Source organism: Oenanthe melanoleuca, chromosome 4 (assembly GCF_029582105.1).
Source record: "Oenanthe melanoleuca isolate GR-GAL-2019-014 chromosome 4, OMel1.0, whole genome shotgun sequence".
Taxonomy (NCBI): Eukaryota; Metazoa; Chordata; class Aves; order Passeriformes; family Muscicapidae; genus Oenanthe; species Oenanthe melanoleuca.
This window is the reverse complement of record NC_079337.1, coordinates 14028896-14153611: the sequence shown is the minus strand read 5'-3', so window position 1 is coordinate 14153611 and position 124716 is coordinate 14028896. Positions and strand designations below refer to the sequence as shown.

The 124716-nt window shown below is 42.0% G+C and overlaps 1 protein-coding gene and 1 long non-coding RNA gene across 3 annotated transcripts; both read left to right on the top strand.

The window, feature by feature from the left end:
• Positions 1–4279: 4279 nt before the first annotated feature.
• On the top strand, positions 4280–71623 carry AFF1 (ALF transcription elongation factor 1). 2 transcript variants are annotated; one of them, XM_056489540.1, is made up of 21 exons: positions 4280–4459; positions 27056–27176; positions 27699–28697; positions 47123–47167; positions 48210–48296; positions 48900–48936; positions 49303–49354; positions 53435–53489; positions 53618–53655; positions 55059–55221; positions 56512–57390; positions 59030–59127; positions 60956–61193; positions 61992–62083; positions 62655–62718; positions 63528–63664; positions 63902–63973; positions 64594–64687; positions 64783–64826; positions 65584–65828; positions 68467–71623. In XM_056489540.1, the coding sequence occupies exons 1-21, from the start codon at positions 4443–4445 to the stop codon at positions 68586–68588; spliced, it is 3699 nt and encodes a 1232-aa protein (XP_056345515.1). In that variant the 5' UTR covers positions 4280–4442; the 3' UTR covers positions 68589–71623. The 2 variants fall into 2 exon arrangements, with proteins under 2 accessions (XP_056345515.1, XP_056345514.1); XM_056489539.1 differs by having other exon boundaries at positions 4314–4459; positions 53618–53661.
• Positions 71624–78512: 6889 nt separating this feature from the next.
• Positions 78513–79698, top strand: LOC130252198 (uncharacterized). Its single transcript, XR_008840316.1, has 2 exons — positions 78513–79166; positions 79440–79698. It is a non-coding gene; the product is annotated as an uncharacterized LOC130252198 (long non-coding RNA).
• The last annotated feature ends 45018 nt before the right edge of the window (positions 79699–124716 follow it).

Sequence of the window (124716 nt, the reverse complement as noted above, 5' to 3'; positions counted from 1 at the left end):
AATATCTGCTTTTTCTCTTCTAGAGAAGCTGACACAAATTGAGCCTTCATAATGGAATTTACAGACATGTAGAACAGCAGCAATAACTAGGAATTAATTTGTTGAAATCTTGGCTTCCCAGGTGCTATAACAAATGTTGAGGTGGTTTAAACATAAATAATCCCACCCCTCAATGCAAGAATCATAACCACTGAGTGGAAGGAGCTTTAAATTGAATGTGCTTTTACCAAACAAATGATGCCTTTTGTAACTTGAATCTGTTGAGAAATGATCAGTGCTGGACTCTGAGTCTCAGTGGGACCCTCACACAGACATAATGCTTAGGGTACAGTGCTTACGGGAATAATTCTTTGGAAGTTTGAACAATGAGGGTTTCAGACACATATAACTTGCAAAATTTATTATTCTGTCCCTGCCTAATCTCCCCAAGGATAATTTTTATGCAGTTTCCATTTGTTTCTCATTTAGATCTTTACAGCTGCCAGTGTGCTCTACCCTCATACCACCTGCTATCACTCTCCAAAGTACAACTAACTTCTTTTTTTTGGCAATACATCTGCAAGGAATGAACCTTAACTTGTGAAAGTTCATAGGCGTTATGGAACATTTTAAGGCATTCTGAGTGATAAGTGAGTAATGCCAAGTAAGATGATGGAAATGGCTCCTGTTAGCTGCCAAAAGCTAGAAGGGTGTAGCCTCTAGTACAGTCTGGTGCCTGTGAGGAGGTGGTTTCTTTTTAAAATCTGTTTTCTTCAATTTAGATATTGAAAGATAAAGGGTTGTTTTCCTCTCTTCTCAGAAAAGTTTGATTCCTAACATCTGTAGAGTAATTACTTGCATAACAGACCGTACCCTAGTTAGTTTTCTTTGTTAAAGTCAACATATCCTTTTGGTTTTATTCTTCCCTACCCCTTTTTTCAGTGTTGCACTCAGCTGTTTCTGTCCTTTGCATCTCCTTTAACCTCGCTGTAGCTACACTGTGTGGGTTAGACCCAGAAATCCAAGAGCTTTCCAGGATTTGCCCAGCGAGGATGAGCTCCTGGCAGTCATCTTTGGCTCTGGAAAGTGCTAAGGTTAAGGAGGTGTAATAAAACAAGTCTACAGGGACATGCTTTGCTGAATCAGGGTTAACAGAGAGTTTTGCTGCCTCAGCCTTCTTCAGGCTCGTCATTTCTCACAGCTTCGTTTACCTTGTTGAACTGGTTTTTGTGTGTGCTTGCCTGGATGGGTTTCTGAGTTTTGCTCACTTTCCAACTCAACTTTGGAGGCAGGAGTTTGAGGATGAAGTTAACAACTCCTCCGAGTATGTGGAGCTCCTGAAACCCTGTGCATTATGGTTGCAGCCCTTGCTTTACAGCATTTGTAGTGTGGCTGGCTCCTTGCCGGTGGGGAAAGACACCAGAGAACCAAGCCCTTGGCAGGTTTGTGTAGTTTGGCATTGCCAGAACACAAGCAGCTCTGCAGATGTGCAGCCTCTGGCTCTCTGTGGAGCAGCAGGGAGATGCAAGGCAGAAGGGCACTGACAGCCAGAGGGGCTCAGGGGTCAGGGATTGTTCTGCCGGTCTGGGGCAGCACAGCCTTTATGGAGCACGGTCCTTGCCTTCTGACCCGGTGCAGAAGTGCCCTTTGCAAATGAAAAGGCCACCCACGGCTCCCTCAGGCTGGGAAACACAATATCCATCGGACCCTTTTCACCTCCAAATGCGAAGGACTCATCAGCGGCAATAAATGGCAGCGGTAAGATGGATTTCTTGTCAACAGAGCTGGGAGAACGGGTAATTAAAGGCCAGCAGTGACTCTTGAGGAGTGAAGGTAGGGGGGTGTGTCTGTTTAAAAACCTGATGCAGTGCCCTGCAATGAGATGTTTTGAGCAGCGTGGTAAGGGCATGAATTTGACCTATTTCTGTGTATAAACAAATACATGTTTTACTTTACAGCAAATGTATTTCAGGAAAGCTTACCGACCACGTCTTTATTCCAATGATTTTACTATTGTTTGGTACGTCTTCTTTCTTCATTAATTGTTTCACAGTGCTACAAGCTTCTGGCATTTGTCCCACAAATTTATGGAATTATCATCCCTTTATTAGTGTAATGACATGTTCTATTTCTTTTCTGGAGTTAAGGGATGCTGCATTCCCCTTCCTGACCCAACACTGGGGTATGGCCAGCACAGCTAGTGGTGAGCAGAGAGACACCCATCTCCCTCCTACAGGTCCTGCTGTAGATGCTGTAGGTAATTTTTATGGCAATGTATCAGTATCTGCACCCTATCTGGAAATATTGTATTGTTGCTTCACACTTGAAACTTCTGGGTCCTTTTTTTTTTTTTTTTTTTGTCTGAAATATTCTGGTCAACATGTCCAGATACAGGTGGATCTATAGGCAGTGAGAGGGGACTTCGAAGAAACATAATGTACCCACAGCCTGTGCTCTACTGATGCTTGAGGCTGGTAGTCTGGCCTTTTCAGGAGTTCAGAATTAGGTAACAATGGCATCCAGGCTTCCTGCACACCTTTGTTTGGTTTTTGGGTGGATTTGCATTTCTGTCAAGCGTTTAAATCACAAGCTTCATCTCTGGAGAACTGCATTCTCATCCATGCACAGGTAGATATGAATGGATCTTCAAATCTTCTATACAGCTTAAATACTACTTGGAATGATGGTCACATGTAGGAAGCTTTTCCTGATAGGTTTTTAAGGCCGAGAGCTCAGTAGTGCACTTCTGAGCTTACCGTGAGCTGAAGAGTACAAAGAGCTTTTTTTAATTGATTTGTTTTGTTTGCATTTTACTTAGTGGAGATATTTTCCTTCATTTTTTTCATCTTACAAAAAAGGGGAAGAAGAGAAGGTTGTATCCCTGATGAGGGAATAGAAACAGGTGAGAAAAGCTGCAGTCTGATGATTTTGGAAACAAACATGAGGGAGGAGTCGGCAGGTGACAGGACATATTCCGACAGCTTTCTTCGGAGAAACACTAATTTGTCAGATGCACCTAATCAAGTGCTTTTGAAGGGGGGCAGGTGTAAAAGTGCTAGAAACTTTAGGTGAGAGCAAACAATTTTTTTTTTTTCCTGGAGAAAGCTCAGCTGTTGTGGAAAATCTACAGCATATATTTTTTTCCGTATTTTTTGTTCTGCCTGAAGGAGCCGATATGAATTTTATTTAATCTTTGTGGAGATAGCTCAGACTCAAGATTCCCATAAAGGTTATCTGGAGTAGGAAAACATTAAAAAAAAAAAAAAAAAAAAAAAAAAGTATAAACCCTTCTCCTCATATCTGCCACGTACTTCGACACAAGCTGTGCTTTAAAGCCGAAAAGTAGGAGGAACATAATGTTGTTGCAGTGTTGGTAGAAACCTAAGCCATACACTTTCGGAGAAAAGTTGAAGGGATATTGTATACATGTTTTTTGCCTACTGAAAGCTCGTTTAATTCCTAGTTGAAAGCAGTTGCAGTAGTTTATTTCTATAATTGTGCCCAGAAACACGCGGAGCAAAGGACAGGTATAGCTGCTTTCCGAGTGCGGCCAGGACCAGAGCCCAGCAGAAATTGCATCACCAGCTTCACCTGCACTCAACAACCCTTTTCCCAAAGGTTTCTCAGCCTGCAATTCCATCCCGGCTTCAGCAGCGCTCTCAGGACTCCCTCTGCCGCATCCGCACCTGGGGTGCGCGCCTGCAGCTGGGCTGCGCGCTCGCTTCCAAGGGTTTGGAACTTCCGAAATTTCGAAAAAACCTGTGCTGTTTTATTATGTTTTTCTAAAAGCAGAAACGTCCCGTACAAATAATAAAAAAAAAATAATAAAAAAAACTAAGAAGAAGAAAAGAAAAAAATCCCACAAAACCAAAAGGGCAAATACCCGAAGAGCCGCGGCAGGAGCGCCCTTGCGGCGGCGGCGGAGGGCAGGGCCGCCGGCGGAGCAGCCCCGGCTGGCGGAGCAGCCCCGGCCCGCTCGGGCCGGCCGCGGCCCTGGGCCCGGGGGCGCGGGCAGCGCCTCAGGAGCGGCGCGGGGCAGCACGGCCCTCCCGCACGGGCCGGGCCGTACCACGAGCGCTCGGCCGGGCAGGGGGAGGCGGCCGCGGGCCGGGCGCGGCGCCCGAGCTGCCGCCGGTCCCGCCGCCCCGGGCACTGCGGGGACACCGAGCGGAGCCGCAGCCCCGGCAGACAGCGGCACCCGGGCCTGCCGGCTGCGGGCCGGAGCGGGGCCGTCCCGCGGCGCAGGGCGGGCCCCCCTCCCTGGCGGCGGCCGGGGGAGGGCCGGGCGCCCGGATGTCGATCAAAATGAGCGAGCCCCGGCCCTGCGCCGGCCGCCCGGGCGGGGGGAGCCGCGGCGCGGCGGCGGCCGGCACATGGGGCGGCGCGCTGGGGCGGCGGGGTAGAGCCAGGACAGCTGCGGACGGAGCTCATGGATAGAGAACGCTTGGCAGGATAACCCCGCGATGGCTGCCCAGTCGAGGTACGGCACTGAATAACTTTGGTGGCGCCCGGTGCATCTCGCTGAGGGCTGGGTTTGTGATGCCCTGGCTCCTGCTCGGGCTCCGTTGGCTGTGGGGTTTTACCCCGAGCCCGTGGGTTTTGTCCGAATGTTTTATTCACCGGAGCGCCCGCTCCCTCTTCCCAGCGTAAACTTTCTTCCAGCAGGAAAAGCAAAGTCTTAATTGCTCCCCGGCAAATCTCTCCCAGTCCAACAAGTTAAAAGCTCCTTTAAACTGATTTCCCTCTCCCCCGTGGACTTGTGTGTTTAAAAGCTCTTTGAGATTGGTTCTGTTGTGCCGTGCAGACTTGTCTCTGTTTGTTGGTCTCTGTTCGCCTGCACGCAGGTTTCTGTCATTGCTCACGTCTGAAGGTGGGGAATGGTTTCTGCTCGGCCGGGCTGCAGAGCCGGCTGTGTCTGCTGGGGAGAAAATGGTTTCGGCAGAGGAGCTCGGAAATGAGCGAGGTGCTGCCGGGGAGCGAAATTCGAGCGACAACACCGGTCTTGGCTAGATACATTTTAGCTGTGGTTTTAAAGTAGCAGCATTTTGCCTGCTCTCGGGAGGAGTGGGGGAGTGTCCTGCCTAAAGTAAATTTCACACTCGGCGTGGGGGAGGCAGCTTTTCTTAAGCAGTAGTACTTGATGGAGCAGTGCTATTTAAGGTACCTGTTAAATGCCTTTTAGCGTTTACGATGCCTTAATGGGCATTTCAGAAATGCCAAAGAGAGAAATTCCTTTTTACTCTTTAGTCTCACACCAAACAGCCACCCTGCTCCCCTTTTCTGCAGGCAGGAAAAAAAATATTAAAATGATGGTATATCCAACACATAAGTTTGGCACTCACGGTGCATTTTCACAGTGGTGCTTTTCTGCAGTTTTGAAGCCAAGAGCTGGCTTCCAGTTACAAACTGGAGAAGGACAGAGCCCTGGGCTTTGGGGAAGATTGATTGCTTGGTTAACAGCTGAGCTCTTCTCCAGCTCCCAGCCTACCCTCCCAATGGTGGGAGTATTTTACATAGAGAGTACTTAACAAAAAGGTAAAGATTGAGTTCCTAGCATCTTTTTTCTTCCTTTGTATGATCCCTTTGCATGATTTACTGGCCTGCATTATCGGCGTTGCTGTAATAGGACCGCATGCTGGATGCAGCATAAATCCTAGGGATGCTGGCTGGCCCTGGAGCTTGGCTTGGCTCCAAGGCCAGGGACATGCCTGGTATCTCAGAGGTCGCCCAACCATTCTGCTGGGTGGCAGGAGGCCACGTGAGAGCCGAGTCCCAGCAGTAGCCCCCAGCTTCAGCCAGCTGGCCAAGAGAGGGCAGAGCTGGCACTGGGGCCAGTGAGGCACATCCCTGACCCATAAGGTGAACGGCGCAGAGAATCAAGTGTTACACACTGAGTGGCTCAGAGTGAAGGGAGGAAAATGGTCCACGGGCCGGGACCGTGGGGCTGGATTCTGCAGGGCATGGAAGGACTGTGCCCCACACCTGCCATTTGAGACAGACATGGGGACAGGACACACACCTGCCGTTCTGTACTCCTTCCTTCTCCATCCTGTGTGTTGGCTTTTGCTTTTGTCAGGATGCTGTGAGGTGCTCAAGCTGTAAAACTGCATGAGAGCATTTCAGCACAGCGAGTTCAGAGGCTACACTGTATGCCTGAAGATCTGTATTAAGATCTCTGATTATTGCTTAAGTCATTTAAAGAGAGCAGGAGTGCATATAAGCAGCACAAATAATTCTGTAGGAGAGAGGTTGCATTTGCCAGAGAGGCTGTGGTATTTCTGTTTCAATGGCATAGGTTTGCAGGGGTATCCATCCCATTAAAAAAAACAAAAAAAAAAAAACAAACAAACTGTGTTTTGTGGATGTGTAGAAGCTTTTATTCATCAGTAAAGGATGAATTAATATTCACAATAAATAATTAGAACTCCACTGCACGGGACTGAGAAGCCACATGTCTCCAGAATTCATTTTGCTAAAACGTATCAGAGGGTTTACTCTGCAAGGTAGCTGACAAAGGAAAGGGGTGAGCTTTCTGTGTTTATTTGTGCTTTGCAAAAAATACAGGCAATTTTTGCAAGCTCAGTAAGTTACTGATGAGGTGGTGTGATACCGAGCACAGTAGTGTTTTTTGTTTATCACTCTGTACAAGGCCTTCAGGCACTCCTCCATCTGCTCACGTTTTCTGTTTCTCACATGCTGCTTGCTTTAGCTAGTGAAAGTGATTGGCATAGGGGAGGATGCTTGTTTGGAAACAAGAAAATCCAGCATCCTTTCTTCAGCTTCAGTGCTGTGATCCTTAGCAGCTCACCTAGAGCATTTGGGCTTCACAGTTTTGAAGGGCGGAAGGACAAGGAAAACAAGGTGATGAAACCTGCCTGTTGCTACTCCTTAGCATTTTAAAAACTGTAGTAGTGATACTGCTGAGGAACTGATGTGCTAATGGATGCCACTGTGTTCTTTAAAATCGTGATCTTAAGAAATGGTTACAGGGCGAGTTGGGCATGGTTTGCTTTCAGCTGTTTTAGAATGATCAGCTTCTCCCATTAGCTGGTGAAAGTAGCTTACATCTGGAGCTATTAGGTAGAGAAACCATCCTCCAGTTAACGTTGTTTTGTGTAATAATGTAGGCTTGTGGGGGTTTTTGAAGTTGCTCGCTGAGCCGTAGGTTTGCAGCTGTAGCTTTCTATGCGCTTGCTTCTGGAGTGCACGGGTGATCTGATGCCTGTGGTGTCCCCAGGCAACAGGGCTTGTGTCAGGCTTTTATGGTATATTCAGGAACTTGTGAGCAGAAGCAGATCTGAATAAGGACAAATTTAGTTTCTTGTCAAGTGTGGTGTGATGTTCATCATGTGCCGTTCAGCTGCTCTGGGAATATGGCAGGACCCTTGGGAGGAGTGTGGGACAGGCTGACAGCCCATCTCATTTCTGCTTCTTTCTGTATTAAAGTATCTGCTCTACTGCAGCAAATTGCAAGCTGAGGCTCTTCAGATGAATATCTGCCTCTTCTTTTTAAGATGCAGGCTGCTTTTCTCAGGCTGCTTGTGGTCATTTAAAATTGTCTGTAGGTGCTGTCGATTACATTTATTTACAGCAGGAGGATAAACGAAATACATTGTTGTTTTGGATGCTAAGAATTATGGGTTTTCTTATCTGTAACTTTTCTTTCAGTGTGGTCATGGTTAGCATCATTTTTGATGTGCAGGATGAATGCAATTTTCTAATCTTTGTACATAGGTGGATACAGTACACAGTCAGAGCAACATGAAACCTGAGTGTTGTGCTGTCATCCCTGCTGGGCTCATCTTGCTCTTTCTCCTGAGTCAGCCCTGCAGGGAAGGGTAATGATGGGCAGCAGCCTGGGAAACCCTCTGTTTCCACCCCCTAAAGCCAGGTTGTACCAGCTAAACCCAGAAGAGTCTGGAGAGGAGGCTGTACTGCCCGTTGTAGTAGAGAAACGTGATGCTTTGCAGAAATAATTTGTGGCCTTATCTATACTTAAAACATAATAAATTCTGAAGCTGAAGCTTTTCCCTCAGGAGAGGTGACGTTGAATGATGCAGCTTTAGTTCATTCTGTGTCATTTCACACTTTTCAGGCCAGATGTAAAGACGCTTTTCATATGTTGTTTCATGGGTCCTGTTGATACAGGCAAATGCCGGTATTGGTGATGCTGGATTCCAGTCAGCTGATGGAGGTCAAGAAGGACTATCTTGTGGGAGTTTACTTGTCTACTGAAAGCTAAAATATCCCATGAAATGCTGTTGGTTTTGCTTGCTGCTAGCCCTGCCTTGAAGTAGAAATCTGTTTTCTCCAGAGCCACATGTCTGGATGATCTGTGGCATGTTTTGTGGGCTGCTGGGGATTTCCAGTTTGCAGTACCTAATTACCTGGACTTTCTGAGCATGAGGTTGCTCTAAGGCAGACCTGCAGCTGAAACGCTCACACAGAAGAGAGAGATGCTCACAGGGAAGTGGATTTTTCAAGTTGGTTTGGGTTTTCTTAGCACTGGGTATTCCAATTTGCAATAGGCCATTGAGAACTTTGAAGTACAATTGTCATGACATACTTGAGCTGGTGTACAAGGGAATGTTTCCTCAGGTCATGTAATTTTCCTGTGTCTGAATCTGTTATGAAGAGAGGCCTCACATCTTTTTATGAGAAAACCGTTTGCTAGTACAACTGCAAGATGCAGCACGAAGAGCAGGAAACCAGGTGAGGTGCATAAATTCTCCTCACCACTTTTCTTCTGAGAGGAGCCATAGTGGATGATGCATGAAGCTTTTACATGCCTTTAAAATACAATAGGAGAGGTATCTCCTTAAAGTTATGTGGGAATGCTGCAATGACATTGTTTTCCATGAGATGGAGGGCAGTGAAGTGAGGAGGAGTTCTCCAGAGAGTGCAGGGTATCATCCTAGGGCCTGGGTTTGGTGCTGGGTGGTTGGAGGTGCAGAGGCTGGTTTACTTACCTGGCATGACAAAAGAGTTACTGTAGAGATGCAGGAGCCTCTAAAAAGAGAGAAAGTACTTTTCCTGCTCAATCTTGAACACAGCCTAGAGATTTTCTTTTCCCTGTGGTATGTTATAGTGGAAGATGTACTGGCTGTTTTATGTTTTGCAATTTTGGCTGCTGTAGTTCATCTGTGTCCATGATAAAAAAAGAGTGTGAGGCTGGCTGGGGCAATTATCACTCCCAAACGAGGTGTTACAGTACATTAGATTAAGATAGAGCTGCCTTTCCAGCAGAATCCTTTTGTGGGGAACAGACAAGAGCTGCTGCCTGTGCTAGGAGAAGATTTTCCACAGTTGCCTATTCCTAGACAATTCAGGGAAGAGAAGTTAAATTCTAGTTCAGTACAGCTGATGGAAACTTCCAGCTGTGGAAAGCGGTGAGAGGTAGAATTCTTGCAGCCCATCTTCCCTGCCAGCTGTGGTGGCTGCTCTGTGCAGAGCCAGCCCCCAGATCTTTTACTGCTGACGTGCAGAAGTTGTTGATCACCTTGCATTTCTTTTCCTGCCTTATTCTTGTTTGGGAAGGGGGAGGTGGCAAACGGGGAGAAAGAGCAGGTGTGTGGGCACAAAACTACATTTGAGAAGTTGCTCTGCTCCTGTTAATGCTTCATAATTGTCAAGCTGAGATATCTAGGCACACTTGGCAGCCTGCATCACAAGTGCTTCTTGAAGATATTTGTCTTCTGGATTAGTTTAGGCTTAGGTATTGTTTGTAAAATTGTAATTTTCAGTTGTTCTGAGTGTTTATTGTATAGCAACCTAAAGTTTCCCTTTACTGTTGTTTTTGCACTTTTTTTTGCAAATCTGTCAGGTTAAGAGAAAATAATGTTCCTGCTGTAATCTCTTTAGAGAAAGTTCAGCAAGCAAATTGTTAATGTTTAACTTCAGAGACAACAGTAAAACTCATTTTCAGAACTGCAAGGACCATGGGTTTAATTTTTGTTCTTGTAAACAAAAAAAAAAAGAGCAACAAAATCCAACCATGAAAACTCGTCAAAGAACAACAAACAACAAAAACATCTCTATCACCAGTTCAACCAAAACATGAGTAAGAAGTAGCCCTTTTTAAAAATAGACAAAAGAGAAAACTCTCAAGCATATGGTAGCATTTTTATTCCATACATCTCTACTTCTCAGAATGCCATATAGTGTGTAAGTTGTAATCAGCAAGTGATGTATTCAGCAGTGTATGATCAGCTCCTTCATGGCACAGTGGTGTTTAGCAGGTGGTGTGTGCATGTGAGGTGTGTGTGAGAGCTCCAGTGCACGTGCCTCCTCCCTGAGCTGAGCTGCATTTTGAAATGCAGGTGTCTGCTGGCATCTGAAATGGAAAGGAATTATTAAAATGTGGAGCAGTAAAGGGGTATTTATATCTCTGGAGAACTGGAGATGTGATAAGAAATTGCTTTAGGGCTTTTTGTTCTTCTGCAGTTTGTAAGGTTTTGCTTAAAAAGATATTACTGGGATATTTCATCTTTTCAAGCACAGCTCAGAAACCCTCCCTTGTAACTGGTATGCAGCTATTTCTCAATAACCCTCTCCCCCCCTGAAGGCTATTTTGGAAAAATCATCCTAATCTGAAGGCAGGGAATATACTGGCAGTTTAGAAGTGCTTTGGTGACATGCTTCTCATTTCCCTGTCCCTACAGCCCTCAGCAGAACAAGCTGTTCTAGGAAAAGTTGTTTTCCTGATGTCAATAAGCCTGTGGCGTTGCTGAGAACAGGCTGTCAGTCTAGAGAGCTATTTCTTCATAGCTTAGTAAAGCAGCATGTGCTAACAGAAACAGAGCCTGGTCTGTCCCTCTGTGCTGCAAAGCAAGGAGCTTTTTTAGAAGACTCCCTTAGAATTGCTACTACCTGGAGCCTGCCATGTCTGTCTGTCTGTCACTGCAGGCCTGTTTTAATGTGAAAAGTGCTGGCATAGCTAAAAGGCAACAAATACACTGCAGAGGTGAGATAACTGTGCTGGCCCAAGTGTGAACTGTGTGATACTGGTGAAGAAGCTGCTTTTTCTGGCACATGGTTTCTGGGAGGGTGGCTGTGGGATGGTGGGTGTAAGCTGTGCTGGCCAAAGAGCTCTTTTGGACCACTGTGTCTCCCTTCTTTGCTGAGACCCTGAGCTCCCTTGTAGCAGAGTGCTCAGCTTTATCCAGCAGTTAACTTTTAATTGGTCATTGGTTTGATTTTGGGTTTCTGATTTAACGCATGATATTCTGAAACTTTCATTCTGGTAGCAAGATGAACAAGTGCCTTAATATTTAAAGGTAATGTGATCACTTTGCTGAGGTTTTGGAACACTGTGGGTGATCTTTATCTATTTACAAACCCCAGTCTATTTTACATGGACTGGCTTCAGCAAACTGATAATAGGGTCTCTCTGCTCAGCTGGGTTTATGGCCTTCCATAGAGGGAATGCCTGGTTCTGTGTAATGCACTACAGGGGTAAAAAAGCTGCTGGTCTAGAGTATAAGAAAATTCTCTGTAACCACTCATATTGGGGAGAGAGAAAAATAGGTAAAATAGTGTGCTGTTCTTTGAGAAGGTATAATCTTCTTTTAGAAGCACCATAATAATGAGACCTATTATTCAGAGATGTAGGGTGCTTTTGCCATGGCGTCCTGCAGGAAAAGTTGACTTGTACGATGAGGAATTGAGAACAATAGACCAAAATAACTTCCTAAATTGGCTGACTTGGAAAAATTCAGTAACTTAGTGTTTTACATATGAAAAAAGGATTGGTCATTTAGTGAATTAAGTGGCACAAAGGTTTCCCTTGCAGTTCTCTATTTGTTATAAAAATGAGTTTAGCCTAGGATGGGAGAAGAACATTAGCAGCTTCAGTCTGGAGTTTGCCTCTGAGGATGCCTTTAACTTTTTGCTATTGTTCCCTCCTCCTTCCAAACCGGTTCCAAACTCTTCGTGGGTAGATGGGATGAGTTTAGCCTTGGTTTTGGGTCCAAGTGAGCCAGCCCCAAAGTGGAGTTTCTGTATCTACCTGAGCATGTCACTGATGAGTAGTACTGTTGTTTGGTCCCATGGTGCACTGACAGTGCAGCTCTGCACAAGTAGGATTACAATGGAGTAAAACAGATGGGTGAAATCGTCAGTCTGCAGAAATTGATAACATTAAAACTTGGCTCCCAAGCTGGTTCTTCCATTACTTAAACATGTGAATCAGTCTGGTTCCTAATGATTTGGAAAGGGTGTTTTCTTTCCAAGTCAGTTAAGTAAACTGGATGAACTGCATTACAGTAAATAGGTTTCTCTCATTACACATCCCTGTTTACTGCATGTTTGGAAGGACAGACTGAATTTATGTGTAGGGAACCTATTACTGTTCCTCTTGCAGTATAGACACCTGATGTAGTGTAGCACTGTATTTCACAGCCAGAACCTCCTTTCTATAATCCTTGAATAAATGAAAGCAGTTTGTAATTATTGCATAATCTGGTGATTGCAACCAAAACCTTCTTGGGATCTGGTTTGGCAGCTGTATTGGTGTGTGTTGATGTTGTTTTGCTATTTGAACAACTTGGGAGAGAATTTACTGTGAAAACTGAGAAACCGAGTGTACTAAACCAACCCCATCAAAACGCCCCAAATCAAAGAAAAATAAAACCATACACACACACAGCACATACACACTACAGTCTTGTAGTGCTTGTAAAGCCAGATGCAGTCTGGATTAGTTTTTAAATCTAATGAACATTTAGTTGACATTCTGTCCTTTAGGCTAAACGTTGGCCTAATACAGTGGTTCCAGTTCTTACCTAGAACTGACTTTGGTATCCGTGCTGTACTTAGTTATGAAGAGACACGTATGGAGCTTATGGTGTCTCAGCCAAGGGTGCTGTGTTCAGTACTGTTTCCACTCGGCTCCCTTAACAGTGCTTATTCCTGTAACTTTCTGATTAGGCAGTCATTTGTGCTAGTTGAAACAGTAGAAAGTCGGAGAAAAGGTCTTATTTTCAGCTATAGTGGGAGAAAACATCGAAATGATGTTTCAAAATATTCCCCCACATCCCCTGGAAAAAGTCTGATAGAAATATAATATAAAAGAAGGTATTGTGAAGAAAAGTCTCTTCTTTCTGTATCCCAACCCCATCTTCTGGGTAATTTCTTCACTTCCCTGTTCCTTTGTGCATCGATTAAATATCAAGTTAATGGTTTCCTTTGTAAAAATTGCTTCCTTGAAAATGGGCCATCCTCTTCCCTCGCAGCCTAATGACAGAAAAGTACAGATGATATTGATATAAGCTGTGTTTACTTGAATGTAACAACTTGAAAGGCTGTTTGTGTACAGTAATCTGCCAAGTGAATAATGATTTGGTTTTACTTGTTCAATAGTTCTTTCTTTCCCCTAGAGAGGGGGAGGTCTGAACAACGAGTAGCAGTTTGCTGAGGTTAATAAGATGCATTTAAAAGGTCTTTAATTAAGCCATGCAGTTTTCTTAGAAGGCCCTTGAACTATTCTTTCACCCCTTCCTCTTCTGTTTTGCGTGGGTGAGTGCAAATAAGATGGGAGTGCAAGGGAGCTGCAGGCACTGACTAGATACAGATCTAGGATCCTGCTTACACCCAGAGAAGTCTCAATGGAAAGTAGGAAACCAGAGGAGGATTGAATGGTTTGTGTGAGTTCAGCTGGCCAAGGGTGTGCTGAAAGCTGAGGCAGTGGTGAGAACTGACATGCCAGGGCTCAGCAGGCTGAACACACAAGGTGTTGTTACAGCTGCTGCTCCAAATTTTATACCAATAAAATATAGAAGAAAAGAAATTCTCTGGGTTTTTCTACGCTGTCCTCATTAGGGGCCAAATCGTAGCCTTCAGCTTGCACACTGGGTTCCAGCTGGTCTACCCCTGCTGTAGATTTTGAGAGGCTTAAACTCTGTATTATAAAGCAATGTTGTACTTTAGTGAAAAGAGGAATTTATGACAGTATCTAATTTTCTAGTTTCCTTTGGCTTTTAAGTTTTCAAGTCCATTTCAAAAGAGTGTTTCTGGTAAAGAGCTTTGCTTCAGCTAGCGCTCAAAAAGATTTCTTGACCTGGAGCTTTTACGGAGAATGGGTTTTGCATGTGTATAAGTGAGTGCTCAAAATGGATTCCTGATTCACAGCTTGAAACTGAGGAATGACAGAAAAAGAGATGTAGAAAAGTGAGGGATATTAACCTTAAAATTTCCTGTGTTCTTTCTCTGTTGTATGCATTACTACAAGCACCACTTTTCTAAGCAGGGCTATTAAGTGAAAAAGTGGAGAGTTAAGGCACAATTTGCTATTTAGGAAGGATTCTAAGAGCTGTTCTGAGGATTGATAAAAGTTTCAAGAGAAATAGAAAAATGCATAAATAGTGAGCCTCTCTCCTTACTCCCTTTTTTCAAGGGGCTTCCAGAAATACTTATGGCAAGTTTTGCTTTGCAGAATTTTACTGTTTTGCAGCCCGTGTTTATCACAGCAGTAACCAAGCAATTGGGCAAGACAGAAAAGTTACCAAATGTGTTAAAAAGTGTGTGGAGAGTGTTATCCTGTGGTTCCAAATTACTGTGATCAACTTGCATTTTCTTGAAAATACCTAGCTTTCTACAAATGACTTGGCTGGATGTTACCTGGGTTATGAGAGGTGTTAGCTGCTGTTGGGGGTGTTACTCACTCTGTTTGTGGATGTTTCATTAATGAATTTCGGGGCCAGCGAGGGAGTACAGAGAGATGAAGCAATCCTGAGTCAGCGCATCCCTGTGATGAAGCAGGAAGCTCTCTGCTTGGGTCGAGATTGTTCAAGGGGCTTTTTGTGCTTGGCACTGGATGTATCTCTGGGCAGACTGTCAGGGGGTGAGGAAAAGTCCAGCAGCCTGCATGTAAATGTAAATGTAAAGCCATCTTCAGGAGCCCGGTGCAGTGGTTACTGTAGGACATTGCTCTGTCCCTCGGTGAGCAAAGCGCCTCCTGCCTCATCCTGAGGGCAGGGAGTGAGCATTGTTGGGAACGTGTGTGGGAGGGCAGGGGTGAGGAACCCCAGGGAGAGGCAGTGCTGATTCATTCTCTTCCAAGTCTATTGCCACCATGGTGTTGAGGACAGAAACTCATTGGATGTTGCCATGAAAATACTTGTAAGGGCAGAGGCTTGGAAGGGCGTTATCAGAGAAGGTGATTTATTCCCTGGAAGGTGCCCTGAGTCATCACTGCGTGGACAGAGTGCTGGATATGCCTGGTGAAACTCCTCCTGTGTATTTCTGTGGCACTTTGGTGTGATTTTCCAGCCTTGGTCACCAGCTTGGGGTGCAATCACCACAGTCATTGCCTGGGCAGATGTGACTTCCTTTGTCAGATCTTGCTCCTTGAAGAGGTGATCAATTTTTATGGAATTAGAACCTCCTTGACATTTTTTGCTCTACTCTTAGAGGTACAAGAAATAATGCTGTGTTCACAGAGGAATGCACCCACTCACTGGCCAGTGACTCTTCCCCAGTTTCACACAATCTCTTGGCAGCAGTTGCTCCCCCAGTTGCTTATGCCACACTGGCCCATCTGCAGTCGTCTGTCCTGTCCTGTCTCTGGTTTTGGGATCCTGCCTCAGAGGAGGGTCTCTGTGCACCCATGAGCACCTCCTGCCCATCCTGAGCTGCTTCACTGGGGCTCTGCCTGACAGGCATCAGCTCATGAGGCTCCTGCTGTTGAATTAAGTTGTTTGCTCAATTGTTTAACAAAGTGCTTTTAATGGAAACATAAAACCGGATAGAAATACAAAGCCTAATGGAATAATCTCTTAATTGCAGTGCTGTAAATGACTATTCAGCACATGATTACTGTACTTCCAGGGGGAACAGCAGGAGGAAAGAATATTGAATGAAAGACACTAAACACCTCAGCTGCTAAGAATGATGATTTATTGCCAATCTGAGCATCGGGCTAAGCAGGGCAAATAAACTGACAATAGTAAGTGCTTTTGGAGGTAGAAATTGCCTCATTCAGGGTATTCACTGTGTGCAACACGTAAATTCTACCAGGATAAAAGCACAAAGAGTGATTAATTAATAGTGGCGAGATACTCATGCATGCAGTGTCCTTAGGCAACCCAGAAAAAGTATTAATCAGCACATTGCCCAATTATTGGCAGATAACGCCTAGTATGTAGTAGTTTGCTATTTCAGCTGGAAAATGCATTGTCCCTCTGCCTCCCTGTAAAAATCATGGGGTTTGCTGTGTTATGTGCTTCACAAAAAATACCTCATGTTTTTAAGCAGTCGAGGAGATGTGCTAAGAGGCACATTGACACTGTCGTTTTTTGGTATTGCTGCAAGCCTTTCAAGATACATTAGTCCTTAGAGAAACTGTGTCCATCCTTCAGATATCTCACCTGGGCTAGGCAGCAGCAGGTGAAGGAGCTGTTAGCTGGGTATTGAGCTGGCTGTTGATTTGTTGTAGAGCTGTGTGCTCTCCAGAACAGGACATGGTTAGCAGGGAACATGTTCTCCAGGGGCACATGCTCAGGGAGGCAAGGTAAGTGCTTTGGATGATTCCCACCAGCACTCCCTTCCCAAGATTTAGTGCCTGGATTCCTGGTGCTGCCTGACTTCACCTGCGTGCAGAAGCCCCTGCACTGCTCAAGCCTTTCTTGGCACGTCTGGGACATGCTCCTGCCTGGTGCACACAGATGCAGACCCAGCAGCAGGCCAGCAGCAGGCAGCTCAGAGATTTCCAGTGTTTGCAGTGGCCTTGGCACTGCCAAAGCCGTGCTGCTGTCCCGTGGGAACGGGAGCTGCCTGTTGCTTTAGGTCCGAGCCAGAGGGTGATGTTCCCACTGCCTGCACGCAAGTGTGGCTAATGATGGTGGAGCTGGGCAGTTTCTCAGCCTGCTTCCAGTACCAAGGGAAAATAGGTGCTTTTTGAACAGAGGTGCAGATGATATGATGAAAATGTGGTGTTTGTTTTGTTTTTGTTTTTAATTGGAAAATCAGAAAGATGTTGAATAATTGTGTACGGAATTGCAAGGGTAAAGTATTTGTATCCATTTTGTTATTATTCTTTAAGGGGATAGCTTTTTGTAGTTGCTGAAAGTAACAGCTTGTGTAAATATTCTTAAAAAGCAGGAAAAAGGAAAGATAAGATACTTCAGAGTGTATTTTGGAGAGGTATATGCTTTGCAGTGTGCATTAGGCATGCATCAGTACCTGCCTAATGCACCCTGTCATGGATTATTGCTCTCGCTTAGATTGAACACTTGCCAAGTTCTTTTGGAATGACAATGAGATGCTTTGTTCAGGCTGACGATTCGATTGCAGTTTGAAACTCCAGCACAGAGAGGTAGTTGGCTACAGAGCATGTGCACCTCTTAATAAAATTGAAAAACAGATGAAAACCATAGGAAAGTTAGCAGGCTCTTCTGTGTATAGATTAAAAAAAATTTAGAAAATACTTCTTGAATAACTAGAGTCTGGCAGGGAATGCAGGAAAGGTTTTTAAATAGGCCTTTCAGCATATAAACAGATATTTTCAACAAACATTGCTAATCTTGTTATGCTTCTACGTAGTCCTTGCTATGCAGATAAGACTTGTCCAACCTGTTACTTGGTACATACTGTTATGTAAGGGAAAAACTCAAAAGGATAGCAAACTTTCTTTCATGCATGATGTATTTGCTGCTAATTCCTATGAAAGTATGAAAGAATTAGTCTCTGTCATATTTTTAATTTTTTCTTAATCTCAATTTAGTTACAGTACTATCCTCTTCTTAGCATATTGTATTTGATTTGCTCAGTTGTTTGGGAAGGATTTACAGTGAGAGTGTTTGACAAAAAATGTTATAAAGTTCCTCTTGTGTTTAATAGGTTGCAGGAAATTAAAGATTCAGGAGGCAGAGTTGCACATATCCATATTTCTGAGACAGTTTCAAATGCTCATCTTTGCAGGTCTTGCTTTTGATATGCCTCACAGCAAATTAAACCACTGATAGCATTTGATGTGGAGTTAATTCTTTGAACAGCTTCAGGTTTGCAGTCAGGAAAGGAGCAAATTCTCAGGCTGCTGTTGCATTTTACACGCTGGGCTTTGAGCTGCACTGAGCTGTCAGCTGCAGGAGCCTGTGCTGGCCCTCAGCTGGGATGGCCACAGAGGGAAGAAAGGAGGACCCTTCAGACTGTGCAGCAAATCTGAGGTGAAAGGCTCTTGGGCTCTGCAGAGTCTCACTGCCAGCCCTGCAAGCTGTCTGGCAGCATTTACAGCAAGCTGGATGAAGTCAGGGTCATTGAAAAATGGGAGCTTGGGGATGGCTGAAGGGAACCAAGCTAAGCTGAGATGTGTGTGAAGTGAGAATATAGCTTTATGTGTTTGTTGTGGTACCTGTGGACTGCATGGCAGAATAATTAATGGAACAGGAGCTGCTTGGCTGAGTATGGACACGGACAGAGGTTAGCAGGCTCCTGGGGAAAAACCAGTGACATGTTCACTTGGCCAGATGTGCAGGGATGGTTAGCTGTGTGAGAAGTGTTGTGTGAGAAGGGATTTAAATGCACCACCCCCATGAAGAAGCTGCTCACTAAACATTTTGGGTTTTCTTCTACTAGCTATGTATCTTCTTGAAATTATTTTTTTACTGTAGTGGAGAACAATAATGTTGGGGGGTTTAGTGGCATTTAGGACATTCTATAAAATCAATGAACAAAAGGCATATCCACTTCAGTAATTTTAATATAGTCCTAAAATAGAAAATTTACTGCATTTGACTTCCTGCACGTGCAGTAAGCATTTCAGTAGCCTCTCAAAGAACTAAGGTAGAAAAATAGATTGTAAGACTTGAATCTTTAACTTACAAAATTACTTCACGTGAAAAGTTAAACTTTGGTTTTCTGAAATTTAACAGCTGATATCACCTGGATTGTTATTTTTCTTTTTTCACATTGCTGTAACTTGCTTTTTATCTTAAGGCTTTTTAAGTGAGAGTTCTTTCAAAGGCTTATCATTTTTATGAGGTTGCTGGAGAAACTGTAACTGGGTTGAAGGAGATCATTGGGCTTTGCTTGACTGAGTACTTCTGTGCTACATCAGGAATGAAATGTTTGGATATTGGGTGGGAGGAAACAGTAGGTGTAAGCAAGCATGGTTTTAATTTCCTATAACCACTAAGGTCGAAATGTGTGTGAATCAAAATGTTGCAATTGTGTGAAAAAATAAATTAAAATAGGTCTAGGAAATTAATATTAAAGGTAAAGATGCTTTTTTTTGATCTCCTAATTATTTAGCTCCCTTTCAAATAGTACTAGTTTGCAACAGCCTTTTTACCTAATCTCTCATGATTTACCAGTGAAGACTTTGTTTTAGAGCATACTTTAAAGAAGTAGAAACCTGATTTCATTTTGACTTTCTCCTTTTTATGTATTACTACTGCAGACACACAGTTCTCTTGCTGCCTTTAAACCTATTGATTTTAGTGAACAATAAGAACAGCACGAAAGGTATTTCAAGGCAAAAGCAAATTAACGGGTAGGATAGGTTTTATGTAAGGTAGAGTGTAGGTTGTACACTATGCATTTTCCCAGGCAGGCCTACAACAGTTCATCCCAGGTGCTGGATTTCTGCCATTGAGATGAGGAATTCAGAGGCAGATGGGTACAGTGGGAGATTCCATGCACCACTTCAGTGAAGAAAGCCTTTAGACTGCTCGAGCAGTAACCACTGGTAACCACTTCTGACTATTCAGGTATGCCTTGTCAGTGTTAGAGACGGTGATACTTTGCTAGTGGTGGGTGAGTTAATAAAATATCACCGTCCTGCCTCTGTGTTTCCACTGGGGAACACCTTCTCCCTGTGCTGGGCGGTTGTGCACGCATGTATGTGCTCTGAAAGGGCTGCTGCTCCCCACGTGGTGGTTACCCTGCTCCTGTGCTAATGCAGCTAATTTAAACAGCCCTGCCAGAAAGATTTGGCTTAGAGATAACAGCTGAGGCCAGGCACTGAAGTGCAGAGTGCTGGAGGACCTGGCCAGGCTTAACAAAACTTGAGATTTGGCACTCTTCCACTGATTTTACTTCAGTCACATAACTTTCCTGAGCTGAGGTTTGTAAGACAATGAGTTAAATTTGTTTATGTCTCAGCTGACTTAAACAATCGCATGATGTTTCTTATTGTAAGTGACATGTAGATAATCAAGAGGAAGAAACACTGTGGGAGGGAATAATGCTGCAGGGCAGTCCATTCCCAAGCAATGAGAGGTTAATCCTGGTGGAGAGAAGAACATGTCAAGCTGAGTCTCTAATGGGTCTACTCACCTTAATTTTTCTTGCTGCCTGCCTACTACCTGAACACTGACTTAATCCAAATTGCCACTGTGCTGCTCTGACATGGCCACGTGTGAATTCAAGTCTGCATGCCCAGTTGATGGCAGTTGCCAAGAGCTTTACCTCTGTTTTCATAAAGGGAAAAATCCAGCTCGCAGCAAGCTCCAGGTGCTGCAGAGGCAGGGAAGGTGCTGCTGGAACAGCTGCTGCAACAGCGGCTGGGGCACAGGGCTGGTGACCCTGCTGTGCCAGCATCCCTGTGCTTGCCCTGTGGCAAGTCAGGAATAGTGCCAGGTTGCGTTTTGTGGATGAGAGACTTCATGACTGCAGCTGACTTTTAAATCCATAAAAATGGGAAAAGGTCACTTCTGAGACAATCGTGGGTGAGTCAAAGTCCCCTCTCTGTTGGAGCAGGATCTGCTCAGTAGGGAATGCAGCTTCTCCATAGAAGCGGATTCTCAGACAAAGCCAGGATGTAGCTCGCTGTCAGGGGCATCTGGGTGTACCAGCTGAGCCTGACCAGATTGGCCCTGGGTCTGAGAGCTCTCCCTGGGAGGAGGCACTTGGGCTGCTTGGAAATGTTTGCTCAGCTGTGCAACAGAGCAGTGTAGATGAGTTAGAGGCAAACTGAAGCCTCCCATTTTGATACAGAGAGTGAAGTTTAGAATAACTTATTTTTCACTGTCACTTCTGCAAAGTAAACCCATTTGGGCAACTCTCTTATCTGTATCCTGACAAAGCTAACTTTTTGATGCTTGCTGATGAAGTGAGAAGGGACATGGATGGGCTCCTCTTGCCTGCAAAAGCTGCTCACATGGAAGCTCAGTCTTGTCATGGTTGTGTCTCTGCAATCAAGGCTGCCTGGTGTTGCAGCTACGAGAGGGCTCTTAAAATATGGAGAACTCGTCCTGGACTCAGGTCCCATCAGGAAGGCTGCCCTTCTTGAGCCGCTCCATTAGCCAAGGCGCCAGCAGCTTTGATTGACTCTTTCTTTCATACCCAGTCACTGAAATAGCACTTGAGTTGCAGATCTTGACTCACCTACCCACAAAGACACGCATGCCTTCGGGGCTGAATGGCAGTCAGACCACTCACGTGGCTGGGGGAAATCCTGGGATGTGTGCCTGAGACTGCCATGTACAGAACGCCTTGCAGAGGCGAAGTGGTCAGGGTTTTTCATTGCACATACCCGGTGATTTAAATTTTTCACATTTCCTGCTTTGCCTGCCACATCCAGAACAAACAAAGCCTTAAATTCATCAGCTCCTTGTCTGCTTTCCTTGTAATTACACTTCACACAATCACACCTTCTTAAAAGCCCTCCTAGTATATTTGCATTTAGATGGAGAATGACAGCTTTCCGTGTTCCCCGTCTAACTTATAATTAACACCTTTTCTGTTCTATTAACGTCACCTCCATGGGGAGAGGCTGAAAGCCTGGGTTACTTCAGAGACTTCATTTCTGCAGCATCACAAGTGCAGATGCTGCCTCTTGGTTTGTTCAGGTCTTCGGCTGTGGCACCATAATTTCGTGCTTTGTAATTGTCACGTTTTTCCAGATTTCTTCTGTTGCTGTTGCATGTGGCAGTTTAAAACTAAAGAATAGTTAGATTTTAAACATTTCAGGGTGCGAGGGAATGTCCAAGTCATAAACGTTTCACTTGTTTGCCTTTCTTGAGTAGGCACAAAAGAGGTTGTAGTGTCATTTATTTGCATCTTTTGACAAATCTGCTTTTTCCTCTTTTGAGACTTCAGTTGGTTTGTGGACCACAGGCTGAAAAATCTTGGGAGTGTGTTTTTAAGTGCATAGCCATTTGCACTGAGGTTTAGGCTCAGTCTATGAAGGATCTGTCATGTTTGAAGAACATCTGAGAGTTCCCAGTTCCTGCTAAAGTCTCTGGGCGCTGCAGGGGCTCAGTTCTTTAGGAAAAGATCAGGCTTACTCCTGGGAACTGCTTGATGATCAAAGGCCTATTGATGCTGAAAGGAAGCAAAAGCCTTTTAATGGCTGAGTAATGAATATAATTTTAAACTTGGCAACAGTGGGAGGAAACAAATAAGTAAGAATTTGAACCCAAAGATTGCCATAAGAGACGCTGAGTGAGAAGATGATTAATGTTACAAAAGTAGAACTGCTTTTTTTTTTCTGGCAAAAGCCAACTTAGCTTATACTTAAGCAAAGTGGCAGTTCCCTTCTGCCACAACAGAAGGATGTTACAACATCCCAACCTTCTCTGCTTCATTTTTTTTTCTTTTTGTGTAACCTGGAGGGCTCTGTATTTAAAACATTAAAAGAGGTGTATTCAGGATCATTTTTCCATATGCTTTGAAGGAAGGTTGCAGCAGTGCTGCATTTTCTTGGAACAGTTTTTCTGTTCAGAAATATTTGAGATGAGGTTTTTTACAGTCATTGTAGATAAACAGGTGGGCTGTGAGGCTGTGATCTCTTGCTCAGTGGGTCTGATGCCCCTGTCATACAGTCAGTAAACGGGGCTAAATAGATGAGATGAGTTGAAGGAGCTAGAGGAAGCAAAATCTTGAAAAGCTAATTCCAATTCTAATTCCGATCACTTCAGTGTGAAGATATGTATTTTTGGGAAGCATGTACCAAAGCTGATTGATGATGATGCAGAAAATTATTGACTAACTGTACTATCTGTTGTACTTCTGCCCTATGTTTTTCTCTTATCACTTGTGTATGTTCAAACTGTGTATTTTCTGAGAAACAGTGTTTGATTTGAAACAGAACTTAAAAAATTCAGCAAGTCACAACTTGTCAATGTTTCCATAAAGGAAAGGAAGCAAAGGTTGGGATGAGGAGTTTTTGATGCTGTTTGGTATTAACTGTAGTGCTGTCCTTTCATCTGCTTGTGTTGCAGTCACTGTCAGGCTGTGTAGATGATACCAGTGTGAGAGCTGAGCTCAGCTGTGATGCTCAGGAACTTTCTGTGCCATGCCTTTATCCACGTTTCTTTTCAAGCTGATGGGCTGATGAATGAAACTGAATATTTAATCTTTGCAGATGTGATCTTATAAATTGATGGTAGTTCTTCTGTGCAGATTTTAATAGGAGCAGAGCCAGCGTGCTGCAGCAAGGCTGTTGTGATGCATCTTTGTGATCTCTGTTTAATTCTTTTGGGGGATGATGTGTCTTGCCTTGAGCAAAAATATGTCTCTCAGCCATCATCAGCAGTTTCTCACCTTAGAAAAAGACTCAATTTTAATGACAAAAGAGCTTCAATAAATTTGTACTTTCCTGCAGTTGTACTAAAATGAAATGTTGTGTCTCTGTTTCAGAGGAAGAGGCTCTGCTTGTTGAGAGGGAAGTGAATGTTTTCTTTATGTTTGCTTTTTAGACTTTCTCCACCTCTCTTCCTTGCTCCTGGATAATTCCATTTGGGAGCCATCACTAGATCTTATGACAATTAAAGCTGATTTTTATTTTCATTTTCATTTGGAGAACACATGGGACAGAAGAGACAGAATGTCTTCCTACACCAGTCTATTTTTTGAAAATGTTGTCATGGTCTGGATTGTCACATATCAGCATTTGAACCTATGTAGTAAGGGTTGGCATGTCACTGAGTGCAGCTTCAGAGCACGTTGGTATTTTATGGCTTCTGTTACAGACCCAAGTGTGGATGAAGTTGTGGGTCAGGGTGTGTGCTCTGCTGAACTTCCTGAACCAAATCCGTAGTGCAGTGCCTCACCTTGGGCTTCTTTGAGCCTACCAGAATTCTGCTGTTTCAGTCTGTATCAAGGCACAATTTGGGCTTTTTTGTGGGGGTGATTTGTGCATGTATTCCCCAACTCCCGGGCCCCTGTGTGCTTGGTGCCAAGCTCGAGGTCCAGTTTCACAAAGCATTTCCACAAACAAGTAAGGAAGAGCTTGGGGGTGGTTTTGAGGTTTGTCTTGAGTTCTCATTCTAGGAAAATCTCAAAGCTGCGAGTGTGCAGAGGTTGCTGAAGAGCAGGAGTTGGGGTTCTCCCCACAGCTGGGCAGCGGCAGGGCCAGGGCTGCAGGGGCAGGAGGGAGCCGTGCCGGAGCCCGGCAGACGGCGTCTCCGCACGGCTTTCCTTGCTGGCGCCTGGCAGGACGTGGAGACCTCCTCTCCTCTTGGCACGGGGCCACGCAGGGCCTGAGCTGGCCGTGCTTCTTAGAGCCTTTCTGCCTGCCTTCCTGACTCTTGACCTTAGGGAAGTGCCGTGTGAGTTACAGCATAGCCCAGGTTTTCAAAGGGTTTTTATGACACCTATAGATAAAATAGAATTGGAAGGGGTTTTAGCTCTTATCTTCAGGTAGTTTAAGGTCTTGTCTGCAGCTTAGAGAAGGAAGGCTGCTGCTTTCAATGGCATTATTAAATAAGTAGCTACTTAGTGTTTTTTCCCCTTTATCCTTCTGCTTTTGAAACGGTAGCTCTTTCTGTTCAATGAAGTTGGAGGAAAACTCGGAATGAAAATCTCATTGACCCAATACAGACAAGGGGGCAGAGGGTGGATGGCGATCCGGAGCAGCAAAGGGGAGGGGAATGACCCTTGGCCTGGAAGCAGGGCTGTGCATGGCCAGCACGTCCACTGCACCCTGGCAGGGTGTGAAGATTGGCCTCACTGAGCACTGCCCTGCATTCCGTATGTGTGTGAGCACCCGTGGGCGCTGGGGTGTTCCCGAGCAGCACCTTTGTCTCCTCTTAAACCTGCAGGAGCTGGCACTGTGGCAAATAGGAGGCGTCCCTGCCCTTCCCCTCTGCCCCCCCTCCACACTCTTTAGAAAGAATTTATTGCTGGGAAGAGAGCTTGGGGTCAAGGAAGGTTCAGGGAAAGAAAAGGCCTTTAGAGGTTCTACAGCTGCTGTCTTTGCAGCAAGCAGCACGTAAGTTCTTTTACATTCAGTGTCGGGGTGCCTATAGGAAACATAGCTACTTCTCAGCATAAATATTATTGGTGTGAGAGACTCAAGTGGTTTAGGGTTTTCCTTGTATTTGAACATGATCAGAACCTCTGAGCAAAACAACTTTATTACTCTGAGTTTGGGTGCTTGCCCAGCCTAGAAATAGAAGGACATCCGTAATCCACATGGATGTAAGCACAGTGTTTTAGTAAAAAGCAATTTTCAGGGTCATAATACGTGGCTTGCCTTTTTGTGAAACACATTCACTTAAAAAATAATTTACCAGCATACAATTTCAGATACTAGATATAGCCAAGATTGCTTCTAGTTTGCCTTATAATTTTTCCTAAGTTTTTGTGTTTTGCTGTTGGTGTTTCCCACACCTGACTGCACAAAGCTTTTCTGGCGCACGCAGTGCAACTGCCCAGCTAATTGCTTATAGATAGGAAATTGATGACATGCAAAATGACATCAGATGCACAGGGGAGATGGTTCTATCATACAGTTTATTACAGAAGGATTGTGTGTATTTACTGGAGCAGTGGTCTGTGATTGCTGCTTTCTTCTTTTTTCTTTTATGAGCATTTAAAATTGTTTGCAGGAGTAGGGTACATATATATTACTGGACACTTGTGTTTTGCTATATTTGGAAATGGTTCAGTACTGGCAAAGTTGGAAACTATGCTAAATGTGCACTGTCTAACCCCTGCATATATTTTTCTGCCTTAGTGGTACAAGTACATCCTTACTGCAGTTCCATATAAAGAAATTTGCCATGTGTCAACAACATTTTTCAGAGCTCCCATTGAGTCAGGAAGCCCTTTCTGCAGCAGTCAGACCTCTTGGTTAACTGCTACAGCAAAGGCAGTCCTCTGCCTCTCCTCTAGGCATGATTAAACTTTCAGTAGGTGACTATTGTTATAGTATTTGGGAAGATGTTACTGGTGGGGAGAACAAGGCTCTTCCCTTGCAAAGTGGACACCTGAGAATTTGTGAGTATGAAGAAGAATATAGGAATTGTACGTATACAGTAGACTGTGCAGTAGAGTAGCAATAGGACAGGAGAGAGATGCCTGCATGCTTTTCCTTCCCCAAGGTCTGTAAAGATTAGAGCAGGAGATTCCCTTGTTTTGCAGTAGAATTTCACAGGCAAGGTATAGTTTGAAGGATCTGGCTTTCCGTGAAGTCTTTCTGCTGTGCATGTGACACAGGTTTATTGGTGCTTTGGTGTGGGGCTCCTAGAGTTGAGTGCATGCAGATGTGGTTGAGGAGGAGCAGGGGAATTTGACCTGGTGTTTTTTGAGTTCCTGAGACCTTACTAAATATGTTTGTGTGATTGCTTTAAATGCTGCTACAGGGGTTTCCTGGTGAGCAGTTTTCAAGCCTGTTTATTGCCAAATAGCATTGCCTTGTTTTTTGCCGAGTAGTCAAAGTTCATTCTTTGAAAGTGGCAACACCTTCAAAATAATGGATTTTCTTTTACTCCTGGGTGAAGAGGTGGGGTGGAAGTCTGAAGAGCAAGAATGGTAGTTTTTCACACTTATTGTTGTAAATGGATTTGCCAGCTGGTGTGCTTGTCACCCCCACTGACTGCTCCTCAATTTGTTTCACAATGAAATGGATGGATAGCTTTTTCCTTCCCACTGTTCTTGAAGGATGGTATCAGGAGTAGAAATCACTGAGAAGTATGCATGTACCTTGTGTGCCACATTACTGTATTGTGCAGCAAATTCTTGGTGTAACCGATTTGTCAGCTGTAACCATCCCGTGGATTTCCAAATTACTTCCAATTGTTTTCATTCTGGATGTATGCCATTGTCTGAAGCCAGGCTTTCTATACAAAGTAGATACTTGGTGATAACACTGGTGTACAATGTTAATCTTTCTTCCTCTCTTTCCTTCCTGAAGCTTGTGCAATGAGGACAGAAACTTGCTGCGGATTCGAGAGAAAGAGAGACGGAGTCAGGAGGCTCTGGAAGACAAAAAACAATTCTCAGAGAAGACTCCCCTCTTTGCAGAACCGTACAAGGTAATGGTACGGGGTGTGGAGGGAGGGGGAGAGAGAAGGAAAGAGGGTTGGGATGGAAGAGGAGAGCTGTGGCTCTGCATAGGGTGTAGCAGACTTGAGCATGATAAATACAGACACAGCATCTTCCCATGTGCTTAATTTCAGTTTCTCAGAATATGTGTTTGAATCTCTGTTGGCTGTACAAGAGCAGTATGTGCTTTGGGCTGGCCTCCTGTAGTCTGAGGGGGAGTGCTCAGGAGCAGCTTGGCTGCCTGTCTGTCTGCAGCTGTGGGTGTAACAAATGAATCTGATGTTAGCACTCCTGGAGGCTGCAGGTGCACCAAGCTTGGCTTGGAATAGCTGATAGTGGCTCGAGCAGTCCCATCTGCTTTGGAGAGATTTGCAGGATCAACGTGAGCTTGCCTTAACTTCACTCATGGTGAGGTGTGGTGATTAAGTTAAGATTCTGAAGAATGTCTCTTCCTGAGCTGGATCTCTTGGGGGGGCTTTTGAAATGTTCACCTCTTTGTTCTTGTGTTGCAGACTAATAAAGAAGATGAGTTGTCAAGCCGAATTCAGAACATGCTGGGCAATTATGAGGAGGTCAAGGAGTTCATGAGCAACAAATCTTGTCAAAACCTCATAGGGATTCCAAAGAGTGTTGCCCCTGTGTTTCCCCCTGGACAGCCTGATCGCCCGTACTTCCCTGAGAAGGCCATCCGGACACTGCCACCTTCATTCCAGCACCTGCCCCGCCGCCCACCCGTGGGACCCATGCTTGTACCCCCTCGTGCTCCCAGCCACTCCAGCCAGCAGCCAAAGGCACAGCCCGGAGCAGAGCCAGCCTCAGGTTTGCAGAGCAGGAGCCGCAGCTTGCCCAGCGCTCGGGGCCCCGCTCAGGAGCACGGCCGGGCTGCCCGGGACGCTCAGGCAGGTTGTCCCCACGGCCACAATGACAAGCCTGCCAGCGGGGAAGGCCGTGCTCGTGGCCTGCAGGCCTCCCCTCTGGCGCTCTCCCCTTTCCTGCCGTGTTTGTTGTCTTCTCCTGTGGCACCCCTGTCACCTCTACATTCCAGCCAGAATATCAATTCCAGGTCACAGAACAGCAGCAAAAGTCATGGGTCAGCCTACAGTCAAACCAAATCATTGCAGGACTTAGTGACAGGATCACAGGAGAAGGAAAGTCGGGACAGCCCAGCCGTTACCTTGACCAGCACCACTCAGCCTTCCTCTCAGACTTTTCCCCCATCTTTGACATCAAAAGCCAGTGCAATGCAGCAGAAACCAACTGCCTATGTCAGACCCATGGATGGCCAAGATCAAGCACCGTTTGAATCCCTGGAGCTCAAACCTCTCCTGGAGGAATACCATGAAGGACCCAATGAAGATGTCTCAGATTTGAAGGCAAAAGTTAAAGCTGAACTATCCAAGTTGGAAACCCCTTCTGAGCCCAAGGAAGAGACTGATGAGGATCTCTCAGATTTGAAGGCAAAAGCCAAAGCAGAACTATCCAAATTTGAAACCCCTTCTGAGCCCATAGAGGTGAGTGCAATTTTTGGGGATGTCTGTTGGAGCAGGGTAAGTTTGGCTGTGGGAGAACAAGTCATCAAACAGCAGTGACTGCCAGAAGCAGTGATGACTCTGTGCGTTACCCTGTTTGGAAGGTGCATTTTGAGGTTGACCTGGTGTGAGATACTGTTTGAATGGTGAAAATGTGACATTTCCTGTGATTTTTCTGTTGTTTTTTCAGTGAGGCTCAGCAGGTTTTATGGTTCGAGCCTGCCTCTGGGCCCATAATTTTTGTTTTCCTCTAAGGCTTGTTGAAAAGAAGGAGGAAATATGATGAGAAGATCAAGTGTTGATGCAGAGTGTCAGGACTCTTGAGTGGTGGTGGGTGGAGGCCCCAGATCCTCACTGAATACTGGGACAGTAGCAATGCAGTGGATTCTGTGGTCACCTGGGCTTTGTGATAAGGGGCTGTGACACCACAGGATTCTCCTCTGTAAATTTGTAAAATCTCACTGTAGACCCACAAGAAAGTATGACTTGATACTGCAAATTTCCTTGTTGTACTCCACATGTTTTTGCTGACCCAAGGCCACCTCTCTGATTTGTTGAGTGGGATGGAGGCAGAAGTCCTGAATGGTAAAACAGTGGGAGAGGAGGAACAGTATTGTACGCGTGTTGTTGAGCAGCTCCTTTTTCTGTGCCCTTTGAAGCCCAGTTTCAGCTGTGCCAAGAGAACCAGAACACTGACTCTGCCTGCCTCATGACTTGGTCTACTGTGAACTCAAAGGCACTTGGCCCATTGGTACATTTGGGAGATTTACTGTGCTCATCCTTCAGCCCTGAGGTATTGCTATGCCCAATAGGATTTAAGATCCCACGGTCCTAAGGCAGCTGGGCAAGGACAGCTATGGAGATTGTAGTTCGCCACCTTTGTAATGAAAAAGAAGAGTGTGGGAGTCTATTTTTCATGGAAAAGGGTGTGGATCAGCTGCAAATGGCTGTAGGCAGTATCTTATGGGAAATGAGAGGAAGCTGTCAAGATGACATTGTTGAGAAGTTGTGAAAGTACTTTAGTGCTGAAAGACTTTATTTGCTACCAAGTAGGTTTGGCATTGCACATCATACCTCAAAACAGGAAGTTCACTGAGGTCCACATCACCTTATTTGCTTAACCAGATTTTACTCCTGGGAGAGAAATAAAGCAGTGTAGGGCATCACCTTCTGCACTATCTTATTGTCTCATCTGCATTATTGTCTTATCTCTTTTCCCATCCCCATACTTCTTCTGTCATCTCATGTAACTCTAGTTAAATATGAATCTTAATAGGGTAGCATTAGCTATGATGCTTTTTCTAACTTTCTGTTGAGCATGAGTCTGAGTACAAATGCCCATGAAATTCCTACAGTTGCCATTGCAGGAGTAGCATTGCTCATGCTCCTTCTGTTTCATCTGTGGCAAAGTAAGAAGACAAGAAAAAGGGAAATTAAGATAATAATAATAATAATAATAATAATAATAATAATAATAATAATAATAATAATAATAGTACTAAAGATTTTGCATAAACCAGGACCTTGGTTTTAATTATATGCTTAGTCCATTTTGAAGCTGATAGAGGAACCGTTTTTGTGAAGATGCTGAATAATCCGGCTTTGCAGTAGGGGTCTTTAGGCTGTGGCCCCTGATTGTTTTCTGTGCATAGCCAGTGAGGAATACAGGCATTTTGAATAATGGGTCTGTAAACTCTAATGAAAAATTACTTTGATTTCTGATTTTTCAGTCTTGTCATTGTCACATTTGCTTACTTCTGTTTGGTCTCCATGATGAACATCTATTTGATAACAGAGCCCTCCAGGGCTGAAGCCTGGAGGGAGGAGAGGAAGAAACAGCGAGGTGGCACCCCTGGATATATGGCCTGTGTGCTGGATGTGCTGTACAGGAGAGGCTGATTTGGGATCTGTTGGCTGAAAGGTCATCTCTTTCTTTAGTTCTTGGTGAAACAGGAACTGCAGGGGGGCTCCTGCCCTGCAATGACCCTGACAGTGAATAGGTCTAGACTAGCAGAAACTCTGCTGTTCTTCCCTCTTCTTCCCTGAGCTGTTTGGCCCCAATTTACTGAACAGCCACATGCCAAATACAGTTTTTCCTGTGATCTCCCTTGACATGACTTAGGAAAGCCATTTCCTCAACATGTGTTCTGGTTAATTGAATTTCTAAGGCGTGTTTCACCTGCAGCTGTGAATTCATTATTGACAGCTTCTGCTCGTGGGAGCACTGAAAAGTTCAGCCTTCCAGGCCGACTAGACACAGTTTCACTGCAGAGGGAATGAATCCACAGTGGATAACAGTGCAGTGACTCACTTTGCATTCACAGAGACACTGAGCAGCTCTTTCCCCTCTTCCCCAAATCAAAGCCTTCACTTTCAAATGTCATCACTGTCCCTTCAAGGCATCTTTCCAAATTTGTTGTGAGAAGGCTTAAAAATATAGCACACATGAAGAAGCTTGGATGTATCCCTTCTCTTCATGTGCCAGGCTTTACCTCTTCCCCAGCACCTAAACAAAGATGCTTTTAAAGCCATTCTCTCTCTCCATGTCTTTGGGAGAGCTGCAGCACCAACAAAGACCCTTGTATTGCCTCCATTGACACAGCCTGTGATGTGTGAAAGGGAATCAGCTTGACAGCAGGGGAAGAAGCAGTCAGGCTATTTTGAGGGAGTGTTTATCAATCCTCAAGCATTATTAAGGGCATAGTGTATGGAGGAATGTAGGGCTCTTGATGCTCATTGAAGATTTGGCTTTGTTTTCCCAAAAATTTTGGATGTGTTAGGGTATAGTTCCTTTGCTCCTTTTACCTCATGTAAAGACGGATTCTTCAGCCTGTGAACTGGGAAGCAAAGAGGAAAGCAACCAATTTAGAACTCCTGAACAGCAGCAAGCAACAATGAAGCACCCCAGATGTGTTAAGTCTTTTTGGTAACACTGTATTATCCTTGAAGCACAGGGTGCCAGCAAAGACCTCAGTGTTCAAAATTGCTGTTGTTGAGCTGTGTTTCTCAGTAAACATTTATCAATGTTCTCCAATTAAAACATGGTTGTTATATAGTAAATAGTAATTACTAAATACCTACACAGATGTTTGGATGGCAAATATAAAACGTCTGTTCTAGATAGATAATTTTTCAGTGGACTTCTCTTCATGGCATCTGAGTTTTTCTACTGGTAGGAATTGTCAGGTGAACTCTGTAAAGTAGAAATAAATACATTGTTTTAAACCTGCATCCTTTCAAAGTGAAAATTTTTAAAGATATGTAGCATTGTTGGCCTTGTGTAATGAACACACAGTAGTTAGAATTAAGCTATTGTCATCTTTATACCAATCTTTTATGTATTTCTCGTTTACTGAACAGGAAGGAGATTGTGTTTTGTTTGGGGCTTTCCCCCTTGCCTCTAGTATTCCTTGTTTTCTTTTTATTTCTTTTTTTTTTTTACTATTTTATTTTCTGTACCAAGGCAGGTAACAAGATGTTACTCCTGTGTGTCCTGTGCTGCCCTGTTTATAATCAGAAGTGCTTTAGGTGATTGGAGAAGGGTTTCCGTGCTTCCCCACAGGCATTGTTCAATTTGTCTTGTTGCTGGAGTGTGACTGCTAAAGAAGCAGATCAAACACTAGTGAGAATTGTTACTTTTTCTGACTGTTTTGGGTAAGAAAAGTTTTAAAGGCAAAAAAGCAATCCTCAACCTCACCATAAGAGCTGAAACTGAGCTATCTCATTTTTGGTAAGCATCCATGTGAGTATCCAAAGCTGTGCCGTCCAAGGCCTTTGTCACAACCCTTGGGCATTGTGGTGTGAGCTGAAATGAATTGCAGCCAGAGGAAGGTTTACTGAGGGATTCTCTGCTGCTCATTGTAATATGAAGTGCCCAAAGACAAATCCCTTCTCTTGGGTCTTCTCTATATTCCCTTTTGGCTCTCAGAAGTGAAAGGAGTTCTTTTCGTGCTCTTACATTATTTTAATTTCTGTTGCCCTCTTTTGCTGAGTTGCAGGTACATCCAAGGGCAATAACCTCGATCATTGCCCCATGGGATGGTTTCATGGACCACAGGAAATTTGGGGGTTAGACTAATGGTTATGAGGTTAGGATTGCACACATCTTTTGCATTTTTTAAATCCGTAAACACCTTTTGTCTTCTCTTGTTTTCTCTCACTTGGTGAGCGTGCTATATCTTAGGAGAAGTCACAGTCAATCCCAGTTGACAGGAAAGAATTGTATGTCAGTGCTGTGTTTTGTTTGGGTTTTCTCAGCTAAGCCAAGCCAGAGCATGTGGGTGTAGTTATGTAAACAGAAAAAGCTACTTGTATTTGATTTAGTAGGTGAGTCCCACCGGATGCAAAAGAGGATTTTCCCTTGTGTATATCTCCTTTGGAAGAAGCCACACTTTCTATCCAGGCTGGAAATAAACCAGTAATAAAATGCCAAAGCAGCTCTGATGGCTCACGCAAATCGTCCTCCACCAACCTCTCTGTAGATTTCTGAAACTCTCCGCACCGTTTCTTGCACGAGTGGAAAGTGCCAAAGGGACAGATGTTGCCAATTTGAACTGTACAGGGGGAAGGCAAATATTGCTAAGCAACCGAGTGCTTGAGAGAATTTTTCGGAGAGGAGCCAAGGGAGTTATGTCTGGGAGCGCCTGCAGCTTCTCATGGCTCGGTGTGAGGAAAGAGATTAAAAGTTCTTTCCTGTCAGGGCTGACGCCGCCAGCACAAAAGACACCATAACCTATTGACACTGATTAGGGCTGACAAGGCAATGTATGAAAACAGGAAATCTGCCCTGCCATGTGGGAAGGCAGTAAGACATGTTCAGAGAGGTAAGTGCAGTGCACGGCCGGTGCCAGGGTGGGGTCAGCAGTTGGCTTCAGCGGGACGAGGTGGAACCCAGTCAGGCACCCAGCCCTGTGAAGTCCAGTGGAGGCTGTGTCTGGCTCTGCCTGTCACATCTGACTGGGAGCAGGTCGCTGAAGGACGGGCTGGCAGGGAGAGGGGAGTGTTTTCAGTGAGTCTTGTAATAATTGCAGGCTGCCTCGTGTAAATGGAGTTAACTTCTCTAGTTACTGAAGGGTGAAAAAGCTTATCAACGAGGCAAGTCTTAAAACACCTGTGTGTGGTTGTGCTCCTCCCTGGCCAAGCAGTACTTCATAGGTAAGTGCCAGCCTGGAGGTCTTTGCTTTGGTGGTCCCAAATGCCACTGGAGATGTTTCCTCAGAGAGTGAATCTGCCTGTTTCAAGCCTCTGCATTATTTTGGCCATAGCCTCCTGGTGTCTTATTCAAGAGATGTGCTTTTAGGAATGAAACACAAGATTTGTCTTCCTACATTGATCATCACGTTAACAATCACCTAATGCTACTGGACTTAGATCTGATTCTTTGCTTTAAATGAGTGTAGGAAAATGTTTGGCATGTGCTTTGTTGTATTTCTTACTTCATGGGATTTTTTTTTTTTTTTAACTGGCTAACAGGGAGTCTCACTGGAAGTGGCATTTTGCAGCTTAAGGATGCTCCATAGGAATATGGATGAGCACAATGATGTGGGTTGTGACAAGTCTGGTGGTACTGCTTTTGCTTCTTGGGCACTGATCGCAGTGCTCTTGCCCCATGTGTGTGCTGCAGAAGGAAGGTGCCTCACTGAGGTATTGGTCAGCTCTCTGGTTTTCAGTGAGCACCAGCATCAAGGGGAGAAGAATTCCCCTGCTGTTTGTATGAGCTGGTTCAGTCCTGCATGGAGAAGGGCTTCCCAATGGTCCTAGGTAGGGCATGAAATTGCCGGAGCTCACCAAAGCTTGCTGCAGCCATATGGTAATTTTTGAAATGAAGTCAGCAAGTAGTGGTGTTCCTGCCCTGGCACACTGCTCAGTGCAGTCTGTTTTTATATGAGTTATGCCTCTCTTATTTGTTTCCTTGTGTTATTATTCTGCGCTTTGAAGTTTCAGGTCTCATTTTTCATTTTCTCTGATGTTTAACAATGCTGCTGTCTGAAATATCTTTAACATCCTTCTCCCTCCCAAGCTTTAGATGCCAGCTTTTATCTTTATAATGGTGAGCATTTGTTACTTAGACAATAATAAGACAATTCATTGTTTTAAGCCAGCAGAATATTTTAATTCCCTGTTGGCAAAGGTGATACTCCTAACATGTTGATCTCCTGCTTTTCAACACGCCAATTTCTCTTCCAAACCAGCTTTAACAGTGTTATATCTTCTTGCCAGTTTGTTCCATTGGTCAAATGGTTCATAAATGTTGTTAGATATGGAGATGCTCTTTTTACACAGTCAGGGGTAGCAAACAGTGGGAGATGTGATCTTGAGAGTCCACTGTGCTCCAAGCAAAAAGAGAGGCTTTACCATTAGCCCAGCTTCCTTTGCATGTACCCAGCCACAGGGAGACAAACTGCAGCTGACATCACTTTGTGCTTGTTTCAGACCCAGCAAGGGCTGGATGCTGGAAAGTGTCCTATGCCGCCCCCACCCCCTCCTCCCCACAGCCATCTTCATCTAATAAAAGCCACTACAGCCTTTTAGGAGTCCCTCTTTTCCAGGATACTCAATTCAACCACTTTGGCCTTTCTGCCTGTTCTTCAGATGGAGCTTTTCTGGAATCAAAGGAGGAAGGAACAAGGGTGATGTTTGCTTTGGCTGCTAAGGAAATAGAGCTCAATAGTACTTGGCTTGTGGACTAATTTTTAACCAGTTATGAAACTTGACCTAAACTCCCATTACTTACAGAAACTCCAGTTTGAGTGACTTGTTCAAATGTGCACTTTCTTTTGAAGACAAATAGTAACTTTTGCTATTCAAGAGATTACCATGTAACTTAGGTTATGCCACAGTCAGAAATGTTATCTTGTCTGGTTTACTAAGCTTCACTAAGTCAAAAGAAAAAATTGACCATTAAAAAAAATTCCAAAAAACCTACTTAAAGTTTTCAGATCTTTTTTACTGCTTGAAGTTAGAAAGAATAGCAACAACATAGCAATATTTATTTTTTTCCTTTTCTTGGGAGATGAGAGAATTCAATTTCTGTATTAGCATAATTTTAAGAGAATCTTGAATTAGAGCCTAAATTCAAGTATTTGTTTTAATACACTATTGAATTGGAAGCACCCCCAAGGGGAGCAGTGAGTGAGCACTTCCCCATGATTTTTAAGGTTAACTACTGTATGTGTTTGCAAGTATGTTTCTGTGTCTTTAGAACAAGCACACTGGTAGAATAAATGAGCATTTTACAAGTTTGTTGTAAAATGTGTGGAATAAGGAATCCTGTATTAACACTGTCGTATCTATTTCTTCTAAAGCTTATATTTTTTTTAACTTGGTGTAAGAACACTAGTTTTTAAAATGTAAGTTATGCATGTTGTTTTGAATAGCAGTGAAGAATGGTAAAGGTTTGAGAAGACATAGGGTGAATTCATGTAACAGGAGACAAAGTTATGTTAGATTCAGGTCCTACCAACCTGTTCCCCCTCATACAAGGAACACTTTGATTTTTTTCATCAGCCTGTCAGCTCACTGCTGTTCAGACCAAGTTGAACTCAGGCTTGGCTGGACACCATCTGTTCTCTAAAGGTGAAAGGTGTGGTATATTCAGCCTGAATGTTTTCACTTGAGGCAGGCATTTTACTGAAGGTGCTCTTGGGCTGTCACATTGCTTGTCTCTTTGCAGTTTTGCTTTGTTAATCCTTGGCTGAGCGTGCTGAAGGAATGCCATCTGTGCTTTACCAGTGCAGAGGGCATCCCTTGCCAGTGCAGGTCAGATCCATTCCTGCCCCTCTTTGCCAATACAGTATTGATGTTACCACAGTAATATTGCACATTATTCCATAATGGAAGCAAGAGGAGAAGCAGTGTGGTAATTATTTTTCTGTTTGCTATGGTAGCAGTAACCCCTTGGGTATGTCCTACCCTTTCCTTAGACATTTCCTTAGACATTTCCTCAGAACCTTCTGTGCTGCATATGTAGGGAAATGTCAGCTGGGCAAGGACTGCTTGTGAACCTGTTAAAATGTAGAGACGTTGCCTGAGAGGACATAAAAAAGTCACAGTACACAAAGGTGTTGAGCCCTGTCCATCATGGCTACAAATTATGAACCTGCCTGTTCTCATCCCTGAGATATTGGAAATTATTTGTGTATTTTGCCTTCGGTTCTTGGGAACTTTTCACACAAATATTGGCATCATTTGAGCAATTATGTATGAAGGAAATTATGGGCAGTCAAACAGTGATAAAGAAAATCTGGAAATGTTTGTAGTCATCTCCAGTTTGCTGTCCCTAGGATGCATCAGGAAAAGATGGAGAGAGCTTTTCCTTAGGCAGTAGTTGGCTGGTGTCTCATACTTCTTGTAATCATTTCTCCTTGTTTGGATTTTAATAACAAGCCATTCAGACAATATGCTAAATAAGCAAAAAAGCCATTTCTTCCCTCCAGATTATACAAACAAGGAAAGAAATAGTGAACTGACCCTCTCCTATCCTCTCAGCATTGCTTTGTTTTCTGATAGCTTTTTGAGCCTGGGAGGCTCGTGGCCTGTAGCCTTCCTATTACACCTGACTGGCAAGGATCACTTCTCAAATCCCAGCTAGGTAGGTTAGCTCAGCACCTCCTGCTTTGCTTGGCTGCAGATAAAAACTACATGTGACAGCTCTGCAGTGTGTAAGCCTGGCCATAAAGAATTCCTGGGACTTGGGGAACATTGTCTGCAATCTTTAATGCAGAGTTTAGGCAATGATAAAAATGTCTTTTAAGAAACCTTACATTTTGAGTCGTGACAAAGGCAAGTGTCTTCTATAGACAGATTTTAAATATTGTGGACTGGTTGTTCTAGGCACAGCATAAGCAAAGATGGTTCTAGAAGGCTCTGTCCAGCCCTGGCCTCTGTTGCCACCTGGCAAACAAGCTCAGGGTGCCGTGAGCTTTTTGCTGAGTGCACAAAGCTGTTTGCTGAGGAGAGGATGAAAGTGTCTGCATGTGCTCAGCTGAGGAATAACAAACATCTCCTGGGAGCAGACCATGTTAACCTCAGTGCTTTTACAGCTGAAAGTATAAGTTAAACTACTTTCAAGTTAGGCTATTTTCAGTTACCTGGTCACTCTCTTTAGCATACAGAATTGAACAGTGACCAGGTGGGCAGGACTTGTTTGGTTTCCCATTGTCTTTAGCAAGATAGGGAGCTTCCAAGAGACTTATCCAATATTTGTCTTGATGAGGATAACTTTCATCTGTGTAGACATGATAATGGTAATAATAATAAGGCACCTTGCTGTTACAACCACAAAACATAAAATCTAGAAATAGATTTTTTTGCATTTAGTTCAGTCATTAAACAATAGTGATAGTTGCCTTTGCAAGCAGAAGGATATCCTGCTATTTTTTATCCCGCAGGTTAAATTCCTTGGTTTGGAAGCATTGAAAGATATTTCTTGCATTTCCATTAAGGCTAAAAATAGCATGTGGGCTCTTTCTGAGTTAAGAACTTCATTTTCTTAGGGGAAGAGATACAATTCCTATCCTTTCAACACATGTGTTTTCTTCTCTTTTTCCTTTGGGAATGCTATCCTTAGAGGTACTAACAAGCATCCCTGTATTAATGTCCCTCCCACTTTCCTTTTCCTTTGATGCACAGGTCGTGGTGCAGCTCCCCTCCAGGTTGTGTGGTCTGTCCCAAGCAGCAGCAGCACAGAGCTGTGTTGGGTGCTGGTGAGGGACTGATGATGTTGCTCCAGGCTCCAGCCTGCCTCTTCAATTTGTTTAATTCCCAAACTTTTATTGGCAGTGTTGATAATGCAGGGAGGTGCTGAGGGTGCTTTCAAACAGCTGGGAGAGCCTGCATCTCCAAGTGTTGTTTACTGAGTCATTAAGGGGAGGTGCACCAAGTGCCAGCACTGCCATCGTAAATCTAACTCAGCTTGTTTTCCAAGGGCAAAGTGGTCTTTGGACAGGGAAAGCATTTCTGAGAGATAGAAGCAGTTAATTATCTGAGGTGATCCCCAGAACCACAGGATGCCTCTCACCACCAAAAGCCCCAATTTCCTTGATGTTCTTAACAAACATAGTTATTATTTTCTTATCTTTTGTTGTTTCAGCTGCAGTGACCAGCTTTTTTCTGGAGAAGGGTAGAGTCAGGCTAGTCGAAGTACTGTAAAAGGGCATCTATGAGCATAAATTGCAATGAGGTGGTACTGGAAATGAGAAAATACCTGAAACAGTGGCTTGCTGCTCTCACTTAAATGCTTATATTGAAGGACAGTCATGTATTCGTTCTGCAGGGAGCAAGGGGATAAAACCTCAACCTTTTAAGGACACAACACTTATAGATTCACATCAAGCAAAATTTATTTGCTGGAGAGACTTTAAGGGGACAGTAGGTGAGATAGTTTTTTGGAATCAAGAGGTCAGAACTAGGCTTTTTAGAGCTGTTGTACAGATGGTATTGCAGTGGAGAGGTGCTCTTGTGTGGAGATTCTTTATTAGAGCAATTTACTAGAGAGATAATCAGCCTTGGCTGGATTCCTGGTCTGCATTGCAATGTACAGGTGATGCTGCACTTAAATTTCATGCTTACTTTGTCTGGATTTCAAGTTATATTATCATTAGGTGGAGGCTAACAAAAGATGCACAAATTTTTACCAGCAGCTCAGGATTTGTAAGGAATCCTTCATTAAAACATGTCAGCAGTCTGTTCCCCCAGGACACAACCCCCTTGGCTACTTCAGTCAAAGAAAGACAAAACAGCAATTTGTTTTTCTTACGCCATTTGAACACAAGGAGGCCCAAGTATTTATTTTTAGATTGAGCAAAATAATCCATCTCAGGGTTAGAAAAGCGTGTAAAATCTTTAAAGAATGTTTTATTTCCTGCAGGCGCCCACGCAGGAGCAGGACAGTACAACCATTGTTTGCTGAGTATTTTGATGTAAAATGCTTAAATTGCCAGGATCATTCAGTGTCAGCTGAAGAAAGCTCTTGGGAATGGTTTGATTTGTTTTCAAACCTGCGACAATGGGTGGTGACAGGCTGGAGCTGCTGTCTTCACTTGGAGCTGGGCTGCTGAGTTGAGGTGTGGGCAGAAGCAGAAGAGAAGGTGGTGTGGTATTTTTTTAGTGGAATAACTTTGGTGTTGCCTTGGAAAAGAGAGGAGTGGACTCATTTGAGTTAAGTGTGCTTGTGGAACTGTCCACAGGGAACTTGGCTACAGGCAAGCTGCTGGTGAAACCCTGGTGCCCACAGAGGACCTGAAATAGCACCCAGAGAAATTATTTTAGAAGGCTCCTGTGGACTCTGAGACTGGTAGATTGGATTTGTAGTCTACAATGAAGTCTTGTGACTTCAAGCAAGCAGCATAAACACAAATGAGAAAACAAATGCATTTATAGTGTAATTTTGAAGACTTTGACTGGATAAGGCAGAATCCTTCTGTGCATTTCTGTGGTGCCTCAGCATTGTTTTAGTGTGCATACAGAAAAAAGCATAAATAGGTTTTGTTTTTCATGGACTACAGAAGTGAAACTTAACACTGGAAGCAGTGTCAAGCAGATCTACTTTAGCTTTGCTTTGATTTGCTGGAATTATTCCAGTCTCACTCCATTAGGTTGAAGAACTAGGTTGATGAGAGATGAGACCCAGGATGTATTGCTTGTTTTTCTGCTCATTCTCCATTGCTTAACCCACCCATCTGGCTACCTGAAGCTGGCACAAAACTCAAACAAGTGGATCCCTAAATATTTCTTATAGCTGCTGCAATGTGTGCTACCTTGTTACTGCTTTCCACAAGGAGAATCTAATAGGAGGTTTTTATAGAATGTCAGTTTTCTTCGTGTTTAATTTTCTCTTTTTGTCCTTTTGTATTCTGTATTTTGTTTGGGCGGGTTTTTTATTGTGGTTGTCATGTTTCTGTTGAAATGGAGTGAGTTTTCTTCTTCTGTGCCAAAAATGATGTGTCTTGTGGTAATTTCTCCTGTGAAAGTTAATCCTAGTCTTGGTCAACCTGCTGAGAAAATTGCCTTCTCACAGATTTGTCGTTCTGTGACAGCAGCTTCCTGAATTTCCTGAAACAGCTCAAGCTGCTGTTAGAGGGATTCTGCTGCCAAATAGTACCTCTATGTTATTTTACAGTAGTAATGAAACCTCAGACCAATATTCCCTGTAATAAAATAGCCTTTAAAATCTCTAGCCATAGTTAATGAAGTCAGTCATTAGGGACATACTGAGCTCTGTATGATTTGAGATTTTAAACAAATGATGCCCATAAATGTTTCATGACAGTAATGAAAGTCCCTTTTTGTTGTATGTTTCTGAAATGTTTTTGAGCTTAATAGAAGAATAGCACCAGGGAAATCTAAATACATCCAAGTATTCCCACACTTGCATATGAGGGAAGTGTGAAGTCAAGGAAGGGATGGTCTCATCCTCAAAATGCAGTTTGTTTTGAAGTGTTTGCACACACTTTAGCCTGATTTGTTATTAACGTAATCCAAAGCTCACAGGCAACACTGCAAAGACTTACACTTGTAGGCTTTAGCTTGAACTCCACCTTTTTCCTTTTAAAAACACTAATACTTTTTGCATGGCAAAGGAAACAAACAAAACCCCAAATACCTACAATTTCTTAACATGAAGGAAATCAGAAAAAAATCTTGTGTTGACTACCTGCCTGCATCTTTCTTACTTGACACAATTTTGATGGCTTTGTTTGCTTTTCTTCCCTGTTTCCCTTGTGTTGTCACTTCTCCAGTGGTTTGCAAGGGTCTTTTTTATTGCAGCAGCTGCAACATCGATGTTTTCCCAGGTTCACCCAAGGGGCTGTTGATGCCAGAGCTGACAAGAGCTGTGTTTTGTTAGAAGAGTTGGGTGCTGATGGAGCCTTTGGGCTGGAAATGAAAGTGTGGTTTTATGCCCCAGGGAGCTGTTGTGGTTCCTAAGTTTCACCAGGATATTCTTCAAAACCAAGTAGTTTTCTATTGTTTCCAATCCATTTAGCTACAAGCAGTTAAAATATCCCTGATCCATTGTTCAGGGAATACAAGGCCATGGACTAGGCTAGTGCACATGAGAAAATACAGTGTTGTACGTGGACTTTGTGTTGCTTTCCAGGGCACAGAAAATTTGCTGGTAGCAAAGCATACATTGATTGCATGGCAGATTTTGTGTTTTGCTCATAATCTAAAATACCCACTTCATGAAGGTTTTTAAATTATTATTTTAAAGTTGTGCAAATATTTGGGACAATATAAGAGGCGCTACAAATTTGTAAGATGAAAATAATTGTAGGACTTATGTTCTGTGATATGGAACATTTAAATAACCTTGGCAGAGAATCTGCTTGGTGTCTGGTGTTCCTCAAGCTAATGTGTGAAAGTCTTTATGAATTTTCATGTTTATGAATTTGTGTCGATCAGCAATACGGTTTGAGCTTCAAGCTTTGGCAGCCTCTTTCAATACATGGCAGAACATTATTGAATCCATCATCAGGATTAGCAGAGGCTTGGTTAAAATATGCCTTGTCTCTTCTTGGCTGGGTCATTTTGGAAACATGCCCTGTGTGTGTCCATCTCACATCTGTCTATAGCACAGTGAGGATGGATTTTTAACTGCACAAAAATACGGGTGGGAAGTTGCTTTGGAGAATAAGTTGGCTTGCTATCACTAGCGTGACTTGTGTGCAAGGAGGAGAGGGCATCTAATATTCAAGATCTCCTCCTGCTCTGGCTGGCTGAGCACAGATGGGTGAAGTGAGGACAGGATGGTAGGTTTCAGTCTGATTTTTGTCCTGCCTGTTGTTTTCAAACTAAACCTTTCACGCAGTGAAGTATGCATTTTTGTGATCTTCATTGCATTCAAGTGGCAATGACTGTGCAATTGACATGAAAAAATAAATTTAAAACTAGATATTCTTGTTCAAGTATAATAAAGCACAATATTAAATGGGAAGCAGCTGAAAATGTGATTGTTTTGTTTGTTTGTTTGGGTTTTTTTAGCATGAGAGCAGGTGACCTTGTCTGCTGATAGTTGCAGAGGCAGAAGCTCTCATTAGGAAACAAAGAAAACCTGACAGCAGAATGAAGGGCATTGGAACTCATAATTGGCTTTTCTCATTGTTGCTGCACCACTTGCTTGGGTTTTGTTGGTGCTAATAACTCAGTCTGAAATCAGGCAAAGAGCAATAGCTAGCATACTTGAGCTGTACACACACACATTTCAGTTTTAATTAGAAGGAGATACCAGGCAGTGCACTCATGCTGTAGCTGCTCCTCTCCTACACTGTCTGGGTACCTGCAGTACCAGTTTCACTTAAGATGGAGAAACAAGGGGTTTGTTTGTGCACAGGATGTCAGGGGGCAGCTCCAAATGGGCTGTGACAGCAGAGGCTTGCAAATAGCAGGGATAAGCAGTTGGGTGGAGATTACTGAGATGAGAAGGAACAGAAAGGTCTGTGACACCTCAGTGCTTGCCTGAGAGGCAGTCTGTATCCATTCCAGTTAATGTCTGCTTCCAGACCTCCTGTCCTTGTCTTTGCACACTCTGTGTGCTCTGACTGCCTCTGGCCTTTTTTGAGCCCACACATCTCAGTGGTGTCACATGGTGGCTTCTGAAATAATGCATGGCCAACTCCCTCTGGGAGGTGATTTTTTTTGACATCTTGCTTGAAACTACTCTGCCACGGCCTCCTGATGAGGCCAGCTATTTAAAAACCAGGGAGAAACCTTCAGCCCCCTGCTTCCACATGAGAGCCATACAGTCCTTCAGCTCCACTTGGCACATGTGACAGAGTGGGATGAAAATGTGTGCTGTAATTTTTAATGGAATATCTTTTGAAAAAAGAAATAACCTTAGAAGCTCTCTAACCCCATCTTCATTATGCAAAAACACCCTCAAAACTGCTTATTCTTTGTAGTACCTGTAGCCCACATATTATCACAGCCAGTGGGTCATCTCTTTTCTGTGCCTGGTGGTTCCTTAGTTTGAACTTGGTTTTTGGTGTATTATCTTATTCATTCCCTAACAGAGCAGTGCAAGGCTCAGGGTGTGAGCAGAGCTACGTGTTCATGAAAGTGTGTGGATTTTGGAATTGCTTGTGAGGAGAAGAACATGAAGTATTTCTGAGAGTTTCGTCACACACTTGCTATGCAGTGTGAATTGAGTGTCTCTGCAGATTTTAAATTGTTTTCTAAATTAAGAGCTCCCTCTCTTCCTTTGTGGGTATGTGCACCTGTGCATTTCTGCATGCCTGTTGCAGTAAAGACAGACTAATTCCTCAAGTAACTTCTGGGGGTTCTTATGTTTGTGTAGATGCTTGAAATTATTTTGGCCTGAAGTCCTTTTCAGTTAATGATCAAAGTAGTAACGAATCCTTCAGTGGCTGTTTTCCTTTTTTTTACTTTTAAATCAGTATTCTTATTAATATTATTAGTAATTAAATTAGTATTATAGCTGCAGGAACTAGCTGTTATTGAAACACAGCATCAGCTTGGATGGGAGTACTGGCTCTAAACAACCACACCAAACCCAGCCAGCCAAAAAGTCTGGATGTTCCATGATTGTGTTTGACCTTGGCCCATCAAAACATTCTATAAGGTTTGGAGGTGCCTGTGTCATTCCCAAACTGAAAGAGTATGGATGTGGCATAAGGAAATCCAAGCTGGGGATTGTACAGATGTCAGTGTCAGACAGCAAATATGCACCAGGCTTAACTGGAGTTGTCTGTGGGGAGCACGTTACAGTGTTCCCAGGAAAGGCTGTAGCAGGGATAGACAGCAATGTGGAGTATTTGATCTCCCACGCCCACAGTCCTCAGTGGAGCTGAGCTCCTTTCAGGGATTTCTTTGTCTTGATGGCTTTGTAACTCTTCCTGCAGCAGCATTGTATTTCTCCTTTCCTCTAAACTTTTCTCTTAAAGCTGGCAAGGACATCCCTTGCTGCTGGGTGATAATTGTGGTATAATGGTGATTTAGTGGTTTAACAAGCTGAAGCACAGCCAAGATGTGACTTGAAGGGAAAAAACAAAACAAAACCAACAAACAGAAGGGGAGAAAAATACTCATGATGCAGAACGTAGAAAAGCCCAGCTCCTTCAGGCACTGGCTTCATAGCTTTGTAAAAGATGAAGTGTCCTCAGTCACTGGAGCTGGGATGGAGGGAAAGGGGGTGTGCCCCACAGGTTTGGGGCACAGGGACAGTCACAGTCCTACCTGAGAGCAGAAACCCTGTGTATTCAGCTGACTCTGACCAGTTTTGGTGAGGTTTTGACCTGTGCACATCCCAAAAAATCCGTGATCGTAATCACTAGAGTCATCATTTCACCATGTATTTGATAATGGTGTCCTGAAAAACCCAGCAAAGACAGAGGTCCTTATGCTGCCGATGCAGATTTGTGTGGTGCTTGTTCAGTGTAATGTGTTTGTTTTCCTTTAAATTTTGTGCCATGAGGAAGAAAGTGGTTCCTGCTGAGCCCCTGGACCTGTGAAGAACCAGTCGCTGAACCCTTGGGGGTTATGATAAATCCTCCTGACAGCTGAACTATAAATACTCTGTGTATGTAAACCTGTATCAGTGTCAAAGTCTTTTCAGGCTCATCAGAAAGAACACAGGAAGGGAGATGTGGGTTGTTTGGCAAGGATAAGAGAGGTCTTACAGATATTCTCTTATTCTCAGGTTAATTGCATTCCACTTTTATCATCACTTATCACCTCATAAAACTTTAGTTTCTGAAATGGGTGAAATAAACTGATTTTGGTTTGTTGTAATGAATCCATTATAGAGAGAGTCTTGAAATACTTAATCCAGGCAAGATCTTAATTTCTTACCAGTTTAATGGGAAGTTTGTTATTGTGGTGCAGTCATGGGATATCTCAGGAGTTTCTGAAGCATTTTGCACAAATGCAAGTGAATGTGTCTGCTGTTCACCGCTTACTGAATTAAGAAGTAAATTAGGCTGAGCTACCAGGCTAAGCCTGCTGAGAAGAGGAGGAGGAAAAGGGGTGTCTTTTTTGACACTGTGAGTTATGAAACATTCCAGTCTCTTGCCATGTGGTGCTTCCTTGCTGTTTGCCCTCCCTGTCCCCTCCTCCTGTCTGCTCTGGCACACATCTGCAGGCATTGCTTCCATTCATGTGACTAATCTGGCCGTGCCTCAGCTTTCGTTTGTTGGGTGAGTAAGGTCAGAAGCAGCTCTCCGCATGTGATTTTCTGAAGAAATTCAAGGCTTTGTCAAATGAACAGTGCTTCAATGAGAGCTTTCTGTAGACTCAGACAAATGGGGTTGCAAGGAAAAGCCATTCCTCATCTCCTCTTCTCCTTCCAATGTAAATAGTGCAGCATGTGGGAAACAGATGAGTGGACTTCCTGTGAAAGGCTGAGGATGATAATTTTGGACTTTATTGAAGTGTTTGCTTGCATTGCTCTTTACTTTTTTCTGGGGAAGATCCTTCTGGTTGGGCACTGTAGCTCACAGCCTGCTTCCTTGAATATGAGTCCCTTTCAGCAACTACTCTGATGACTGGGCACTTCCACAGAATTTCTTCTTTATAGACAAGAAACTGATCTGGCATGCGTTTTGCTTGTTACAGCTACTCAGCTCTTTGGTTGTTTTCTGTTTCAGCCTCCTTTAGTGATACCAGTTAGGAAAGGGCATGTAAATGACAGATACTTTCAAAACACATGCCTTGTTAGTAGATGAGAATCTGATCTGTGGAAGGGAACTGGTGTTCCCACTGGGCTGGGATACATTAATGTGTGGAAGCCACATAGACTCGTAGAAGGGATATATTAGAAGACTCTGCTAAAATTCATATATATTAGAATATATTCAATATATTAGAAGACTCTGTTAAAATTCAGGACTGGGCTTTTTTAGTATGAAGTGATTGACTGTCAGATCTCTTCAGGCCAGCTGTGTCAGCTCAGCAGCTTTAGATAAGTTATTGGTAGTATCAGTAGAATGTTTGTTCCTTTATCAGGTACTTTACCAGGTCTACCACATCTTCATCTCACTATCAGGATGTTTAACTTTGGGATTGATGAGTCAGACTGGTTTCAGATTTATTCAACACCAAAACCTCTGTGATGCCCCCTTTTCCATTTACCACCAGTAGCTTTGCAAATACCATTTGCCACTGGTGGCATTGTTTGAGTAGTTTTACCCAATTCCAGGCAGAGCGTCCTGGTGGAATCTCCAGTCACCTCTGCCTCACCTGAAGGACTTGGAAACAAGAGGCATTTTAGAAGTGCATTATTAACTGCCCTTCTCATGTGGATTTTAATCCTTACTAGCATTTTATTACTAATGGACTTACATTAAATTTATTGAGCTATTGGTCAGCAAATGTTCACTGAGTGTGTGCCTTTTTCATGAAAGTTGGTAAAAAATCCAAACAAACTCATGCTGCTTCCCTCTTTCTTGTTACAGCAAACCAACCCCATTGATGTGCAGTCCATTGAAGAAATTTTGAGGGTAGGTACTGTTAAATAATAGCTCTCTGTGTTTGCTTAGATTTTGCATGCCTTAAGGTAATGGTTGGGGAAAAAATACCTCTCTGCTTCTGTTCACTCAGCAGATGTAGCTGTCACTAGTTTTAGGGTGTGTTGAGGAGAAGTAAAGATAAGAGTCAGCCTTGAATACAGCTGGAGTTGTAAGATCAGTCTTTCTATCAGTACATAATTGTAATGCAGTCTGGTACAGTTCAAGACTGACAAGTCATCTGAGACAGCCAAAGCTACTCCTACATCAAGTCAGGGGTTTGCCATTCCCCAGTGCCCTTCGTGCAAAGGCTCTGGACAAGCTGCCTCGTGTCCATGTTGCCAGCCCCAGCAGCATGGCCCTGAGCAGGAGCATTCCTGTGTCCTTCCCACCTGGCTGTGCATGGCACTGCTGCTGCTCCCTCACTCTAATTCCAGCCCATTGATGCAGAGCAAAGCTACATCTGATGCTGTAACCTTGCGTCAGAACTGTGAGCAGTGCACAGGCTCCAAGTGGCTGTGGCTGAGTCTGTGTTATCCCTTCCCACTGCACAGTGTGAAAATGCCCTGGAATTCCCAAGCCAGTGGTGCTGATCTTGAGCAGATGGTTCCTTGATGTCAGATGCTATTCTGAGATGCTGAAATCCTGGTGAAACAGTTTGGTTTCTGCAATTCACTTCCCTTGCTGTTACTTGAGGTTGCAAAATCCTGGAGAGCCTCGGTTGCTCTCCAGAACCTGCTGTTGGGGCTGTGTGTTTTAGCTGGAGAGGAGCTGTGCACTGGTGCCCACTGGCTGCCCTGTGCTGGTTGGGGTTGCAGCACGAGGACTTCTGGAAGTCTGGCATTCTTTTGTTTTTCACCAGACATATCCTGTATTCTTGCCTGTTAGTAATGCCTATCACTATTTTTGTAGCAACCATGGGCAAACATGTCCAAATGCATGAAGAGGTAAATCCAAATGAATCTCTGAAGCATGAAACTTGATCTGTGCCTATCAGCAAAAATCCTGATGGCTGCTCCTCTCAATCTCTTTCCAGGAAATGACCCGCTCTTGGCCACCTCCCCTGACTGCTCTTAATACACCTACTAAAGCAGAGCCTCCCAAATTTCCATTCCCAACAAAGGTAAGACACTCTTTCTGCCAGGACTTTTGATAAACTAGAAGAGAGCTTTCTGGCTATTGCATGTGTTTCCATCTGATTTTTGTCCCCCTTCTATAAATAAGGGCTGTTAGGGGATAGTACCTTCAGAAGTAGTCAGATCAATTAAAGCACAATGGGAATGAATAAAAAGTGCTTCATCAACTTAGACATTTGTTGTATGTGCAGCCTTGAAATACAACTGCTTTTCTGAGACAGTTTAAGTATTTCTGCTGAAACACAAAGTACATTTTGTCTTTTGGTCAACAGAAATGTTTGCTGGCAGTGTTAAACGGAAGTGTTTGATGACTCTTATAAAATGTTTAAAATATTTCTTCAAGAATGTACATACCCCTAATGTAATGTAACCACAACCCATTTTTGGTGACAGTAACACATTATTATTTCTGTCCATGCTAAGCTTTGACAGGCTGGCATAGACTGTGGGACACTTTGACAAGATAGTTAAAATGTTTATTACAGTAAAGTAACACATGAAAAACAAATCATCAGTACACTGCTCTTACGAGAGAGCTCATTTATTTTATTCTCAATTTGCACTTCATCCTTTTTTTTTTTTTTTTTTAGGAATTGCAACCTGAAGGATCTGTAACAAAGGATCAGAGTAAGTTGATACCCAAAGCAAACACACAATATGTATTGACAGGTTGTTTTGTATGTTGTATGTTACACATGACATGTCAAATGTTTACACTGATTAAGAGGCATGGTTTCCTCTGCTTTGTTGATCAGAATTTAGAAATGGCTTAAGAGATTGTGTACATTCATTAGAATGTAGACATTAAGGCAGCTGTTCATCAGAGGACAAATGGTATTTCATTAGGAAACCCCATTTGGAATAATGAATAATCTGAATGACAGTTATGTCCTAGAAGAAAGTGATGAGTCTAATCTGGTGCTCAGAGACCATAGGGTAAAAAAGGCTATAAAGGAGGCAAATAACCCCAACCTATTCATTTTTGATTTCCAGAGCAGTATGGAACACCTTCAGAAATGTTGCCAGGTTCTCAGCCAAGAACATCGTAAGTAACCATATCCTGTTCACATCTCTGCTGTGCAGTTAATTAAAAGAATCTGGAAAAAACAATATTTGGGATTATTCTATGTTTCTGAAGATTAAGGTTTTATCAGTCTGATTTTTCTTAGAAAACTTCCAGTGCAGGGAATTTTCACCAACAGAAACATCATTGTTTCATGATGGAATTGTAGAATCATTTAGATTGGAAAAGACCTTTAAGATCATCCAGTCCAATTCTTACCTGACAATGCCAAGTCCACTAAATCTTTTCATAATTATGATGATTGTGTTAAAACCAAAACAAAACTGAAGAAAAAACCCAACTAATAATGCACCAGATTAATGTTATTTTGTTATTTTAGTCGTGGCTATTTATCATCACAATTTTGTGTTCTTCAGCCTACAATAATGCATCCAACTGACATAAATTACAAAGGATCCAAACTGAATCTGATTGATCCTGGATATTGTTTTGAAGTCTGGGAGGGCTGGTAAAGTTACACCTACAAGAAATACAAAAAACAGGGCTGAAATTTTTAAAGCAAAAAAAAATTGGTAGATAAAATAACATGGGCTGTCCTTGTAGGTGAAAGTGGTTATCTGTTAATTAGGTTAATTACAGAAGTTGCTTGAGAGCAGTTTTGTGTGGGCTGACAATAATCTTTCAGGATTAACTTGGCTAAATGCAGCATTGCTAGTTTCTGAGCCCTGAGTAATAAACAGAAATCTTTCCATGTCTGGCAGGCTCAGGGGTCCATGTGCAAGGTGCTTGCTGAACCATTAAATTTAAATATCTGTCAGTTCACATGATACACAAAGATCTTGTTACTCCATGAGATGTTCTGCCATGGAAGGCTGCAAACTACAGAGTACAAAGCTTGCTCCACTTGTTTGCCTTTTCCTTATCACAAATCATTTAATTAAAAGGCCAAAAAAAACTAGGTTAGCCGCGAGAAAGAGCAAAAGCACATCTCCATCGTGGTTGAGATTCTAGAATTCTTCACTCAAGCTTTATAGGGTCTGTTAAAGATCCCTTTTCCTACTGTTCCAGCATAATGCAGAGGAGCCTTCACTGGAAGCATGGGATAGTGTATTGCTGAGCAGTCAGATAGTCACTTAATCTCTTCCTTATTTTGCTTCACTTTCATCCACTCCAGTTTGCTCCTCCTCAATGATGTCTGGAAATTTTCACTGCACTACTAAAACTAGTAGTTCCAACTGCTCCAGGCTGTGCCTTCCTCCCCAGCTACCCCATGCCCATTGTCATTATTTCAGTTGTCAGCTTCTTGTAAAAATCCCTTTAGCCCCTTTAGTCAGTTTTCCAGGCAGCAGAGAGAAAAGAGACTTTTCCTGCGGACTAGAATTGGACTACTTCCTTAGCCCACAGGGCCAGAATTGTAGAGTTGGCATGGTGTGGAGCTCTGTCCTTAGCCATGATCCCCTGTGCTCAGCATCCTTGATGGGTACTTCAGAGCCAGAGCTCATCTGGAAGGGGTGTGTGAGCCCATGGTCAGCAAAGGCAGTGGGAGCAGGAGGAACAGGGTGGCCTGGGTTTTGTCCAAGTGAAGTTTGCCCCAGGACTTCCTCTACATCTTTCCCTTGAAGCAATGCATCCCTTCTTTTTTGTGTTTGTTTTCTCTGGCACAACAGGCCTGGCTTTCTGTGCTGTTCAAAGCACACGTGACTGTCTGAAAATTCAGCTGCCTGCAGTAGCTTCTGTTGCAAAGTGTAGCTGGCTGAAAACAAACAGTGATTGTGCTGCTTAATTAGAAGATGAAATCCCAGGGCATCTGTGTGCCCAAATTAAGCATTCAGCTTTTCAGAGCGTGCAGGGATTTCCCAGATGGATTTCATTCTTGAATGCAGCCCTGAAGTTTGCACCTGGCAGTGCTGGAATGGAAGCAGCCCTTTTTGTAAAAGGGGAGATGCCAGCTCATTCTTGGTGATGCATCTTTAACCTGGCTAGCAGAGAGGGACCAGCCTGTGCTTTCAGTGAGGTTGTTTGGCAAGTGATAATAATTTTAGTGCTGCTTCTCTCACTGAAAGAACTCTTTTTAAGTGGCTTTAGGGAGATTAATGATGTGTATATAAGCTGCAGGCGAACAGGTCCTGCAAATGAAACCTTGGCATCTATTAATTCCTGAGTTAACTGGAGCATTAAAATTGTTAAGGCAGATTTATTTTCTTTAATTAGGCTATTTAACAATTTGTCAAAACCTTGTTTTGGGGGAGATGTCTTTGTCTACCTTTGCAGAAGTATGACTTGAAGTTTTGCTCTTCCTTGATCCCAAATAGAGCATAAGTAGTTGCAGTATTCTTTTATGCATTTTATTTACCTGCAGCTCAGGTGGGAAAGGTAGTCCTTTTTATTACAGTTTAATCAGATTTAAAGAGATCTAGGTAGTGTCTTTGCATGTCCCTGTCCCCAGCAGGAGTTTGAAACTAAATGATCTCTAAGGTCTCTTCTAACCCAAACCATTCTGATTCTGTGATTATCCTCTCACCTGTAAAGGAAATAAGTCCACAATTCTTAAAGCAGAACAAAACCAACCAACCATAAAAAAAGCCACCCCAAAACCAATCTTAAAACGTTTCTGCATCCTGTTTTAGCATCCCTGAAAGTTTCTTCACTACTAGATTTGAAGGATTCCTTCCACTTAGGAGTTGTAAAGGAAAATAAAGAGGATTCATTGAGATACTAGTAGATGCTTAGCCAAACTACCTAGAAATGTGGAGAGTGCCTGTACTGTCACTGTTCTTTTTTCATGTCTGTGCCTCGTCTGTCTGGCAGTGAGCTTGGGCTCTGGCCCACAAGCAGAGCTGGCTCGTGCAGGATTGCTGTGGGCTGTTTGCCTTCTGTAGGAAATTTGGGGCTCTCCCTTTCCAAGGTGGTGTCTCATAATGCTTCCCTTCAGTGTTTACTCAAAATGAAGAGGCAAGAGGTGATTTCCAGTGAGAAGGTGTGTGAGGAAATGAGGCAGTGGAGGGTAGAGCACAGGAGAATGGCAGTCAAAATGCCTGAACAAAGAAAGCAACAACTTTTTCCAGCTTTCTCTCCCTTTTTCCAGGATGATGTGGTTCACTGGAGATCATTTATAGTTGTTTTCTTGTGATAAAACATGTTGTCAGGAGGGGTCAGAGTCCTATTTTTCTTTTTTGGCCATAAGAAAAATATCTCACAGCCCTTGATTTGAATGAGGTTGAAATAAGCAGTTTTGAGCTGATTGATTAAAATTCCTGTCTCAGCTCTCAAGCTTTTGATTCCACTTTTGGAAGGACACTTGAATAATCCTCTGGGTTGAGGAGTCAATTGCCAGCTAGTTTCAAGGTTTGAATATACTTTTGAATAGCCAAGTTTTACCTGCCTTTTTTAAACTCCTTTGGGATGCCTGCACAATTGCCAGAGCTGGGGATAACAATCTGGGAGAGCTTTGGTTCCCTCTCCTTACCTTCCAGCCTTTTAAGAACCTTGGTAATATATTGAAATTGCAAACAGTGGTTTCCACCTGCAGGCACAGGACTAAATGATGCTTTTGGAAATGTTTGTGGGCAGCCTGCTCTCTTCTCTAGCAATAGTGAAACAGAGCTTGTGCTTCCCCACTTGTAAACTCCTCTGAGTACCTGAACTGCTCAACAGTACTGCTGAGATGTGCAGGAGCATAGAGTTCACTGAGTAGAGAAGAGATGGGAGAGAGGCTTGACCTTGGCATTGACTTGCATATGTTTGATAGGAGACTTGAGCAGCAGAACGAGAACCCCTGGGACAGAAGAAACATTCACAGCCCCTGAGAGCAGAGTGTGTGAACATGCACAGCTCCTGGTGCTCCTGATGCTTTTAGTCCCTTGGGGAGCCAGTACAGGCTGACAGCATGAGAGTCTCTTGCTGTACCAGTAAAAAAAAGTAAAACATTTTAACCATTCATTTCAGGTAATGACAGGGTTTAGTAGATTGAGCATGCCAGATGTTCAGAAAGGATGGGGGCGGTTGGTTTGTTTTAGCAAGTACAAACTAAATCGTTATCAGTGCCTGCTGTTTCAAAATGTGTCTGCCTTGGCTGATATGTATCTTCTGGTTGTCTTTCAGAATGCTCCAGGACGACCTGCAGCTCAGTGATAGTGAAGAGAGTGGTGACGATCAAGTCGGTTTTAGATGTTTTATACTCTAGGCACACAGACTTCCCTTTAAACATCACCACTTGTTGCATTGTTCTGAGTTCTGAGCTAACCTTTCCTCCCCCTCTCCTCTTTGTCTTTGTGAACAAAACAGGTTGTTGAAAAGTCACCTTCTTCACTTGCTCCTCCAAGGTACAGGTTTGTTCCCAAACTTCTAGCTAGACCACATAAGGACAAAAACAAAACTGCTTTTTTATATGTGGGGTAGGAGAGTAAGGGTTCCTGGTTTCTCTTGTAACTACAAGACTTTGGTTTCTGGCTGCTCTTGAAAGTCAGCTTTAGTTATGTGGGGTTTTCTGGAAAGCTTCAATTAGAAATGAATAATGAAGGCATGCTGGATTTTGCCTATGAACCAGAACTGTATTTCCTCAACTGCTCCTTTCTCTTCTCTTCCTTTCCTCCACCAGTCTCTATAGATCACACTGCAGCTAATGGGATTTTCAGCTGTAGGGGCAATGGGTGAGGTGTGAGTCCAGTTTTAGCTCAGAAGGAAGCCCAAAACAGCCAAGTGGGTAAAGAACAGGAAAGGGTTAGAAAGACTCATTGAGGTTGTTTCAGCTCCTCTTGATAAGGAAGCTGATTCTAAGCAGTTCCTGCCAAGAATTGTTAGTCAGAAACAATATTCAAGGTAGATTGAACAGCCACATGCCAGCATTTGAGGAAGAAAGATAGAAAAGCTCAAAATGTTTCCTATAGGAGAGCACTGATGTAGATTTTTTTGCTTCATATGCATATTCTTAAAGCTCAAGAGTGGTCTACAAAGTCAGACTTGCAGAGGAGCACACCAATACCTGGCATGATGTGTGACTCTGCAAACTCTTAAAATAGGAGTGATCTTAAGATATCAGTCTTGGATCAGCAAGGAGCTTGCCTGCAACTCATACAAGTGTGTTGACACTGATGTAGGAAAGCAAAGTAGAAAAAATAAAATAAAATACCTACATTTTAATTTTGCAAGCCTGTTTTAAAAGAAAAACACTGTGCATAAAAGGGATAGCTCTTCCTTGATTCCATCCACTCCATTGTCAGCGTGGAGAAGATCACTTTTTGTTAGGGCATGGTGTTGCAAGAAATGCTGCTGCCTGATGTGGTATTAATGAAGTGGGTACAGCAGCATGAGCAAGTGATACAGATGAAGGGAAAACTTAAGGGGGAGAACAGAAAAAACAGAAACCATCCTGAAATATATGTTCCTGCCTTGTTCACTTTTATTAGAAGTTTGTATTTTGAGAGGTGGGATTTTCAGAAAAGTGCTGAGCAGTTCCAGTGCTTTTTAAACTTTGGTAGGCAAAATGCAGCTCCACGTTGTAGCAGTGGTGTCCTGCCTACATATTTGACTGGGTTGGAGTTAAAGGTTTTGTTATTTCCAGCAATTTTGTATTCTGGTACCAGTGTATTTCTCTGTCCTTCTCCCCTCTCATCTCAGTGCCAAAACATGGGGTTTCAGTTATTTTTGAGTACTGCCCTGTCAATATAATAAGTGAGTAACCTTCAGCCATGCTACTTTCTAATTTTATCTCATGGTGGCCTTGCAGTTCCTTACAGTCCCAGCCCAAGAGTGTGGTGGCATCAGCACATTCCAGCAGCTCGGAGTCAGGGAGCACCAGTGACTCAGACAGCTCCTCAGACTCGGAGACAGAGAGCCACTCCTCGAGTGACAGTGAAGCAAACGACCCTCCAAGAGCACCAGCACCTGAGGTGAATGCAAATGAAAGGCAGAGGCTGCTTACACAGCCCCTTGCCTCACTCTGCTGTCTCAATGCAGTCAGGGCAGGAGACCTGAAACACTGCCATTGTTCAGGTGTCCCTTTGACATCTTTGCTGCATCACTCGACTTTTCTTGCCCTTTGCTTCCCTTCCAGAGTTTGTCAACCTTAGTCACCCTTAGTACCAACCTAATTAAAGTTTCAGATGCCCAACCTGGAAGTGTTCCCCCATGTCCTTTGGCACAGTTGTCTAGCCCTCCTGCAGAAATCAGTGCCTTCACTTAGGAGACAAGGGAAGGCACAGATGGGAAGCACAGCCGGGCTGTGTGGGGCCCACCTCTGCCTGTGCAGGATTTCTGCCTTCATGGGCAGTGTCAGGGTGAGACCATTTTCCTGGTAATTTAAGAGGAGCTGCTGCCTCCTGGCAGCTTCTCTGCCTGAGTGACAGGTTCAGCTTCTCCCAGGTTGCAGCTGAAGGGATCAGACCTGCAGGAAGGGCTGGAATATGCTTAGTATTGCTGCTGTTGAATTTGGCTTGGATACTGCTGCACTGGTATTTCTGAGGCTTTTTTTGGGGAAAGCAGACAAACAGAGCTTGGTGCCTTAAGCTTTCATAATTGTGAGACCAAGCGTTTTTTAACAAATCTGCTGCAGAAGTGCTCATGTCCGATGCTTTCAAACAGTTCTTCCAGCTTGCAAAATGTTCTCAGGCCACTGGGAAGTATGTGGCTGTGTCTTCAGACCACAGCTGATGCAAAACAATCTACTGGCACTTTTGAGGTACTCTTACAAAACCCTTGTAATTTATTTTTCCTCCCCTGCCTCAGCTCTAGCTCTCTTTCTTTTCACCTTAGAAGCGCATGAACAGGGAGAAGCCAAAAACAAGCTCTGAGACAGCCTGTCTTTCCAGCTCACTCTAATACTCTGCCCTCCAGCAGTTCAGTTACAGACTTTGCCCACTGCAATATGCTGTCTTTGAAGGAAGATGATGTGCTTCTCCTCTTTTAATAAATTCTGCCTGGTTTGTCCTGAAAATACTAATGAAGTCCTAGCTACTTGCCATTGACCCTTCTGTCCTTTTTTTATTCAGCCAACTATTCATCCATGATGCTCTGGAGCAAGTTAGTGCACATGGTTTGTTTATAGTCAGTTCTTCACAGGCAAAAGCAAACACTTTGAGACCTCTAGACAGCAGTCCCTAGGCTCTGGTAAGCTGTGCTAGGATGGAAACAGCCCATAAAGGCATCAGTTTTGACTCCTCCCTTTCTCTTTTTGTCTGCAGCCCGAGGCACCAACTTCAAATAAGTGGCAGCTGGACAACTGGCTGACCAAGGTGAACCCCCCAGCAGTGCCAACAGAGAGCCTCAGCGACATTGCCCGTGGGGATGGGCGTGAGGAGGGCAAGAGGCAGGAGAGGGGCATCAGCAGCCATTCCTCCCAGCAGCACACTGAGCTCAGGGAGCCTCCCCACAGGAGCCAAGTGGCCAGGGCTCCTCAGGAGGCTCCTCTCCCGACCAAACGCAGCTGCCAGAAGCCTCCCGCGCGCGCCGGGGAGCCCTTGCCCCGGCACACCGTGGGGATCAAAGGGCCCAGCAAGCCCCTGCTGCACCAGGGGCCCAGGAGAGGCCTCAAGGTGGAGAGCGAGCCTGGTCCTTCAGAGGGCACTGACCAGGCTCTCAGGGACAAGCCAAAAGTCAAAAAAGCAGTGAAGACAAAATCCAGTGACAGAAAAGACATGAAACCAGGACTTCAAGAGCCCTCTGAGAAAAAAAAGGACAAGGGCTCCCACCAGGCCAATGCCAAACCCTTCTTGAGCACCAGGCTCATGGGAGATGGCCAGGCACGTGATGCTCTCAGTCCCCTTCCTCCGGGCCAGGCCACAACCCCCATCAGGACCAGCAGCCACAGGCCTCAGGATTTGCCCAAGGAGAAGCTGCCCTTGCCTCTCAGGGAGAAGTTGCTCTCACCAGTGAGGGATCCCCCAGCCCGTGAGCACCTCGTGGTGAAAATAGATCTCTGTCACCTGGAAAAAGTCCCTCAGCCCCCCAGGAAAAATGGGCACCAGAGGAAAGCAGAGACTAAGGACCTTCCTGGTGTGAGGAAGCAGGACTTGAAGAGGAAAGCCATGGACACTCCTGAGGAGTCCCTTGGAAAAAAGAAGGTGAGAGGTGGAGTGGGAGATGGGTTTGTAGAATAACCAATGTGTTGTTTGAAAAACCTGTGTGGACTTCCCAACTTTATAGGTTGGAAGTACAGCCATTATCCTTCTATAAAGCTATTATCAAAGGGAATGTGAATCAAAACTGTCTGCAGATGTTTCTTGTTGGTCACAAATCCCCTCCTGAGCAAATGAAAAGCCCTGTAAGCTGTTTAACATGCTGGGGTATTTTAGAATATATTTTTGCTCTGTTTTCTTGCAATCCTGGTTTTCTCAGACAATAAAACCAGTTGTAACAGTCACTTTCCCTAGAATTACAAGACAGCCCTTTATTTAACTTAGGTGATTATTGCTCACACGTGTTCTTTGAAAAGCTGACTCCTAAAGGGGACTATGAATATACCTCCAGCCAGCTGGGTCAGCAGCACAAAGAGTTGGCTGCAGGCCTTGTGGGGATTGGGTATTCCCTCAGGATATTTCAGTCCCTGACTCCGTTTTTGGTCCTACTCACAGAGCAGGTGGCTCAGCACTGGGTTTGAGTTTCATTTAGTTTTGCCATTTTATGAATTTCCTGTACATGTGAGGGAGAATTGAGAAGAGCAGGAAAATGTTGAAGAAACTTAGGAGACCCCAGAAATTCCTGCTCTTGCAGAGCAGTGGGAGAAAGGGAAACAGCACTCAATGTCACATTTTTTCCTTTTGTGTAAGAGACACAGGAGAGGAGCTATTTGATGTTAGACATGTCTTCCCTTGCAATTTCAGTGCCTGACTGCAGGGAAGGCCCCCTCAGAGCCTCACTGTCAGTTCTGTCAGTGCATCAGTACCCTTGGGGCCTCACGGCAGCCAGCTGGGTCAGATACAGCTGTCAGACATCTTTTGTGGCTGTGTGGAGCCTGAAAAACAGTGTAAGGATGTGATCTCAGTGCTGGAGCCCTGTCCTGAGCACCCTGCCAGAGGCAGACTGTGTCACAGCAGCACAAAGCTGGCTGTGTCCCAGACGTGAGTACAGCCTGGGAGAAGAACTCACTGAGAGCATGCCAGGGGAGAAGGACCTGGAGGTTCTGCTGGATGGGAGGCTGACATGACCTACCAGTGTGTGCTTGCAGCCCAGAAAGCCAAAGGTGTCCTGGGCTGCATCCAAAGATGTGTGGTCAGGAGGCTGAGGGAGGGGATTCTGCCCCTCTGCTCCTCTCTGGTGAGACCCCACCTGCAGTGCTGCATCCAGCTCTGGGGTATCCAGATTACCAAGTCCTTTAAAATTTCAACTATATCAGCATTTTGGGGATAAAAACCAAACTCCCTTCACATCTGGAGTATCTATGTGACCTAACTCACATGCAAGTGCCTTGCTTTTGTTTACTGGTAGCAGCAACAGGTTTAGCAGTTCCATTCCTGCCACTACAAAGAAATTAATCTATCCAAGCAAAATTAGGTAAAATGTCATTTTAGGTTACTTGTCAATGAGCTTGCAATCTGTGTCTTTTGTGCTGTGGATTTGTAATAAGTTGGTTCCAATAAGGTATTTTTTCTTCTTTTTTTAACCAGACTCAATCAAACTTAGCTGTGTTGGTCTGTATTTTATGTGAATTTTGAAAACCTACATGATTTTATTTTTCCTTTTTTTTTTTTTCCTTCCTATTAGAGGGGAGAGAAGGAGGAGACTGATAGGAAGAAAATGAAATCAGAAAAAGAAACAAAATCATTGCAGTCTTCATCCAACAAAGACTCCAGTAAACTGAAGTGAGTATACAGTGAAGGTTATATAAATCCAAGTCTTTCCTAAACAGCTTAGACCAAGGAACTGTATCTCCTGTCCTTACGCTCATGAGATTGCTTCTAACATATTCCTTCTGAAACCTAATCTATAGCAGATTTGTCTTTACATTCTGGAATCAACCAGTCAGAAAGCAGCTCTGTAAGTGTGGGTGGGTAAGGGCTGTGAGCATTTCCCATCTCCACTAAAGTCATCCTGTTGTCTTTGTCCTGTTTTCCTAAGTGACCCAATGGACACAAAACCAATGTGCTTTTGAGTCCTGACTGTCTGGAATTTCAGGTGGCCTTTGTGACCAGGAATTCCTCCTTTTCCCTGTGCAGCATTTCAGTGCTGCTGGTAGCTCTGCTGGAGTTTCCCCTGTAATTGGCATGCCAGAGCACTGCCAGCATTCTGGCAAGGCCTTTGCCTGAGTGAGTGCTTCCAAGAGCGTGTTTCCAACTGGGCAATGTTCCGAGAGGAGAGACTCATGCCTCAGTCATGGGCTACTGCATTTGATTCCTGCTTGCTTGTGGCTTGAATTTGAGGTGTTGGCTTGGTTGGTATGTAGTGTTGAGATTTGTGTCCTGAGAATAGGAGTAAACTGCTTTTCTGAAGGGAAAACACTGATGCACTCTGGAAGCACTGAGGAATTTGGGCTAACATTTAGTTGGGTGAAGGAATATTTGGATTGTGATAGTATTGCAAGAGCTTCAATTCTGGGGCTTATTCCTCCTTCTTTCTCAGTGAAAATGAGCACCTATTTTAGTCATGTTCTGGCTTTTGGAGTGGGAAGGATAGGATGCATTTTTGGGGAGAGAGTGCACTTGGGCACGTCAGGCGATGGTTCTGTGCTCTGTGGAGCATCAGCTGTGCTAAGGTGGAGAAGCTTGGGAGTACTTGTGTGATGTGACTAGGGGACAAACCATGGGAAAAGTGTGTGGTGAAAGAGGGGAGAGGATTGTCCTATGCTTAACAGAATGAGGCAGGATGTGCACCCTCACACCTCAGTCTCCTCTTCTTGAAGGTTTAAACTTCATTTCCTCCTCTTCTGATGTTGCTGATGTCCACGAGCTGGGGTTCCCTGATTAGTGTTTTCTCAGAACCTTTGGGAACCTGAATAAAAAAATGTAAATGAGCAGTGGTAAAACAAAGTTTAGAACTATTTGGTGCTACTTAGAGCTGCCAGATTTCCCTGGTCATCTAACTTCAGATGATCAGAAATCTAATGTGATAATCTCTGCCATTTAAAAGCATAGCATTTTAAGTCTCTCTTAACTTTGTGAGTGTTGTCTAGTTAATCTGGCAAGTCTTAAAGGAGGAACTCAGTTTAACTCTGTCAAAGCACATACAGGATCAAGTGTCAGGGTGAGTACCTCTGACCACAGAAAATATGATCTACTGAAAGGGGATGAGGCAGGCAGTACTGCAGTTCATTTGCCTTGTTGGGTGATCTGTCCCAGGGATTTTAGTCACTGGAATCACCTCCCTCTCTGAGTGAGAAGGGACTGTATTGGAGGCATGCTTTTTTTGCAGTCTTCTGGCTACAAGTGTTTGGTCCAGGGACAAGTTCTGAGGCTTATTCCTACTTACTTGAAAAGCAACTTGCTTGTATGTTGATAGTAGGTGAAGGTTTGCTGTCTAAAGCACAATGAAGCCCCTAAAGTTTTGTTTTGCTTTTGTTGAATTCTTTGTATTAACAAGTCATCTCACACTTCCAGAGGAGTTTAAGCAGAATTGGCACATGATGTAATTAATTTGTAAAAAATCCCTACATTGTATGTACATTGTATTTATGAATTTGCTTCCTATCTCTAGAGCATCAAAAGCTTCATCTGAAGCCCAAAAGAAAGATGTGCTCCCACCACTGCCAGCTGTGTCTGCTGCACAACCTGCACCAAAGTCAGCCAAGATGACCCAAAAGAGACCCAGAAATGAGACTGAGCTGCCTGCCATGGATAACCCTGCCAGGAACAAGAGCAACCACAAGGATCCTTCGTTTGCCAAGCACAGGAAAGTGGAGGGAAATCATACAGAACTGTCAAAGGGCATCAAAGTAGGTATCCAGAATAACTGGTGGGATGTGGGTGCTATGTGGTTCTCTCAGAAACATACTCTGTAAACACCAAAGGCATGAGAATTATGTTTATGCTAATCAACATTTCAGATGATAGGCAATTGCAAATACAGTATTGATGTACTGGTGTAAAAATAAGTGTGCTTATAAAAAGAAATAGGGAATAGCTTAAAAATAAGAAAACAAGCAACCTGTGGCATTGACTACAACCCAGGTATAAGCTTTTACAGCTTTTTTACAAAATGGTTAATGATCCTTGCAGCTGGTTCTTTGCATTTCTGGGTTACAAAATTTGATTATGTGGCTGTTTGCTGGAGGCTCAGGGTGTGTGATCTGGGATGTTGCTCTGTGTGTGTTAAGCCAGACTGTGGACACTGTATTAGCTGGCTCTAGCTGCTTGCTTTTTCCTTTTCCTTGTAGTTAGTAATGGGGAATCAGCAATTGTTGTATGATTAAGGTGGAAATAAGTGAATAGATCTTACCATTCTGCCTTGGCTAGAGGACATGAAAACTGTGCTGCTTGCAGCCTCACTGCTCTCTTAGTCATTGTGAAGGAAACCTGCTGCTGAATTTCTCTGAGCTTGGGACAAGTTTGAATGGTGTTAGGCATGACAAGCAGTCAGGTGAGCAGCAAGCAGAGTTTGCTGGGGAAAAGAGCCTGGAGAATAGAGTATGCTTAGAAGAGATAAACATTTTCACTTGAAATTTAGGAAAGCCAGACTTTGGAGTTGGTTTAGGCATATCTCTCTAACCAGCTTTATCTCTGTCTTTTTTCAGGGATCTGCAGGTGATGTCACAAAGCCTTTCTCAGTGCCTTCTTTGCCAAATGGTACCTCTAAGCCAAGGAGACCTCTGCTCAAGTTTGAAAAGTAAGTTTTTGTTTGATACCTCTCATCTTTACTTTCTGAAGACATGAAGCAAGGCTGGCCATGAGGCCACCCTGGCTTCTGCCATTTCCTGAGCACTTCTTTGGGAGGAAAGAGGGGGAGAGATGTATGAGACTTGCCTTGTACTGCCTTCTCATGCCTACCCATCACAAAGTAAAGGTTCACAAGAAAGCAAAGTTTTACAGCAGTTTTGGTTTGAGGGAAGTCACTCTGGAAATTACATCTCTCTTGTAAGCAGATAGCTTGAATGAAAGTTTTGGTCTCAGATAAGTGTGTGGTTGCTGCCAAATTTACTTTGTTTCAATTAAAATGTGTTTATGGGTCTGTACTTGAGGAATGATAGATGATGTCTTTCCATGGGAATGAGGAAAATAATTTATTCCCGTAGAAGCCCAACCTCTGGTGTTTTATTTCTAAATGTAAATTTTCTGTATTAGTCCAACATAAGTTTTTAAAGAAATCAACCAACCCATATCACCCTCTAGATAAGAAAGCAAAACTGATAATTATCCTACCCTTTTTCATCTGTTTTTTCTCTCTATCCTTAATTCAGGCAGCATTCAAAGGAATATTACATTGAACAGGCCCAGAGGCTGAAGCACAAAGCTGATGCAATGGTAAGTCTTGACCCTGTCCTGGGAATGTTGACCAGCTCCTGCACTCAGCCCTGGTACCTGAGTGTGTAGGAATGAGGTTCACTGGCCACCATGACTTCCATATTCCATACATGGAGTGTGTTCACTCATGTGTTGGGATGTTGTCTTAGTTTGCCAGATGTTCAGATGTTTCTCTTTGATGCAAACAGGTCTAGAGAATGGGATTCAGAACTGGCATTGTCAGGGGTTAGCTTTGCAGAGCTATAAATGCATCCTTAGATGGAACAGTTTTAAGACAGTTTAAAAAGTCAGAAAAGTCAGGATCCTGGCAGTTATTGACTTGCTGGTGACTGAGACATGGAAGTGGCCTTGGCAGATCTGATTTTCTCTGCTCTGTGCAGTTTAACAGCATGCACAAGTGAATATATTGCTTTTCTAATTATGGCAAATAATTATCTCAGTCAGATAATGTCCATTTGCTGCTTTCTGTTTACCTTTGAAAATGAAGTGAGGGCATACTGCAGTGGGAAGTCTCCCTGTGTCTCACAGAAGGCAAGCCTCCAAGACCAGACAACAGTATCTAAAAAAAAGTTGAAGATAATAAATTACTCAAGGAAACCATTGAGCAAAGAAAGACAAATGTAGCACACAAAGGTGATGACTGGGATGACATTAAAGGTTCTGTTGAGAACCCTTTAATTTTCACCCAGAGGCCAGACTGAAATCTTTTTCTTCAAATCCTGCCTAACTAGGAAGAAAAGAGAATTCAAGTATGCTTGAGAGAAGTGTGCTTGGTCTTAGTAAAAAACCGCAAATTTTCTTCCCAATAGACTGACAAGACTGGAAAGGCCTTTGAGTACCTGGAGGCTGCTCTTTTATTCATTGAATATGGGATTGCCTTGGAATCAGATGTGCTGGAACCAAAATCAGCTTACAGCATATTCAGTGACACCATAGTTCTCATCAAGTAAGTGGCTTTCAGGGGGTGACAGTTTGGCATGTTTGGAGGGGAGGGCATTTTGACATACAGTCCTCTGCTCAAGATATTACCCAGTTCCTTGTACCAGGACTAAGAACTTGGGGCCAGTTTCCTGACTTTCTAACTGTTTTTAAGATAATGGCATGCACTTTGTTTTTTTCATAAACTGTGGGGCTTCAGAGTGCTCTGGTGGCTGACAAGGTCCTGTTTATTTTGTTTCCCTAGATTTATCATGACTTTGAAACCATTTGCAGACTCTTCAGTCTCTTCACATGGAAAAATCTTTGCCGTGTTACGGTGAGTAACTGTGCCTCTGTTCCTTTGTGCACTGCTTTGAAACTTGATAGAGGCAAAGATCCATTGCTTCCAGGGGTGAAGGAATGAGTTAAATGGGAGTTAGAGTTATGCAAGAAAAAAAAACAGTATAAAGGAACAGAAAAAAACACAGTACAAAAACCAGAATTAATTGAAACACCTCTAAAGTAAGCTGGGAGATCACAAGGGACCACATGTAGAAAGCACAGGCTTTAAAATTTGATCTGCTGGTAACTTGAGAGCACATAAGGGCTTTCACCTAAGGTGAAAGAATGTGATTTGCCTGCCCAAGTTTGAGCTGTGTAACAGAAGCTGTAGTTGAACATGGATGAGGCACTTCTGGATGGGGGCTTACTCAGCCTTTGGCACCTCTGAGAGCCTTGGCACCTGTTTGTAAGAAAGACCAGAGGAGGCCCTTCCTTGTTTCTTTTTTTCCCTTGTGATTTTTTTTTCACAAAGTCTTTTTTTTATCATGATCAGAAGGAGGAGAAATTTTGAGCTTTCTTGGCCTTCTATAGAGCTGAGCTGTGCCTGCCTCCATCCCACAAGGCTGATGGGAGCTGGGCACAAACACTGACACTCGGGTGTGTTTCTGTCCACAGCATGCGCTGCCAGTCCATTCTGCACATGGCAATGTTTGGCTACAAAAAAGACACTGCTATGAGGTATTCCAGACTCCTGAATGACCACTTCAAGGTAGGGCACAGGTATCAATAAGCTGGATGGTTGTGGGAGTTACTGATGTCAGCTGAACAATCCAAAACTAACTAGGCTTTTATTCCTCGCTGCAGAGTAATTTCAGAGTAATACAAGCACCTTCTCCAGGTGTTGCAAGGTAAGATTTAAAAATTTGTTTTCATGTGTCTGTGTTTCAATGACAATGAGTAAGAGCTGTTCTGTGGTCATTTCATGTGACAACTACCAGGTTCTCTTTCAAAATCTGTGTTGAGAGAAGGTTGTTTGGACCTTGACAGTGGTGCTGATTCCAGTTACATTTTTTGGCCACCTTGCACAGGGTAATTCATTGAGAAGTAAATGGTCTCTTGAGAGCAGTGGTGCAAGCCCTGTCACACCAGGGACTAAAATTAGGCTGGTTGGAGTGGTGGGGGTGTCATGAGCCAGGCTGTGTCTGGAAGGCGGCCGGCTGACCACATTTAGCTGCCCTGGGTCTATAAATACGTGTGTGTAGGCTGACCTGGCTGCTCTGAGGAGCTGCCAGAAGCTCCAGCCTCCACAGGAGGGGAGCTTCAGTGTGCCTGATTTGAAAGGCATTAGGGGAAACACTTGGGTAATCTGGTGAAGACTTTCTCAAGTAGGTGTAGATTTTGGAAGATGGATGGGTGGCCCTTTTCAATGTGTGGTCCCACATTTTCTCTTGTTGAGTAGAGTCCTTCTAAATCACTTCCAAAAACTTGGCCTTGCCCTCAAAATACTATTGCTTGTGCTGTAGCTGAACACATCTCACTTTTCAGCAGTCTGCTCCATGCTCAGGCCTGGGTGACATCAGATAGCTCCTGGCATGAGGCAGCCTTGTGGAAAGCTGTTTAGCTCTGAAGCTGAATGTTCATGGTGGTGTTTCTTTTCTGCTGCAGAAGCACAGGCTTGCCTTCTCCTCTCTCTCCAATACCCTCTCCTGCTGGATCTGTGAGTTCTCAGCCGGGATCAAATGATAGCAACGGCGTTGGCCACAGCAGCATTGGCAGCAGCACTGGCCCGACTGTCACTGTCTCCTGTCATATCTCCAATGTCACCTCTTCCTATGTCAACATCACCTCCTATATCCTCCATGCATATGAAATTTGGGAAAAGGCTGATGCACTAGCCAGAAAGAATAAAGGTAAGTTTTTGCCCTTTGTCTTTTCTGTCTCATGTGTCATGATTAAGGGTGTATTTGCTTCGATCCTGACATCCAGTGCAGCAAGCACCATACCTAAAGATCAAAGCATGAAATATGTGGAATATGTCTGCCAGATATATGCCAGGTATATTGGGAGAGATACTTGATGGTGATATATTGATGAGTGTTCCCATTAAAAGGTTTTCTTGGCATCCTCAAGTGTCCAAGAGCTAAGGGATGAGGGTGTTGAGTGCAGGAAACCAGCCAACTTGCTTTGTGATAACTCAAGAAGTGTAAGGGGTTTGGGTTTTTTCTGTCTTTCCCTTTGGGGCACTGAGCTCTGAGTTGGTTCACTTTGTTTAAAAATATAATTTTGGCCTGTAGCCTTGTGTTGCAGTTTTTGTCAAATTTCCAGGTCATTTTGTCTTGAAAATGGTAAAGCTGGCTTCTCTGCCTAACAGAGAAGCTGAGCAGTCCTTGAATTTAAGTCCTTGCTGGGCACGTGCCCAGTATTTGCCAGCAGCAATTCCTAGAATTGCTGCAACTTTTCTTTTTTTATTTTACAGTTTTGTTGTTAAAAATGTTGTATTGTTCTTTGGTGCAAGCAGTGGTAAATACACTGCACAGGGTGGGTGCAGTCTAGTCTGTGACCTGCTATCCCACATGGCCTCAGCAGTGTCATTTTCCATACAGCACAAAATTTTGTGAGCCAGTGTGGCTGAAGAGATGCATTGCCATGACCTGTTGGCAAACTTGCAAAAGAAAATAAGCACAATGTGCCTGGCTGTATTGATGTAAGGCTGTAAAAATCCTCACACTAATGAGGCAGTTGCTGGAAACCAAAAGGCTTTCCAAGTCACCTTTGAATAAAAAACTGGCTGTTGGCTATCCTCTTAGCAAATCTGTGCTTGCAGCAGCAGTTATGTGTGGCATTTTTGATTCTGTCCTCAAAAGGCTGATAGAAGACTGTCACATAGAAGCAGTGCATGCTGCTAATAAGCCAGAGGAGTGAGTCATGGAGGAAAATGTGTGGGAGGGCAGCCTGAGCACAGCCTTGCATCAGTCAAGACTAAATCCAAAATGTGCTCTGTGTGGCTGGTCCTGATGTAGGGGAATGGTGATGGGGTACTAAATACTCTATAGGGAGTGAATCTGTGCAAGAGATCAGTAAATACTCACGTAGGCTTGGTGGTGGTGTCACTGTTCAGGATAGTTGGAAGCATTTCAGAACTGGAACTTTATTGATAATCAGTGTAATATACAACGAGGTACAAAGAGTGAAAAGGCAACGTGAATAAAAAAGGCCACATCCTTGATTTTATGCAATTCATAGGGCATAAGAAGAGGAAGAAAGAGCAGCAGCCTTTAGCTATCGAGATCTTTATAAGCAGGGAAGTCCTAAGCTATTGCAAAGCAGTGAGCTGTAACTGCTGCCCAAGTCACTGGTGCAGAGCTGAAGTGCCTTCTGTAGGGTCCACTGACAGATCCCAGCTCCTCACTGTAATTCAGAGCAGCACTTGGACCACAAGGCTGTAACAGGCTGTCTTCAGCCTCTGATCTCCCCCTGCAAGGAGGAGGCTGCAGGCATGGACATGAAGTCCCTCTCCTTTCACATGATGTTGTGCTGACAGATCAGGTTATCTTCTGTTTGCTCAGACAGGGGCTTTGAATTCCTTCTATCCCCCATGGAGGGCATGGATTCTGTAAACACAAGCAGGAAAACCAGAGGGAATGTGTTCTCTGCTTCTGCATTGGCAAGTGTTAGAAAGAAGGTACTGTGCACTCCTTGCACAGCCAAGCAGAATTTTTCCACCTCTAGCTTCAGTCTTTGGATGTCAAAAAGGAGAGCTGAGAATGACCAGTTTCTGAAAAGGTATTTAGCAACAAGATTGAGCTGAAGAAGGAGGAGCTGGGCCTGTGTCAGTGGAAGGCAGGTCATGCAGGAAGATCTTGGAAAGGTGACTGCTAAGGAATAGGTGTGAGAATTTCCCACAGCTCATGGTGACCTGCACAGAGGATTGCCAGCACAGAGCAGGGCTTGCAGCCTGCCACCCCTCACAGCAGGGTCAGGTGAGCTGGAAGAGCCTGTGTGGGAGGAGGAGCAGGATGCCTGGAGTTGGTGGTGGGGTGGGAGGAATGTGAGATCTGCCTGACATTCTCAGCTATAAGCGATCCAAATCAGAGCTGGATAGCCTGGCAAGCTACACAAATAGAGAAATCCTGATATCTGCAAGGTTTGAGGGTGGGTGAAGGAAAGGGACCACAGATGTGTGTGCTTCTGGGTGCTGCTCAGGAAGACACTCAAATTTGGCCTGTTTAGAATTTGGGGGAAGCATGAAGCAGGGACTGTGGTGCAAACACCCAAACTTTGGCCCCCCTACCATGGAGTCTCTGTGTCCTTTAAAGTCAGGACATGAGGAGGTGGCTCAGTGTGTGTGGATGTGTTTTCCTGTTGCCTGCACTGCCTGCTGTGCTTGTCACCCTTCCCAGCCCTGTGACACTGCTGAGCTCTCTGCTCTAGCACTGTTTTACAGGACTGGCCAGCTGACTGTGTGCTGCTGCTGTCACTCCTCACCTGTCAGCTGTGCCTGGTGCATGAAACCAACCAAATGTTTTCTCTCTCTCCCTTTTTTCCCAGAGTTTTTTGCTGAACTCAGCAGAGCGACGAGTGCTCTGGCACTGACCAGTAGCCTGACAGACCTGGTACACTACATCAGACAGGGATTACAGTGGCTGAGACTGGAAGCAAATATGCCTTAACTGGTTCTCCAGGTGGTTAAGTCCTTGAAGTTTTTTTGCACTTTTGAAGCCTCAGAAACAGTTTAATTTTTTTTTTAATTGTTCAATACAAAGCACCTGCAAGGGAAAATATTTTAAATAAAGTTGGAAGTTATCTGGTTACACTGGAAAACCCTTGAACTGTGTTTTCTAGGGTAGCACTTTGCTACCTTGAAAAAGAAGAGATGGAGGATGGCACCTTCCTTTAAAACGATGAAGTGCAATGTCTGAATGGCCCGATGTGTTGATGGTCTATGAACATTTCTTTTGCAAATAACCAGCAGGACAATAATTGCACATGATGCTGACAAGAAGGAAATCTGCCTCCAGAGGTGGTTATGCAACATCCCACGGTCTGCAGCAGTTGAGTGCCCAGACAGCATGCCAGAGGAGTTGCTTTTGCAAGCACAGATGCAATCTTTGGTGTCTCTGTTCCTCAGAGTGCAAGTAGCAACCTCATCAAGCACCAAACAGCATTATGTTACAGGAAAAGCAGCAAAAGGATCTGCTCTGCCTGCTTTCCAGCCTCTGTCATCTGACATTACTGAGGAAGCCACTGCCTTCAGTGCTGCCAGTTTCCTTTTCAAGTCATCACTGCTTTGGTCCTCCTTGCTGTGCTGTCATGCACATCCATGGCCCAGGCACTCCAGCTGTGTTACTGAGGGGCTGGCTCAGCTTTAGCCTTGCAAGCCAAACACAGTTGGGGTGGCAAAACAGCGTGGTATGTTTGGAACAGCTCTGCCACTCTGCTGAGAGATGTCACCATGAGGATTCTTTGTTGGGCTGATTTTTGTCATTTCAGTGGGTGGGGAAAACTGTACTGGTTCACTGTGATTGCTTGGACATCGTTCCAAGAGCTTCCATGGGAAGGAATTGCTTCTGGTTAAGGAGGGCTGAGTGGGTGAAGTGGCTGAATGTGGAACATAAGATAAATTTTGCATTTGGATATTTGCTTGCAACCATTAAGGGTCTTGGTGAATATCTAAGAGCAGGATTTGTACCAAAGTAGGGTCGTCTTCTTGTGGGAGACAGCTCGTGTTCTCTCAGCCATGCTACAGGATGGGCCTAGTGACTTAGAAACCTGCTAAGGGAACAAGAAAGGGAATAATGAGTTATTTCCAAGCATTCTTTTCCTTCTCACAGTATCAGTGAAGGCAGCACCCATGGCATTTGTGTATTCAGTGAGATGACGCCTGTGACAGTCACCCTTCTCTACCCAAAGATTCCCTGTGGTGTGACAGCAGCATCCTGCCATCCTCATATGTAATAGTGTGCCTTAGCCCGCTGGTCCCCTCTCACATCCCTCCCCTCTCTCTGACAGACCTGTGGGACTGGTAGAGAGAAGGATGATATCCCAAAATAACTGTGTTTACGAGAAAGAATTGTCTCACTTTTCCACATAATTTCACAATTAGGGAGAAACAGGTCTGCAGACGTGCAGAAGTGCCCCCTTTGTAAAATAGCTGTTCATGGGTTTGAGGCTTATAAAAATGGACAGTAAATAAATATCAGCAAAAGGTTTGCATTTCCAAAGTAGTTTCTGTAGAAATGGCCCCTGCCATGGGGAAGCCTGGGCTCTGGGTTCTGGGAGGAGGTGATGGGAGTGTGCTGGTCCCGAACACAGGGGAGCTGTCCTGTCACCTTCCCTGGCAGTGCAGGACCACCAGGATCATGGCTGGGCCTTTCTGCACTTTGAAGGGATTGGCCTTTTATGTTCACTTTGTTAAAAGCCTCAGAGCATTTCAGGGATGAGCTGTCCTAACAAGTGGAAGGAAGATCCATGCCCCCCCTCTCCATTTTACCTCTCAAGCTTTGCTTGCACTCCTCCCCCCTGGAGCAGCGACTGCTCAGAGTAAGCAGGGTCAGAGAAGGGCTCAGCATTAACTGTTTTGTTCTCAGGAAGTGTGGGGATGGGCAGCCAGCCTGGAGGCTGATGTGCACTTTGGAACTTGATCCCAGACTGGTGGATCGATGCCACCTTTGGACTTTGTCTTCAGACAAAGCAATTTCTAGGATCACCAGCTAAGGAGGAGGAAAGACAAAAGCTTTATTGAACTTGGAAACCACAGTGGGAGCCTGCAGGAACTGTAGCAGAGTGATAGGGGAAAGCATAAAGGGCAGCAGGGACAGGGGTGTCCTGGTACTTCCCTTCTGTGTGCATCCATGTCCCTGCCTGCTGCCAGGAGAGGTGCTTGCTGCGTGCAGGAGTGGTTGTGTGAGGACTGCTCCCATTCCCAGGACAAACTCCCCTGGGCTTTGCAGAAAACAGCATCACAGGCAGCTTGTGTCACGGGCATGTGGGAGCTCTTTGGGGGTTCTCAGTTCTAAAGCAATCTTGGCAGCATCACTCCCAAGCTCCACAGCAGGAAGCTAGGTTCTGTTTCAGGACATAGAGAAAGACTGTTCAAATAATAGGAAATTTTAAGAAAAGCCATCATATTTCAACCTTGAGCCAGGTCAGAGGCCTGCAGAGGCTTAGGAAGGAAGCTCATCATTTTCACCTGGGCCTATTCAGGCCTTTTAAAAAAACCAAACAAAAAATAAATAAAAACAGAAATCAAAACGTAGCAGTGGAGGAAATAACATTTGCCATTAAGAAGCTAATCATAAATCCAAGGAAAACCAGGGGTGATTGTTTAATCACAGAAAGAAAGGAGGCAGCTATGGTGGCAAAGCAGCATCATTTCCATGCAATATTTATTTAAAAGAAATAATAATACCTGTGTTGAAAATGTCAAATGTTCTATTTTTAAGATGCCATTTATTTAATAGTTGAAAACCCCACTTACATGGAGATAGAGATCTCTTCTGTAACTGAAAGTCAAAGTCTGACTGCAATGTCCTTGTTTTTGGTTTTGTCCTCTCCCCTCCCTCTTGGTTTCCACGATAAATCTGTACATCTTATTTTGGGGATGTATGTCCCTCTTGTACATAACCTTTTTCTGCCCTGCGTGTGATGGAATTTCTGAGATGGTTGATTCATATGGGGGAAATAAACAATAAATGAATGTTTGTTATGAGGTGTTTCAAGAGTCCTTGTGTTCTCAGCTTCTTGCAGAGAAATTCTAGCGTAGCTTTTCTCTCAATGGCTTTAGTGTTTCCCTTCTGAATGAGGTTTAGGTATGAATTTCTGTACAAGAAGTCTCTTGTTCTCTTTGCTGCCCTGATTGTCGCCCCTTGCCCTTTCTTTAATGACCATAAGTGGTGCAAATGTAGATGCTCAGAGTGGTAGGAGCATCGTGACTTGGGGCTGTTCATCCTCCCAGTTGGATGCAGGGAAGGCTGTATTGGGCCAGCTGCTGAAGCCAGCAGAGCCTGGCTCTGAGCACTCCCTGACAGGAACATCCCACAGGTTGCTTTCAGGCAGTCCAGCAGGGTAAATTAGAAAACCAGGAGACAAGGCACAGAAGTGATGGCTGAAGGGTCCTGCTCTGTTTGCCACAAAGCTGTTGCAGGGCTTGGTTTGTGGGTTGGTTTCTGAAGGGCTGTGAGGAGGAATTCCCCCAGGGAATCCCACAGGATTTCATGCCTTGTGGTAGCAGAGTCTTGTAGGTTATGCAAGGAGATTTCTGCCACGACCTTGTACTTCTCCTTGGAGGCTTTTCCCACTTTTTATTTTCCAAGTTGTTCCTTAGAAGAATGGTTTTGGCATTAGGATATAATTTCTGTGTGTGTTTCAGGTCTGTTCTGAAGCAGGTGTTGCCCCCAGGGTGTTTGCTAATAACGGATGTGGTTTTCTCGTGCACTGTGTAAATTGCAGAGGACACTGACACCTGGTTTAATACCCACTGGAAGCACTGCTGTTACAGGTGCTGTGCACAGAAATGCACTCTTGGATTATCATCAGTGCAGGGCTGGGGCCAAGCAGGGAGGGTTAACTTTGGGGGTGGGATGGAAATGGGGTGAACATGCCAGCAGGGAGGGCATCCAAAAGCCAGGCAGGATGTGGGGCTGTAGCAAGTGTTGGCTGCCCTGCTTGGCTTTCTGCCCAGGGCTGTGGCCCCCCTGGGCTAACACAGCTAAAAAGATTTTTCCAATAATACTTTGTTGTAGTTTCTTTAATTATCGAGTCTTTATTGCCCAAACCTAATTTTGCAACCTTGTTTAATTTATTTTGAGATTTGTTGTCGATTATAGATGAGCATGCATTCTGTCTTTGGCTTGGTTTGTCCTTTGCAAAGATAAATGTCGTTTTTGGCAAAACAGCTGACTTAAAGTCGATTGCTCTTTCTCAGCCCTGTGCTGCTCTCCAAACACTAAAATAGCCCCTTGGCAGCCTGTGCTTTCCTTACATTAATTGCAGTTTCAGCAACCCCATCACAAAAAGCCAACACTATTCCTGTGCTATCATCAAGCTTTCTGAATGTGTTTCCACAACCTTTGTGTTCCTGAAACTTGTGCATGTTACAAGAGCAGTGTGCACTCACTGCTGCTTTGTGATATATTTTGCCAAGGTGTAAGGTTCCCAGAGTTCCTGCTGGGTTTTCCTCCTCTCCTGCTCAGTATTGCTGAGGTTAAGGGGGTTTTTGGGTCTAGCCCTTTGTGTTGTAGCATTAAGGCCATGTTTTACACTGTCAGAGGCATTTGCAAAACTTGTAGGTTGTTCAGTGAAATCTTGATTCTACTGCTAGCCAGTTGCATATGAAGAAACACTTGTAAATGGAAAAAATAGTTCAGATTTTTTTTTTTTTTTCAGTTTCCAAGTAATAAAATGCAGCTGTTTTTCACTTGTTCCATGTGGGGTTTTTCCCAGATGCCTGCTGTACCTTTTCACTTGAATTTACCAAAGCTATAGTTTCCAAGTCTTTGTTTAAATTTTCATTTGAAAGAATCAGAAAATCCTGTCAGCTTAACAACTGTAAAGGAGTACTTACTTAGACAATGTAGTGCCTTGGGAGTAGTTGGAATCTTTTGGACCAGGGAGTTTGTGGGCAAAAGGTAGCTGGGCTCCAGCCAGGACATGAAACACTGTGCAGGCAAATCAGAACTTGGGGAGCATTAGGGGTGTAAATCTTGCAGAAATCAACGCACAAAATATTTTCTAAGATTTTTCTCCCACACAGCTGGGAGAAATGAGCCTTTTACTTTGATTATATTCAGTGCTAAGTGGAATAGCAAGTTTAGTGCAGGTAGTAGATTAGACTAAACGGTCTGGCTAAAGTTAAAAGGGAGAGAGAAGTCTGCAGATCACAGGCACAGCATTTATTCAGCACACTAAACCTGCCTCGTGACAGCCAGTGGGTTTTCTATGACAATTATTAAACAAGAGGCAAACAGTTTGTTGTATTTCTGTAGCCAGTGGAGGAGAAGAATCACTCCAGACAGAGGCATTACTTCCCCCTGCTGTTATTTTGTGTAAGGGCAAGATTTGCCCTGAAAACAGAAAATCCCACACTGCAATTTGGTAGCTGACACAGCACAGTTCAGACATGGTCCTGGTGCATCCCAGTCCCTCTCCAATGATTCCTTGGCACTGAGTGGGACAGAACATACACCACAACTGTGCAATGACTGGTGGCAACTGGAAAATGGCAAACTTCTTTGCAAGAACATTGGTGAAAAAATAAATGCAGATTTTTTTTAAAAATATCCTTTTTTTAAGTGCTCCAAGGGAAAATTAATACTCCTAATTAATCCAGCAGAAAACATGGGAAAATAGGATACAAGAGCTTATATCCTTTAAAACACAAATGTATGTTTAAAGCTGAGAAAGCAGAAAATTCTATAATAAAAAAAAAAAAAAAAAAAAAAAAAAAAAGGTGAAATGAAATTAAACCTCTGATTTTATTTCCAGTGATTATAGAAGTTCAGGCTTGGGAAACTAGGTTAGGTGGAAGAAGGCTGAGCAGTAGCTCTTGTGTCTTGCATGCGGGCAGGCATCAAAACATGCTGTTGGTGTTGTGGTTGAAAACTATTCTAAATAGTAATTTGAAAAGGGATTCCCTCTTTTCAGAAAATTTTAGCACATAGACTTGCAGTGTAGCAAGCAAATGTGAAAGAAGATTGTGCAACTGATGTAGTCAGAGCAAAGAGCTGCAGCAATCTGCCCTCATCATAAAAATCATCTGGAAATTATTTTTCATCATTGAGGTGAACAAATCATCTTGACTTGTTCATCAAATTGGGAGTTCTTGGAATTGATGATTTGTATCTTATCAATGATGTGTTGATTTAAATTTTTTAATTAATTTTGTCTCTGACTGAGATGATTTAATACCACGTTTATTCACCATCTGATGGGCAGAAGCCTTTTCCTACATGAATTCTTTCAGGAATCAGCTGTACTTTGAAGGAAATGTAAAGAATCTGTGAATCACAGAGATGAGTTGGGCTGTTGTGGTGTTTTGCTGGCTACAGCACTTCAATGTCAATTTGTTTTTCCCACCCCATTAACTAATAATTTACATGTGAAGTTTTTGTTGCAGAGGCCCTGCTCCAGGAGTTCTCCTGTCTGGACTGGTAAAGAGCCTCCCTGAGTTTCCATCACCGCTCAAAATGCGCAAGTCACAGAATTTAATTTCTTGCCACATTTTTTCATTGAATGCCTGCAGCCTTTGGACAAAGCAGCTGCAGAGTCAGGCCCTGGTACCTGAGGGCTCCCTGGATGGCTCCTTTTCAACTGCTGGGCAGGGAACAGGGGTGTGGTGATATTCCTGTCTGTGCAGGGTAATTCTCTGCTTGTCTGAAAGGGAGGGAAAGGACAGGCACTGATGTTTGCTCTCCCTTCCATCCCTGTAGGTCAACAGGAACAGCTTCAAATCCCAATCTCACTACTGCTTCTGCAAGCTGAGAGTAAGAAGTCATCTCTCCAGGGAAATTGCAGGTAAGGCTGGAGCTGCTGGGAAAGGCTGAGCTGAGCAGAGCCTGTGTCTGCACAGGGGTGCAAGGTGAGAGCTTACCCTGTGTGAGCTGACTCCAAACTCAGCTGGTCCTATAGTTGAGCTGTTGCAGCCAGTGACTCCAGGGGAAGATGGTAAAGCCTCCGTGGAAAAGCACAGATTGCAGAAGTGAAGCCAAAGCTATTGATTTATTATTATTATTTTCAGTTTTAATAATCCAGTGTCTCCTGTGACTGTTCATTGAGGTGTCTCTTCAAATAGTTTAATGTATGCAAAGACATCAAGTTCTGCCCATAATAATTTCATGTCAATGTTAGTGACAGCAGCATTGAAAGGAAGGGAAGCTCATAAGGAGGTTACCTAAGGTTTAACTTTTCCAAGCAGTTTCTGTGCTCCATTGGAGCAGTTGTTTGCCTGAGGCTTGATGAAGAAAGAAAGAAGAGGAATCAAGTAAGTCTAGCAAAGGGATACAGAAATCAGCTTGGCTAAATACAGAACTCTAAAAAAAACAGGGGAGAGTCATTGGAAGAGAAGCTGCTGGAGTTTTCCATATCTGTTTTCCTGAAGTCTGCACCTTAGGGTTCAGAATTTGAGTAAATACAACCCCCAGCCCCATGGATTAGGAGGCATTGTTGGCTCACCTAGGGTTAGGAGCAGGTGTGGACAGTTTCTTGTACTGCCAGGTGCCCACTTCCTCGGCTTCAGAGAATCTCTGGATTAATCTGTGTGTCCAAGTGTGTGAAACAGAGCTTGGCTCACCAGGGCACAGTGCAGGTTGATTATCAGCAGCAGCTCCTGGTCAGGAGGGGATGCACTGTCTCTATCAGGAAGGCTGACTTTGTTTCATCCTCCAGGTGCCATCAGGGGTTTATTTATGGTATTTCTGCAAATTCTCTGCTGTGCAATGCTATTCTTTCCTCTTTTTTTGAGATGCAGTGCTGAGCATTTCAACAGGACTTGATGATGTGATCATTATTTGTTTTAAAATCTTAGGAACTACAGAAATTGTCATCTGGCATCTCATTAAGCAGACAAACCATTTAAGGCCAGGTCCAGCAAGTGCCAGCTCTTACAGATAAGAAGCAGTATGGTAGGGCAAAGGCTCAGCTGCCCTTCTGATGAGGTTGGCTTAACAGGCAGAGGAAGGTTTTAATCCAAATCATCCTCACTAGTGGTCTCAGGCTACAGCATTGAGGTTCCTCAGTTCTGCGTTGTGCTTTGCTAAAGTATCACAAAATTCTAGAAGAGAATGAAATATTCTCCCTGGAGATGCCAGGATGCCTTTTCCAGGTTCTTGGCCACATTGCAGTGGTACCAGGCTGTTTTCTTCTCACATCAGCTCACCTGTCCCTGCAAATGTCATGATCTTACTTAAAAAGCTAGAGGGCTTTTTAAAAGAAATATTTTCTATTGGCTTTGAGCTCAGGTTGGTTTGCATAAGAAATTACTTCAAGGCTCTAACTGAACCTGAGGGGTTCCTGTTCTTCAAAAGGGAGTTACACAAATGAAGATTCTGTCAAGTCCCATGATGATTTTCTTCCTCCTCTTCTTGCCTCTGCAAAACGTGTTCTCCTAAAGGAGAAAAATTTCATTTTCATTCAGTTGCACAAGCATCAAGGCAGTGCTCTGCATCTTCCCCTGACCACCAGGCAAGAAGAAAGATTTCTGGCACCCCATTAGGAACACCCAGAGTCGTGATGTTCCCAATGGTTCATCCAGCAGTGTACAGGGCAGGGTTTCAGTTGTTGCTTTTCTGGCACACGCTCATTCTCTATTGGCTGGCTCAGCAGTATTTAGCAATTGTTCCTTGCTTACGTGGAAATAGTTCTTGGATTAGAATTCAGTCTCTCTGTGCAGTTAATTTGTTGAACTATGTGGTAAAAGAAATGTTATTTTGCCCCTAATCATTCTTAACAGAAACATAACCATGACCAAACTCTCTTGGATATACATGCAATTTTCAATATAATGTACAACAAAAGGCATTGTATTAAAAATTTCTATTGAGTGTCAATGGTTTTAGTTACAACCTATAAAATTACACTTAATGAATCCCATAATGTTTCACTTACCAGTGTCTCTGTCTATTACAAATGCTGAACTGGGAGCTGCCAAAGGAGTTTTGCACTGACTCTTATAATAATAATAATGAAAGGGTTCATTGCAATCCTTCCACATAATCCTCCATAACTTGCTGTTTCCAAGTTTGTGATCCTTTGATGCTTATTTGGCTACAAAATGAAAGCCTTTTCTCCAGATAACGAAGGAAAGGAAGGTTGTCCTGGACCATTTGAAGTCTGAGAATATTTGATTCTTTCATTGTTTATAGTTAGACTTGAAAAGGATCAAAAAGATTTTTTCAGGACTAGCTTAGTATAAAGGCTTTTTTCTGACTTGTAGCACAGGCAGTGACCATAAAGAAGGTATTATCTTTAGGAATCAATTATCCAGTAATTAAAGCAAACTACAGATTGTTTCATACAACAGGGAGAGGAGATGGAGAGCTTTTTCAATATGGAAACAACTTCTGTATGTACAAGCCAGAAAGCTTGATTTCATCTAAAAACAAAGTTCTCTCTTTACTAAAAACTTCAGTATATTCTTACTCTTTTACACCTGTTCTGGAAATCAGCAGACACCCAGATTGCCATTAATGACAGCACCTGATTTCCATCAGGAAGCTGCACCTAATTATCTAAATGGATAAGCACTAAGACACAACAGAGTAAAACACATTGAAAACTTTTTCAGCTTAGTTCTCCATATGAATTAACTCCATTGAAATGAAATTTCCCTGCTCTTAGGATCTGAAGTGAATATTTTAGTGGATAGAAATGGAGAAGAATTCCCCTAAAGAGTCTTCTAACAATCCTTACTATGTTTTTATTATTTTCAAAGGCACATCAACACAAAGCAGCTGCATATACAGGCAGCTAAGCCCAGAAAGTCCAGTGTTGAGAAAAGGGCATTTGGATCTCACATGGAAGAACACAAGAGACAGTGGCAGACTAAGAATGGTGAGTCCTGTTTCTGATGGATATCTACTCAGATGAACTAAAGCCAAGACTAAAACAAGGACAAGATTAAGGCACTTGATAGATAATAAACCTGTTTAAAGGAATTCAGACCTATTTTGGGATTAATTTAGTGAAAGAAGCTTATATGTCCTGATCAGACCCCAGGATCAGGGGTGTGTCATACCTGAGTCAGTGACCTTGGGAATGAGATAGGCAAGATGTCAGCAGAGTTGTGGTTACAGCAAGACCAAGAGAACCTGTCCCTTCTGCCCCAGGGAAGGGGGCAGAGCTCATGCTGAGCTAAGGGTGAACTTGGTAAGGAGATTCACATGTGGGATCCTGTTGTGAGCACAAGGTTCTTTTGGTAAGGAAAGTCATCGTCATGCATAATTCAAAGAGGGCTTTCCAATGGCAAAAGCATTTGAAGAATTAAGATCAGAGAAGAGAGAAATCAGAGTGTGCAAGTCTAGGACCAGGTCTGTGTGAAGATAATAAAAAGGATTTCCAAATGATCATAAGCAGCCACCTGAAATGCAGTTTAATACATAGAGGACAGAGAACATCTAAGTTTAGGAAAGAGAGAATCTCCATCTAAACCAGTGAATAACCTACCATTGTACTCTGTCATTCTTGATGGACACAGATCTTTGAGGTCTTACACTACAATGCCCACCAAAAGCAGCAGGAGAATGGAAATATGAAAGGTAATCTCTTGAGCTCTGTTATATATATCTATAAAAAAAAATTATTAAAAAATTCTCTTATCATGATAACTGCTACCAAAAATCCTTTATATTAACAGAATATGAAGTGCTACCTAAAAAACCTTCACTGTATTTTTCCACTGCTCATTTGATAGGCCTCAAAATACTCTGACTCAGAAAAGGGTAGAAAAGTCACAATCTCACAAATAGTTTCTAAAAAAACCTGGAAAAACCCCGTGATTTATGACAGATTCTGCTTGATTCGATTTACAGAGAATCCTGCTGCTAAGGGAAATTGATATTGGCACTGACACCTTCACAAAATGCTACCAAGGGTGAAAAATGAACCATCAACATCACAGCTATGGGAAGGTGTAAGTAGTACTGGCTGCCAGGTTGATATGTAAATGTGTGTATTCCTGTATCACAGCCACTCACAGCGATGCAAAATGTTTGAAAGAAAAATTGTTATTGCTACTGAGAATATCCTTCTCAGCCTCTTTATACAAGTAATAAAAATGCTGCAAAAGAATTTCCTGGAAATGCCAATTTCTGTTTGTTGGGATAGGCAAGAGAGATTCTGACAAATATCTAAGTACAACATGTTCAGCAGAGACTTTCACCTGCCTCTGACTTGCAGGCTGAGAAGCACAGATCATGTGTGACATGTCTAGGGAGGAGGAAATCAACCATCAGTCATCAGCTGATAAAGCCACAGAACAAGATGTTTACTCCCATTTTAGTTTCTTACTTGTTTGTTTTTGTTAGTATGGGAGTTACTACTTTTGTAATAATTTTTGCTTAATAAACCACTTTTCTTCTTAGCTGCACATTTTTCTCTAATAAAGTAATTTATGTTCTTGATTTTTTTATTTCCTTTTCTAAACACTGACATTCCCCTTTAAACATGAGTTTATATACCAAGATATTTACCTTAATAGATAAATAAATACCTTCAGTTGTTTTGCAGACATTTGGTGTTAGCAGAACAACTTGTTTCAGCTAGAACAAATAAGAGTTTTCCATTTTAGCTGGGGTTGTGTTGTTACATTCTGTGTCGTTCTTCACTTCAAAATGCTCCTCCAAATATAGCTGAAAGCTATTTATTCCATACATCAGTTGTGTTAAATATAGGTTGAAGTCCATGACTGAAGCTACAAGATAGTGGCTTATGCCACATTTCACAAAAATCTTTCAGATACTGCCATGGATAAAGACCAGTACTCTCACCAAAGCTTCTCCTGAAAGGGCAAAAATAGTTTTTACAGATGATGTCTAAGCATGTGAGGCTGCACAAACCCTTCTGGGTTAACAGGAATTGACAGTAATTCTGGCAGCCAACACTGCCCTCCAGTGTGGGTTGTGTTAACTTCCTTCTGCAATGGCTTCCTTCTTCAGGGTTAATAAATTAATTCAGTGTGCATTGCTGAATGTGTCATCCTATGAGTTCATTTATCTTAAGATAAATATTTCTTTTAAGAAAATAATTTTAAAATATATAATTTATCAGCTATTACACTCTTTTCTATGAACTACTGCAAAAATATAAAGGAACATGTAAACACATTATTACTGGGTTTATAATTTATATTTGCCTTATGCTGTACTTAGTATTTTTCCAAAATTCTACAGACCCACTGGATCACCTTCACAGATGATGTGTAACATGTTGTGGATTTGCTTTCTGCAGTTCTATTTCTATATATAACAGACATAAAGGAAGTCAATATTTCTCCACTACTCTCCCTGCAGATTTCTGATAGTCCATATGGTGTAAATACATATATAAAAACAGGATCTACATTTCAAATCAAAAATTCCCTCCAATGCCCTCAAAGCATAAGGAACTGTTAATCTCTACACCTCATCTCAAAGTCAACATGCTGCTTGTATGTACACAAACACCTCAATCTCATTTAGAAACAACTGGTGTTACAGGCATAGCTGATTTTAATTTATCACTGAATTACTTTTTTGTATCATTAATCTGAATTTCAGTCCCAAATTGCATTAAAAGAGAGCAGTAATGCTAACACAGACTAAGGATGCTCAATACTCCTACTCACCAAGCTGCAGAAAGATTTAACCCCATAGTCTCTGTATGTTTATTAATGTATTAAACAGCCACTGGAGTTTGCATTTCATAGGAAAAAGAAGAGGTGGGAGGCTGGGGGATGTGTCTGTGTGTCTGTCTGTGTTTTGCACTGTAGAGAACAATTTGCAGTCCAAAATGTGTGTGTACAATTCCTGCTCAAAACTGCTCACTTCAGGGACTGCTTTTTGCAGAATTTGTACAAACATTTCACTACCCTGCTGTGTGATCACTGTGTCACATGGGATGTTCTTTTAATATAAAAAAGAATATATTATCCTCAATTAAGACACTTCCCAGAATTACTCAAATAAAGGGTTAGGTCAGGGTGCTGTAATTCTTTATCTAAACATACTAGAGAAGGTGGCTGGTCCATCATTCACCTACTACATTCCAATCAAGAGGAAAAGCAGGCAGGCTGAGATTGCACCTTCAGTTGTCCTGAGAACAATGAATGCCCTTGGCTCCAAGCACAACAAGCTGGTTTGTGATGCTGTACTTGCCCCCACAAGCAGCCCTGGTCTCAAACAGCCTCCTCTGCTGCATGGAGGGGTGCAGTCCCTGCCACACTGAGCTCCCTGGTTTGTATCTCATCTGCTCCGTGAGTAAATAAATTCTGATGGAAATGCAGCTTGGTTTGGCTTTTCCCCAAACCCCTGCTGGCACCAGCAGTTGTTCCCAGTCTTTCTCTTGCAGCAATAGGAGAGGTTTTGTGCCAGGCAACTGCGACTGCCAGTGTCAAGGGTCAGCTCCACAGCCTCTTGTCTCTGTCACCAGCTCCCACAGCTGGCTGGCATCCATTTATTCTATTCTTTCAGTTTACAATCAGCTTGAGACTTTCTGCTGCACAAATGTTGCTTCCCCCTGTGACCCCAGCAACCTTTACTTGAAATTATCCATGCTGTTAAATCCTGAGGTAGTTTGGCTGTGCCCTGGGCATCTATTCCGTTTCTGTTCCCTTGCACCCACCCTCTAGGGACACAGATGCCATCAAGGGGCAGGACACATTTCACATTTTTAATTCTGCACTGACACTGAACTGACCAGAACTGACCCCTGGGGTACCCCCTGGGCTTCCAGCTGGACCCATTGCTGCTGATCCAAACTTCCCTAGGCTGGTGCCTCAGCTGGTTCTCAGCCCACTTCCTCAGTGTGTATCTCATCAGCTCATCCATGAGGATGTTTTGGGAGAGGTAAACAGCATCTACTGCTCTGCTGTCCTCCACCAAGTCAGACATTCCTTGAAGAAGGTTGATGGTTTAGTGAAGGTTGGCTTATCATAAATCCTTGCTGGCTACCAGTCCTGAGGAATCCACCCCATCACCATGACCACCCGAAGATCACTGAGCACTGTCCCCTATTATATTAGGAGCATTCCTCCTCTGGATTTATTAGCTGTGGGCTCCTCATTCCTCATTTTTAAGGAGGCTATAATAGCTGTGTAGAAAGCAGTCCCCATTTTTAATTTTTCACCAATAAACCTTTTCACTGGAGCACCAACAGAATAAATGCTAATTTACAGATTAGTGGTCCCAAGGTGGTAATGACAAGGCAGGAAAGAGCATAAGGCAAATCACATTTATATCACTCCATCTGGGAGAGGCAAAAGCTGAGTGTCTGCTTTAACACAGACCATGACACACAGACATGTTGCCATTGTTTTCCATTCACCCTAAGAAAAAGACCTGAAGGAAAAAATGCTGGTCTTGTTCTTGACCATTCTCCAGGGACATTTTCTGACTTGAAATCTAAGACCAGTTTTCTGATCAGTATCTTCCAGTGTCATCTCACTGCTCCAAGTCATTCCAGCAGACAGCTAGAAACTTCTGGAAAAATGAAGATTCAGGGACATTCAGGAGTGAGGATAGAAGTACCTCATTGGACAATGTCATAAGAATTTTTGTGAAATGGGAGCTATATTATAACATAGTTTTGTATCTCCTGCACAAATGAGTAAAAAAAAGTTAACTCATAAGACTTATGCCCCTCTGTTTTTCCTCAGGAAATTCTAAATTTCCAAGCTGATAAATCACTTCTCCCCTCAGTTCTTTAAAAAAAAAATGCTGAAGTCCTATTGCACTTTATGTGGCCTCGGGCTACATTAAAAAAAAAAAAAAAAAGGCCTGGGAGAGCAACAGGCCTGCAGTGAGCCTCTGGGGAGGCAGTTTATGGCAAAAGTAGCAGAAACATTGTACTACAGATCCAGTTGGAGAGCCCTGAAGTGGGCTGCTCTTCTCTTTGAAATATTTTTTTTTCTTTCCTCCCACTCCCGCTTTAGTCCATCTTTGCATAATCTCTTTTATTTTGTTCAAAAATCTCTTTTATTTTGTTCAAGTGAAGCAGCAGCACGAAATTCCCCCCCGCTCTCTATTTTTTTTTTTTTTTTTTTTTTAATTGAGAAGAACTGCTGGTACTCAGCCTGTGGTGGGAAAAAGCACAGGCCGAGGCAGAGTCCTGGCTCCCTTCTCCCACATTATTCACTCTGGTGCAGTTAGAAGCCAATGCACACTAATTGCTGTGATCCCCCCATTTGGCTTTTAACTTAAATAGCCATCTGTAGGAGAATCTCAGCTGCTTTCAGCAGCCAGAAGCACTTGAAAACAGCAGCCCCTAACATTGTTTAATTTTTACTTTGAGGTCATGAAAAAGACCACTAACTGTTTCAATGAAACTCCATAGGATGGGCTTTGGCTGGATGATTTGTTTCTGCTTTAGGATTTAATTTGAACAATATGGACTTTTCCCCATTAGCATAAAATAAATCAGCACTTTGCACTAGTTTCCCACGCATCACTTTCCACAGGCTGCCAGCATTAGGGATCATGTGGACAGATGACAAGCACTCAAACTACTTACATCTATTACAGTCCACTGATCACATCAGCTCCTGGTTTTGATCATTCTTTACCTTGTATATCACTGTTACTTGCTTCCCACAGTCACCAGGTTTAATATACACAGGCCTTGTAATTCAGCCACACAGCATATTTAGACAGTCATAAATCCAAAAGAGGTAGCAGGGGTTTGAATAATAGAAGACATTTTTTCTCAGTAAGGCAGTTATTTGAAGTATACCACAACTATACTTGTAGGATTTCAAGATCAAGTATTAGAATCATATTTTCCTTCCCCAGCTTTCCATATTCGTGTTAGCACATAAAATGCTGCTTTATATAGAAGTGATTTTGTTCCACAAGTATAACTGAGATAAGTTTGAGATTTACTGTGCTAGAATCCAGGTATGGCACTTCATCTTCAAAACCACATGGGATGAAACAAATTATTCAAGTTAACGAAGGGAAGCCATTGAGCTAGCTGGAAAGAACAGGGTATTTTTCCATGAAAGATTTGCAGGCTTCTTCTTCCCCACTGCACCACTCCTGCCTTGCTGCTCTGTTCATAGAGGACATCACTGCTCTGCTCTGAAGCTGCCCCATCCCTTTTCCTGGCAGCCCTCCAGGTTCTGTGGTGCCCTCATCCCTTCCCCACTGCCATGCCCTGCTGTGAGCTCTGTTTGCCCACACAGCACCCCCCTCATCCTCAGCAGGACCAGCAGTCTCCAGTTCTGCACCAGGACAGACAACAGAGGAAAGGGATTCCCTCTGAAGCAGCAGTGATGGACCCAATAACATCCCTGCAGTCAGTGGTGCCACACTGCTTGGCACATATCCTCCCGTGCTAAGCAAAGCACTTGGGTGTTGGTTGTGCAACCATGAGTTCTGAGTACCAAGAAACTACTTAAAAATAACCCCATTTGCTGGATTTTTTCTTTTTTTTTTTTTTTTTTTTTTTTTGTGAGGCTAAATACTCTTATGTTTTAACTCTTGATGAGTTAAAACATAAGATACAAAGGTTTATGGAGATTTACAAGAAAAATAAAAAGGGAGTTAAAACTAATCAGAAACTCGGGCACAGGCAGGAAAAGCATAGGATTCCTGGCTCTGGGTCCAGCAGACAGGGTTGGTGATCTGGGTGTGTCTGTTGTGGAGAGTTTCTACAAACAGTTTTGCAAAATACAGCAGAATTCCCAAATATTTATAAAACATTTAGAAACCTTCAGCTTTTTACACCAAATGAAAATATGTATCCTACCCTCGTGAGGGGTTTTATCTACACATTTCTATGACCATCTCTTCAGATCCAGCTAACTCCAGTCCAAATTCATCTATAATGCTTCTTGTCCAGACCAGTCTGTGTATTGTAAACTCAGATGCCAGTTTTAACTGTGAAAAAAAAAAAAATTGGACTTACTGAGGAAAGAAGTGGAATACCTATCTAAATACCACAACAAAATAAACTGCAGATGCTTCTCTGAAAACCATGTCAGACTAGAGATGAACATTTTTTGCTAAATACTTCATGTTTCAATTGGCAGCTCTAAGCTAAATTGCTCGCCTAACACCAAAGCAACACATATACAGAAGCATCAAAATTTCATGCAGAAACCTTTTTTGAAAATGAGGGGATTTTTTTCTTAAGACTCTACATGGATAGACTAAACATTTCTAGATTTTTAAAAATATACGAAAGTCAGATGTTGTCCACCTGTTAATCACTGAGGTCAGATAGAAAAAAACCACAAATTGCTCTATGCCCACATCTGAATTTTTGGTGTATGCATAAAAACTTCATTTTGTACAATTATTAGAGCAGTTCATAATGAACCAAATCTTGAACTAATGAAGTGGCCTCATATTTTGTATTAGCAAAATATAATTTTCCTTGTTTTGCTGGACAATTCCAGCACAGCTGCAAGCAGCCTCCTTGGATGCAGTCTTCCCTTCTTGCATTCACCTCAGATTCCAGTGCTGCAACAGCTCAAAGATGGGTTTTTAACTTTGGTAGGAGTTCAATAAGCATGTGCATTTGTTTGTATTTGCAGAGTAGATTACAGCTGGAAAAAAAAGGGCTATTTTTTGTTTTATGGGAGGAAATGAAAAAGACCAGTGCCATAGAAAAGGATTTCATTAAGATGAAGAAATTCCAGTTCTCCAAAGGGAAAAAATTAAGCTTTGCTTGAAGGTCTTTCATGAAACAATTTGTGTGGTCTTTATCATTTCAAACTCTTAAAATGAGATAACTACAGAATTGCATGATTTTTTGAACTGGTCTTGGAATTTGAGTTGGAGGGGTTTTTTAGCCTGTTGAAGCCCTGAATTCCATTCCAACCAAGTAAAGACAATTTTTGATCAAAAGGCTGTTGCACCAGTCTGTAATCTTCCAATGAAATTTATCAAAACTCTAACAATAGGCCTTAAAGGAGACACTAAAACTTGACAACCAAAAAAATGAGTTGCAATTATGTATCATTGTCTCATCTTCTGAGACAATGCATCTTCTAAAGCAGACATCCTCCAGAGCACATATAGAGATGGTTTTGCATGTCAGCAAGTATTTCCATTACTCTAATGTATGACCAAGAAGTCTCACAGTGATGTTAAAATGCTGGAAGCAGCAGAAATCAAAACATTTTTCACATCAGAAAGTTAAACCTTAATTAATAAAATGTAATTAAGAATTGGCTAGGATGGAGCAAACCCAACTTATGCAGATATTATTTTCCATAATTTTAAAATTTCTTTTTATGTAGTTTACTCTTATTATCCACTATTTCCAGACCAGAAGTGGAAATGATCAGTTAATAATGAAATCTTGTCTAACATTGTCAAAGGCTATGGAGTGATATAGAAGAACAGGAGATGCTGTCTCAGGGAACATAAAGTGGGTTATTTTTAAGGAAAAGATTCTTTTAAATAAGCCCAGTATTATCTAGTTGTTATTAATGTTTTTCACTTGTATCCCTGAAGGGAGTCAGTGTCCTTAGGAGGAGGCCTACAGTCTTTTGGAAATAAGAGAAACTTCATCTGCAGGCAGAGTATTAGTGGGCAAACACTGAAATGGAGGGCAATTATGAATAAACTGCTTTACCCCTCACACCTTCTAAAACCAAGAGGGGAATAATTAGAAACAATTCCAACAGCTGACTGGAACAATAGTGCAAATACAGAGAGCTGCTTTCATTTTACTGAAGCAGAAACTGGTGTCTGACTACACATCCAGGAAGAAGATCCCCCACAACAGTTTTTTCACCTCATTAATTAGATATCAGAGATGAAGGAGAGTAGACACTAAAGTTACATTCTAGAGTTACAGGAGAGTAGGGGCAAGAGAAATACTATTTTCCTTGAAAGAACAAGAAATAGTTTTGATATCTATTTCTTTTTTAGAAGGGTAGTTTCTACATCCCATTGCAAGAAAAGAATATATTAATCACTGAAAGCCTCTGAAAATTTTTAGAGAAGTCCACACCAGGCTGATTGAAAGAATTACTAAAAACAAAGAAACAGTGCTTTGCCCAAAGATCTAGTCAGATTTTTCTGAATTCTTTCTCAGCTGCCTGTCACCTTGATGTCATTCTCACCACTGCCATCACACACCTTATAAATAAATATTTCATACACTGGAGTACAAAATTAGATTTCCCTGAAATTTCCAACTGTACATTGGTTTCACTGTGGTTTTCTGAAGTAAGATGCTCATTTTCCTGACCATGGTGCTTTAATTGCTGATGAAAATGCACTGTCATATGGGTGCTTCTGTCATGGAGTTCTCAGCAGGTGAAATGCAAATATCTATTAAAAGATAATTTCCCAGTCTTTAGAGAATTTATCAGTCCTTTGAAGCCCCATGCATATTGGAATTGTTTTGGACACTGCTTTCCAAAATTTGAGCCCATTCAAGAGTTCAACTTTTTTCACTGGGAGGGATTTTTGTTAGGTTACCATAGAAATGAGAAGCTGGCTCCTGGTGAATAAAACCTACAAAAAAATAACAGCAACCAAAACATCTCCCATTAACACCCCCAAATACAAAGTTTTAGCAACAATTCTCCTGAAGAGAAGAAACAAAAGATAATTACTAACTTTTCCCTTAGGGCTATAGTGTGCATCATTAACTTGCATTGCATTTGGTTATTGAAAACCAAATATGTGTTCACACAGCTAGACAGCAGGGCTGTTGTTGGAATTAACATAGGAAGGGCTTTTATCACTAGGAGAAAAATAACTCACATGTAGAACCATCCAGTCCTTCAGACAAAACTCGTCTTTCCTCATTTACCCATTATGTAACATTCAGAGACTGCAAGATGTTCTATCTTGAGAAGGAACATCTGAAAGGACACAGTTTTACTGCGCTGATTACAGTCTGAACTGGATTACCAGTTCATTTGGACTTATCCATTAACTAAAATGTTTTCAAGTAAAAAAAAAAAAATAGGTATCTTCTAACCATCAGCTGGTACCAATACACTAAAAAATATAATTAAAGCCTGTGTCCAATACCTGTGTTTGCAAAGCTGCTGAAGGTACAAAATATTTTTTTTAAAAGAAGTATGCTTACACCATCAATGTTTGGGCCAAAACACTGAGTTCAGGATTACTTCAAGCTACTGGGGTTTTTTCCCATTATAAGGACAGTCCTTGGTTACAATACTCGGGTCACACATAAGCTCTTACTCTGAGATATGCTGGTCCTTCCTAACATTTTGACACTTCAAATCAATAGTTGTGAGTTTGGTTTGTAGTCACCTTTACTTTCACAAGGTTAAACACTGAATTTCTGGATTTCACTCTCTAAATCTCAGTATTTCCTTTCTACTTCCTTTTATCTAACACCTTCAGCCTTCCAAGCCACCACCTCCTATTGTCTTTCCTCACTTCAGAGGCTTCATCATTGTTGGTTGCTTATTATCTTGGCTGCTTTCAGTCCTCAAATCTCAGTTCTCCATCTGCTCTTCCAATCTCTTTTTGCTATTTTAGCTTTTATAATCTTCTGGACTTCTTAGACCTATTACTTCAATTTATGTAAACTATTTCTGTCCCTGATCTCTGTCCTTGCTTCATTCTTGTCCCCTGGGCATCTGACATTGTCACTAAAGCCTTATACTCTTGCTTAATCTCTCCATTTCATTTATTCTTCACATGCTCCCAGCTCTCATTCCAAATTGAAAACACAGCTTTTTGCCATAGCACTTCAGAACTGCACTTCTTTATTTCTTACATCTTTGCAAAGGGGGCATCTGTATCTGTATTATTTATATGCAGAAGACATTTTGTTCATGCACGTTGTGTGACAACATAAAAATCACATTGTTCTGTGCCTCCACACCACCTCTGAGGGTTCCAGGATTCTGTGCAGTGGAAAAGCACAAGGGAATTTTTTTAGATCGTATTTTCCACTGACAGCTCATTCTGAGCTGGAGTGAGTGCACACAACAGTGACATTTTTAGCTGTGAATCCAAATGAATATTCTTTTGTAGTAAAAGCCAACCTAACCCTAGTATTCAAAGGGCTGCTGCTATATCCACTTTCTTTGGTTAATTCTCAGCCCAGCCTACCTCTAACCTGCCATGCAGCTCCAGACTTGTGGTTTCTTTGAATTTGGCATAACCTGTGTGGCTGCAAAATGCTGAGCACCAGCCTCCACTAGTCTGGAGTTGTCATTAAAACCTACCTAATATATCCTACAGACAGGAAGCTGAAGGCTTCTGTGAAAAGCAGATTCGTTCTCCTGCCACCAGGCAGTGCCTTAGGAGGAGCCTGGACTGCTTCCTAATGTTCTCCTATTTGCACCAGTGGGCAGAGAATGAAGTGCCTTAGTAGGGGAAGATACAAAGTGTATTTCTTGATGAATAAGGATGAACTCCCTCTCATGGGTTTTATTTTTCTTAATTGGCTGGTTTTGCCCAGAATGGAGCAATAAGCAGGACTCATTAATTGTAACGTTAATGAAGTCCATGAAGGTTGAGATCAGACATTATCTGTTCGGTTATCAGAATCCCTGAATCCAATGCATATATTTTGAACAGAGACAGGGATTACAATATTTTCATTGCACTCATGACTTCCATCCAAGACATTCCTGCTAAGCTTCCATCTCACCTCCTGCACTCTCAGTGAATGCCTTTTCTTTGCCCATGAGATGAGAGCTGCACCACAAGACAGGATTTTTGTGCACTTCACAACCCTGCTCACAAGAGAAGAGCAGACAGCTCAGCATGGCTCACAAGCTGCAGGTTTGCCATGAATTCATCATCAGAGAGAAACTGGGGCCTTAGCTGGCATTGGTATGGAAACAAACTGAGGAGCTCATCCAGTAGGCCAAAAAAAGGGGCCAAACCATCTATCAGTGTTCTGGATAACTTTCACCTGAAGTTGAATTTTCAGCTATTTTCCCGCTAACACACAACCCAGTTTTGGTGCCAATTATATTTGCAAGGAGCACATGCAAACCTGTTTCATTTTCTCAATTGGCTTCCTAGCAAATACCTGCACAGTGGAAAAAAAGCGTGGCCTTTATTGGCACTAACCAAAATGCTTGTTAGTAAAACATATGAAATAACATCCAGTTTTCCAAAGATAGTCCCTCTGGATCTATGTACTTCCAAGAAGTGGATTTCTTTTTTGCTTTTAAAGATTTTTTTTGTAACATCATTATTTTAATGAGAATCTTTCTGATTATTGCAGATTATTTTTCTATCATCAGGGTCTATCACTGGTCTTGGAATTCAATATACACCTAACAAAGAAATTCCAGCCTCCTGAGTCACTAGACTGTCTTAAGGCGCCAAGATTCAAAATGCAGAGGTGATAAATAAATTCTTCTAAATTGCAGTAAGATCAGAATTTGGGATTTGTTAATCAGAATTTGTTAATCATCCTCACCATAATCCCGTTTAAAAATGCACTTATTTCATGCTAGGATTACACACTTGATCAAGACTTGTTCTGGGGTGACAATGGGGTTCCTGTGAGAGGGCACAGACAGATTGCCTAGGTGTAATGAGGCTGAGGGAGGAATAACAATGTCCCTATTCATATACCCAGACCCTGCAGCATCTGAGCCATCTGCTGCTAAAACTGCAGGTCTGGACTGAAGAATGCCAGATTATTTCCCTCTTCTGTTATTCAGACAGCACTTCTCTTCTGACATACACTAGGTCTATGCTCATTTGTTCTGTAAGAATCCCAGAGCAACTTTTTACTGTCAGAAGGCACTGTGCAAGCTCAGAATAACATGCACTGGTGGAATTACAGCCCTTAAAAGAATATGCCTAACTGGATGAAGCTGCAAAAGGAATTCCTTTGTTAACATGAACGGGATCTAAATCTAGAGTTTTAAAGAAATAAAGAAAAAGTAATAAAGTAATATTTAAAGTAATATTTAAAGTAATATTCAAAGTAATATTTAAAGTAATAAAGTAATATTTAAATATATTTAAAATATATTTAAAGTAATAAAGAAATTTCATGGTAGAAGAGAATAGCAGCACAGTATCTGTAGCACAGAGCAAGTGTAATGAAACTCAGTAAATTGCTCCTGTGAGTGGTTTTGATGACTCCAGTCAATTACTGATGTGAGAAAATTTTGCACAGTTTGGGTCACAGTTCCAATGAAAATTAATTTGGTTTAGAAGTGATCAGCAACACTTCTGAAACCTCCTGAATAGTGTGGGCTTGAGCCCCAAGAAGCACAAAGCATCATGGCCAACTTCTCAAAATGTCACAAAGTTGTTTAACAACTACGTGGACATTAGTATTGCAGAACATCACAAAACCTGTGCTAGATGAAGGAAGGCTCCTGTGCAAAGATGAGATGTTTACCAACTATGAAATGATGGAATAAACAACATAAAAATGTTTTTTTTCCCCTAGAAAACTACAGCCTCCTTAGCAGTAACTGATAGCCTGTTACAGTCCCTCACTGACTAAACAAGTTTGATTCCTCTGAATATTTTTACTCTTTGCTAAAAGCAGCAATTCTGCATTCTGTGGAGAAGAGAGGGAGCTGCACTTTGCATTGTCTCACAGAGTTGATTTTGCTGCCTTTAATAATGTAAAACCAAAATGTTTGCACAAGGTGGGACTGCACTGTGAACAGCCCAGCAGTAGAAGTTGTCCCTACCCATGGCAAGGGTTTTGAAATAGATGATCTTCAAGGTTCCTTCCATCCAAAACCAGTCTATGATTCTAGGTACTCAGAACTGTGTTAACCAGAGTATGTGAAACACAATTTTTTCTTTATGTTTACCTGTCCAGTCTGTACTATTAAATTTTCAAAATTTTTGCTGGAGGTTCTACAAAATATGAGTTAGTCTGATAAAAAATTTAGGTAAACAGTCCTCCAGAAATTTCTTTTTCATTTTTGTTTAAATAGAGTCAGGTATACCTGAAATATGCACCAAGTAGTTCCATTAAAGTCAGCCCAGGCATTCCACTTATAAGAGGCTACACTACAGCTACACAAAATGATCTCTCACTAACTGCAGGAAAAATTCTTGTCTGGTGTACTTTTGATGGCACAAACATGGCAAAAGAAATTCTGCTGCTTGTGGTTCAAAACAAACCCCAAACAAACAAAGTTATGTCCAGCATGAAGTGAAAAAGTGGGTGTTGCCAGGGAGGGGCACAGGAGAACCTATCTCTGCAGGAGCATTTCACACAAGCCTTATCAATGGCACACATTAGAATACACCCCATTCCTGCTTTTATGTGGACTGGAGTCCCCAGATCAGACAGCACAGATGTCCTGCTCTGTCACATGTCCACACTGTGCTTGGGCACACACAGGAGGGAACAGAAAGCCATGGTCAATTATTTGAATACTATTAAAACATGATTCTAAAGTGGTGTCTGACAGCAAATGTTAGTGCTTCAAAATCATCTGGTTGGAAACTCCCTGCCAATGGACTGGTGTCTTTCTATCAAAAGTGCACTCAACAAAAAGGGATCCAGTTTGTCTCCAGCACCATTGCTTCCAGCCAGGCTCAGAGTGACACAGAAAGGTATTGCATGTGTTTGTCTGTGTACCTATTGGATGCTTTGCTTTTTGGCAAGGACTGCTGAAGAACAGAGCAGCCCTACAGAGTTTTGAAAATTCATTGCAAGGTGCTTGCACATTCTTGTTTGAGGTGTCAGAAGTGACTGCATCTACTCTCTGTCTAAATAGACACATAACACCCTGGGCCCTGCCAGTCCTTTCTCACCCCATATCATATTTACCCTTTACAATATTCTATCTGGTTGCATTTGTAAGTTAAACCTCTATAGACAGGAAAACATGCTGGCTGCTTCTGGGTTTGTATCTAGCATATACAGAAGAGGAATGGAAAGCAATTGTATGCAGATAAAATTTTAAAGGCCTGAGGGATGACTTTGCATAAGAAAGGTTTTAAGTGTTAAAGATGTCTAAGTTTTTACAGCCCAGCTTTCAATATTAACCATATTAAAAACTTTTTCTCCTGTTTTTTCTTCTTCTATTTATGAGATAGAGGTTAATGCAACTTGTGGTGAACCTTTCAATTTATGTTCATCCTTATGGTAAGCAAGAGTAAATCTTTTGCTTTGACTAAGATGGCTAATATGTATAAATCCAGGGATGTACATAACTAATACAAGTGACTATGTAAAATACTGTCCATATTCTTTAGCCAAACACATCCTTTTTGCTTCAAACTCGTGTTTCACACCCTAAGCACAGACACCAACTTTTAAAAATTTTGTAGAAACTGTAAAAATTGCCATTATTCCCCCAGAAAGTGCAGTAAGCTTTAATAACTCCAGTTATTAAAAGCATATGCACTTTCACATTTTTAAAGTGCTAAACTTTCAATCAATGCAGGATAAGTTACACTGTTAGTTTGGAAGACAAAGTTGTGCTAAAGGTTCTATAATATGAATGACATGGGAAAGGGAAAGAGAACTGTCCACTGGTTTTGCTCATAGCAAAAAGATGAAGAGGACAATGAACAACTTTGTTAGATTTTTAAAAGGGAGGGAGAAATCTTGAGCTGTGGAACTCATGCCTTCAGTATGTTGTACTGGCCAAGTCTGCACTGCTGGCAAGGCAGTAAATTTGAAAAGTTTGAATGCAAAGTGATAAAGACCACCCACATCTGCCCCATGCTCATTTTTTTGCCAAGGCACCTGCTCCTAGTGCTGCTGGCTGCAGTGTAGAGGGCTTTTCAACTTTTTGCAAGTTATCTACAAATGAAACAAGCTGCTGTACAAACACAACTATCTAACTGGTGGTTGTTGGAAACTGGAAATTCAGAGCTGGAAGGGACCTGCAGAGACTATTCAAAGCAACCTGCTTTACACTGTGCTGGTAATAAGGGTATTCTGGGTAATCTGTTTTTAAAAGTAATCCCCAATTAGCAAGGTTCCAACACCACTTTGGGTAGTTTGCTTTTCTCTTCTTGTACACAAAAAGACTCAGCTCTAGATTATATAAAACTAATTTCCTTCAAATTGAGGTAATTCCTGCTCACTTTCCTATAGCAGGAAGAAACATGAATAAACTAGCTAAAAACATGCTTACCTTTCAAATGAGTGTAAGGAGCATCAAATCACAGGTAGGATGTGCTGCTGCTCTGACTTCCATATCCAAGCTTCTGCTCATCAGGGCTTTCCTGATTCCCACAGAGTTCTCCTTTTCCATTTATTTCCTGTCTCATGTCCAGATCAGAGCCACAGAACATGTGTCTCTCAAGTTGGCAATGCCATCTCCCCTGTTTCCCCAGAAAGCTGGGAGTGCCCTGTCCCCCATGGCTCCATCATTCCCATGAGCTGCTCCCTGCTTAGCAGGGCTGTGGGCCAAAAACCCCAATTTGTGAGACTTGTGTCAGCCCAGGTTCTGTTCAGGCTTCATTGACACAAGTAATTTCAAGCCCACAAGTGTTTATCTGCTAAGCACTCAGCATCCACTCCTCTGGGACTGGCCATCCATGGTAGGGCAAAACTTTTTCAGCAATCACAAACATCTTCAACAGTGCAATAACCGACATGAACACCAAATAACAAATATTAAATATTATTTCTAGCACACAAGTTCTGTGAAAGCTCAGAAATAAAATACAACCACTCTGAAAGCATTTTCAAAAGCAAAGTTATTCACAAAGAGGCTTGCAAACATCAATTAAAAAGCACTGTAAACATTGTATATATTAATTGTTCCTCACAAATATTTGTTATTCTTATTTCTTCTGCATTCAACTAATGCTGTTTGTTGCCTAGGGCACTCTTGATCTAATATCTAAAAAAGCATTTAAACACTTAGAAAATTTCTATTAAATGGAAGAAAAACAGGAGATGCACATTAAAAAAAACGCCATATAGGAAGCAGATTTAGCCAAACTCTTCCACCCTAAATAATACTGCCACACATAAAATTCATACAATTACCTCATTCTTAAACTCAGAGTAAATGAACAGAAATGAAAAAGATATCTATGAAAATGAAAAATGAAAATGATATGTTATCTGTGGAGCTGATGTAAAAAGGTGTGAGCTTTCAAATATTCCTTCACATTTTATTTCACAGAAGTTATCTGAAAATCTCTTTTGAGCTTCATTAAGAAATTGCTTTTACCTGTAGAAAATGTCAGCTGAAATAAATTTGAAAGCTGACATAGAGTTCTTTACTATTACTAGGAAAAGTAATACTGGTTTGAGAAGATTTACATAAAAACAGAATCTGTACCTTCCTACCAATTTACAGCTCTCAAGGTAGCTTCATTGCTGTGGGGCTCACACTGTGCTTTTAAATATATTTATCTTTACAGATAAATATAAGCTAGGATATACAGGTCTTGCCCTCCAGACCAGGAGCTCAGGAATAAGGGTCACTTGCCAAAGTTCATGCAGAAATATTCTGATGGAGCCATCTCCTTACCTCTCTGCTCCTCCTGTCTGTTCCAAGTCACTCAGGGTCCTGCAGCCCTCTGGGTTTGTGTCTTCTGGGCCCCAGACTGCTCAGCTCAGCTCAGCCACTGCCCCAGGGGAAGAAACAGTGCAAGAGTGACTCTTGATTATTATCAAATTTGTTTTAAATTTAATAATCAGTGAAGCCCAGAAACCTGAATTTTATTGGATGAGACTGTCACTCTTCCACTGCTTCTTCCCCTGAGCAGCACAATGAGCAAGCAAAGGTTTGCAGTCTTAGAACAATCCCTGACCATGAGTGGCTGGGTGTTATCAACTGTGTAATTTAAAATAAACTGTAAATGCTAACAATATCTAGACTAGCAAATGAAACAATTCCTAGGAAACTCCGAGGCACTAGAATAACATTGTTTGTGCTGGTAAACTAGTTGTGGCCCAAGCCAGATTTTGGAAGCTAAAACCCTCCAGGAGCCATTTCCAGTAGGAAATTCACAGGTATACAAGCACAAACAGTGCTATTCCAGTTAATCTCAGTGGTGGTGGTGTTCCTGTGAAGGTTTAATTTATTAGAAAATAATCTAAGTGTGGAATTTTCCCTAATGAGGACATTTATAACTTCAAGAATGTAACTTTTTTTGCAGCTGCATCCCTTTTGAGAGTGCTGTTTAACTATCTACAATTGAGAGGGCTTTTCTTTGCTCCCAGAGGGTGGTGCAGCACTGTCTGCTGTCACTGCACTGCTCTCTCAAAGGGCCACTCCTGCTGGTTCTCAGGCCCCAGAACGTTTCGTAGGGACACTCCAGCCTCACCGTAGGGGATGGGATTGAGTTCAATTGAACCTTCCTGTGAAAGAAGCACAAATGTATTATCATCACTGCAGAGTGCACAAATGGAAAACCAATAATGTCTGTATAATATTAGTTGTCCTCCTATTTTTCCTTATTATTAAATTGTTTCAGTAATAGAATATTTTTGCATACCTGTTTATATAGTCTTACATTTATTCTTATTGTAAGTTAACTAGTATTTTAATTTTTATAAACATTAACTCATCACAGTTAAGACAGTGATAAGTTATTACAGCATAAACAATGATGAGTAATAATAGGATCTAAAATAATTCAGACAGATAAAGCTCACTTGAACACTTCAATTATCATTGCTGATGCAGGACCTTCTATGAGAAACACCTGCAAACTGTGAGCAGGTCCTACCCAGGAAGGGAGGTCAGCTGAGGTAGATTAAATTTTGATTATAAGCAGCCTAATTTTAAGAATGCCATCCAGTGGTGACAAAAAAGCCCTCCCAGTGGAAAAGCAACTACAGTGCAAATGAACATCAGAAATCTGAGTGACAAGTGGAAAGCTGAAGTTTCATGTTCTGTAATATATACATATTATACACACAGTAACAAATATTTAAAAAAAAAATTGACTTACCTGTGATTTTCTCCATGCATACCAAAAAATAGCAACGATAAGAATACAAAGCAACACAAGGGCAATGCTGACTCCTGCCACTAGAAGAGCAAAAAGAAAGGTAACCATGACTCAAAGACATTAAGACAAGGAAAAAATTGATACCTACATTTGTGGTGGGTAATTATGCAGTATAAAATTGTTACATGTGACACTAAAATATAGGTCTTGATTTTTCCTACAATCAAAAATCTCATTCAGTTCTGGGCTTGTACAGAAATAAGCCAATCATGTCATAGATCATTACAGTACTTTGTATTTTTGACAGTGCAAATATGTGCTATAATTAATCTCCAATTTTTTTTTTTTTTGAGCAAAGTTACTGCTGATCACAAAATTAATATTTGTGTTACAGATTTTAATAAAAGAAAAAGGCCCAAAGTAATTGCAATAAGAAAGCAAATGACTATGGTTTATTATAGTTGAGTGATACTCTCATTACTGAAATCACCAGAGAAATACCATGACTTGCAATTAAGAAGTGTCCTAAATACTATTATATGAAAATAGAGTTTTTCAGGCTAATGACAAGTCCGTACATAGCTTTTGTATTCTATAACAAACTGCAGAAAAGAAGTTAAAAAATTCAAAACTTAGGTAAAGAAAAAATTATTTTAGCAAAAGTACAATATGTTGACGTTGTCAACTTACCTACTAGAGTTGGCAGACTTCTTCCTGCCAGAAGGGAAATAATAAAAATTAGAAAGTTGAGCAAATTGCACAGCCAGGTGTAACGAAGCTAAAGCTGGCTTTCCTACCTCAATATAAGAAAAGCAGAGGACTACAAGAGGAGGAAAGAGGGAGGGCAGGTGAAACCCCTGGCACTTCAGCTATTAACACCACCCCAGCAGCTGCTGTGGAGACCACCCAAAGCCCCACAAAAGTGGGATTTGAGAAAGCATTCGTGTTGTGAGCTGCAGCTAGGAAGTTTCATGCAGCCCTTGGCTGTGGTGTGAGCAGCAGAGGTGGGCTTGAGAAAGCAGTGGCTCCAGAAAAGCCCATACATTTGAGACACACCCAGAGGCAGGTGCTGCACAGAGAGGTGTTACAGACACCTCACAGGTCTGGAGGACCTTTTCTGCTGTTGTCTTCCTCGTTAGTGTTCTTTTCTTGGCACAGAATACAAAGCTAGCCACTGATCACAGAAAATGCCTGACATTTTATATTAAATTATACATTTCCTGCCCCTTGACAATTATTTAGGCTGTATTATTTGAGATGTCTGAAATATTCTTTGTGCTTCAGCTTTCACCCCTGTAGAAACAGGTGGAAACCTGTTTAAATCAATCACATTGATTAGCATTATTATTATTATCAAATAATCACATTGATTATTCTTGGTCATTTTACTGCTAAATTGGTTTGTGCTTGCAGTTCTTCTAAGGGCAGTTATTGGGTGGAAACCAGCAGTGGAAAAGCAGAACAATGTATTCACAAGACTCAGATGTGCACACCTGAGGGAAGAACTGACTCAGGATTTGAAGGAAGCAACAACTTAAAAAACAGACCTGGAATAGGGCCACTCCAATATGTTTCCATTTCAGGAGTTGCTGAAGAACTTTCAATATGTGCACCATGTCCCTTAGGAGGTGAAAACCCCTCTGTTGGTTCTATTGATTCTGACTCCTCAGCATTACAAAGATATCCTAAAATTAAAAATATTTCAATAAATTATTGCTGGAGTATGCCATACCATATATTATTAAAGTTGTTTGATAATTTCAGTTATAAGATTCAAATGCTCATAACTTGGACAATCTTGCCTGCTCTTTTACATTTGGAATTTTTCCCTCCGTCCTTTCATTTTTGGTGTGTGAACATTTCAGTTGAAATTGTTAAGATATTTCTCAGAAAAAGTCTGGAAAAACTCCCCTCACTGCCATTTATTCAGCTTAAAAAAAAAAAAATCACAGATATTCTTTTCAGCTATTATTTCCTTGCTCTGGAGTAAGAAAATTATAAGGGAGCAGTAGCAGAGCCTTTATTAGATTTGGGCACCCTGTGAAAATTAGCAAAACCATTTTCATTTGCTTTGATGAGGATATAGCAGCTCAGTTCACCTGGGATGTTTATTGATCCCTCTTTCTCACTTTTCCTCTTTCCTTATATGCTTCTCAAATGGGAAGCAACCACTTTGATGGAGATGATGATACTCATTTGCTTTTTTTAATTAACAAATATAATTAACACCCCTTCTTTCACATTACTTCTCCTCTTCAATTGCAAATTAATGAAAAAGAATTGGGGAGGGGTGAAAGATAATTTTCCTGAACTTTTTGTTAATGACAGGAGGAGAGGAAAACTATACCCTTTTATAAGTTATTGGAGCATTAAGGAGATGCTTTTCACAGCCACAGTTGTGACATAAGGAACAAACCAAAACAAAACCTCTTCTATTGAAGCAGAAGTTCCAGGAGATTCCATATGGGCTCTGCAGCATCACAGGGGAACAAAACTCTGCCCTGAGAGATTCTTGGACCCACAAGTTAAAAAAATCTCCATCATCAAATATCTGATTTCATTCTGGTCTCCCCTGAGATTTGCTGTCTACAAAGTTTTTCCTAGACCTATAGGATCCCCTTGAGACATAACATCCATCTACATGTCTCTGGAAGAGAGCAAACATGTGCACCCAACATTATTTATGCGCAGACTGCCTCTCTCTGAGAACGTGCAGCACTTGTCAGCAATGCATTAAAGTTACTTTGGGGTTAGGAGAGAAACTACCTCTGTCACTTTGAAGCTTTCCTAGGACTCTGCCAAGCAGGGCACAGCTCAGCAGACAGGGCTGATATTCCTATTTCCATGGACTCCTTAGAAGAGGGACGGCAGAAATTCTCAGCCAGGCTTGTTTCAGAACACGTGTGCCTTCATGATAAGAAGGTCCATTAGCCAACCCCCTCCACCTCTTTGCACCTTCTTAAATTCTCCCTCTACTGCTGCCTTTAGAGGTGTAAAGAAGAAAGTGTTTTCACACCAGAATAAGCCTATTCTTTTTCTTTTTCACAAGAAAACAGTGTTGTGGTGGAAATTTATGAAACTGATACAATTAATCACAAATTCTAGTGGACAAACATAAACCAGTTTCATTACTGTCTAATGTTATACTCAAATTATGTAAGGTCTCTCTAATACAATATTCAGTCACAAATTCTGAATATCAAACATAAACATTTTCATTAGACAGAAGTGATTCAAGGGGGCTGACAGTCCTAATGGTGCAAATGGTGCAGTTGGGAAGTTCATGAAACTTGCAGAGGGAGATCCCAGCAATTCTCACTTCTACTCAGTAAATTTACAAAGTCTTTAGGAGGGCAGGAGGCAAAGCCTGGTGCTTTCTGCTAAAAGTTCAGAAATAATTAAATTTTTTTGTTTCCTTGCAGCATCACTCAGATACTGCCACTCTACCTGTAACCATTAGTGCAAACAAATAAAAAGGGATGAGCTGTAGGTGTTATAATTTCTCTAATTCTATTGTTGATTGTTACAATATTGATCATAACTGATATTAACATTTATTTTTGTCATTCATTAACAAGTCTGAGATGACTAATGTTCCAACAAGTCTTACCTTTTATACTGGCACATGTGTCTTCCTGTACCTGCAGAGGATTTCTTTAAAATACAGCCTAAATTATTCTTGAAGTTTTATAATTAGGAGTGCCACAGATATTTGAATGGCAAAAATAATTGTGTGCATTTTAAGCATTAGTTTACTGATTAAGCTTAATTTGCTGATAGAGATATAACTAAAGTAATCATTCATGTGGTACAATATAATAATGCACAGGCAAAACACTTTCAATGACTGTACTTACAGATCAAGCCATATGAATTAACATTTAGAATGTCCTTAGGAATATTTTCGAAAACTAATTGCAAGTATTAAATGGAAGGATTAGATGAGGAAAAAGTATAAAGAAATGTTCACTCACCTGTAAACAACAGAATGAACACAGGTATTTTCTTAAACATCTTCATTTTTTCTTTTTGTGTCTGGAACAGGGCAAAAGCACCAGGGAAAAGTCCCTGTGTCACTGTCCCCACAGCAAAGAAGTGCCAGCAAAAGCCACAGACCTCAAGAGCCTGCCCCTGCTGCGCTTATCATTCTGCTGTGCTGCTTACTGGCTGGATCAGGCTGGCTCCTGAAACACCTGCTGCAAGGGCTGGGATGCCAAATGGGCTCTGTGACTCCAGCAGTTTTGCTGAATAGAATTGTCACACTTCACCGAGTGTGCAGTGAGCACAGAAATCACAAGACCAACAGGTGAATGGCAAGGGCTATTCATATGTAACACAGGTTCTGAACTGCTCATTTCCAAAAACACTCCAGTTTGGATGAAGATATTCTCCTATGTCAGACCTACAAAGAGACTGTGTAGATCTCAAAGCTCTTGGTAAGAATGGAAAATGCATCCAGATGGAAAAGCCTGGACACATGGAAGTGAAATGCCAGGCATTTTCTTTGGCACTGATCATAGACCATTATATATTCACAAATATTTAGTGCACCATAAAATTAAGTATTCAAAAACAGTGCCAGCCTGTAAAGTGCAGTGACTATTCACATACCAAGATATTTAGGACAATTATTATGCCTTCCATAGCTGCTTCCCAAGTCCATCTCAAAATTGATAGTCAGTGCTCCAGATGGGTTGACAGAGATATGAACTTCATCAGAGTGTATACCATAGAATATGCTGAGCTGACTACAGATAATTTGAATTTAAAATAATTAAATTAGTCAAGAAAAGGAACTTGCTTGGCAAACTGCTGTAAAAATTTCACTCTCTTTCTCTGCTGAGACAATTTCTTTTGAGGCATACAGCAGTACAACAGGGAATATTTGTGTTCCCCTGGACCCATGAAAAAGACACCAGCTGGACTTTCAGGAGTTTCAAGCAAACATGAATAACAAGCATTTGGACAAATATCTCCATTTCACAGGACAGCATAATGCTTGCAGTGATGTGTCATTAACAGCTTTTTTTCAGTGCACACCCTTATCTTGTATTGGGAGCATTTATCAGGCTACAGCAGACTTTTGCAGTAAGAAATGCAGGTACAATGTTTTGCCTTCCAAGTCCATTGCTAACCAGCATATGAAACCCCTTTAATTGTGCATCCTTTTTCTTTCAAGACTTTCTCCCAAAGAGTGCTTGTGTAACATTTTCATCTCAGACTTTGTTTGAAGACTATCTCCAGTAACAACTATGCTTTCTCTGCCTTCTTACAAACATTTTCACTGGAGGAAGAAATTAATATCTTCATGCATCTCCTGTGTACACAGAAAAAAGTATTCATGCAAGAGACAAGTTTGAAGAGCCCATACTCTTAATGGAATACTCTGGAATTCCCTGCACTGGTTGCCATATTCTGCATTTCTGAAATGTGCTGTCATTGCCATTGCTAGCAAGTATGCCAGAGTGAATCCAGTCTTCTAATTTTACAATGTGCCACAGCATCAATAGGTGCACACAAACAACAGTGATTTATGAAAAAAGGTGGAAGTAGGAGAGAAAATTTAGAGACACTTATAGACAGGTTTGCTGAAACTGCAAAATTCAGAAGGATTTTGTCAGCCCAGTTCTCCTCAGGAGGTTGTCCAAATACCTGGAAGCCTTTTACAATCTCTCTCAACTCCATATTCTCATTTGCAGTCCTATTCTTGTCCTCACACATCCACACAGAGGCACCTCCTGAAGTAACGGCAAATATACTGTATAATTTACAAATAACACTTGCTAAGTTTTTTCAGACCCTCTGAAATGTGGTGTCCCTTTTCCACCACCAGCATCTAGGAATGTTGGATGTTCCCTTCCTTTTAAGAGTGGGACATGACAGTCACACACACTAATTTTCATGTCTACACTATTGTATGTGGTCGGGAACAAAGCTAAGACTGGAAAAAATAATAATCATTACATTAAAACTCTAGTATGTTTCATTATCTCCTTGCAAGACAGATTTTATTTACTTTTGAAATAGTAAAATTAAAATAGTACAAAGACCAAAAGGTCTTTGTAACAAGGTATTTACTCTAAGGTGACTCAAAGTCATTGCTCCTGCAGATTCAGTCATACACACTGTAGCTTACCATTTGTTTTTTGGTCCTCATACATATATAAATGTACAACCACAATTACAGTTCTTTTTTTTCTAGGCAAGGAGGTCCTCCAGGAATATCCCTGCTGAATTTTCTTTGGAAAAGCAGGACTTATCCCTCTGAAGAACAGGCTGCCAGGATCCCTCTCTGGCAGGTTTTCCCAGCCCTGGTTGCCTTTTGTGCACTGCTCTTGTTACACAAATCCATCACCCACAACTGAGATAACTGAACTGGGCAGATTTCTTGAATCTCTGTGGTCAATGAGCAACGTGGTTGTAACATGTGGAAGAAATTTTGTCTAGTCTGATCTGCAGCCACTCACTGGTAGGTTCTCTCTCAGAAATTTATGCAGTGCCTAGCAGATATAGGAAGTGGAGGTAAGTAGTTCATTCCTCTTCCTGCTTACCTTGGCAGAACTACTGACACCACACAAGAAGTTTCACTATTGTGGACAGCAAGCAATCACTGCTGTCTTCCACCTCACATTTGGAGAATTTTAAAATTAATCTTATTATCTTTGCCTTTTGAATTAAAAGTAGCATGCTGGTCTTTTATGTTAACTCATTGTCACAGCAGTCTGTAAGGGATGTCATTTAATTTGAAGAAACCGTGCTCTTTGTACTGGGAGCTGCAGACATGTATAACACAAAACTCCTGTCTCAAAGCGGCTTCAGTTTCATTTAGTTCTCTCCTTCTTATTCTACTTGCCAAAACTGTGGATTACCCCTAATGCCTACAGGAACAAAGGAGATTGAGCTGCACGTTGAATTGAATTATCTCAAAGTTACTGCACAAAATGATCCCGTTTATTGAGGAATCATTTTACCTCAATAATTCCATTTTTTTCATGGGCCTGGTGAAAATCTTACCCTCAAACCAGGTGAAAGTTTGTCCTCTGTAACAACAGCTCTCATTTTTGTGCTTCCATGTTTGTGTTACAGTGGCAAAGTCCTTCCTTCACAGACTGCAGGTAGTAGTTTGCCTTCAGCACCACATACAAGTTGCTGAAGTGAGAGACTGTCAGCTATTTATTTTTTCACCTATGAGCATTTCACTCAAGAACTATAAAATGCTTCATCTTCTCTACATTTTGTAACAGAGAATAACATTGTGCCCCCTGTGTTTTAGTTCCCTTGATTTATTGACCACACATTTTAAGGACAGGCTGACAGCTAGCATGTCAGTTATTTTCAGATATCTGTCTCTGTCAAATTCAGAAATCCCAGGAAAATAAACGAAGTGCAGGATTATAAATACATGTGAAATCAGAGCTGTCATCACTCTCAAGGATTTTTCCATTGTGCCTGCTGCACTGTTTCTAAGCTAAGATTTCCCAGATGTTTTGTAGGAATGCTTAGAGAGTAAAGCATTTCATTTTTCTGATGGGTGCAACATTCTTAAATTTAACCTAATCACAATTGGAGTGTTGTGTTGTTTTTTTTTTTTTTTCCTTTCTCATTGTATCAGTGGAGTAGAATAATAAAACTAAAGTTCAGCAAGTCTACATAGTTCCTGATGGTCTGAAAGTTGTTGTTTCAAATTACCCTTATTACTCAGATGAATAAAACCTGACAGAGACCCCCTGAATGGATGCTGCTCATGTGTGCTCACCCCAGTGCTCAGAGGCCAGCACTGGGTCTGTATTGCTCTGAGCCATAGAAGAGGAGAGCAGGAACTATACCCTGATTTAAACTACAATTTTTAATTATGATTAAAAATTTAAAGAAGGAAATTTTATTGGAAATATTTATCTTACCTTGCTAATTGATATAACTGAATACTTCCAACTTTCTGGTTAAGTGGGAGGATTGTTACACATTTTAATATAAGTAAATATAGTTTGAACATATTTAGAAACAGTTTTTATGCTAGCTGAAAATGTTGACTGATCCATTTTCTCTGCAACCTAAAGCTGTTGTTTTTTACTTTCTTTTTTCTTTCGTCAAACTGCACTTCAAAGAAAATTGGATTCCAGCTGAAAGCATGTAAAAGTTTTAGAACTAGTAGATCTTATATTCTTACACTCATAATGAGTCATCTTATGATTTTTACTCTCTTTCTGGCTCAGATGATGGATGATTCAGCCACAAAAGCAATCTCAAAGGCAGGAAATACCCCCTCTGAATCCTCTGAAGAGGCTGCTATTAGAAAGATGCTCAGAGCCTCCAGGTGCTTGAGCAGTGACGCCTCCAGCAGAGCTGTGCTTTGGCTTTCTTTTAAACATCATTTTACTACCTAAGTACTAATGCTGCTTGCATTCCTCAGGCAGTGTGTGCAGCACTTTGGATCACCACCTCACAGATCCTGGCCTGCAGCAGAGGACTGCTGCTGGACAGCCAATGTGATAACAGAGTAAAAATGTTTACTTTAAGAGTATTCTGCTCATGTTTGCATTAAGATGTCAGCTGTTTCCCATGCCTTTATTAAAATACAAAAATCTCCCCGTTCTGAAGTTTTGCTGTACTGTGTATGCAGTCAGCTACTGCAATTTACTCTCCTGTTAAGTTCTTATATGAGCTGCAGAAAGCTTAAAAGGTTGTAGCTAGGTGGCCTGTGTTCACTGCCCACAGCCATCAAATGACACCAGGAATGAAGTCATGTAATTGGCTTTGCCACCCAACACACAGATTTGAAGATTGCACTTACATCTCTCCAGGTGTAAGTGGATTTGTCATGGTTTACATTACAGGAAAGACCAGCTTCTGTGCACACCTCCTCTCCTTCCCATTCCCACACTCTCTTCTGTCTCTTATACATCCATACACATGCTTTTACTCAAAGAGATGTTCAATAATTACAAGGCTGAATTCTTTCACCCTAGGCTGTTAGCCCTCTCAGGACAGACCCAATAAACAACTGAAACAGCAAAGAGCTTTAGGCATTTGGTCTCTGGAAGAAACCAGAACTCTGCAGAAGATATCTGTGAGGTAATGAGTGAGATGAAGGCAGGTCAGGGTGGCAACCTATGGAGCCTGCAGGCTGAGCTGTGTTCTACCACATCACAGCGAAGGTTTGCTCTGCAACAGCACTGGCACTACAATGCTGAGCTCCCTGTGACACAGACTCCTGGCACAGAGCTGCAGCATAATGCCTTCATTCATCCAGGACTTCCATTTTAGAATCCATTCCAGCATCCTTCTGTTTTACAACATAATCAGAGAAGAGAGCAAGTGCCCATCTCTCTTGTAAGAGATTACATTTCAGAGCATTTGGAGATACAATTCCTTCATCAGTATGATGCTGAGGAATATAAAAGCCCAGGGATTCCTTTGTTTGGGATCCCTCCTCAGAGGTGCCAGCTTGAGGTTTTATTCCGTTGTTGCACCATGATTAAATTGTTTTAAGGATCCAGATGTCTGAGACTCTGCTGTGTGAAACATGGGGTTGGTGAGGGAACCTTTCTATGTGAGTGTGGTGGGTGTAGCTGTGAAGAGGCCTTGGTGCAAGCTAAGGCTGTGCAAGTGTGACTGCCAGAGTGGCTCAAGTTCACATTCCCAGTGTCCTTTACCACTAACTAGAAGACTGCTGGGAGTCTTTTAAAACTTGATTACAGTGCAGCAAAATGCTTAGGAGTAGTGGGCAGGATGCAAGAGCAAAACTTGCCAGGATAAGTTTAAGATGCACATTAGAAAATGGTTCTTCCCCCAGGGAGTGGCTGGGCACTGGAACAGGCTTCCCAGGGCAGTGTCACAGCCTTCCCATAGAAAACAGCCTGGTCTCATGCCAGAGTTATGATATCAAAAGAAATATCATAATGGCTAAAAAATCAAGCTCTGAACCATTGTGGTCTTCCAGAGGGTACTTAGTCATCCCATTTTCTCGGCTAAATTCCAGCGAGCTGATAACAATGTTATCTATTTAGGCCTCATGCTTGAAGGTCATCTGCTCGGTAGTGTGTGCTGGCTGAAGCACAACATTTGCAGTGTAGGTTTGGTTCCTTTTCCCAGACTGAGGAAAAGACAAACACCTGAAACAGATGGTCCAAATCTGAATAATCTTGCACAGTATTCATTTTTAGAAACAAGAAGATTTCTAGTCTTACAAGTAACATAAATATTTTGCTTCCTCTAATACACTAAGTTTCTATATTATTATTTTGCAGTTAAAATACTGTGAATTGAAAGCCCAGGTCACTGAAAAAAGGGTCACCGCTTTATTACCCGTTCTCTCAAAGCAATGGTCAGGAGGAACTTTGAATACCTGTTCTTGTCCTTGGGCACTAGAGGTCACCAGTGGAACAGACACGAGGAAAAGGATTGGTTTTTATAGTCCCCAGTAGTACTGAGGCCTCAATCCCTCTCCTGTGACTTTCATTTAAGTTGTTACTGGAAGTCCTTTGGCAACTCGAATTTTGGAAGAGTGTGATTAAACTATTTCTTTCAAGCGAGTTATGTCTCAGATGTATAGCTGTGTATCTATTTGAAAGGGATGGGTGTTACTCGAAAATATGATTTATTCATTCCTCTGATATTTGAGAGTTCCTTGGCTGATACCTGCTGTATTTGAGCTCTGAGTAATGTTGTTGAGACAGAACCACAGAACACCCAGCAGAAACACATGTTGTTTCAAATGAAATAGCATGGCCCATTTCAGGGAAGAAACAGTGCTCCTTTACTGGTTCCATGTGTGGTGTGTGAGGGGTTCACTGAAGCAGAACGTTCAAGAACATCAGTTGCATTTTTTGACCAAGAGACCACACCATCTTTTAATACATTCAGGGCTTTCCATTCCTATGAGTGACACGACTTAAAAAAAAAAAAAAAACCACCAAAATCTTCTCATATGTGGAGAGTCAGAAATGCTTAGAAATCTGTGCTTGAGCACAACCATTCCCTTACAGAAAATATATCCAGATTTTAACTTCTAAAAGATAAAGATTTACTTGAAATGTTTGTACCAGACCAGTAGTTAAATTTAACAACTATCAAGTTTATATACTCTATCAGTTATTTATATAATGCATGATACTGATATAATCCTAAAGAAGAATCAAGGTTTTTCAGCACTGATTCATTTTATAAAAGTGTTGGATTGATATAGTGCAATAAGCATATAATGTGTAATAAACATACTGCTGCAGTTTATGGAGACTGATTATAATCAAATAATTCTACCAGCAGAAAGACTTCTTGGTTCATTGGAAGTTATTACCGTGTCAAATATCAACTCAAGAATTGTTTTGTCAAAAGATTTCGTAAGATTTTGGATACCTAACCTATCACAGATTGAAATTTTGGTGAAAAGTCTATTGAAACTCCTAAATCCTAAAACTTACTGTGAGTAGCAATAACACATAGGCTTTTTGCAGCTTGCTTTCTTCACCCGAGTTGCATTTGGCTTTGAACTCTTTTTGCTTTAAGGTGCAGCACATGCAAAGTTAAAAATTATGCAGGCAGTAGGAATCTTAGCCTTGAAAGAAATAAAAACAACTAGACACTATATGCTACATATTTGCATTACTTTGTTTAAAACAGCATATTGATGTACTTAAAACACTTCAGATCTGCATGTTATTTATGATGCTGTAAGCATACAGAAAAGCATGAAAGTCACATTTTCCACTGCATCCAAGGAGAGAAATTTAAAATTACAGCTATTGGAAATCTGGTTTATGAGCTGTGTGAAAGGTGCAGTTAAATGCAGTGTTATAAACTTTGGCCTACAATACTCTACGTGTAGCAACTCCTAGATAGTGTTAAAGAAAAGAGAAAAACGAGATGGAGTCTTCTGGCTGCATTCTGATTTTTCAACGTTCTTCTGGAAGGAATGTGAGAGCACGTGAATCTAGCCCACATCTTATAGATTCTTGTATGAGCAAGACACAAACCCAAAAAACTGAAATGTATAAGTTAATGCACTACTTATGATCAAAGGTAAGCAGGGAAGACAGCTCAGCTCAGCAGGGAGGAGTATCAAGGGGTTTTGTGAAGCTTTGTGAGTCAGGCATCAGATCTGGGACACAGAACTTTGCGGAGGGTCTTTTCTTGTGAGCTCCTGCAGCTTCTGCTCATGGGCTTTTTTCCCTTTCTCTCCTCCTCCCCCTTCTCTTAGGAGCCCACAGCAAATGTGAGCTGAGTGTCAGCAGAGCATAACATGGCACACCTACAGTAATGGCATGCCTGTGCCCAGCCCAAGGTACCCCTTACACCAGGACCAATACACAATGGAAAAATGAAGCACCAGCAATAGCAGAGAACTGAGCTTGCATGGGGAATTCACCATGGGGAATTGCTTTTGGCTTCTTTTGGGCCACCCATGAGATACAGCTCTGCAGAGACGTGGCTCAGTTCTCTATTGCCTCTACCCTGTATTTGGGGAAGTGTTCTACAGACAAAAATGCTGGTGCTGGCACACGTCAGCAAACACAGGAAGGGACAGATGGGACCAACCCTTTAAGCAAAAGTCCAAACTAGCTTGACTGAAGACTCAATCACTGAACTGCAGCATGTATTTTATGAATATGCACGTATGAGACAGAAGTTGGCATGAGCGTGGGCCTTCAATTTCCCCCTTAAAATAAAACATCCAGAGGTGTTGATTTTCAGGGTATGCTGCTAAGCTCATCTCATGTCTTTGTGGATGTGGTTAAGGGTAGTAGCACATGAGACTGGCTGTGTAGCTGGGTTTGAAGAACCAAGTTTTTCTTGCTGATCTCAGGGAAGCTTCTGACAATTTTACTGTAATAATTTACTACAGTTTTCATATTTGGTGGATATATGTAGGTCCTGGAAAAGCTCTTCTGTATTTACATAAATCTACTATAAACAAGTCTCATTTACCTTCATCTACCCATCATAGAGTTCTATAACTAGAGGAAATAAATATTGCAACTGGCAAATATTTTATCCCTCTGGTCCCTTCTCATCTTCTTAACTTTCATCATCTTCCAAATTATATTTCTGTTTCAATTATTCAGTTGTTTTGTTGTTTTGCACTTTGTTTTTTTCCCCCTAAAAAGGTCTTCTTGGTGAGAAAGCTCTGCTCAGCTGGAAAACAGCATTCTGATCAGTAGAATATACATTCAGGTTGGTGAACCAAACAGACGGGTCAAGTGCATCAGTTTTCTGATCCTTTTGTCTAAGCAGCCGAAACTCACTGGTTTGACAGGATCAGTGTGTTTCTCAAGTCCTTACAGCCTTGTTTTACCTGCTTTGGGGTGACTTTGCAGGACAAGGAGTTCACCTGGACATTTGGGGGTCTCTCTGTAGCTGCAAGTGGCTCCCCTCACCTGGGTCTGGGTCTGTGCTCAGAGAGAAGAGGCTGCACCCATCCTATGCTGGCTCAGAGGAACCTAACTGCTCGTGTTTTGCAAGAGCTCTGGCTTGCTGCATAGCTCAGGCTAAATCCTGGCACAAATAAATTGTCTAATCTTGAGATCTGAGCACACAGCGGTGTCAGGGAGGTGGCAGAGGCAGTTCAGAACTCCCTGTGTGCTTTGCTCCTGAACCTCAGCGTGCAATTCCAAAGCTGCCAGGGCTTTGCATCAGGCCTGTGCCATACCAGGAGTGAAGTTAACCATCACGGTTACCTTTGCTGTCAGAGCCCCTGCAGTCCAGGCAGGAATGCAAGCATAGGCTGGTAGCCAGCTACCCTGAGACTGGGGAGCTGCTGGACTTCAACAGAAATCAATTTGTAACACACAGACTATGTTTGTGGGGGAAGGGACAGCACTCTATCCATGGCCACCCACTGCCTAGGAAAAGTCTGGCAACAGGGGTGTTATTCTTGTTCCATTGGCAATCGTGGGACTTTTGCTAGACTTGATCCTAAATGAATGCATTTTTCTGACCCAGAGTCCTTTTATGTGGTTCGGTATGGAAAAGTGCCATGGTATTTGTCACAAAAAGTCCTCGCTGGCTAATCTGTTTTTAGGATTGTTGATGGTTTATAAATTAGAATTATTAGTCAAACATTGCTCTGTGTGTGCAAACTCCTACAGACTGGGCTATAGGGCCAGCATGGAACCACCTTTCTAAGTACAGCAAGTTGTTTTGACAGAAGGGAGAGGTAGTCAGAGCAAAACCAGAAGGGTATGTAAGCAATTTACCCCTGACACATACTCTAACATATCTTAGTCATTGTGTTGTCCACAAATATTTACAAAGCTCCAATAAAAGTGAACTTCTTTCATCTCAAGGCTTTGGCAAGATCCATTTAAATGTGCCGTATCTCTGTGGCAAACACCTTGTGCTTTGTTAAACAGAACAGGGACACATTAGCAATTTAAAGGCATCAAAAGAGGTAAAATTAGGTGAGTGTGCTGGTTCTCTTTAATCAAAGCACAATTCCTTCAGCAGTGCTTCAGCCTGTCCTTCCAGGCATTCAGGATGCCCACCCTAAAGGTGAGCTGAAAGCAGCATTTAGAGGTGAAGAACCCTTCACGGGTGCATGGCCATAAATCCCAAGTCAGGAAAGTTCTGTTACTGACAATAGATTGAAATTTTCAGAAAATGAAAGCTGGCAGGCACTCATGTACATCCATGTGTTGCTGTGCTAACCCAACTCAGATGTCACACTGTCAGATTCCCTCACTCCCTTTGTATTCCAAATTCCTTGTTCATCCAATTAGCATGAGTAAAATGACATAAAAATATATATAGTGCTAAATTCTATGACAGATGTAGAACTCAGCCTTGAACTGCAGAACATTCAAAACAGCAAAAATGGCTCAAGTAATATAAACATTGCGGTTTTTGTCATTTCACACCTGGCTGAGTTTCAGAGCCCCTTTGCCCACACTCTGAATGCACTTTATTACATAAGAATGTTTCTGGGGAAGTGCAGAATGGATGAATAATGTAAACCCAATATGATTTTTTATTTTAATTGGGAATTTTTTTAGCCAGTGTTCCTCTCTACCTCTAAAATTTAAAGTTTGAAACTCAGAATGGGCAGTATCATCAAATGGGAAAGAAAAAGACCATGTTAGCTGCTCCTGATGCCCTGAAATTAGACCACTTTCAGTTAAATGTTTCAACTGGAACACGTTTCTTTTGTACTAGTGCCATGTGAAAATCTGTCCCCGCAGTTTTAGTAACTATTTTTTTGCGTCAGACCGGTTCTGATAAACTTCCTCTTTATTTATTTATTTATTTATTTATTTATTTATTTATTTAATTACCCACATAAAATTCACAGCTTTGGGAGAATGTCGTCTTTGATCCATAGTTTTTATAGTGCTAGAATCCAAATTCTATACACTCTGCTCTTTTCCTAGGAATGCTAATTACAAAATTAATACAACGTGCAAAACAACGGACAAATCTAAAGATTTGAGAAACCAAAACCAAACTCGTTTACGGTAACACTGAGTGTAACACCACAGAGAACTATACTTGCCACCCCAAACTAGATTTCATTTAAGAACCAACTAAATATATTTGCTTTGATATGTCTTTCAGCCAAAGGACTTCACTCTCTTTTCTTTTACATGGCAACCTGAAATATGTTGTTTGTTTTGTGTTTGGCAAAAGATATTAGAAAGATTAGAAACGTTTATGTTATTCACAGTTACGTTAGAATGAGAGTGTGTGACAGCTGCTAACTGCCTGGAATTTATGCAAAAGTTCTCTATTTAGCTTTCTATATACATATGTACATGTGTGTGTATTGAAAAAAAAAATAAAAACACATATAGCATATATAAGTATACAAGGTCAGCTTCCAGACAATTCTTCTGGAGCATTTGCTACAGCAGCTGATAGAAACAAGGCTAAAAGGCAACTTGAACAAGAGGCAAATCTATAGTGGCAACATTTCCTTGCCAAAATTTGTTGGGCAGCTTCTCACTGAGAGGAGGTTGCTAAAGCAATGACTCAAACAGCCTGAACCTTCTCCTTGGTATGTAGCCAGAACCCCACACCACTTTTCATTCTTTGCACCTCTCAGGAGAGAAAGGATGGTCAGAACTGAGTTACCTCTCTAAAAGATGCACACAAGTGGAGATCTGAGTGGAGATCTGCCTTCCCTGGATTTCTGGGCAATGGGAGTGTGAAAAGACAGAAACACAGTCTTTTCCTACTCAAATTTGATGTTCTTTCATCTAGCACTATCAAAAGGCAAGTTATGACACACAACTCAGAGCATTCATTTCATGTGATGGCGGACAGTGGAGATGTGCTCAGCTTCTCAAACATAAACCCCCTCCCCAGAAGTATGATCTGCAACAGATCATACTGCAACTTAATGTCTTCTAATTAACATTCTTGTTCCCTTGCATGAAACATTCTAAAGGACGCATCTGTGCAGACTGGAATAAAACCATGGGACAAAAACGTGTAAAGTCGAACCTGTGCTCTACATGTGCAGAGTATGACAATATGCACAGAGTACCAACCTTCCACACATTCTACCATGTAAGTGAACATGTTTTAGCCTTTTCTGCAGCTACAACTACTGAGGCTAAGCAGCCACTCCTTTGCATTTTTCAGAGGTACATGTTGTCAACAACGTGTGATTTTCAAAGTGCTAACAATGTGCAAACTAAAGACATTTGCAGTCACAAAGCATTATTTTGAATTTTTCTAAAAAATGTGATTATGAAAAAAGAAAAAACCTAAATTGCTGAAAAATGCAAACTCATAGACTTCAGAGGTCGGACCATAAGACAGAATGCTGAAAACTTTGAGCCTATAAAGTGATCAGGGCTGAACTTGAGATGTTCATTTGGTTGAAATATTTCACTTCTTTGTTTGGTCTTTGTTGGTTGGTTTTTTGGTGGGTTTTTTTGTTGTTTTCACGGTTTTGTCCAGCTCAGTCAGTCAGCCCAAGTTCAGACTGTATTTCTGCAGTATGGATACAGCTCAAGTATTAAAGGTAATGGTGATTAATGCATCCACATTTTTCCAAGTCTTTCAAAGTCTATATGATCCTTATTTTCTTTCTTTTTGTCAACCTCTCTCCTCTTTTCACTTAGAACATGCTCTAACCCACAAGTTAGATACTGAAAAGGGGAATTCCATGACTGGACAGAGGCACACAGGGTGTAAAATATAAAAATTCCTAAATTTGACATTAGCTGCAGTTACTTACAAGCCACTGCCTCACTCCTGGTTTAATACTGTTTACAAGAAAAGGAAAGGAATGGTCAGCATATGTTATGGAAAGAATGAGTGACCCTGGTGGAATGGGTACCAGAGATCCTGTACATTGCTCACTGGCAAGACATCTGTTTTCAACTATGGGGCTTTTATTCAAGAACTGATGAATAAAGACTCCTGATTTCCAAGTACCATTGCTAACTCTGGTGACAGAATTTCTCTGCATGTCACCTCTGTCACCCTGCACTCGTGATGTTGCCCAAGCCAGCCTGTCTTCAAACTACACTGTGCATTCAGGATATGCAAGTATTTGATTGACTGCTAACTTGGAGTTGCCACTACCACATTTCAGTCATCAAGCCAGGCTAAGCCATCATTTAAACCCTGAAGTTAGAGTGAGACATACAAGTAGCATTACATCTCTGAAAGAAATTAACCTGTAGTAATTTCCACTCCATTTTGCTAAAAACTTTCCTTCAGAAATACTTAAAAGTCTGAAATTAACCTGCATATTGCCACTGAACTGGAAACATCATCATCACAACACAGAAATGTCAGTTAAATACCCATGGAAAAAACATTCAGATAGTTGTAATGCAGACAAAATGCAAATAAGCTCCAGGAGTCATATTTTTAAAACAATAATTCACTGTTATTGGGAGGGAGGAGATGTTTACGGTCATCTTATCCCAAAGGCCACCACATACAATATTCCCACTGACTTTAATAGTTATAGGAGGTGCAGATTTATGGTTGGGTATAAGGATGTTTCAGTCTTCACCTCTTCACCTCTTATTAGCACTTGCCTTCTGCTTCCTTGCCACAGTTTAAGCAGTCCCAGATGCTGTGCAGTTCCAAAGCTCCCCTCTAGCTCCCATAAAACCAGAAAAATAGGATCTTGTGGAGTACATTGTGAGTGACACAGATGGGGCAGGAGGGCAAAGGGGAAGGATTCTCTGTAGAATATTGATGAGCAAAGGATGTTTTCAACTCACTGCTAGTTAGAGTTAAAGCAAATGTTGCCCTGAATATTGCACACATTTTCAAGCCTAATGTTTTTACTAGTATAAGTACCTTCAGCAACTCTCAATCCATTTAATTTAATTTCTTATTAAGAAAACTTAACAGTGAGGGGTTAATGCATGTTAATCAGAAAAAAGCCCAAACCTATATAAATTTAAAACAAGTATACATTTTTCAGTGCCTTCATGAATGAATCTGCTTAGGCATTTCAAAATTGCAGTAATTTTGCCAGTTATAATTTCAGTGATTAGGATAAATGAAACTATGAAATCTTTATTTAGAATAAAAGAATTGAGGCTAATGCTGTTTTATTTGAATAAGAATGCATGGAACTGACTTTACCCTAACACTGTTATTTAAAAATATCACTTACATTGCTCTAAATCTGGAAGAGGTTCCTACAAAATGTCTTGGGCTGTAGAGTAATGTGGAGAAATGGATATAATTATTTATGGAGAGGAATATATTCTTCTCAGAGTATTACAAGTCCTACAGTTTATGAATGATACTTTCAACAGTGCTGTGGCAAACAGGAATTTTCACTTACCCTATTCTAGCTGTAATTAAGAAAGATGGTTTAGTCACTTTGTCTCTTCCTACCTCTGCCAGAAGGTCAAGATTCATATAAAGATATACAACTGCCTCTCCAGTGTTCTTTTTCTTGGTAGCCAAATGCCTCTCCCTTTTCTGGCAACCACACTCAGACCTTGTTATTGTGTAGTCAGAGATTGTGCCTGTAATATTGCCTTTAAAGTGACACACAGGGGGCAATTTAGCAATGATACACACATGCATCAAATGTCACCAGCATCCAGTTTTGGAACTCCCTCAGATTTTTTCTAAGCCATTCTCTACATCAATAAATAAAACCCACAACAACAAAAAGAAATACCTTCTCCTTATTAGACTGCCAGGGATCCCAAAATCTAGTTGATATCTGGTTCCAATTTGTCTCTCTGGAAAGGAAGCCAAAGCCTTGCTTTTCCTCCTCCCTGCAGAATGCAGCCAAAATGTATCCTAACCTGGGTGCACCCACCCACACTCACCCGTGCGCTCATTCTGGTCATGGCTCGAGTTAATAAATTTGATTAGCTCGTACAGTACTCCAAGCCAGCAGCCCACAAGGCAGGTTCAACCAATACCTTTGCTCCACTGACTGCTCTCAGCAGACCACCAAGGCTCTAGTTTGTATTTTTAAACCTGGGTTAAATTGTGGCATAACCACAAACCATTGTATGCGATTAACAGTGGGGTTCCAATGACTGACTGACAAACAAAATCTTAGCACACTGAGCCTGCTTCTCCCAGTAGTAAACACATGTTATTAATGAAATTATTCTAACAGGCTACACAATTGGAAGCTTTTTTCTTGATTGACAGATTCTGCTTTTCTCAAAAGGCAAAATAAAGAGGGCATGAAGAGTACACTTGTATTTTTTATTTTGTGAAGTAAAGACATAAAACTATTGCAATAGTCTCTCCATTCAGTCACAGCCCAATGGGACGTTTCTCTGGCCAACCACTGAGTGATGCATTACCTTGATACACAAGCTCTGTTTCTAAGAACAGAGGGGACTGAAATTTTAAGAAGTACTGTCCTCCAATTCTTATTGCTCCCTTTCCATCATGGACCAACACCTCTGTCATCACTGACATAGCTTAACAGGAGAACAGATGATTGGGGGGAAAAAGGAACATGTCAGCATGTATGTGGCATGAGAACATGACACCATCCCTCAAAACCTCAGACTGATACAGTTTAAGTGCCAGCTGCTGGAAACAAGGCTCTCTAAGCTAGACTGGGCACTGAGCAGCAGGGTGGAACAGATGGGTTTGCTTATTCCTAGGCACTGGAAGTTCATACACTCCAGAAGAAACAGCAATGGCCAAAAAACAGGATGGGAAGCATTACTCAATTTCACTGTGCCTTTTTTGTTTCCACAAGGAGAGGATGAAACACATATCCAACACATCTTTAATGAAACAATTCATACCAAGATTGTCATCACAACTGTCAGGGCCCCTAAATTTGACCTACAATATTCAGGCATGGGATTTAGTTACACATTCAGTAGCTGTGTTCTTCAGGCTATGAAGTAGCCCTCCCTACTTCAGTCTCTCCCTGGACAGTTCATATATGACACTATGGTGCCAGTTGCCAGGCTGGAGGGTAGAAAGAGGAAGCAGGGGGTTCTGTCAGTGTTGCTGCCAAAATAGAAAAATGCAAGTTTCACTCTGATGAAATGGTGCCAAATTATGGGTGGTTCACCCACCTGGATTACCATTACACCTAACAGTGCCATTATAGCCAGTAAACAGTAACACACATACACTCTTATAATAAACTTGTTCCTGTGCTCAAAAAAGTTTGGAATTCTTGTCCTACACAGTCCATCATGGCAGTCTGCACAGCAAAACTGCTGTCATTACACCACATGCTTGGCCTTGATTGCTGCAAAGAGACGATGAGATTAAATACTTGACTTTCAGGGAAGGTTCTTACTGGGGAGCAGAAAAGCAGTATTTTATATTGAGCACATTAGCACTCTACTATCATCACTTTCTCATGCCTTTTTTCATATCAAACAGACTAAAAGGAAAGATCAATATTAATATTGTTATTTTGAGGTTATTCCAAGCAATTGTTGCATCACCTACATGTGAATGGCAATTTTGTTGGAGTAAACAGCCAGTGTCCAGTGTCCACTGTTTCATTTCAAAGAAACAAGCTGTGAATGCTAAAAGGAGATTTCTTCCATGCAAAAGGTCAGAGTTCATGTTAGAGCAATCTGTCACAGTTGAGTCAGTGATATTTCCATGCTGCCCTGTTCTCCCTGTATGTGGTATACAGCATGCTGAACTGACTTTGCTTGGTCACTTTTTATAATTTATTATTGACCTCCCTCTGGGAGACAGATCTCACATCCCAGAACATTGCAGCTTTCTTGGGCAGAAGAGTAAATTTATGGGTGTGAGGGAATAGAAAGCTAGCAAAGGAAGGACTGGAGGGAATGAAACAGCACTGATGCAGTCAGGCAGGATTATGTGTCAGCCTGTGATGATGCCTTCTAAAGGCCCATGAGGGATGGTGTGGACTTCCTCCAAACAACTAATGCAGACTTTCCTGGATGTGCCCTGCAGTCTGATATCTACTGCATGTCTGTACACCCACTCTTGCCCTCACCCTTTTCTGTTCATGGAGGAATAACATGCTGCTTCCTCTGCAGGAACAACTCAAACTAGAAAACCAGTAGTTTTTTTGTGGCTAGGTAATAGCCACAGGCTTAAACTAGACATTCTCTTTAGATTCTGCTCCTGAGGATGTCTTCCCAAAAAGAGGAAAATTTTTCTTGAAATACAACTTCGAAGGAAGAGCTAAACTGCTTTTGCCTGCTTATTTAGTGTTGCATTATCTTCTGGTTCCCTCATTAATGATGGAGTGGCAAACAAGATTCCCTCACCTTTCACAGAGAAGAGGAGAAATGGCAAAAACAGCAGAAAAAAATCCAGCTACAAATTATTTAAACACTAGACTTAAGCAAGGACTTCATTCAAGGCACTTTTGAATCACTCACAGCATGGAATATTTCAAAATAAAGCGACACCCTCTCATTAAACCATAGAAAATAATAAACAACCTTAAATTGCTGAAAATAGTTCAATGTGATCAGTGACTTAGACGAACATGTATAAATGCTGATACTAACTTGCATTATTATACAATAAGAATCATGCTAAATGTAATCTGACATATTGCTAACCAGGGATTCCTGCCTCTCAAGAACCAAGGAGTGAGAGTATGAAGTCTGGGTTTTATTGCTCCAGCTTGGCTGGCTGTGATGAGGGCTTGGTTCTCCTACCATAAAGCACAGGCACATCCTGTTGTCAATTAGACTCACCGGTATTCCGGGGCAGCAGCATTGGGCCCCTGGGATGTTGTATAGTTTGCTTTGCTATGTAAACACCATGAAGTAATCCAAGCAGTGAAGGATACAGATGAGCAGGCAATTTGAAGCATACTAAGCAAAAGAATAAAAGGTCTGTGAGCAAGAGTCAGAGAATAAATAGTAACAACATCCCTGGGATATAATATCCACTGGTCTGGAGTCATTAAAAATATATACAAAAGAACGTTAAGGGACTAATTAAAATAAAATACATCTGTGTTTTGCTTCTGTGGATAAACTGAGAGAAGGACATACTGTAGGGAAAAAATTTTGTTTTGGTTATTACCTTGATTTTAGCACCTCTCAAATACAGCTTCAAGGTGGAATTTTTTTCATATAGCACCTATGCAGGAATGTTGTGGGCTTTGAACCAAGTTATAAAACCAAACATTTATTTATTATTTATCTCTTTTGGGAAAGTAAAATGTTAAAAAATGTCCTTAGACACATTTTAATTGGAGCAACTTAGGTCCCCTTCATTTGAAAAGGCAGTTCCGCATTGTCCTTGAAAAATCTGTCTATTTGATATCAGCATAAACTTGTACAAAAATGGGACTGCAACAGATTTAAGCATGTGCTCCCAAGTCTTTCTTCCTTTCCTTTGGGACACACAGAAATGAGATATCCAGGATGTTTAAAATGTATCAGACTTCACTGATCAAAGAAAATACATAAATCCATGTTTATTAACAATGTTTGTGTTTAAATAAAGCTAACCACAGCGCACCAACATACAAATATTTGCCTTAGTCCCTTGGTGCTCTTTGTTTATGGCATTCAGCATAGAGAGCTCCTTCCCACCCTCCCATTTATAAATAGTGCTTCGCTGATGGTAGTCTTCTATTATCAGTTTTACAACAGCATGTCATTCTGTCTTTGAAATTTCTAGATAACACTGGAAAAATTGCATGGTTTACTGTTTTGAACATGGGCTTGAGAACCAGCATTCCTGGTTTCTATTCCTCTCTCTGTCAGCACTTTGCTGTGTGACTGTGGCCACGTTACTCATCTTTTCTCCTCTTTGTTCTGCTACATCTGCCATCTTCCAGATCCTCCATTCATCCTAATTATGAATAGGTGCAAGCAGTTTTCTGGAGTTTTGTCTTGCAACTTACAGCAGAACAGAAACTACTGAAGGGCAAGGGAATAGAAACTACTGAAGGCAAAGGATAGAAAAGACAATCTCTGTCCCAAAGGATTTTGTCTGTAGTGAAAAGGCCAGAGATTTCACAGAAAATAAAACCCAGGCAGCAATGTGACCAGCCCTATGCACTGTTCAGTAGACCCAGGAAGGATCAGCTGAGCACTTATGGGAAAAAAAAACCAAAACTGTGGGAAGAAGGGATGTGGAGACACCTGGCAAAGAAAAAAATTCAGGAAGAAAAATAGAGAGGAAAATGTTAAAACCAAAAAAGGTACAGTAGAAGCTTTTGTTCAACAGCTCAAGCACATCTTCCATGCCAGACCGTGTCGACTGACCAGCCACAACTGGATAATCCTGGGCAGCTGGTTACTGACTTCCCTGGCTATGGCAGGAAGCATCACAGCAGGAGCCAGCAGGGTCAGCCTGGACATCCCTCTCACAGACAGCATTAAAACTACTTGCTAGGAATTATCATCAGTGTTTAAGTTTTCTCTCTCCCCCCTCGTTCCCTCCTACCGGAACGAAAATGTCAGCTCCTCATTTGAGAGGGCCAAGGCAAAACCAGCTGGCACAGTGCAGGACCTTTCAAGGGTTTTTGAAGTCTTCTAGTAGGGAAACTTCTGAGGCCTCAATAAGGAGTAACATTGGAAAATAACTAAAATCTCCTTTTCTAGAAACATCCCATATTTTATATAGAAATAAGAGTATAGCCTGCTAGAAAGGATTGAAAGGCAGGTCACTATTGTAGAGACAGTAAGTTAATGGGGAGGTAGGGCACACACAGATTCAAACTTAGCTTTTTTTTTTTTTTAGCTCACACAATGACAGAATAAAAATAGATTGGTTTATGACAGTGTGAGCAATGGATCTGCCAAGCTGAATTTAAACTGAGCTCCACAACAGAATTATATCCCATCAAGTGGCATGACATGCAATATTTCATTTACTGGCTCACTACTACACTGTCTGTGAGAAAACATAAAACCAGTATCATTGCAGCTTCTATTATTCATATTTTCTGAAGCTGTGTGGTATCAATTAATCAGAAAGGAAGGCAGAATTCTTATATGAAATATTTTTTCCATTTCGATCCTAATTAGAACAAGCTGAGCACAAAAATTGTAAGAACTGATCATGATCACTAATTGTAAACAACAAAATGGGAAATATACTTACCCAAAAAATTTCCATTGATTCACTTTTAATATTACTTCTTTTTTTCCCCCTGAATGAATTATGGAAACTGACTTTTTTTCCCCCAAATAATTAATCTTCTATTCATAAAATTGAAAAATTCAGATTTTTTTTTTTATCATCTCCATTAACTATTGCACTGGAAAATAAGTTTCAGAACATGACACTTAGTTTACAATCTGAAAAATTACTGCATTACTTTAAAGCTAGTCAGAATCCCACCTTCCTGTGCTGGCACTATACAGGATTTCCAGAAGAGAAGTCATGACAGCAAATATGCCATGAATTCCATATTTTTCACAAATGTATGCATAAATTTATATTCCTCAGCTGGTGAATTCTGATAAGGTAATGGGTCATATTGTTCAACACTTTAAATAGATGATTGTATCATCTATTGTATGATTTAAATCATACAATCACAGAATCATAGAAAGGCTTGGGTTTGAAGGAAACTTAAAGATCTTCCAGTTCCAACCTCCCTGCCATAGGCAGGAACACCTTTCACTAGACCAGGTTGCTCAGAGCCCCATCCAACCTGGCCTTGAGCACTTCCAGGGATGGGGCACCCACAGTTCCTCTAAAAGAACCATCCTGATCCATAAGGTATATTGGAACAGAAAATAAGCATGACATTCTCAGTTCTGAAGATGGCCAGTGTCAGGTCTGAAATGATTATGTTATTTACTGCACTATATCAACATCCAAAATTGAAAGTTGTCATCAAGAAACATATTTCTAAGGTAAAAAATTGCAAACCCCATTTTCTGAGCAAGACCCATGTTTGTGAAACTTGAGCCAAGTAAAAGCGTAGGAGCAGAACAACACAGCACCTGAGAATTTTTTTCATTTATTTTTTTTCTATCAGCAGAGGAAATCTAAGGTGATGACAAATCTATCAGCCAGTTCATTTTAGATCTCTAGTAAACAACAGTGGTCATAAGCAGGGGAGGATGAATTTCTTTGGAAACACATTATACCTATTTTAATTTCTATTAAAAATTGGCTTTGGGCACAAAATTCTTGACAAACCAGAGATTTGCTTGGTGATAGAGACAGAGGAGTTTATCCCAGCCTTGTGCTGCTGCTCTCCTACATTCCTCCACATCTCTATCTCTTCCTAAACAAGCACCTCAGCTCCCTGCTGAGGACATTTCACATGACAGGCTAAATAACTAAATATGTAAATAACATCCCAGCCCTTCTTTAAGCTCTTTCTCAGACGACCCGTAGGACAGAGAGGATAGCAAAGGAGAAACAATCCAGGAATATCTGGGGGAGGACAGAGAGACAAAAAATGTCAGTCATTGCATTCCCTGTGCCATCTGGCAAAACTCCTCTGGGGGAGTCCCTAGCTGGGACTCAGTGAAGACCTATTTGCAGATGAGTTCTGGGAAATAACAGCTTTTCCTTAATTTCCTTTCAGTGTTGAGTTTCTTTGTTCCCTCCTCTATCCTAGGCTGGATTTTAGCCCACCAGACAGAACAGCTCTGCCAGAGCTCTCTGTGTCTATCTCTGTGTTCCTCTTGGGCTCAGAGGATGCAGCTACAGGCTGTCCTGTCTATCATTTACTACTTACTCCAGAGGAATCCAACTGTACAGAGAGATGCTTGGTTAGCTTTGCCTTCTCCAGAGCATTTCTCCAAGAACTAAAGCCTTAGGGGACTTTTGTTCATTTCCACAGGAAAGTAATGTTTCTAAATTTTCATTGCTGCCTTCCTCCTTCATTTATATGATAATATCATGCTTGGACATTAATATATATTTGATTTGCCATGCATATGGCATCAAGGACTCCTCAAAATACAATGATACACTAGATGAGGCATTTGTTTCAGACAAAATCTGCAGCAATTAGGACTAGAAGAGTGACAGTAAAGCCATTGAACTTAGAACAATGACCATAGAGGAAGATAAAACCAAAGGTGTTGAAAGACTATTATTTCCCTTCTGAATTTATCAAAATAGTAAGCAGGTTTCTACTAAAAAGAGAACACAGAACACTGAAAAATGCTGATTTTAATAAGTTGTTTGAAGCCTTGAAGAGAAAATAAAAATCATTTGGCCAAAACTTTTTTATCTCTGATAAACCTTGCAGAAAACATTTCTCATCATTTGCCACTTCAAGACTATTCTAAAGAGGTTACAAGTTGTCACAGATACTGTACTGTTCTTTGACCAAAATAAAGACAGAAAACCAGATATGTCTCCTGTAGGAATGTGCCCAAAACCTGAAAATAATTGTGGATCCTTAGTGGCCCACCCACAGACTGAAAAGTAGAGCAAGTAAAAATATTTCTTCCTAGGCTACAGCAACTTTTGCACATCTTTGATGAAATAAAGATCAGTGCAGCATCCTGCTAATGTAATACAGCCTGTTCACTGCAACAAAATTCCCTGAAGAGTTCACTGAGTACCAGACTGGACCTGGGGTGATTCTGTTGCTGGATGCCCTAATGGTCATCTATGATCTTAGAAAACAATCCCACTTTGTGCCTCATAGGAGGAGTTTCCAAAAACACCTTCCTGCCTTTTCTGAGTATTTCGTGACCTGCACATGAAAATGTATTCTTCTTTCCATGTATTTCATGGTATATACATTTTATACCACAAATTCTAGAATTCAGTAGATTTTTGTACACTAAAAATCTGCATTTCTTTCTCTGTCAATATTCAAACCCAACTATTATACTACAAACATTTTTGTTGTTCCACTGCTGTTTTCTGTAGGATTAGGATCACAAGAAGTACATGTGAATCAGATCACTGAATAAAATGCCAGCATTTCCTATTAATTTAATGG

Bases quoted from the DNA above. Each gene is read 5' to 3' on its own strand.
- AFF1 (XM_056489539.1), top strand. The intron at 48,937-49,302 runs GTAAGTTGATAC...TTTGATTTCCAG, and splicing joins ATCTGTAACAAAGGATCAGA to AGCAGTATGGAACACCTTCA. The intron at 61,194-61,991 runs GTAGGTATCCAG...GTCTTTTTTCAG, and splicing joins AACTGTCAAAGGGCATCAAA to GGATCTGCAGGTGATGTCAC.